The 141,472-nt window shown below is 45.7% G+C and overlaps 6 protein-coding genes and 1 long non-coding RNA gene across 10 annotated transcripts; 1 reads left to right on the plus strand and 6 right to left on the minus strand.

Moving 5' to 3' along the window:
* Window positions 1-5,799: 5,799 nt before the first annotated feature.
* RRP8 (ribosomal RNA processing 8) lies at window positions 5,800-15,469 on the minus strand. Of its 2 annotated transcripts, none has more exons than XM_061201376.1 (7): window positions 15,265-15,469; window positions 13,704-14,073; window positions 13,047-13,500; window positions 12,827-12,956; window positions 12,550-12,656; window positions 12,369-12,465; window positions 5,800-8,051 (listed from the first exon to the last, which is right to left on the minus strand). In XM_061201376.1, the coding sequence occupies exons 1-7, from the start codon at window positions 15,361-15,363 to the stop codon at window positions 7,755-7,757; spliced, it is 1,554 nt and encodes a 517-aa protein (XP_061057359.1). In that variant the 5' UTR covers window positions 15,364-15,469; the 3' UTR covers window positions 5,800-7,754. The 2 variants fall into 2 exon arrangements, with proteins under 2 accessions (XP_061057359.1, XP_061057360.1); XM_061201377.1 differs by having other exon boundaries at window positions 7,959-12,140.
* Window positions 15,470-15,602: 133 nt separating this feature from the next.
* On the plus strand, window positions 15,603-22,194 carry ILK (integrin linked kinase). Of its 3 annotated transcripts, none has more exons than XM_061201384.1 (13): window positions 15,603-15,677; window positions 16,064-16,243; window positions 19,362-19,527; window positions 19,710-19,805; window positions 19,993-20,089; window positions 20,188-20,271; window positions 20,383-20,468; window positions 20,604-20,713; window positions 20,824-20,951; window positions 21,043-21,164; window positions 21,264-21,363; window positions 21,471-21,601; window positions 21,785-22,194. In XM_061201384.1, the coding sequence occupies exons 2-13, from the start codon at window positions 16,155-16,157 to the stop codon at window positions 21,932-21,934; spliced, it is 1,359 nt and encodes a 452-aa protein (XP_061057367.1). In that variant the 5' UTR covers window positions 15,603-15,677; window positions 16,064-16,154; the 3' UTR covers window positions 21,935-22,194. The 3 variants fall into 3 exon arrangements, with proteins under 3 accessions (XP_061057367.1, XP_061057366.1, XP_061057365.1); XM_061201383.1 differs by having other exon boundaries at window positions 15,608-15,677; window positions 16,109-16,243; XM_061201382.1 differs by lacking the exon at window positions 15,603-15,677 and adding an exon at window positions 15,711-15,809.
* TAF10 (TATA-box binding protein associated factor 10) lies at window positions 22,165-23,598 on the minus strand. The gene is made up of 5 exons (XM_061201385.1): window positions 23,321-23,598; window positions 23,027-23,181; window positions 22,722-22,786; window positions 22,519-22,633; window positions 22,165-22,335 (listed from the first exon to the last, which is right to left on the minus strand). Exons 1-5 carry the CDS (start codon window positions 23,550-23,552, stop codon window positions 22,246-22,248), a joined length of 657 nt encoding a protein of 218 aa, XP_061057368.1. The 5' UTR covers window positions 23,553-23,598; the 3' UTR covers window positions 22,165-22,245.
* A 1,765-nt stretch (window positions 23,599-25,363) lies between these two features.
* Window positions 25,364-30,984, minus strand: TPP1 (tripeptidyl peptidase 1). Its single transcript, XM_061201386.1, has 13 exons — window positions 30,935-30,984; window positions 30,748-30,819; window positions 30,346-30,485; window positions 29,375-29,525; window positions 29,041-29,168; window positions 28,766-28,944; window positions 28,379-28,577; window positions 28,037-28,230; window positions 27,734-27,798; window positions 27,183-27,303; window positions 26,939-27,097; window positions 26,647-26,772; window positions 25,364-26,473 (listed from the first exon to the last, which is right to left on the minus strand). Exons 1-13 carry the CDS (start codon window positions 30,976-30,978, stop codon window positions 26,333-26,335), a joined length of 1,719 nt encoding a protein of 572 aa, XP_061057369.1. The 5' UTR covers window positions 30,979-30,984; the 3' UTR covers window positions 25,364-26,332.
* Window positions 30,985-31,838: 854 nt separating this feature from the next.
* DCHS1 (dachsous cadherin-related 1) lies at window positions 31,839-66,592 on the minus strand. The gene is made up of 21 exons (XM_061201387.1): window positions 66,411-66,592; window positions 50,513-52,420; window positions 44,624-44,812; window positions 44,302-44,533; window positions 43,934-44,170; window positions 42,578-43,603; window positions 42,164-42,357; window positions 41,863-41,959; window positions 41,603-41,760; window positions 40,532-41,396; window positions 40,197-40,436; window positions 39,977-40,102; window positions 39,205-39,414; window positions 37,301-38,179; window positions 37,063-37,176; window positions 36,679-36,890; window positions 36,435-36,589; window positions 36,113-36,243; window positions 35,714-35,997; window positions 35,246-35,384; window positions 31,839-34,913 (listed from the first exon to the last, which is right to left on the minus strand). Exons 2-21 carry the CDS (start codon window positions 52,298-52,300, stop codon window positions 32,302-32,304), a joined length of 9,888 nt encoding a protein of 3,295 aa, XP_061057370.1. The 5' UTR covers window positions 52,301-52,420; window positions 66,411-66,592; the 3' UTR covers window positions 31,839-32,301.
* A 20,242-nt stretch (window positions 66,593-86,834) lies between these two features.
* MRPL17 (mitochondrial ribosomal protein L17) lies at window positions 86,835-88,276 on the minus strand. The gene is made up of 3 exons (XM_061202930.1): window positions 88,043-88,276; window positions 87,659-87,727; window positions 86,835-87,293 (listed from the first exon to the last, which is right to left on the minus strand). Exons 1-3 carry the CDS (start codon window positions 88,214-88,216, stop codon window positions 87,018-87,020), a joined length of 519 nt encoding a protein of 172 aa, XP_061058913.1. The 5' UTR covers window positions 88,217-88,276; the 3' UTR covers window positions 86,835-87,017.
* A 9,579-nt stretch (window positions 88,277-97,855) lies between these two features.
* LOC133099341 (uncharacterized) lies at window positions 97,856-129,640 on the minus strand. Its single transcript, XR_009702315.1, has 3 exons — window positions 129,504-129,640; window positions 115,349-115,498; window positions 97,856-98,600 (listed from the first exon to the last, which is right to left on the minus strand). It is a non-coding gene; the product is annotated as an uncharacterized LOC133099341 (long non-coding RNA).
* Window positions 129,641-141,472: the final 11,832 nt, after the last annotated feature.

Genomic DNA, 141,472 nt, shown 5'->3' on the forward strand with positions numbered 1-141,472 from the left:
ATCTCACTTCAAATATCACACTCAGTGACGAAATACTGAAAGCTTTTCCTTCAAGTCTGATAATGATTCACACTTGCACCAACATCACTTTTCTTGAACACAGTGATGGATCTCCTGGCCAGTGGAGTATAGCATGGATGAGAATAAATGATATAGAATTAGAAAGGATGAAATAAACTGATACGATGTTCAGAGATGATATGAGTATAATATATGTAGAAAATAAAAGAATACAGATAAATTATTACAGTTAGTAAGTGAGGTTATTTAGCAAGGGTGCTGCTCCATGGTCAACACACAAAAATTGGTTATATTTCTATATACAAGCAAGCAGAAAATGAAATTTCTAAAGATCCCATTTGCAAGATGTTTAAAAAAGAAACAGTAAATGCCTAGGAATAAATCTAACAAAAGATGTGCAAGAAGAACTTTGCACATAAATCTGTAAACATTATTGACAGCAATTAATGAAATGGAGCACACAGACCACAGATTTGGAAGCCTCAGTATTACAAATGTATCAAATCGCACCAAACTGATCCAGCATAAGAAAATCCCATCAGGGTGTTCGGGGAACTTGACAATCATGGAAATGCAAAGGTCCAACAATAGTCCTTCTGGAGATGAAAAACGTGTGGGACTTGCTGTACCACATACTAAGACTTACTAGAAAGCTACTGTAGTTAAAACAGTGAGGTACTGCTGTGAAGATAGACGTACAGACCAAGGAATGGATTAGGCTGCCCAGAAACAAACTCGCACTTATATAGAAAAATATGGAAAGGTAGAGAGTAACAGGAAAATTTTTTTTCAATTAACAGTTTTGTATTAATTGGATATCTAGATGGAAATAAAATTAAACTTGGCTCCTATTCTAACCACACAGAAAAATCAGTTGCACATGGGTTGTAGAACTATGAAAAGCAAAATACTAACACGTCCAGAAGATAATTTAGTAAGATATCTTCATCATTTTGCGGTAGGAATGATTCTTTAAATAGGCACACACAGCATTAACCATGAACAATCGATAGACCAGGCTACATTAAACTTCTGTTCATCAACAAACACCCATTAAGAGAGTGAAAAAGCAAACCACAGAATGGGAGAAGATACATGCAGTACATATAACCAAAAGGGATTATGTGTATATATATATATATATATATATAAAACTACAAAAATCAACAAAGAAAAGACAATCCATTAGAAAAAATGGGCAAGAGACTTCAACAGGCACTTGATAGAAGAGGATTTTCAAACAGGCAGTAAGACCCATGAAAAGGTCAATCCCATTAGTAATCAGGGAAATGAAAAGTTAAACCAAAGGGCATAACATAACACATATACTGGAACTGGGGGACAATGCCACAAGATAGCAAAGATATGGAATAAAGTGAATTCTCACGTGGATTATGTGAACACTCATTTCCCTGGTGAAGGGAGTATAAATTGAAAAATTTGTAAACAGCCTGGCATTAACTATTAAAGTTGAGGATATACATACTTTATGACCAGTTTTCTCCTAGTTATATTCCCAAAGGAAGCATGTGCACAAGCACAAGAGGCACTTGCAAGATTGTTCACAGCAGCATTGTTTGTAGGAACCACAAAGTAATCATTAGGCAGTTCACATTCTGTTTCTCTTCCTTCTGGGTACACGGTAGGCTTGTACGGGAGGTATATATGGCAATGAGACTTGTTTTGGCCAATTAAACGGGGCAAAAAGGACACGTGTCGCTTCCAGGGTGAAGCTTTTGGTGCCAGGGTGTGATCTGTCTTGTTCCCTTTTCTCACCTAGTGATTATGGAAGCATGTATTGCAATGGAGTTTCATTAGCTTGAGTACCTTAGTGACTAGGAACAGAGTCCCTGCCAACCTACAGCAATAATAAAAAATTATCTTTTGTGGGGTTAAGCCATTAATATTTTGGGTTTTTATTTCCTGTAGCATGATCCAGCCCATTCTGATTGATATATAACTCAAATGTACATCAACAGTTGAATCAATCAGTAAACTGTGGTTTCTTCACAGAATGGGATATATTTCTACAGAAATAAAAATGAATGAAATTCAGCTGCACTCAACACATGGATGAATCCCGTAAATCTAATGTTGAGTGGAAGAAGCCAGACACATGGAAATATATACAATTTAGGTATGGATGCTCAACTGGTAAGACTATAAAGAAAAGCAAGGAAATCAATGTCATGAAAGTTAGGATGGTGGTAACTTTGCGAAGTCAAGAGAAGAAAGTTGGGAGGTGACATAAAAGAGGCTTCTGGGTGTTGACAGCCTTCTGTTTCTTAGTCTAGGTGGCGTGTACACAGGTACTGGCCTCGTGATAAACCATTAGGCTTAACATTTTTGTTTACTTTTCTGTATGGGTGTGTGTTTTGTTTACTTTTCTGATGTGTTCAATTAAAAGGGATTTTAAAAAAAGATTACTAGTCGCTGTAACAACAAACCAAGGGTATAATGGCTCAAAAAGATAGAGATTTATTTTTCACTCATGTGGAATCTAAAACAGATGTTCCTAATTGGTGGGTGGCTCTCCTCTAAGTGATGTTCAGGCTCCTTCCACCTTTTGGCTCCATCATCTTCAATGTGTAGCTTTCAAGGTCATATGCTCAAAGGCCAAAGTGGAAATAACATGGGGAACTGTGCATAGGAAAATTTAAGGACCCAAGTCACAGAAGTAGCACACCTCAGTTCCACTACCATCCAACTGGCTAGATTCAATCACATGGCCACACTTAAGAATAAGGGAAGCTGGGAACGAGTACAGCTCATTTCCCAGGAAGAAGAAAATGGGTGCGAGGAACAGCTGGCAAGTCTCTGCCACAGCATGCATATACCAAAACCACCATCTATTTTGCCAAAGATACACAGGTGTCCAGGGGCACAAGACAAACACATTGTGGGGTACAAGAGGAGCAGAAGTATGAATCAGGAATAAAGTAAACAAACAAAATAACAAAGAACAGGAGAGGGGCCTTTCTGAGCCAGTCCTAATATAGTGCCATGAACATAGAGGAGGATTAACTCAATTCTCAGCATCAATCTATGTACCAACAACAGTGAGAGAAAAGTCAAGTAGCAATGGTGACAGCAGTGCCATCCTAACCAGACTGACTAAAGTTGACCTTAGATTTTGCAGCTGTTCATCCTCCCTTGGCTCCTGTCTGTTCTCTAAGCCTCACTCCCTGGACTTTCCATTAGTTCTCTGAGTAACTTATTGACACCCTTCCAATAATTTTTCATCTTAACCATCTTATTAAAGCCAAATTTGTACAGAGCAGATTTATTCTACCTACTGAACTTCCAGAATATGCTGAACTTTCGCCCCTACAGCAGGCACCCTATTTTGTCCCTGGCTTCAGCGGGACGCTGCTGCAGAAAGTCCAGCGCCTACACCTGCCTCCAGCAATCACAGCCAAGCGGCAGGAAGATGACCCTTACCTCCCAAATCTCAAATGAGTGCATCTAGTCGGGGGCACTTATTTTGTACTCAGAACCCTAGCTGCAAGGATTTTAATTTCTCCAGATGGCAAAGAATTTGAGGCAACCAGGCCAATATATAAGTTTACTATGGTGGATGCATATTAGGAAGTACTTCACAGCTGACAGAAGCAACAATCTAGGTGTATGAGCAGCTACATGGAATATACTGGCTATTTACCTATTTTCTTTTGGCTCCTACACTCTCCATATCTCCCTCTGCAACACACCTCCCTCTCAGCCCCCACGTACACACACTCTGGAGTTGTGTTGTTGCAGCTGTGACTATGCAAAGTGTATTTCCCAGAATCCACTGGCAGGTGGTTCCATTAGGTTCTGCCAAAGGGATGCCATAGAGGGAAACTGAAAATGAAACACGGGGGGAGAATCTTCATTCCTGTTTTCTAGTTGCTGTCACAGTATTTCAGCTGCAGACAGTTGTCTCTGGCTACTAGCTTCTTTTGCACTCAGCAGCAGCTTTGCTACACTTCTGAGACACCAGCAGCAGATCAGCTCCCCGCTTGGCAGTCAGAGAACAGTCAGACCTTGCTCCCTCACCCTCAAGGCCATTTCCTTCCTCAGAAGTCCAAGCACCAGGTATGTGGAGGGAGCCTCCCCACAAAGATCTGAATACTGACCAGTCAAAAGTGGCCCCTTTTCTGAGCTCCTAGTTTCTGGTAATCATTTCCCTTCTTCCCTTTTGTTTTCCCAGGCCTTAGGACATTATCTGATTTCTCCAGTTCTTAATTTTTAATTACATCAAGCATCTTCTTTTGTCTCAGCCTCTATCACTTGTAATCAATTCTCTGCATTAAATGCCCTCTATTTGAAACACTTAGTATGGTTTCTATTTTCCTGAGTGGGCCCTGATTGATAACATAGATGGATATTAAAAACACAGCTGAGTGATAAAAAAAAGAAGACAAGATTTGTTGACAATACTCTATAAATAAAGCACATGCACGAGAACAATTCACATTTTACAAGAATACTTGCAAAAGTAAGAAGATGTTAAATAAGGGTGCTAGATATACCTATGTAGAATTTACTCTAAGGTAATAAAGCTGATCCAGGGCCCACCAACCTTCCTACTGTACATGAAGTTAGAAATGCAAGCTTCATTGACGGGAATTTTTAGGAATAGAGAGAACTTCTCCCTGAAAGGTAAAGAAGCAGTGCTGTTCCCTCCATCCTAAATCAAGCGAGGAGGGCTCCAACAGAACCACTTATAGTCATTTCATGTTCCCATGAGAGGGAGAGACCTTATATTCATTCAGCACTACATTCTCTAGCAAGATGCTTGCTATACTCAGAAACTTATAGACCCAGCTCCATACGGCCACTGGGGTGGAGCCTGGGGCAGAGGCTTCTTGGGAGAAAGTAACCTGAATCACTTGTGAGGGTTTGGAGCGAGAGAGACAGATATGGAGAGCTCAGAGTCAGGCTAGCTGGGACAGGGCAAGGGGAGGGGAGTCAGCTGCTGGCTGGGCTGCACTTCTGCTGTTTGGCAGGACAAACATGCATGAGTTTCCTGGGAGCTCCCGGAAAGGTAACCACTCTTAAGGTATTTGTTGGGACCTCTCCCAGGAGGGCTGCCCGCCAGGGTGAGGGACTTTAGCACTAGGACGCTGTGCATACACTGTCAGCGTCAGGAGCTGAGGAGCCAAGGGGGAGTGTGGGCTGAGTATCATAAGGAGGGAACCAAAACCAGTTAGCGCGCAAGTCCCCAGGGCAGGACTCCAAAGAACCCCAATACCTCACTGAGCCAACATTTAAATGCCTGTCTTTGTAGAACACACTGATGAAGCTAAACTAAATCAAAGTTTAGCCTTTTTGCCTCTAATATGCCTTCCCCCATCCCAATCCTAGAAGTGGCAGAGGAGGTAAAGAATGAGTGAAAGAAACAGACCATGAAGGTTTCCCCACCCCACTGAGCTGGAGGGAGAACAGCTTTGAATTGGATGAATTGCTGACAGGCCACTGAGATGTGGGAAGGGGCGGGGGAGACAAATATATTTAAAATAGTAATATTTCAGATTGGTCTCAGCCATGTTATAGGGAATAATGGAACATATTTACACCAGAGTACTAACAATGTAGAAGGACCCTTGAAGTAAGGCCAAAAAGATAGGGGCTGTGGCTACCTGTGAGACTCCTGAGAAGGGTAACGGTAAGTAGGGTGTCTCTGCTTAATCAAAACACATCATCTTGTGACCATGAGGATCAAGAGAATCACGCAGACCTAACTGCTAACATCCTTGAATTCCTGAACCAATGCCAACAACCATCAACCATCAGGTTTCTAGTTTTACAAGAAGAAAAATCTAATTTGTTTAAGATATTCTTTAGGGGGATTTCCTTTTTTTTTTTTTGGTCACAATCAAAATGTAACTGATAAACTGATAAAATCAGTATCTCAACTTCCTCATGTGAGCATTTTTTTCCCCAGTTAGGAGTCCAATTCATAGGACTGGGGGAAGTGTTGACTGGCATCTGGTAAGCTAATTAAATGTCCGAAGCACCCTGAAGGAAACAAAAAGGGTTTTGTGATCAAGATAAGGTGGACAGTATGGCCAGAGAAGATATATTAGCCAGGGCATATCATGCTAAACATTAACGCAACAGAGGTTATTCCTTGTTCAAAGAAATGTGGATATTCTTGGTCAAGCAATTCTCCTCTAAGCAGGGACTTAAATATCCAGACTCCTTCTATGCTCTGACTCCATCTTCAGAACACGTGCTTCAAGGTCACCCTGGAAGGCAGAGGAGGGGGTGGAGAATACGGAGAAGGCTCGTCCACTCTTTAACTGTCTTGGTCTGGTACTGTAACATCACTTCTACTCACTTTCCACTGGGGAGGACTATGCACACAGCCCCACCCTGATGCAAGGAGCTGGGAAATGTAATTTAACTGTGTGTCCAGGAAAAGGACATTTTGGTGAGCATCTAGCCCGTTCTTTCCACCGAAGAAAAGGTGATGCTGGTGTGAAGATCTGGAAGATGACAATGAACTCACCAGGGAAAAGTATCCTGAGAAGATGGAGTGGCAAATGTAACGACCCAGAAGTAGAAATGGCTTGGAACACTTGAGGAACGGAAAGAAAGCCTGTGTGGCTGCAGTTTCGTGTGGAAGCAGTGGGTTAAGGTGCAGTTGGAGAGGGAGGCCTGGGCAAGATCACATAGGGCCTGGGAAGGAGTTTGCCTTTTGTTCTCAGAGCACTGTGAATCCACTGAAGGATTTTCAGCAGAGAAGTGACATATCTGACTTACATTTTAAAAAGCTCACTTGGCTGAGTGGAAAATGAATTGCTCTGGGGACAGGAGTGGAAGCAACTGGACCAGTAAGGTGGTTACTGCAGTAGTCGAATGTCCTAGAACCAGGTGGCCAGCCTGAGAAGTCACCAGGGATGGAGGACGACGTAATTAGAGGCCTCTGTGAGAATCTGTAAAGGGCTTCGTGCAATTACGTAAGTGGTTGAGTGACTGGAGCCAAGCTGTGTCTCTGCCAAGACCACGTTGCTTCTTTGGGAACTGTGCTCCCTTAGAACAGTGTTACAGGAACAAAAGCTGGAGCACCACGATGACTGCAGGGGCAATAAGCCCCTAAAAGGGATGCTGAGGAAGCATGAGCACAGACTGCTATCCAAACCCAACTTTATTCTTGTCTCTCACCACCCCTCCAACCCTTTTTCATTTAGAGAAAAGCTGCAGCAAGCCTGTGACTTTTCAGCTCATTCTTAGTTCATAGATGTCTTAGAATCAGTTTAAGATACAAAACCAATCTCAAATGATTGCAACGGGGCTTCCCTGGTGGCGCAGTGGTTGAGAATCTGCCTGCTAATGCAGGGGACACGGGTTCGAGCCCTGGTCTGGGAAGATCCCACATGCCGCGGAGCAACTAGGCCCGTGAGCCACAACTACTGAGCCTGCGCGTCTGGAGCCTGTGCCCCGCAACAAGAGAGGCCGCGATAGTGAGGCTGCGCACCGCGACGAAGAGTGGCCCCTGCTTGCCACAACTAGAGAAAGCCCTCGCACAGAAACAAAGACCCAACACAGCCATAAATAAATAAATTTTTAAAAAAAGAAAAAAAAATGATTGCAATGTCTAATCCTACGTTACAATAAATAATCTGCACCTATTGTAGCTTTAACTATTTTCGCCTCCCAGCTCTGTCCCACTTAAGTCAAGGAGCCTGCACTGGGGAGGGGAGGAACAATCTGGATGCTCTCTGCTCTTCTCACCTCCTCTCCACCTAAGAGCTGCTGACTGCTCTGGGCCCAACTGCAGAGAAGGAAGGGGATAAAACAGTTCTTGCTTGACTGGATGTTTCTGTGCCGCATGGGCCTGCTAGATATTTAAAGGGAGCATCATGCTGTCCCTTTTCTGCAGTCCCCTTTACCTTGGTGGAGACAGCTTTATTCTGGGTGGTCTCCTGAGCCTCCCTCCTCAGCCCACATGGCACACTCCTAGCTTCTTTGTGCTGAGGTCTCCTTGCCTCTTCAAATGGTCCTACCGGACAGGACTCAAGACCAGCTGACGCTTCCCTCTCCTGCAAGGTGCAAAGGATACACTCATGCATGGCTTACCACGGCAAATTCTGGGAACACAGGCCAATGCAAAAGCAGCAGCACTCCCCTGGCTCCACCCCTGAAACAGTTAATGAATCTCTGTTTGCCCTCTGCATTTCCAGGGCAGGAGTCAGATTCCAGGTTCACCATTTCTTGGCTTTAGGAATAAATACCTCAAGCTTCCCAAATGCTCCCAGTGGAATCTCCAGTTACACTCTTTCCCACTCCTGTTTACCTCTTACTATGACTGCACTCCTTCATTCTGTTCTCCAATTGTTCCTTAAACTGATCTCATTGTTCCTTAAACAGCTGGCATGCTGTTATTTCTTAAAGAAATATATATTGTTCTCTCTTCAGTCTAGGCTCTCAACATTAGACACTGAAGCCCAGGCATGGACTTGAAGAACAGCTTTTCCTGAAGCTGATGATGGAGCAGGGAGGACCCAGACTCAGGAAAGTCCTGCTTTCAGAATTGATAGAAACACAGATAGAGGCTTGGCTGAGTTAGGGGGAGCCGGGGGCCTGAGTCAGACCCAGAAAGATGTTTATATAGGTGGCTGGAGCCAGAACAGGCAAAGAAAGAATCCAAATTTTAAGTAAGGGAGGAAAGCAAAAGAGGGAGGAAGGCAGACCCCAGCTGTCCTGCTGAGCATAATAATAAAGCAGGGAAAATTAATCAAGATCTAGGAATATAAATAACACTTGGGAAACAGAGATATGGAGCTATAAAAAGGTGATGTGTGTCCTACAGTGAGACAGATGCCCTGCTCCTCCAAAACGTCCCTTAGACTTTATGGCTTGCCTCCCTGTTATCCCAGGAGATTCCTGTCCCATGGAGCTGCCATAACAGTTGTCTCCCCAACAATCCCCAGTGAATCCCGCCAAGCTGGAGAGGACTGTCAGGGTATTTTGTCTTGGCTGCCTGGCAGCCAGCTCCACTCACCAGCCTCACATCACCCCCAAGATCCAAGATGGAAGTCTCTCTAGTAGGCTGTGTGAACCCTCTGTCCCTTTGAAATTCATGCTATCCCGCCTCTCCTACTCTTTGCAGATCTCCTGGTTCTGCCCCCTTCTTCAAGAGGTTGGCACCTGTTCCATGCTTATGTCTACCATCATACTGGAGAACTTCAAAGTCCACGCAGAACCTCTCTCAATACCTGAGGCCTCCATGCATTAACCAATCTCCTGGCAACCTCCCTTGCACACCTCTCAGGCACTCACCCCTATAACTACACTCTAAACTTGGCCATTGCCTGGAGCTGCTCTGCTTCCAATATGAATTATTCACGCATTCCAGTTTCTGACCACAGTCTCCCATCCTTCCAGGTTACTTGTTCAGTTACCCCCAATGCAACAACCTACTCCTGTCTTTACTCCACTCACCTGTTCTACCAAATTCCATGGTCCAGCATAGCAATCACTTACTTACTTACGAATGAAATTCCTTTGCTTATTTATTTCAATTGCATGGCAAGTTTCCAACTCTGGATGATCCCTCAGTACTCACTTTTTCCACAGCTACACCTAGATTCCTGAGTAGGCAGAGATAACCACAGCATTGGGCTGATTGGGCTCACTATAAATTCATGAATAATACCACTATAAATTCAAACCCCAGGCCCTCAACATTATGCAGCAATCCTCTCCCCGCTGCGATCTGACCTCTCTCTCATCTTAATAGACCTTTCAACAGCATCTAACAGCCAGAAACCTCCCCACTCCTTCCACATTAAGAAATCCATTCTCCTGGTTTTACTCCTCCATCTCTGACCCCACCTTCTCTTCTTGTCCCCTTTATTGGTTCATTTTCCTTTACTCATCCATTAAGTGCTCCTGAGAGTTCTATTCCAAGCCATTTTCTCTTCTCATTATCTTACTTTGGATATCTTATCTATACCTATGACTTGAATTACCTCCTCTCGTTGCTGAGTTTCTGTCCCACTTCCAAATGAACATCTAGGTACCAAAAACCCAACCTTTTGAATAGCATCACCAGCCCAACCAGTTGCTCAAGCCAGAAACCCAAGACTTGCTTCAGATTCCTTTCTCTCACCAAGCCGCAATGTCCCACCGGTTCTACTCACTGAAGCTCTCCCAACCGCCTCCGCCTATTCCACCGTCACTGGTTCACAATGCCCTCATCATGTGCCCGAACCTGGGTTCCTGCAACACCCCTGCTTCTCATCGGTCCCACTCAACTGGACCCTGTCATCCTTCTCACCTCCTTAGATGGATCTCAAGTGACCAGCTCGGGAATACAAAGATAAATATGAGTCGAGAAGACTGCAGCCTAATGCACAAAGCAATTGCCACACAGTATTTAAGTGCTGAAATTGCACTCTTCACGTAGCACTCTGAGAGTGCGGATGAAGAGGTTAGTTCTGCTTTGGGAGTAATGGAGTAGGAAACAACTAGGCTGTTTGGAAGGATGAGTAAGACTCTGCCAATCAGATGAGTATTCAGCAGAGAGAAGCACATGCAAAGGTACTGAGCAGTATCTGCTGGATGGTTCATAGCCCAGCCTCCAAACATGCCCTCTGGCCTACACAGCCTGCCTCAAAACACCCACCTTACTGGAGGCACCCAACTGCCTCAGAGCCCCGGAACCTGTGTCCCAGTGGTCACTCTCAGTTCTTGTTCTTTGAAATAGGGAGAACAGGCTATATCTTTATACCTGGGCCCATGGCAGATGCCTTCTGGAAGAGGCCAAGGACCTATCATCTCAGTTCATCTTCTCCCAGCACTAGCCTTCCCTGCCCATAGCTTTCCTAGGACATGCTGATTTGGGCCCACTACAAGGCAGAAACAACAGACAGACCCTTCTGACAATGAACACCCCAATCTCCACCCCAAATAGCATCAATCAGTTGTGATTTATGAAGAGACCCAGCTCCTGCACCACCCCCCCTCCAAGAACAGCTCACAATCTGTCAAGAATCTCTAAAAATCCTATAAAGTAAGCCTGTTGAAAGGCCTATCTTGAGCTCTCCCAGTCTTCCTCTGTCAACAAATCCGTTCTTTACTCTTCAACCCCTAACCCTGCCTGGAGAAGGTCTTTAAAAAACAGTAACGCTTACAACACACATCAGCCACAGCTACAGTTTATTGTGCACCTCCTGTGCACCCAGCCCTAGCTACAGATTTCCTCATTAACCCACACCACACAACAATCCCATGAGACAAGAATCCTACCATTTTCCAAATGAGTAATATGACATTCAAAGATTAAAAGACTCTCAGCAATCAGTGGCAGGCCTACCTGATTCCAAAATCTGTGCCCTCAGCCAGACACACACCAGGGCCCTACGGGACAATAGAGACTAGGAGTAGTTTGGGCCATACAGCTCCCAAGATGGAGATGAGGATCAGGGGCAAGAAGCACTCAGTACAGGGACAATCAAACCATCCTGACCTAGAAGCCCAGACTGATGTGCTCAGCCAAGATGTTGGCGGGCTACCAGCTGCCCCAGAGCCAAGAAGCAATGCCTGCCCCAGGCCTTCAAGGCCTGGGCAGACCAAAGCTGCAGAAGCTATGGGTAAGCAGAAGGAGCTGGTGCGCAAACAGGAAAAACAGAATAGAGGAGAGTGGAGATGCTAGGACAGAAAGCCCACGTGGCTCCTGAGAGATGGAAAGAGGAGCCAAACCCAGAGATGCCTTGAATTCCAAACCATGTCGTTTCCATGACACTGAGGGGATCCACAATTCCCAGATACTCCTGCGCCCTCACAATAAACTCCTTATTCTTTAGCTAGCCCAAATGACTTTATGCTTCCTGGAACCAAGAAGCCTTCATTAGAGCAGGGCTGAGCCAGGGGTTTCATTACATTTTGTTCTTGGGATGGAGTAAGGGTGGTACCAGGCCCCGGGTCACAGCCTGGCTGGATACAGTCTTCAGAGTACTGAGCCTGGAGTTCAAGACTTGCCTCCCCTTTCAAGGGGGGTCCAGAGGTCACCTGCGCTTGTAGAGACAAGGCTGGAGCTTCAGGCCTGAGAGTTGAGCCTTGGGCCCGACCCGAGGAGGCCCAGTCTTTTGAAAGTCAAACAAGAAGAAGTGGCTGTTGGTCAGGTCCTACGGACATAAAAGACCCAGTGAGCTCTAAATCCTCACCCCAGCTCCTCAAACCACCTCTGTCCACATCCCGTCCCTGCTCAGAAAGCTTCCCAGGGCTCTCCCATGAGTCATGCCTTCAAGGCGCAAACGTCTGTGTCTGATTATGACCTCCTTCCTGAACACCACTATTACCCTGAAGGGCCACACATGTGACAAAAATGCGGACAGACTTCTTGGGACCCTCACCTTGGAGATGACCTTGAAGCCCAGTTTGGTGACAGCCCCCAGAAAGGTCCGAACATCTTCAAAGCGGCTGCTGACCTCAGCCACTTTCAGGAGACCCCTGCAAAGGATGGAAAGTTCTGGGTAAATGCACAGACACACGCATGTGCACATATACATGCATCTGTTTCCTGGGGACTCCTACCCTGGCTTCAGCACTCGATTTGCCTCCTCTAGGAAGTCTCTGATGTTGGTTCCCATCAGTGAAAGGCAGAACACAGCCACATCTACAGATTCATCCTCCAGAGGCACCTGTGCACAGTGAGAGTATTGTATGAAGCACACATTATGGGGAGGAGAAAGCCAGCACTGAGTGCTAGGGGTGGACACAAGGATGCCGGGCAGAGAGGGCATGTTAGAGATTAGCACATGGAGTTTGGGCCTAGGGCACAGGCCAGATATGTGGAAGGAGTGGGGTTTACCTGGGCCATGTCACACACAGTGACCCGGGGGTCCAGAGAGGCCAAGTCGAAGCAGTGCACAGGGTTCCGGATACTTGAAGCCAGGCGGCAGTCCCCACAGCCAAAGTCAGCCACCACCAGGGACGCAGGCCTGGAAGTGGAAGGGAGGAATAGCTCACTGGTCTGGTCTGAGCCCGTGACTGACACACCTCGCTTCTCACAATGCCCAACTCCCACTCACCGCCGGTGAAGATCCCTGGCAATGCGGTCCACTGGCTGCAGTGGCCACTTCTTGACTTGGCTCTGGAAGCCACGGTGGTAGAGGAGAAAGGCCTCAGGGTCTTCCTGGAAGAGGCGCTGTGCAGCACTGCTGGGCCCTGAGTACAGCTGTTCATTGAGGTAGCGGAACCGGGCACCATCCAGCCGCTGGGCCATGCGGGCTCGCAGAGCCTCCGCCCGGGCTCCATGGCTGTCTGGACTGGGGGCAGGAGGCACCTCTGTCTCCTCTGCGGCGGCTGTGACTGAGGCCTGCTCTGGTGGCTGAGGAAGCCGAAACTTGTTCTTCTGTCTACGCTTGTTCTTCTGCCGGTTCCGCCACTGCTTGCGACTCAAGGAATGCGGAGGATTAGAGCAAGGGGTCTCAGGGCTTGGCTTGGTGGAGTCATTTGCAGCACTAGAATTCCAAGCTTTGGAACCTGCAGGGAGTGAGATGGGAAGGCATATTTGGGGCAATATCCCCTGAATTCAGAGGCTTAACAAGAGACTAAACCTGAGACAGAGGTTGTGGCCTAGACGAAAGTACTTCTTATTCCCTAACCCCAAACCTAGTGGTGGCAGATAACCTCTGTCATATGTAGGATCAGCTGATCCCCCCTCCCTGTCCCACATGCACTAATACCAGTTCGGTCAACATTGTCCAGGGGCTGGGCAGGATTTGAAGGGTCCTGTTTCTGGCATTTCCTCTTTCTTTTCTCTTCTTCAGCAAAGTCATTGCCAAGAAGAGCCCCTTTGTGGCACTTCTTCCTTTCCACTTCCTCTTCCTTGGAGTCACTGCTAGGTGGGCCCTGTTTTTGACGTTTCTTCTTCCTTTTCTTCTCTACTTCAGGAGAAGCGCTGGCAAACAAGACCTTTTTTGGGCGTTTCTTCTTTCTTTCCACCACCTCCTCCTCGTCCTCCTCGTCACTGCCAGGCAGACTGGGGGGCTGCTGGGGAAGAGATGCTGCCTCCAGGGCCCGTAATGTGGCCAAGAGCTGACGGCGCTTGGAGCCCTGGGGGAAAACAAGGGATGAGAGCAGGGGCGAAGAGAATGGATGGGGCCTGGAGAATAAGAAAGGAGAGATGGGGACCTCATTCAGACGCTGGTTAGAGGCATCTCTGGATTATTCCCAATCAACTTAACTTGTCATGAAGACTGCCAGACCCTGAAGAACTTTCAAGTCGCCATCCCAAGGAGGGCAGAGAAATCATCCACCCCACTTTCTTCATTGTGCAGATGAGGTAATGGGGTTCCCCAGAGAAATGTGATAAGGTCACAAGCTACAAGATCAAGGCCAGGGACCAGGAGTTCCAACCCTCAATCTCAGGCTTCTACCTCTAACTAATACCTTTTTATAAAAGTTAGGAAGGTTTCTGAAAACAAGAGTAACAGGATCACACGTGTGTGTATTAAAGCTGCCTCCTTTAATAGTTGTAGTGTAGAGAACAAACTGAAAAGGACAAACTGTAGACAGAGGCCAGTGGCACGGACTAGAGCAATGGGTTGAGGGGTTGAAGAGGAGGGAATAAAGCAGACAGATTCCATGTTGGAGGCTGACCGAAGGATAGAAAGAGCCTGAGCAAGTGCAGCAGCCCTCACATTGGCAAAAGCTTAAAGGAGAAGGTCTGCTGTCTGGGAGGCCATTCTAGGTTGAAGTCCTACTGGGCAGTCCTAAGCCAGGCACTTATCTTGGAGTTCCCCTCAGCACCACCTCCCTTTGAAAGGTAGTACTGACAACCCTTCATCATCGTTCACTCTTGCTCTCTCCAATCTCCACACAGCACCCAATGACCTTTTCAAAATGCAAATCTGAAGAAATCATTCCTCTGCTAAAACACTCCACTGGCTTCTCTCTATCTTTACTGTATGCAAAGCTTCTAATCTAGCTCTCCAATTTCTACAGCACCCCCTCTCACTCTCTCCGTTCCAACTACACAGATTATTTCTGTGTAGCTGTGTGACCCTAGCAGAACATGCTCTCTCACACCACGGTCTCTGCACGTGCTCTTCCTTCCAAGAAACCCTCTTTGCTTCACTAACTTCTACTCACCAAGTCTCTCTCAGTTCCAACGTCACTTTCTTTTGGAAGTTCCGGGATTTTCGGGCGGCCGCAGGCTCCCCCCTCCCCCTAATACACAGGCGGCGCGCCCCTGCTCTGGGATCCAGCGGGGTCCGTTCCGAGTGCCCCTGCGGGTCCACTCACCTTGATTTGCGAGTCGGCCGTGGTCCGAGGCCGCAAGGCTACAGACCCGAGGTCCGCGACTACTGGGGCCTCCTCGGCCCACTCCGGCTCCTCGAACATGGGGCTGGGGAGAGCGAGGTCGCGCGGTCCACCAGCCTCTCCACGTGCCCAGCTCGTCTCCAGGAATCAAATCGCTCAGAGCCTCCAGAACAGGGCCGGAAACCAAAGAGTGAAAGCTAAGGCGGCTAGAGCAGCCGGCGCAGCGCCGAAAACCATAGAGTTTAGACACTGGTGGGCTAGAAGGTCAAGGAAGGCGGGCTGGAGGGCTGGGGGAAGGAGGCCCGCGCTAGCCAGGGAGGGCCAGGGGCGGGGCCGGGCGGCGGGCGCGGCCGGACGGGAGTTCCCCGGAGAAGGCTCCTCCAGCCCGAGTCCCGGTGAGTGTGGGAGCACTCGTGCCCCCTCCCCAAGGCTCGAGCTCTACCAGGCGGTCACCGCTCACTCCGCCTACTCCGTTCCGAGTGAACGAGGGCCATCCCCGGGAAGGACCTCCGGTCCCCTCCCCCAGGGTATAGGGCGCCTAAACTCCCCCCTCCCCCCAGCTCTGTCCGCGGGTAGGGTCTCTGTGCTTGCTCTCTGACGTCCCTTCGGGAGGTACTACCTCTTAATCACCCCCTACTTCGCCCGACCCGCCTTTCCCTCGCGCCCAGGGGACACAGTACGGGATCATCCCGCTGCCCCCCTAACCCCTTCACAGACCTCCAGTAGCCGGGGACGCAGTGCCCAGACCCCCACCCCAACACAAACACTTCTCTCCTTTAAGGGACAAAGCTTGGGGCTCACCCCCCTTCCCTGGATCCTTCTACAGTCCCCACGCTTTCCCAATCGAGGGGATTGAGCGCCGGGACGCTGCTATGGACGACATTTTCACTCAGTGCCGGGAGGGCAATGCGGTTGCCGTCCGCCTGTGGCTGGACAACACGGAGAACGACCTCAACCAGGGGTGAGCTGAGGTGGCTGGTGGGGGAGAGGAAGGGCGAAGACATGCTCCTCTCCGCGATGTGGGGGTGCTCACGTCTGGTGCGGGCTGCCGACTTTCCTATCCAGTGTGATGAGGGCTAAGCACAGCCAGTCAGCGGGGCAGAGGGTCTCCACACAGGAAACTGTTGTTTGAGCTGAATCTGGACTGAATAAGAATTTCACAGGCAGAGGCTGCAGAGAACTTTTCTAGCCTCAGTAAACTGCCTGGGCAAAAGCTAGGGGGCAAGACACCCAGAAGAGGGTGCCCGGAAATTGTCCGGAGTTCCATATGGCTAGAGGATAGAAGACCTCTGTGGGCTTCTGTGGGCTGAAGCACTGGGTACAAGCGGAGAACGACAGGAGATAAGATTGGAAAGGTCTGCAAGGGTCAGCCAGATCATGCAAGAATATTTAGACTATAATAATGTATTTATTCCAAGAACAAGGGTTTAAAGCCATGTAATGATATGATGAGACTGTCCATTTGTTAAGCGTCTTGGATGCTTTGTGAAGAGCAGGTGGTGATGTGAAGAGAGGCACCAGCAGTGGTGATAGCTTGGACTGGAATTGGGGCAGGTAAAAAAGAAAAAAATGATCAAATTCCTGAAACCTTTAGGATAAAGAATTGGTGAGACTTGGTGTGGGAAGTGAGGAAGGTCAAAGATGATGACCAGGGTTCTGGCTTGGGCACTTGGGTAGATGGTGGTTCCTTTTACTGACATGGACAAGACTGAAGGGTGATGAGTTCCACTCTGGACATGTTAAAGTGACAGTACAGTGAAGTGGAAATGTTGAGTAGGCTGTTGCATTTCAAGAGAGAGATCTGACTTGGAGACAGATTTGGGAGATATTAGCATGTAGGTAGCACCTGAAGAGGTGGGTGTGAAACAGAGGGGATGAGAAACCTACAAGACCAAAAAGGAGCAACTGGAGGTTGAAGGAAGGAAAATATGCTAGTAAGGCTTGGAGAAGTGACTGTTTCAAAAAAAGGGGAGTGGTCAACGGTACTATAGGCTGCTGAAAGGTCAAAGAACTTGAGCACTTTAAAGTAACCACTGAATTTACAATTATATATTTGATGATCTCTGTGAGGGCTGTTTCAGAGGAAAACAGGTGAAGAAACCAGACTATACTTGGTTCCTTCATTTAAGGAACTATACTGAACTTCTGTGCTGGGTGCTAGAGGTCCAGAATCAGACATAATGCTTGCCTCAAGGCAGCAGCCCTGTGACAGGTTGAATGGGAGGTAGAGAAAGTGAATGTAGACAAGTTCTTTAAGGTTGGCTGAGACAGGAGGACAAGAAAAGCAGTAGTAATGTTGATTCAGGATGGTGGATTTTAATTTTATTTTAAAATTTTAGTTTTTGAGGTTGGGAGAATTTATTTTTTAGGTTTGAGAGGTAAGGATCACCAGTCATCTTCATCCAGGCTTTACAGGTTCCCATTAGGCTCTATGCTATTTCTCCATTAATTCGCAGTCACTCCTTCCGTTTTTCATATAACTCGTCAAAGGGTGCTCTGATAAAGACAGCGAGTGCAGTTAGTATTTTGTTGGTGGGGTTATAACGGGTCAGGTGAGGTTGTCCAGTGAGCCTGGCATCTAGGAAGACTCAGCTGCCAAAAGGTGAAGGGGTGGCATTAGTGAAACTGGTGCTGGTTTGAGTGGATAGGCTTTGGGGGCCCAACTGGCTATATGCTGGATATGAAGTGAGGGTGAACTTCCTGCTGGCCTCTTTGGGACTAAAGTTCAGGTTCTGAGGTGACCGGCAGCCTGACAGTGGGCAGAACCCTTGTGCCCATACTTTTGCTCTCAGGCTCTGGCCTGCTCTGGGGCTACAGACTGCCAGAGGCTGATAAGCTGGGGCACAAATTAAAGAGCTGGGATGCAAAACTGACTGATAAGCAGGGGGTGGTGATTGCTTTAGGAAGAGGGAGGGGAACACCCACCTCCCAGGAAAGGTTTTGGCTATCTTTGCGAGCAGATGAGGGCAGCTGTGGAGGGAAATCTAAGTTAAAGGCCACACCCACCACCCACATTGGCTGTGGGGACATCTGGGTGGCCCGCGGTGGCGGCTCCAGGCCCCGCCCAGAGCCCACACACGGGAAGTGACCGCAGCACTAAGGCATCCCGAGGCTGCCGGCCCAGACCATGGACTGCCCCCCTGCTCCGCCCCTTGGATCTGCAGCCCAGGACTGGAGGGAATTTCCTTTTATGGCCCCAGGCTGTCAGGCCGGCCTAGCTGCCACCCAGTTGTTTTTTTTGTTTGTTTGTGTTTTTTTGTACATTTCTTTTACTTTATAAAATACAAGTTCTTGGGAAAAGAAAAAAGTCAGGTATAGCTTTCTTTCTAAAGAAGCCATTCTCATTTTCTTGTTTTCTGTGCCCAGGATTGCTTGAGTGGAGGAATCCTGTCTTATGTGGTGGTATCTACTTCATCATGAATGACTTATAAAAAGCATTTCTCCTTTTCATTATAAACCCTTCCAAACCATCATTTTAATTCCATTCCCTTTTTAGATCTTAATTTCAGTATCAGAACCAATCAGTAAGCTTGCTTCCTCTCCCATGAGCTTCTTCGGCTTTCCTTCTCAAAGCTACCCCTCCTTCCCATTAACATGCACTGAACAGCTGCCCTCACTCCTTTTTCTCAAGAAGCTTACAGTCTGATAGACAAGACAGCCCACTAACAGATTTTTACAATCCAGCGTGACAAGTACTGTAGTAGGGGGGTGTGCCAGATGCAGTGGAAAACAGAAAGGACCAACAGATGTTGCAAAAGGGGTGCAAAGGAAAACAGATGAAGAATGTTACCACTTAATGAGATAGGGCATGCCAGGTAAGAAAGGCTAGTGGGAGATGGTGATGAAGACAATGAATCATATGGATTTGTTGGGATTTCAGGTAGTGGTTGGTTGGGTTTGAAGCTCAGGGGAAGGTCTGAATTGGACAGCTCTGGGAGTTGCTGGCATGAATGAGAATCAAAGTCCTAGAGGTAAAGTTTCTCAGGGAGAGTATGCAGAGTGACTATCAGTTTTTTTTGTATCAAAGCCTTTGCCCCCATCCCACCTCCAGATCAATGACCATTGCCCCTTCCTCAAAGGGACGATCATGGCTTCTCCCCCTTGCACTGGGCCTGCCGAGAAGGCCGATCTGCTGTGGTCGAGATGCTGATCATGCGCGGGGCACGAATCAATGTGATGAACCGTGGGGATGACACCCCTCTGCACCTGGCAGCCAGTCATGGGCACCGTGATATTGTACAGAAGGTATGTATGAACCCCTGCTTCTGTCATCTACGTGACGTACCTGCCTGGAAGTCAGCCACAGGCACTATAACATACCGTAGAAAGTATGTATACTCTTCTCCCTCCTTGCATGCCTCAACACACATCTCTCATTTGGGACTGACTGTACCTTCTGCCTCTTTCTGTTTGGCCATGGGGACCAGCTGCTGCAGTACAAAGCTGACATCAATGCAGTGAATGAGCATGGGAATGTGCCCCTGCACTATGCCTGTTTTTGGGGCCAAGATCAGGTGGCAGAGGTGAGTACTCAGGCCCCGAGTTCCGGGATGGGTGGGAAGCAAAGTCTGAGCTTGAGTGGGAGATTCTAGAACCCTCAACCCATCCTATGAGTACTGCCCAGTACTCACGACATTCACAGGGTTTGTACTGCATCTACATTCATGGTTGGTTGTGACTGCCCTCATCACAGCCACCTTTTAATTCCAGGACCTCGTGGCTAATGGGGCCCTTGTCAGCATCTGTAACAAGTATGGAGAGATGCCTGTGGACAAAGCCAAGGCACCCTTGAGAGAGCTTCTCCGAGGTCTGTCCCCACCCACCGCTCGTGTCTTATCATATTTCAGCCTATTTCCTCCCAGCACACAACAGCTGAGGCCAAGACTGTTTGTCTTTCTTCCCTAGAGCGGGCAGAGAAGATGGGCCAGAATCTGAACCGTATTCCATACAAGGACACATTCTGGAAGGGGACTACCCGCACTCGGCCCCGTGAGTCAGTTGTGAGGGGAGGGGTGGTGATAGAGAATAATCCTGGGCTCCTGGGGCTGGGTGAGAGGGAGGCTGGTAAGAGGGAAGTACCTGACCTGCCCGTACTCTCAGGAAATGGGACTCTGAACAAACACTCCGGCATTGACTTCAAACAGCTCAACTTCCTGGCGAAGCTCAACGAGAATCACTCTGGAGAGGTGACCCCTGCCCTTGCCCTCCCACCCCCCCAACATATTACCTGCTCTGCACTCGTTTTTAAGTTTTTCCTCCAGTTAGTGGGCAGGAAAGCAGTGGCCTTAGTTAAAGCCTTCTAACCCCTATCTGTCCCTCAGCTATGGAAGGGCCGCTGGCAGGGGAATGACATCGTCGTGAAGATGCTGAAGGTTCGAGACTGGAGTACAAGGAAGAGTAGGGACTTCAACGAGGAGTGTCCCCGGCTCAGGTGCGGCAAGGCCTAAACTGGAAGCCTTGGTTCCAAGGAACCCTGCCCAGCACCCAGAGGGAGATCTTTTATGCTGGGTCTCAGCCAGGGACATTCTCTCCCTCTTCCAGGATCTTCTCCCATCCGAATGTGCTCCCAGTGCTCGGTGCCTGTCAGTCTCCACCTGCTCCTCACCCCACCCTCATCACACACTGGATGCCATATGGATCCCTGTACAATGTGCTACACGAAGGCACCAGTGAGTAGGGGATGCCAAATCTCATTGTGGCGGGGGAGGGGAGAGAAGTGTAAGCCTCTCCAAACTATTTAACTCTTGCCTCCTCTTTTAGATTTCGTTGTGGACCAGAGCCAGGCTGTGAAGTTTGCACTGGACATGGCAAGGGGCATGGCCTTCCTACACACACTAGAGCCCCTCATCCCACGACATGCACTCAACAGTCGTAGTGTAATGGTGAGGTCACAACTTCACTCCTGGCCCAGGCCCCAGAAGCCCTTTCCCTATCTAGAATAGGACTTACCTCCTTCCACACAACTATCTTCTCTTCCTCAGATTGATGAGGACATGACTGCTCGAATCAGTATGGCCGACGTCAAGTTCTCCTTCCAGTGCCCCGGACGCATGTATGCACCTGCCTGGGTGGCCCCTGAAGGTGAGTGAGTGCATTATGTTGGGAGGCAGAGAAGGGGCAGCTCAGTAGTAATGGAAGGGAGCAGAGACAGGATAGGCAGCTGGAACAGTTAAGTCCTGTCCCTCCAGCTCTGCAAAAGAAGCCTGAAGACACAAACAGACGCTCAGCAGACATGTGGAGTTTTGCAGTGCTTCTGTGGGAACTGGTGACACGGGAGGTACCCTTTGCTGACCTCTCCAACATGGAAATTGGAATGAAGGTGAGAGCATAACTGGATATACTTGTGTTGGGGGAATGGTGGTGGTAGTGACAATAATTGTAGTGGGGCTGGACTCTTCCTACATTTGTTCAAATATACAGAATCCTGTCCTGAGGGCTAGAGGCCGATCCCCACATGAGACTCAAGTTCTGAGACCCACGTTGTTTTTCCTTGCGCTTGCAGGTGGCATTGGAAGGCCTTCGGCCTACCATCCCACCAGGCATTTCCCCCCATGTATGTAAACTCATGAAGATCTGCATGAATGAAGACCCTGCTAAGCGGCCCAAGTTTGACATGATTGTGCCTATCCTGGAGAAGATGCAGGACAAGTAGGGCTGGAAAGTCCTTGTCTAAACTCCAGAGGTGTCAGGACACGGTTAGGGGAGCGCACCTCCCCAAAGCAGCAGGCCTCTGGTTGCCTCCCCTGCCTCTAGTCATGGTACTACCCCAGCCATGGGGCCCATCCCCTGCCCCCATCCCTACCACTGTGGCCCAAAAAGGGAATGGGCTTAAAGCTTTGTCACTTGCCACACGGTGTCTCCCAGCATGGGAGGTATCAGCCCTGCCTGTCACAATAAAGTTTATTATGAAAACAGGCTGGTGTGGGGACAAGGGGACGGACAAGTACATTTAGATTGGGTGGCTCAGGTGAAGTAGTGCGGCTTCTTCACATTGATGCCATACTCGCTGAGGGCAGGGGTCAAGTCCTCCATGGTTAGAGTGTACTTGCGGTCCTGAGGGAAGAGGGAAGAGCACCAGCTGAACACAGGAATTCCAGATTTCAATCCCAGGTGGGTGACCCTGAGTAGGTCTTTCACCTCCCCTAGGGCTTAGTTTCCCTCAAAGGGGTTTCAGGATAATTTAAGCCTCTGCTGCTGTAGGAGGTAATAACTGACTCAATGAGCCTCCCCTCACACCTTGCTCTTGCTTCGGGAACTGCCAGAGGCTGTGCCCTTCATTTTGCAGTGCTGTAGGGCATCGTTGGCAATATCTGAGATGAATTTCTGGGCAGCTAGGGAGATGAGCCGAATTCTAGAGAGAGAAAGGTGGTATGAGAAGGAGGTGGACAGCAAACTCCACACAAGCACCCAAGGCTCTAACCTGCCCGGAGTTTACTCACATGCGTGGGTCCGAGGCCTCAAAGCCAGCACGGTTCAAGTAGTAACCAGTCACTGCATCGGGGATCTGAGAAATCAATTAGACGACTGTCAGTGTTAGACCTGTGTACTGTGGGGCTGAGAGTGGGAGGGTAAGGGAAATGGAGGGTAAGCCTGGCTACCAGGAAGCTCCTCGTTTGGGTGGGCAGAAAGGATAAATCACAAGAGCTAGTAGGGGAGTAAACGCAAGAGGACGCTGCAAATACAGGTGGTGTGGCAGAAACTGACGTGACAGCGGGCCAGCAGCCTGTTCACGCGGGAAGCCCACCGTAGGCGTGTAATCCTCCAGCTGCATCAGGAAGTCCACCAGAGGCGTGCTGGACACCACCGGCTTCACGTCTCCGTTGGCCGCGCTTGGCAGCACGTAAACCCCGTTAGACATGGCCCCCTCCGGGGGCGCCACGCCGCCCGCCGTCACCGGAGCTGGAGAAGAACCAGCAAACTGAGACATGGAAGTGGGAGGCGCGGGGGCCCAGCTAGGTCTGCCTTAACCCTCTGCCCTCACCCGCCGCTGAGCCCAGCCCAAGGCGCGGCCCTCGCCCTCACCCGTCCCGGCCCTCACCCGCCCCGCGCCGCTCGGCCGGCTCCCCGGCCCGCGCCGCCACGGCTCCCGTGCCCCCTGCCGCGGCTCCAGCCCCAGGTCCCCCAGCTGTCCCCGCGGGGCTGGCCTTGTTCTCCGCAGCGACGCCGGCGGGCAGCGCGGCGGGGGCCGAGACCGCGGGTGCCGGGCCCGAGGCCGAGGCGGCGGAGGCCGGCGCCGCCTCGGGGTCCGCGCCGGAGCCGCTGCAGCTCATCGGGCCGGTGGGAGAGGCGGCGAACAGATCCGCTTCCGCTTCCGTTCACGTTACGCACGCACCGGGGATGACGTCACACGCCTCGCGACTCGCCCCTCCCACGCCACGTTCGCTCCTCCCTTAGGCCGCCCGCCTCTTTTCGCGGCCCCTCGGGCGGCTAGATGAGAAAGGCCGATGGGCGGAGACCAAGTGTTGGAGAACTGCGGTAGCGCGATCATTTCTCCTCCCACCCCGCGGTTCTCCTAGGCCGATCCGCTGGGATGGGAACGCTTGAATGTCGAGGAGTCTCTTCCGTAGGTCTGGGACCCCTCACCCAGCCTGACGCCCGAAAACCTTGCTTTGGGGCCCATCGCCCCGACACCTCTCGACCGTTGGTTGCCTGCCAGCCTGCATCCTTTCTAGTCCCTTTATTCAGCCTTTTAAGGGTTTATAGTGGAGTTGGATAGCCTCCCTCCCTGGCAGCTGCCCAAAGAAGTGAGGGCAACAGGAGAACTCAGTGCTGCTGCAGATGGGGAGGGAGGTACAGTCCACCCTCCGTATAGGTAGTGAGGGGTGGGCAGGATTGGTTCCAGGACCCTCCCCTCAACCCCCTCCCCCCCCCCCCCCCCCCCCGCCCTGGATACCAAAACCCATGGATGCTCAAGTCCCTTATATGAAATGGCATAGTATTTGCACTGTATACTTTAAATCATCTCTAGATTACTTATAATATCTAATACAATGTAAATGCTATGTAAATGGTTGCTGGTAAATTCAAGTTTTGCTTTTTATAACTTCCTGGAATTTTTTTTTTTTTAATATCAATTCATGGTTGGTTGAATCTGTGGCTGTGGTATGTGAGGATACAGAGGGACGGCTGTCTTTCAGCCTGAATAAACAAGATATGCAAAATCACAGCTAGTGAAAGAGTGGGGTTTTCAATGCAGCAAACATTTATTTAATTCCTATTTGCCAGTCCTGAGCTAGGGCCTGCAAATACAAAGTTAAGTAGGACAAGATTCTAGTCCTCTAGGCACCAATAGTCTTGGAAAGGGAGGCAAACAGTTAAACTGGCCATTTCAACAATATATGGGGGTTTAAATACTAGAGGTAGACACAGAGTGTACAGTGCAAGGGAGGAAGGGAACTAGCAGCTGCTGCCTATATCTGTGTGTCAGGCATTCTATTAACTTTATCCCATTTAATGATTCCCTGAATATTAAAGGCAGGTATCAATATCCTCACTTAACAGATGAGGAAAAAGGCTCAGAGAGTTGAACTTACTTGCCCAAGGCTCTCGCCTAGTCTACATCAGAACCAAGAATCAAACAGGTTTGTTTTCAAGAATCTAGGATTTTTCTGTCATACCAAAATCAACTAGTTTCAGGGAGCCAAAAGGTTCACACGAGAAGGTGACTTCTGAGTCTCAAAAGAATTCTGGAAATCAACCAGGCAAAGGGAGCCAGGTGTAATGTTAGGGCCCAGAATATCTTGAGCAAAAGTGAAAGTGTCTGTGGGGAGGGCAGGAAAGGATAAACAATTTGTTACTCAGGAACAAATGGCAAGTAAGGGATTAGGTTTTTAAGTCATGATAAAAAGCCTAAACTATATCCAGTAATCTTTGAAGGGTCTTAATCAAGTGAATGACCTTATGGGATTTGCATCTTACTCTGGTAGATGGTTTAGGGAAGGGCGGAAAGTAAGGACACTTCTTGCAAGGGCCTCCTCAATTCAGAGGAGAGGGAACGTGGCTCAGGGCTAATGTAGTAGCAGTAGCGATGGAGAGAATTCGATGAGTTCTAGATATACTTAGGAAATACAAATGGCAGGACTTGTGGATTGATAAAGATATATTTAAGAGGTAAAGTCAGTAGGACTTGTTGATTGAAGATGATGATGGGAGGAGGTGAGGAAAAGGGAGTCTAGGATGACACTTTAGGTTTCTGGCTTGGTTGGAAGAAGCATAGTGTCATTTACAAAGAAGAAACAGAAGAGAACAGTTTGGGATTGGGAAGAAGGGAGATGAAATATTGAGTATCACACATATTACTTTTGAGGTATCAATCACTGTTGGATAAAAAGTCTGATATAGTGAGATGGTGATGGCTGTGGATGCCAGTGATTGATTTGTTCCAGGGTCAATGAGTAGAGCGAGAAGAGCAAAAGACTTAAGGATGGAGCAATGAAATACAACAACATTCGATGAGGAAGCGGAGAAAGAGAAAGAGGGAAGAGGGATGAAGGAGGAATAGGGAGTGGTCAGAGGAGAAGTTAAGCCCTGGACACTAAGGAAGGAGAGGCAGTAGACTACTGTGACAGAGAGCCCACAAAGCAAAGATTGGGAAGTGTCCACTGGATGAAGCAGCAGGGAGGCCTTCATTTCTCAGTGTTTCTCAGGGGAGGAAAGAGTGAAAAAGTAAGAGCAGAGGTCTCATGGCAATGAATTGAGGAGTGAAGATGAAGTGAAATAGTGTACTACACAGACAGTGTAAACAACTGAAAAAAAAAAGTTGAAAAAAAAAAAAGAAAAAATGGAAGGGGGGGCGGTGTGCGGGGGAGGCTCCCAAACAGTGCAGGTTATAGCATCTGTAGAGGAACCTGGGGCAGGGGCAGGGGGACCTGAGTATAAGGGAGCAGGTAGCGTTGGGAGTGAAGTCAAGCTCACAGCATTTCTGGGTTAGGGAGATAAGCTGCGGCAGTCAACAGTTGAGGGTTTAGCAGGGCTTCCAACAGTGCAGAATCAGGGACCGAGCCACCAGCTGTGGGGCAGTGGACAGGCCCACTCTTCTAGCAAGAAAGGATCAAGGGTTAATTAGTGTCTTCAGCAGAGCTGGGAAGTTGGGTGTTCCCCAGCCTGTCACAGGATCCCAGCCAGGGCCAGAGCAGAAACCTTGACCCTCCACCTCTTCATTCAGACAGGACTCATGGCAGCCACGTGTTACCTAGGGAGAAGGTGGGCATCAGATCCCGGCTTGCTGATACTAGCAGACTGCAGCACCTCACCTTGTATTCACATTCCAGAGGCTATCCCACCCCATCAGAATTGTCCTCAAGTTCATCTTAGCACTCGACATACTCTTACGAAAGTGGCCACACCCCTCTCTTCCATACTCACATCAAAGAGCCCTGCCCCATGCTGCTGGTAGAGCCGTGGGTTGAGAAAACCAAGAGGGGGGAGGCCTCTGAGGATTCTGTGTTCATTTATCAGGGATAGGAGTCCCCCAAACACTGGAGTAGAGGCCTGCAAGGGTGAGGGTACAAGTAGAGGTTAGGGGTTCAGAGTGATTGGACTTTTGGGAGGGATGGATCAGAGGTCTCTGAGGAGTCAGGGTTCTGGGTGTAAGGTCTTGGGGGTGGAGGGTGCGGGTAGTCCCTGGGTGGGGGTTTGGAGCCAGGCTAATTCTCACCGAGGTGCCAGACACCCATGGAATGGGCACACGGTTGCTGACCACCCAGTAGCCATCAGAGAGTGCAGCCACGTCTGGGTAGGCACGGCCGCTGGCATTGAAGTAACTGGATGGTGGCAAGTGGGGACTGGAGCTCAGGTACTGGGCTACAGCTTCCTCCTAAAAGGCATTCTTGAGTGAGTATCATCTGCTGCACTGAGGATCCCACCCGTCCCCCCCTCCATCCACACAAACACACACGTACCTGGTATGAAGGCCGTCGGAACACATTGCTGAAGCCGCCACCACTGATATAGTCAACAACCTCATCTGTGACTCGGAAAGGATTCTGGAAGGATGTGCCTCCCACCGTGGTGACATAGGGGCTGAGGGCAGAAGACAGCACTCAGATTGCAGGGTCCTAAGGGCACCTCCAAAATGCATGGGGATGGGTGAGTATGGGTCTGGGTCTTGCTGGAGGGACTGGGGAAGCACTCTGGTGAAGTATGTACGTGGGGATGACTGAGAGATTTTGGGCCCTCAAGGCATGGCCTGAGGTGACTGTGCACACTTTTCCCTACGGAATACCCACCAAATCTCCCCCTAAAATGCCTGGGGACTGAGGAAGCGGAACACTGGGAGCTATGTCCTACTCAGGAGACTCGGGGCCTGCGACCTACAGGAAGAAGAGGGGGGTGCAGGTAAAGTTGAGGGTTGAGCCACAGGAGCACCTGGTGCGATCAAGACAAAGGTTCCAGATCATGAGGTCATAGATGAATTGGTGGTCACAGGTAAGTGGTGGGCTGGGATGCTTACCTGGAGGCAGGGAAGCTGGGACGGAACTGGTGTCTTCCAGAGACAGACCAACACCCAGCCCCACTGTCACCTGGGAGAGAGACAAGTTTGCCACTCAGTTTAATTGGTCAGAGCTTGGAATGTGGGTTCAGATGTCAGAGAGGAAATTCAAGTGTTAGTCAATACTGCAAGAGGTCAGAGTTGAGGTCAGGTCAGTGGTCCCTGTTGAGTTCAGATTATGAGATAGAGATCAGGTCCAGGAGTCACTGCGGGGTCAAAGTTCTGAGGCTGGGTGGGTGTGGGGGTCTAAGTTTAGAGTAGGAGGTCACCTGAGGCAAAGAGCAGGGTGAGACCCCGAGCAGCAGCCTTCATGAGCTCGGTGTTGACCCGCTGGATGTAGGCGCTGCCGAGGGAGTCCTCATCATCTCCGTAGCTCACGGTGTGCACATGTGGCAGGGCTGACTCATTACTAAGCAGCAGGAGCCACTGCAGGAAGGGCTCCTGTGACTCATGCCGGCCTGGATTTTTTTTTGGAGAAGAGGGCACAAGGGCAGTCATTTGGGAGATTGTCAGGATCTCCCTGTAGCTCATGGGATTCCCTTGGGGATGCAAAGATCACCACTCACCCCCACCTCTATCCCCGCCAGCCAGTCCCCTTGGCAGTACCAGGGCTACTGTAGACCCAGGTGGAGATGTTGGCGCCAGCACTCATCAGGTACTCCACATCTAGGCTGGCCTCGATTCCGGCCTGGCCCCGGCCCTGCTGTCCGACCACACGGGCTACTGATGCCTGGTGTGCAAAGTTCCCACCGAAGAGGTGCATGAACTCAGCCAGGTCTGAGTCATGGAAATACTGCTCCAGGAACTATGGAGGGTATCAGAGCAGATATCATGGGTCAGAGGACACAGCCCCAAGGGTCAGGTCAGGGGATACTGTCCCAGATCACAGGATTGGGGGTGAGAGCCCAGGGGTTAGAGTCAGAGAGTCAGCCCCAGGCTGGTCAGGCACCTTGGGGAGGCGGTAAGGACCCTGAGGCTCTCTGCGTGGCTCACCTGGGCGCAGGCTTGACTGTTGTTGGTCGTGCCAGAGCCCACGTCTTGTGCCGTCAAGTTGTAACGCTCACGGATCACAGATGGGGTCACCCCCAGGTGCAGGCCAACAGTACCTGGCACCTGTGGCTCGGGGCGTTGCCTCAGGGTTGATGTCGGGGGAAAGCGGTGCAGCCCCCCCACTGTGGGGAGGAGTCAGGCTTGAGGAAGAGATCCTTTAGCCTCCAACCCCCATTTTATCACTGACCCCCCCCACCACCAACCCCCCTGGGTGTTACCAAAGTCCACGTGGGAGGCCAAGGCCTTCGGGAGCCGGTAGGGACGTAGGGACCTTACAACATGGGTCTCTGCAGGTCCCCCCATATAGCGATGAAACTCAGCCCCAGAGAGCAGCAGCTCTGCTTGTCTGAAGTCAGAGATCAGAGAACAGAGGTCAGAAAGCATGGAACAGAGCAGAGGAGGCTGCCTGAGCATCACTGGGCAGTTGGTCGTTATCTCCCCACGTGTTTTCACCCACAGGCCCTGGCAAGCTCTCAGCTCCCTTCCACTGCGGTGACAAATCTCCCTGATGGGATGATTGGTGCCCTCCATGAGGCAATTATTCCCTCTTACCGGACACTCAGCCAGCAAGTCAGAAAGTCCTGTGTGGTCACTGAGTGGCAGTTCCGGGCTCCAGCAGCCAAAAGCCATTTTTGGACTGTGTGGAGGGTCAGTGGTGATGGCCGGACCAGTTCAGCCACATCCTCTAGGGTCAGGTACTTTCCTGCAGGGATTCAGGAGAGGCTTTTGCCTTCATTCCTTGCTTTTCTAAGTTGCCCTTTTTGAACCTTAACCAGGAGACATTGGAGCTTAACATGATGGCGAGTCACTGCTCTCCTGTGTGGATCATGCATACACCTCCTGGGTGAACCTTAGATTGCCCCCCTCACCACGAAGGGCTTCCAGCAGGGGAAGCCCACAATCCAGCTTGACCATTGGAGCAAAACATGGACCTTCTGGAGCAGAGTGGGGAGTAAAGTAGGGAGAAGAGTGGAGGGGAAGGGACTGCAGACCAGTGAGGGGGCTGGCAGCAGTCCAGCTGAAAGAGTAATCAACTGAGTTGGTGGCAACAAGGAATGGTGAGACAGTGGCGTATTTCAGAGCTGGAACTGGCAGCCTTAGGGTCGAATGGAGGAGTAAATGAGAGTGAATTTAGTGGGGGGAGGTGAAATTTGAGGTAATGAGCACTTATATGTACTGGATGCTACTTCCCCGTTTGTCTGGTAGTTGGTAAAGAGTAGAGTCAGAATTTGAATCCAGATCTGATCACCAAGCCTGTGCTCTTAACCATACCCACTTTCAGTTTTTTAGCCTGATGAACAGAGGTGGAAAGTTTTGGAGGAAAGAATGTGAATTAGTTTTGGACACTCTAGTTCCAATTCAGAAACTCTTTAATAAGGGTCACTGCCATTCATCTGTCCTATACCACCCCCTCGACAGGCCCCAAGAGCACGTCCCTGACATGACCTGCACCGTCCCACGCTCAGCCCAGTCCTGTGTCCCTCCACTGCATCCCACATCCCGCCCCCAGTCCCATCAGGCACCGTAGCGAGAAGAGCCGGGGTCCGACACAGCCTGCACCAGCTCGGACAGTCTCTCCAGGTTCTGCTGTCTCAGGGCAAACGTGAGACTCAGCTCTTCCTCAGGGTCCACACGGCCCAGAGACACCCAGCCTGGTGGCAGCCTGCAGGGTCAGGGGTCAGGCACATGGCCTTCATTAGAGTAGGGATGGGAAGGTTCAGCATTAGACCTAGACCTTGGGGAGGATTCCAGAAGCAGATATGGATCACAGGAGGTGGATTATCGGGGACTGAGTCTGGGAACCTGGGAATAAGGCTATGGAGTGGGTACCAGGAGCTGGTAAGGGGGGTGAGGGAGGCTAGAACCAGGAAAACGGGTACAGGAGAGGCCATGGGGTAGGGGGTGTCAGTGCTAAGTCAACTCACGTCCGCTGCTGGTCAGGCTCCGGGCTGTAACTGCATTTGCCGGCGACAAAGAGGGCAAGGAGCCCTAGGAGGCTGCAGGGGCAGCACATGGGTTTCAGCAGGAGCTGGACTGTCATTGTGTTCCCACCCTCCAACATATACTCCCTCCAACATGATTCCCTTCTCCCAGGGCCCCATAGTTTCTTACCAGGCTCGGGGGCCCATTCTGCCTTTCTGCAGATCCGCTGTCATGTGACAGATCACATGAGCCCTATAGCGCACCACCCCCACCCGTCTCGGCCTAGAAACTAGTGACGATGCTGGCTCCTCCCTTGAATGGGTGGTCCTGAATGCTGAAGAAGGGGAGGTGCTGCCCCTCGGATTCTCCCTCTGTGGACTGTCAAACCCTGGGTAAGCTCAGGGCTCCCTGCCTGCTGCCAGAATCCAGGACTCACCACCGTGTAGGGGGTGCTTAAGAAAGGGGCTTTGGAGGCCCACAGACCCACAGACCCAGGTTCTTACTAGCTGTATGATATCAGAAAGTCACTTAACTTCTCGGAGCCTAGGTTTCTTCATGTAGAATATGGAGACTATTATGTTAAAAGTGCTCTGCCTCAGAGGGTTGCAGTGAAAATTTACAGAGGTAAAGCAGGCAAACCCCTCAGCAGAGAGCCTCACATGGCAAAGGCTCAACACATGTGAGCTCTTATTACACGCGAGTATATAGGGGCCCCACGGAAAACAAATACACCACGTGGCTGCTCTTGTACCCACCCCCACCTCCCTGAAGACCCTCAGGCCTAGAGCTGGTCATCTCCAAGATCTCTCCCCAGCCAGCCAATCCCTCTCTAGGTCACTGCCACAAGCAAGCCCCTGCTGTCTGCCGTCTTCTGGCCTCCTGCCCACGTTAGAGGGAAAGGTCGACTGCAGAGAGATGTGATAGTCAGCCTCAGGCTGGGCTCGGGCTCCCAGTGCCATCCCCACTCGCTCCCACCCTAGATGCTCCTATGTCCACCACCTTCTGTGACTTCTGAGGTGTCCACAGTGTGCCAGGTGCCTTCCCATCATCCCCCCACCCCTACGGCCCCCAAAGAACAGAGCCAGACACTGGATACAAACTGCAGTTTATTAAGGCTCCAGAGTGAGAATTGGCACTTGATTCTGGGCAGGGGCAGGGGTGTCAGTGGAACCCAAAGGAGCTGGGCCCAAACAAGTTAGAGGGACTGCCCCCATTCCCCCTACCCCCCAATAAATAAAGTCTCAGCTCCATCTCAGGGTGCTGGCACAGGGCAAGAAGCCCTCACTGAGGAGGACCCAGGGCTGCTGCCTCCTTCATCATCTTTCTCTCCACACTGGACCTGGCCACAGGTCAGTGCCCAACAGGGCCTCGTGGTGCTGGTGCTCTGACAGGGCCGGGGTGAGACGTGAGACCTGTCCCCACTGGAGGACTCTGGGGTGGGGAGCTGGCCTCCCCCGCGGCCAATCATGGTCCGAGGCTGCCCAGGGCAGGCTCAGATGGGGCCTGCATTGGGGACACTGTGCGCATCCCAGGTCGGGGCCCAGCCCGGGCCACAGCTAGATATGCAGCTCCGTGTCATCGGGTGGCTCCAGGCCGGACTCTGCACTCAGTGCTGAGGCTGAGGGGCCCTGGGCCACCCCAAATGGTGAGACAACAGGTGAGCGAGCAGCCAGAGGAGACAGTGAGGGTGAGAAGCTGGGGGACATGGCAGCTGAGGACAGGGAACCTTCATGGCTGATGGGGGAGCGGTGAGAGGCTGGTGGGAAGATGGCCCGGGTTGTAGCCGTGCTGGCTGGCTTGGGGGGCACAGACTTGGCTCCTGGGTGGGCCACGGCAGTGATGAGGGGTGGTGGGTCAATACGGGGAGCCGGGGGACATGGCCGAGCCTCATCCTTGAGCCGGGCGATCTCTGTGAAGACGCTGGCCAGCGGCTGGAACTGAGGGCACCAGCTCAGCAGGTAGTCCCAGTTATAGCTGCCACGGAGCTCCTCCTCACCAGCCACAATGGCCGTCAGTGCTCCTGCCACACATGGCTTGCCATCTGCTGGAAAGCCATAGTCCCCAGTGGGTGCAGGGCTTAGGCCACAGCCCCCCAAGAAGGCTGTGGCAGCGGCTGGGGGGCCCTCTTCTCGGTACAGAGTGGCCCCTGCACCCGGCAGCAGCAGCCCTGCCTTGCGGCCCTTATACCAGGTGTCGGGGGCAGGTGGCTCGCAGGATGTGTCACTCAGTCCATCTGCATCCTGCTGGATGCCGGAGTCAGGGCCACGGGCAGCCAGAGAGGAAGCCACACTGGCCACACGGGGGAACTCGTTGATCATGCGGATCTCGTCATCCTCTGCAGCCTCCGCTGAGCCTCGGCCGCTTGAGTGTGAAGGGTCCAGGGAGCCACCACGGGGGTAGGGTCCTCCAGCTCCTGGCCCACCATAGCTGGGGAGAGTCTGGTGATACAGGTGCTCTGAAGGCGGTGGGCTGGGTGGCTCTCGGCCCAGTTTCTGTAGAGAACCACTGGCCAGGGGTGCTGCCTGTGACATCGGCCCAGGTGCCGCCTCAGCCTTGCGGCTCCGGGCCCGCACCAGCCCTAGGACCAGGGCTGCCAATGCGAGCACCACCACGACTCCCAGGGAGGCCGCCACAGCCCCCACCAATAGCAGGTTGAGGTCAGGTGCCAGGCCCAGTGCAGTGTGGGTGATGTCCACAGTTACGGGCACCGTGGCACTCCGGGAACCAGGCAGAGGCCCCCGTGCTACCACCTCCAGCCTCAGCTCCCGTGGTGCCTCACGTCGGGTCCGGCCCCCACCCCCAGAGGTGCCTGTTCCGCTGCCTGGTGCCCGGCTGTCCACCCGCAGGTACAGGGCACCTGTAGTCTGGTTGATACCAAAATAGGGGGAAGAGGTGGCAAGGGAATAGAGCACCAGGCCATCAGCACCTCCATCCTCGTCTGTGGCCTGCACGTGACCCAGGCTGTGGCCACGCCGGGCACCCTCTGGCACTTGGAAGTGGAAAGCTGGAGCCAAGAATACCGGGTCATACTCATCCTCACCAGTCACCAGCACTGACACAGTGACTGAGGCTGACAAATTCCCAGCGTCGGTAGCACCCACCAGCAACTGGAAGCTTCCTGTGTGCTCATAGTCAAAGGCCACTCGTGCCCGCAGCTCCCCTGTTGAGCTGTTCAGCGCAAATGCCTCACGGCCCTCAGGCCCTGGCCCAGCCTCCAGCAGGTTGTAGCGGAGCCTTCCGAAAGCCCCAGCATCCCCATCGATCGCGTGCAGAGTAGTCACGAGAGTGCCTGGAGGCTGGTTCTCTGCCAGGCTGGTGCTGAGCAAGCTCAGAGGGAAGGCCGGCCTGTGGTCATTCACATCCTGGACCTCGATGGTCACTGGTGCCAGAGCAAAGTGTGCCCCGGCAGGGTCGGCAGCCCGCACGACAAGCTGATGTCGAGCTTGGGTCTCACAGTCCAAGGGGTGGGCCAGTCGCAAGTCACCCGAGCTCTCATCCAGCTGAAAGAGCCCAAAAGGGTCGCCTGAGCTGAGGGTGAAACGCACAAGGCCATGCGGGCCTGGGTCAGCGTCGGAGGCCTCCACGTGCAGCAGCTCGGCTCCAACAGGTGTGTCCTCAGGTACTGCCACACGGTAGGATGCTCGGGTGAAGACAGGTGGGTTATCATTGACATCCAGCACAGTGACGGTGACCGGCACAGATGAGCTTCGAGGTGGCTGCCCCCGGTCAGCTGCAGCCACAGTTAGATTGTACTGGGTTAGGCTTTCGAAGTCTAGAGGCTCAAGCAACACCAGGCAGCCCAGGGCCCGGGGGCCTAATCCATCACCCTCCCCAGCCTCAGCCAGCCGGGGTTCCAGCTGGAAGACTCGGCCCCGGTTGCCACTGACAATGCTGTAGTCCACGGTGGCGTGGGTGCGGCTTCCGTCGGCATCTGTGGCCTCCAGGGTGAGCAGGGTGGAACCAGGGGGCAGATCTTCAGTTACTGCCACACGGTAGTGTGGCAACGTGAAGCTCGGGGCATGGTCGTTCTGGTCCTGCAGCTGCACGTGCACTGTGGTGCGTGCTGCCCGAGCCGGCGTCCCATGATCTCGTGCTTCCAGCACCACGTCCACCACTCCTGGCCCTTCATGGCCCAAGGCCATCGTCCCCACTGTTGTGAACAAGGTCCCTGAGATGAGAAGGGAATGAAGAGAAATATGCCATCAGCAGAGGCTGTGGGTGAGCAGAGTGACCCTTCGGGGACTGGGAAATGGCCTTGTAAGTCAGACTTCAGGGAGTGGCCTGTGTGCTAGGAGATTACGGAGTGGCCTCCAGGATTCAGAGAATGGCTTCTAGGCATGCAGTCAGGACAGTGCTTAAAATAGAGACAAAGGGCGGAAAATGTCCTCCCTGGGTCAGAGATCTAGGAGTTAAGGGTTCAGGCAAGAAATTCCAGGAATGAGGTCAAAACATGGCCCAGCACAGTCAAGGATAAGGGGGTAGATCCCAGGAAGGACGCACCGTTGTTGGGGTCAACACTGAAGCCCTCAGCAGGGGAAGCCAGGTGGTAGGAGACATGACCATTGGCACCTGAGTCCCGGTCAGTGGCAGAGACGGAGAGAATGGCACTGCCTGGGGGTGTGTGCTCAAGCAGCATCACCTGAGGTGTGAGGACAAGGGTTTATGGCCAAGCATCCCAGCTGCCCACTCAGCCTATGTTCTGGAGCTTGGTCTCATGAGCTCCGCTTGGCATCCGTCCCAGCTTGGAGCCCATCTACCCCTTAGAATTTGGATTGTGCACCTTCCCCCATTTGTGGGCACTGGATGAAGAACCTGGACACAGTTCCCAGGACTTATAAGGCTGCTCTTATATCCCCAAAGATCCGTCCCCAAGTCAGTCCCGGCATCCAGCCCACCTCAGATCCTTCTAGCCTTGTCACTCCCCTCCGTTGTGAACAACCTTGGGCCCAGAGGTGGGGGCATCAGTACCTGGTAGAGGGTCTGTGAGAAGGCGGGTGCATTGTCATTGACATCCTCCACGAGCACCGTGAGGTTGGCACGGCCCTCGTGAGGCCCGTCATGTGCCAGGAGCTGCAGGTGGTAGCGGTCACGCTGCTCGAAATCCAAGGGGCCCGTGAGGGAGAGGCGGCCACCATAGCGGCCTACACTGAAGGGATCCTGAGGCCCAGAAGGGCTCAGCACATACCACAGTACTGGTCCTGAGTCCACATCATTCCCTGTTACCTGTGCAATCTCTGAGCCCAATAGTGCATCTGCAATACATGGGACAAGTGTGTTTGGCATGGTCCCAGAGGCCCCTGGAGCCCCAGAGTGGGGAAAAGTGCTTCCCTACCACCCTTTGTACCTCTCACTTTACCCAGTCCTCACCTTCCGACACTCGGAGCTCCCAGGGCTGGGGGATGGTGGGGCGATTGTCATTGGTGTCGATGACCATCACCGTCAGGGTAGCTGAGCCTACCAGGGCTGGGCTTCCTCTGTCTGTGGCCATCAGCACCAGCCTGAACACAGAGCACAATCGGGGTGGGGCCTGGGGATAAGGGAGAACCTTGTGCAGGGATAGGAGGGCTCAGGACAGGCTGGGGGGTGGGGAACTCAGGACATGGCCTAGGGATTGAAGGGGATTCAATGCGGGGCTCGAAACCGGATGGACCTGGGACAGAGTCTCAGGGTCTACAGACCCAAGCCTCACCGTGTTTCGGCCCAGATCTCACGGTCCAGGATAGCTGTGGTAGTGATAGTGCCTGTGGCTGAGTCTACATGGAACAATCCCCGGGCTGGCTGGGATGCGGCCAGACTGTAGGAGATCTGTCCACTGGGGCCTTGATCCAGGTCATCTGCTTCGACCTGGTGAAAGTAGGAGGCTGCTGGCACTGGGCTGGCCACAGACAAAGTCCGCCCAGCCCTGCCCCCCATCTTCCCGTCACACCCCACACCTGCAGCAGGGGTCCCTCCAAGGGCCTGGACTCAGGCAAGAAGGCCACGTAGTGGGGCCGCAGGAAGCGGGGAGCATTGTCATTGGCATCTTGCAGGGTTAGGGTCAGCACGGAGAAGGCAAAGGCTCCTCCACTCTCCGCCTGCAGCACCAGTCGCAGCCGTGGGCTTGCCTCAAAGTCCAGCCCCTCTGCTGAGCGAACTGTGACGGCTCCTGGAGGGAGGTGGAATGTATCACTGACAGACCTCTTGGTTGCCCTAGAGCCTCCCTGTCTGAGGCCTGCTACTCAAGGGCAGCCTCTCCCCAACCAGAGTCTCTTCGGGCCCAAAGAGGAGCCCCGCCAGGAGCCTGTCCCCTCACAGAGCCCCCTGCTCCTGCCCCTTACCTGTACTAGGCTGGATGGAGAATGTCCCTTTCTCATTCCCACTGAGAATGCTGTATGTGATGGGTCCACTTGAGCCCCCTGTATGGATAGCCTTGGGGGAGACAATGGGAGTCCCTGCAGAGGGGATGATATTGGTTGAAATGTGAGCACTAGACTGAGGGAGTCTGGGGACTATTTTTAGTTAGTAACCCCAACCCATCCAGGCATACAAAGCTGGGAGACATGGTTGGGCACCCACCTGGGGGTGCATTCTCACGGAGCATGGCTTCGCTACTAGCCCGGGGAAAGCGGGGTCCACGCTCAGACTCCCCCTGCAGCCCAACAATGACCACACCAGTGGCAGAGCGAGCTGGACGGCCAAGGTCGGTTGCCACGATGAAGAGGACACGATCCTGGGGACCCAGGGATACAGGGGAGCGGGCCACACGGATTTCACCAGTGTAAGAGTCCACAGTGGTGCCAGGAGGTGGTGTGCCTGCCAGCCGGTATAGGATGGAGGCATTGGCACCAGCGTCACGGTCTTCAGCTCGCAGAGTGGCCAGAGCCAGGGTTGGGGTGCTGAGGCTAGGGCCTGGGCGGGGCAGGCGCAGCCTCAGGGGACTGGTGGGGAAGGTGGGCGCGTGGTCATTGACATCGCGCACCATTATGGTGATAGGCACCGTGGTGCTTAGGGGCCCAGCAGCTGCCCCATCCACTGCATTCACGGTAAAGGCATAACTGGGACACTGCTCTCTGTCCAGGGCTGTGGCTGTGCGCAATTCCCCAGAGCTGGGCTCCAGCAGGAAGGCTCCTGCTGCACCTGCACCCAGGTAGTAGGTCACACGGCCATTGGGCCCAGCATCAGGATCATGAGCCTGTAGCTGCAGCAGCAGGGTCCCTGCAGGTGCATCCTCAGGCACCTCCACAGAGTAGGCAGGCACAGGGAAGGCGGGGGCATGGTCATTAGCATCCAGCACTGTCACTGTCACAAGCAGAGTAGCACTGAGAGCTGGCTGGCCTCCGTCCCGGGCTTCTATCTGCAGCTGGAATGCTGGCTCCACCTCCCGGTCTAGTGGCCTCATGGTGCCAAACTCCCCAGAAGCTACGTCCAGGACAAAGGCTTCTGATGGGTCCCCATCTGCAGAGACAGGCATGCACACATAAACATACATGTGTCAGCCCATGGGAGTGGGGGTGATTTACAGGCAACCTGGCAAAGAAAGAGAAAGAGAGAGGGAGAGAGAAAAGAGGGAAAGTAGGATAAAGGCAGAGAAACAAAGAGAAACACAGAAGGTAAAGAAAGATACTGCAAAGTAGCTTTTCTAAGAGTGTGGTCTGCGGACCCCAGGGATTCCCCTGAGACCCTTTTGGGGAGTACATAAGATCAAAACTATTTTCATAGTAATACTAAGACATTATATGACTTTTTCATTCTCATCAACTCACAAATGCAGAGTGGGGTCCAGATGCTACCTGACATGTGATGACATCATGACTTGGATGGTTAATGGAATGTGTGTGCTTGTGTAGTCTTGTGTTTCCCAGAATATTCTAGGTAGAAAGCTTAGAGCATAAATATGTGTCGTTTTCAGAGATTCACTCAGTTTTTGCTGGCTTGCGTTCAGTTATACCAGCTATAATCTTTGTAACCTCATTACTGTCCAACAAATTGTTAGTTGAAACCCTAAAATTTCCTTGGGCCTATGCAGAAATACGGCAAGTGGTATACTTCATTGGCTTGTTTTGCAATGATATTTTAAAATTTTCTCATCTTTAATATCAAATATTGTAAATACTGATATAATTTGTTTATTATATATTTATTAAATTATTATTTCACATTTTATTATATCAATAAATGCTGATATCATATAAGCCAAAGTTCTTTACAGTTCTCAAAAATTAAGAATGTTAAGGGTTCCTGAGACGAAAAAGTTTGAGAACAACTGCTCTACAGGGAGAGACAATCAAGAAAGAAAAAGAAAGAAAAGAAACAAAAAGATAAAAAGAGACAAAGAGGAGATCAAGAACTGGAGGGGCACAGAAATAGATGCTTGGAGACACAGAAACATAAAGAGAAGGAAAAGGAGACCCGGGCACACTGGGTCTGACACAGGCCAACAAGGAGTACACCTGGGCAAGTGGGTGCGGGAAGGTTCTCACCCAGGATGCGGTACTGCAGCTGCCCGTTGGCTCCCACATCCGGGTCAGAGGCCCGCAGCGTGGTAAGGGTCTGTGGGTCCTGGCCCTCAGGCACCTCCAGGGAGAGATGGGCACTCCCAAAGGTTGGGGCGTGGTCATTCTCATCCTCCACAGCCACTCGCACTGTGACATGGGTCAACAGCGGAGGCGAGCCCCCATCCCGGGCATACACTATCGGGAAGCAAAATCAGTGAGATCTAGCCTGCTCTCATCCCATGGAGGAATCCACACCACATAGTGTTCACATGTGTTCACCAGGTGCACACAAAAATCAGAATATGTCCCTCTCTCCACACCCCACAAGCACACAGGCACACATACGTTTATGTGGTGGTGTGACAGAAAAGGCACTAAATGAGGTAACAAAAGATCTGAGTTCAAGTCCCAGCTCTGCCACTTCCAAGCTGTGTTAGCCTAAGCAAGTTACTTAATCTCTCTGGTACTCAATATCCACATGCTACTCTGTTAAATGGCTGCAGTGTAATCTGAGGGAATCCTAGAGGGCATAGCTGTGACATTACGCATTTGAGAGTTAGTGTGATCACACTGGTGACAGCCTAGATGGCAGTTCAACTTGGACTCTGCCAAACTCTTGACTCCCCAAAAGAATTAAAAATATAATAGAAACTGTGCTGTAAGAGGTGGAAGCTTATAAAATGTACTTTGGGGGTCCTGCCCATGTAACACTGCTGTTTACAACACCTCAGGCTGTGGGCATCCTGTCAACGTATACCTGTCAGATTGATCTCCTCCTGCTCCTCCCGATCCAGGGCCCGAAGAGTTGTAAGAACTCCAGTGTCTGGGTCCAGGGAGAAGCTTTCGCCAGAGATGCCTCCATAAGTCACTTGCCCATTGGCCCCTGAGGAGGAGCAGCGTGGGGGAAGATCAGAGGGTGAATATACCCTTTCTTGACCCAGTCCATCCCTCTTTCAACTCATCCCCTCAGGCCTTACCCAGGTCTGGGTCGGTTGCCCGCAGAGTGAGCAGAGATGTGCCAGGCGGGCTGTTCTCACGCAAGAGGACGCTGTACTCCTGCTGTTGGAAAGCGGGTGCCTCGTCGTTGACGTCGGCGACACTGACAGTCAGGAGCTGCGTGGCTGAGCGCGGCGGGGAGCCATGGTCGGAGGCCACCACAGTCAGCACGAACTCAGCTCGCTGTTCACGGTCCAGGGACCGCACCACGGACAGCGCTCCTAGTTGAGCGGTAGGGCGGGTTGGAAGGAAACCTCAACACTCGCCCCACGTCAGCACCCTCCTCGTCCCCACCCCCACCCCCGGCCCAACTCACCGGTACTGGGGTGTAGCCGGAAGTAGCCGTCCCCGCCAGCTGCCAGGCGATAGGACACGCGTGCAGCCTCGCCCAGGTCCGGGTCCCGGGCTACCACGTGCAGCGCTGCGGGCCCCGGCGGCTGATCCTCCGACAGGCGCACACGTGAGGGCGACGCAAAGACGGGGGCGTTGTCATTCTCATCCGTGACAAAGACGCGCGCGGAAACGCGTGCTGCGCGGCGGCGGCTGGCATTGGCAGGCCGATCGGTGGCTTCCACGAGCAGCAGCAGAGCGGGAGTGGTCTCCCGGTCCAGGCCTCTCGGGGCGCTGAGCGCCCCGGTGCGTGAGTCCAGGCGAAGCGCGGGCACTGGGGGCTCCTGGCGCAGCAGACGGTAGCGCACGTCGCTGTTGGGGCCCGGGCCGTCGGCGTCCGACGCGCGGAAAGTGTACAGCGCTGCGCCCGGCTCTGGGTTCTCCGGAAGCGCCAGGGCCAGCGGGTCACGCGCGAAGGCCGGCGCATGCTCGTTCTCGTCCTGCACGCGTACCTGCACTCGCAGCAGCCGCGCGCCCGCGCCTCCCGGCCCCTCGGCGCGCACTGTGAGCGCGCGCCACGCCGGGCCCGCCTCGAAGTCCAGGGGCCGCGCCAGGTACAAGCGCCCAGACGCCGCGTCCAGCGCGAAAGTGCCCTCCGGGTCGGCGCCGCCCACCAGTGTGTAGGTGAGTGCGCCCACCCCCGCCGCCTCTGGCGGCGCCACCGAGCCCAACAGAGAGCCGGGCTGGAGCCCCTCGGCTGCTGTCACGGTCAGCACGACAGGCACAGGTGCGGCCGGGTCTGGGTCTGAGGGTTCCGGCGGAGGCTCAGCCGAGCGAGCTGAGGGAAGCACCTGTTGTGAACCCAGGAGGGAGTACGGAATCAGGCAGACCCATGTAAACGGGAATCTGGGCTGGCCTGCTGAGTAGCAGGAAGGGCGGTCAGAGTGGCCTGACTAGAGGAGAGGGTGCAAGGACTTAGGAAGATGCTCTCTTGGAGGGGGGTGCCCACACTGGTGACCAAGGAGACGTGGACAGATTGGAGGAAGGGCAGCCATACCTGCACCAGCAGCTGAAGGCTGGAGCTCCGAGGGGGGCTCCCTTGGTCGTGAGCGCTTAGCGTCAGCACATAGTGAGGCCGCTCTGCTCGGATCAGGGGTGCTGCAGTGAGCAGCTCCCCTGAGTGAGGGTGCAGAGAGAAGAGCTCTGAGCCAGGACCTGGGGACAGGCAGAGGAAGGGTGAGGACTTGGGTTCCAGAGCTGGGCATGTCATGAGGGCCTGCCATCACCCACCAACTCCCTTCTCTCCAGCCCCCATACCAGTTAGCATGTACAGGATTGTTCCATTCTCCCCCTCATCCGGATCCCTGGCCTGCAGAGTTGTCACCAGTGTTCCTGGAGGCACACCATCTGGTACCTGTGGGAACACAGCTCATCTACAGTTGTCTCCTTCCTGTTCTTGAGACAACTCAGGATGGAGTTCCCATCACCTATGTGCAGGCAGAGCCCCTTTTTTGCTCTCAAACCTGTTCCAAGACGCAGTCTCTCTTACTTACAGCTCTAAGCAGAGACCCACATACCCTCTTACTTCTTCAGGGCAGAGTCCTGCAGCTTCACATACCTGTACAGGGAGGCCCCCACCAGCAGCCCCTGAAGCCTGCAGGAAGGTGGGGCTGTTGTCATTGAGGTCGAGCACTGCAATGTGTACGGTGCCTGTGACACTGCGGGGTGGGCTCCCCCCATCCTGCACCTGCACCAGGAGCTGGTAGCTGCTCTGCCGCTCACGGTCCAGAGTTTGGAGTGTGGTAACCTCTCCTGGGAGTGCAGGACAGATAGAAATCATGTATGGGGTAGCTAGGGATGCAGAGCCTGAGGTCCATGAGAGGCCGGGGTTTGGGGAGTGTGGAAGGGAATGCCCGGGTAAAACTCCAGCTCAGTCCTGGTCCTCATGGCCAGGCTCTGGGGAGCGTGTCTGGGTGTTCACCAGTCTGAGGAGGAGGCTATGGGGTCTCAGATTTTGGGTCCCAGTGCTCACCAGTCTGGGGGTGGATGCGGAAGGCCTTGCTGTCTTCTGACAGCTGTCGCAGGCTGTAGGTCAGACGTCCATTGGGTCCTGAGTCTCGGTCAGTGGCAAAGACCCGGCCCACACTGGTCCCTGGGGGCTGGTTCTCAGCCACAGCCAGGAAGGTGGGCTCCTCAGACAAGCGGGGACTGTGGTCATTCTGGTTGAGGATGCTGACCCTCACGGTGGCTGTGGCTGTCTGCTGCCCCAACTCAGCTTTGGACCCAGACACTGCCATTACTTTCAGTGTGTATAACTCCTGGGCCTCACGGTCCAGTGCTGCTCGCACCCATAGCCACCCACTCTGTGGTTCCAGGCCAAAGGGGCTACTTGGCCCATCTGCTGCAAGGCGGTAGGTGACAGGGCCCCCATCTGGTGCTCGAGCCTGCACTTGCAGGACTTGAGTTCCAGGGGTGGTGCCTGAGGGCAGGTCCACACGGTAGGTTGGGCTGTCGAAGTGGGGAGCCAGCCCACGGGTCCCCAAGTCCTGTACCACCACCCACAGTCGAAAGTGGCTGGTGCGGGGTGGGGAGCCGCCATCCCGGGCTTCCAGCTCCAGTTCATGGGCTGGCCCCCCTGGAGGCCCCAGAGGTCCCATAAGCAGTATGTGGCCTGTGGTGGGGTCCACAGTGAAGGCCCCACCACCCCCAGCAAGCAGGGTAAAGGTGACTCGACTGTTAACGCCTGAGTCAGGGTCCAGAGCCCGCAGTGTATAGATGGGGGTCCCTGGGGCAGTGCTTGGTGGCAGCAACACCGTGTCTTCAGGTGCAGGGAAGGCAGGGGAGTTGTCATTCACATCATCCAGCAGCACACGCACCCGAGCTACAGCGAAAGCCGGGGGCACTCCACTGCCTGCCCGTACCTCCAGCTCTAGCACTGGTCCCAGCAGCTCCCGGTCCAGAGCTCGAAGCGTTTGTAACAGCCCTGTGGCCCCATCTAGGGAGAAGAGTCCTCGGGGATCCCCACCTGATAGGGTGAGGGTCACAGGCCCCAGGCGACCTAGGGAAGAGGAAAGAAGGGTCAGAAAAGAGATGGGGGGCACCTATTGAGTTGGGGCCCAGACTCTGATCCCCAAAAGGGCTAGGCAGTGCCCACACCTGGGCCTTTCAAAGTATTAGGGGGAGGGGCAGGTGTTGGCAGAGAAGCTGGGTGGCACCAGGGTGATATTCATGTACCTGGGGATGAAGCAGAGTGCCTGTACCATGCCCAAGGAGGTGGCGGGGATTGGAACCAGAGTGTTTTGTATTGGGGCTATCAGTGGTGTGATACTCGAGGGTTATGTTGGGGTGTCTGGGTATGGCACCGAATGGATATAATGATAAGTGATACCTGATGGATTGTGTGCTTGGACTACGCCCACACTGGTGCCTGGTGGCACATCCTCTGGCACAGAAAAGACATACTGTAGTTGCTCAAATACTGGTGGTATGGGAGTTCCAGGCACAATGCTGATGTTGACTCGGGCACTGGGCTCCGCCTGCAGGCCACCTCCATCCTGAGCCCCGATCTCCAGCTGCACCACGGAATTGGCCCGTCTGGCCAAGGGCCAGGCTACCGTCAACAGCCCTGAGAGGAGGGACAGAAGTGGAGATGTATAAGGAAACAGAATAGAGCTGGAAAGGTTGGGGGGTGGGGTGCAGGCAGTACTTCATTTAGGCAGATGGGGAGGCAAGCCCTGGGAATGTGAAGATCCTCACCTGAGTGCTCATCCAAGGCAAATAGTGGGGGGCTATTGCCAGCCAGGATGTGGTAGGAGAGTCGCCCATGGGGTCCCTGGTCAGGGTCATGGGCACGCACCCTCAGCACAGCTGTGCCTGGTGTACTCTGGGCGCTCAGACTGGCAGCATACTCCCGTGGATAAAACTGAGGTGGGTTGTCATTCTCGTCTGACACAAACACCTTCACATACACCATAGACTTGAGGCCTCCCTGGTGAGACATGCAGCCATTAAGTCAGGTGGCCCTTGATTGGCCCTGGTGAATGCCCTACCCCAATCTGCCCACAGACTGTCCACTCACCCCATCCACAGCTGTCACCGTGAAGTCGAAGCTTGAGGGCCCCTGATCGCGGTCCAGGGTCCGGGTTGTGCACACGTCGCCACTGTGGGCATCGATGCGGAATGGGGCAGACCCCGAGGCCCCAAGTCCGGCACCCAAGGAATAGGAGAGGCGGCCAAATGGGCCACTGTCTGCATCTGTGGCTGTCACCTGGGGAGAGGCTGGGGTGAGTAATGCCCCATCTTTTTGGCCAGAAGAGCCATAACTAAGTGGCAATTGGAAGGAGAAGGCCCTGGGCCAGTTGGTGCCGAGTCTTTGGATGGTGGACACACAGAAGGGACTAGTAGGACACGGGCCAAAATCCAAACCCAGCTCAGACCTCACCACTTGCATTAGGTTCCTGTGAGACTCTGATCACAACATTTTTGTCAACTGGTCAATATAGAACTTTGTTTTATGTGTGTTTCTGTTTAAAGGCACCTTATTTAATATATATTGTTGGTTCATTAACACTGAATTCATGGCCAATGGCACAACTCATAACTAAATGAAACTTATCTAACACACGTATTTTCTCCATAAGGCACAGCACAGCCTTCTTGTGTTTAGGAAAACAGACATCACTTCAGCACTACAGTTGGGGACCATTTTATACAGCAAAATCACCAAACAAAAAGCACAAAAATGCAAAAAACGTGGCATTAAATAGACCACGAAAAGGACCCTTGTTTACCATATAAGAGCTGTAACATGAAGGCAGAGCATTGCCTTGTTCGACCTCAGCTGGGAATGTGCTTGTTGAGAGACTTGAATTTTCCGTCCTTCTGCACATGTCCGGGAATGACTGTGAAAGCTCCATGAGTATTGATTCAAGGGTTACAAATAAATTTTAGAGAGTTGGCGAATTCACAAATACAGAATCTGCAAATGATGAGGACCAACTGTACTTAAAAGGGGAGTGCTAAGGGCTGTGATAGCAAATTCCAGGTGGGTCACAGGGAGTTAATAACCATCACCGAGTCTCATAATCACACCAGTCAGAGAACTGGCTGACCAACAGTGTTATTGAGACTGATGTTACAGGCCTGCTCTTTACTGAGTTTGGTTATAAAGTGGGATCTGATTGATACTCAGCTCTGGTAACTAGAGTGATCAGGATCTGCACTGTGAATTTATGGGATGTGGCTCATGCGCCTTTAGCATACCTTCATCTCTCAAGCCAACCTCACTGGAAATGAGAAGGGGAGAACTGCAGGTCTATAGGAGAATACTGAGGTCATTACGTTCCAGGGGCTCCCCAAAACTAAGAAATAGGGGAAGGTTTTCCTGGTGACTTCTCAGGCATCTCCCAGACTGGCTCAGGAAGAGTTTATGATTGGACACCAATGTCAGGAGCCTCTGAACATTTCAGAGCCAGATCAGCAGGAGACACCATTCCGAAAGCTTCTGAGCCTAGGACAGGGCCAGGCACACAGTAGGTACTCTATGTATATTTGTTCATTGAGTAAACAGACATTCGGATTGCCCTGCCTTACAACAAAAGCTTCTTTCAAACTAAGTTTTATAAATTGGGTGCACATTGAGGCCCTCAATAGTGGGTTAGCTGGTGCAGACTGCTGTAGCTTGTGACAAAGTACTCTTTGTGGCTACATGGGCCTCAGGGTCATGATATGCTGCAAAAGGAAGCTGGAGAGTTCCCCTTTCTTGGCCAGAAAATGTTGCTCAGAGAGAAGCCTAGCCAAGGACTTCTGATTGTTGCCCAGGCCTTTGACAGAAGTGATTTGTGCCATTGTTTACCCTCCTGAGAGACACTAAGACCTTGCCGTGCTGAACCCTGGAAACAGCTCCTGCCCCAACTCTTCACTGTGGCCGTGGGCCTGGATATCCCAGGAGACAAACTTCCCCCTGGATCAGTCTGGCGGGCTGTGGCACAGCTGCCGCACCATCTCCAGAAGCTGTTAAAGACCTCTGCCCTCTGACTCGCTGCAGGAAGAAAGCAATAAATAGTGGTCAAGAGAAGTTGTCAGGAAGTGACCCCAAAAGGTGCAGGGGCCGTTGACTGGAAATGACCAAGGCAGAAGTGAATTTTCTGGCCTGTGCAGCCCCTGCTCAGAGGTCCTAGTGCAAATGCAGTCTCCATTTTCAGCAGGCTCTCAGCCTTGCTTCATAGTCCAACCTCGGTCAGCTCCCGCTTCCAGCTCTGCCTGAAAGCTGTAACTAACCTCATCTCTCTCCTCTTGTCCCCACCCCACCCCTAGCTCTCATCAAATGCACTAGTGCAAGGAGAAAATAAAGACCCTCATCTGTGAACTCTCTAAAATTCCTAGCAGACCACAAACTTACTTCATCTGCCCCATGCTGACCTCCTTCCCAGGTGTCGCTCCTGCTTTGACACTTTGACACTGTGCTCTCCTGCTTCTCCTCCCACTGCTTCCCCACTCCCAGCCTTCCTTCACCTCTCCTTACTCTGTCTGTTATACACTGTTGTTCTCTGGAATCTTTCCTTGGCCTCTTCTCATTCTACACACTCTCAGGGCCTTCTCTTCCACTGCTGTGGCTTTGACCATCATCTGTACTTTGACCCAGACCACTCCTCTGTGCTCCAAACTTGTACATCCAGATGCCTGCTCAACATCTCCACTTGGACGTCCCACAGGCACCTTAAACCCAACCTGTCCTAAACTAAACTCATGATAATTCCAACCCCTCTCTAATGATTCCTCCATCCACGCAGTTGCTCGAGCCAGAAATCTGTTCTTCCCTTTTCCTCTCTTGGCATATCAGTCAAGCAGGGACTAAGTAAATCCTCATTATCCCTCCTATTTGTCTGTTCCTCTCCATCGCCATTATCACTGTCCTGACTTGGGCCTGAGTCGTCTCTCCCCTGGACTACTGTAGCTCCCTTCTCATAGGTGTCTGACCCTCCAATCTGTCCTCCATACCAGGACTTCTCAACCTTGGCATGACTGACATTTTGGATCAGATAATTCTTTGTTGTGGTGCTGTCATATGCATTATAGGATGTTGACAGCATCTCTATCCACTAGATACCAATAGATCCCACCAGTTGTGACAACGAAAAATGTCTCTAAACATTGCCACATGTCCCCTCCAGAGGGCAAAATCACCAGCCGTTGTGAACCACTGCTCTACACTAACTAATAAAAGCATCTTTTGAGAAAACAAATATCATATTATTCCTCTACTCAAATATCTTCAGTTTCCCCTAAAGAAAAATGCTCAAACTCCTTGGCTTGGCTTGACTCCTCACTGTCTGGCCTCTTGCAGTCTCATCTCCCACCTTAAATTCCAGAGATACCGAGCCACTTGTAGGCCCTTGAACGAGTCAGACAAGTCAAGCTCTTCCACTTCTCTCTGCGTGTCACCTCTGCTTCAACCCTTCCCTTATCTCGTCCCCTCATCAGCTCCTGCTCATCTTTTAAGTCTCAGCTCAAAGGTCCTTCCTTTTGAGAAAACATTCGAACTGCCTATCTGTACCTCATGAATATCCCCATATAGAAGTTTTTATTATTGGAATAAAACTGTTTCTCTGCATATGAGTCTCACCTCTAGACTATAAACTCCATGAATTAGGTAGGGGTTACTCAGTCATTACTGTATTCTGTGTCCCTAATACAATGACAGGCACATGGCAGATAGTTGATAAATGAATATTGAATAAATCAAATATTAAGACTTCTTGTAACAGTTATGAACACCCAACGGTCATTTTTACCCCTGCTTCCCTATAATTACTACTAGTAAAAACTCCAGGAAACCACCTGGAGAGATGCCCTCTTGCTTCAGGCTCTAGTGAGGAGGGAAGACGTTTGGAAGCCACAGCCCATTGGTCCTGGGCCAAGAGGGAGAGTAAACACATGGGAGAGTGGGTGGGAGCTGGACAGCAGTAGGCAGGCAAGTACCCAGAGTCTGGCCAGACAGGAGGTCAGCCAGGCCTAGGCACTGGCCTGAAAGTCTAGGCCAACAGGCAGCTCCTAGAAGATGCTCAGGGATCTGGTGGACTTCTGAGACGTAAAGACTTCAAGCACGAATCTCCTAAGAGACCACCCTGCCTCCAGTCTCCTCTTCTGCATCCAAATTCCATGGGGCAGCCAAAGCAATCTTTCCAAAAGACATATCAGATTTGCCTAGAGCCTCTCAATGGCTCCCTATGATTTTTAAAATAAAGTCAAAGCTTGTCATCTGTTCCCTGTCTAATCTCTTGTCTCATCTCCCCATAACTCTTTTTCATCAGCACAGTCGAGACCAACTTGAACAACGCAGTTCCATGAACACATCATGATGTTCTGTAGCTCTTTCTGTGGCCTTGGAGTCCCAGTCCTCATACCCCATGTTATTCACTTGGCAAAGTCTCATTGCTTCTGCAAAGGTCTGCCTCTAGGCTTCCATAGCACCTCATATGCAGCCTGATGCATTACTAGTTACTGGTGTGTCTCCTTGCCTAGACTGGGACCGGCCTGGGAATAAGACTGTTTCCTTTCTTTGTTCTCAGGGCCCAGCAGAGTGCCAGGCTTACAGTGGGTAAGTTAATTTTTGAATGTATCACTTACCATTGATCTAATCTCTCTTTCACCCTTAAAGCAAGTTAGCTTCCAAAAAAAAAAAACAAAAACAAAAATGGGAATTCCCTGGCAGTCCCAGTAGTTAAGACTGTGCGCTTCCATGCAGGGAGCACGGGTTTGATCCCTGGTCGGAAACTAAGATCCCATATGCTGTGTGGCACGGCCAAAAAACAAACAAACAAACAAAAAAACAATCTGTAGTGAGGAGGGAGGGATGAATAGGTAGAGAACAGAGGATTTTTAGGGCAGTGAAACTACTCTCTATAATACTATAGTGTATGTCATTATATATGTCCATTATACATATACTTTATACTTTTGTCCAAACCCATAGAATGTACAACACCAAGAGTGAACCCTAATGTAAACTATGGACTTGGGTGACAATGATGTGTCAATGTAGGTTCATCTGTTGTAACAAATGTAACACTCTGGTGTGGGATGTTGATAATGCGTGAGGCTATGAGTGGGGGCATGGGGTATATGAGAAATCTGTACCCTCCACTCAATATTGCTATGAATCTAAAACTGCCCCCAAAACATGAAGTCCTGAAAAAAAAACAAAACCGAATCTGATCATGCCTTTTCTGCCTCAGAGAAGTTCAGTGACCTCTTTGCCTTCCAAGTAAAGTCCTAACCCCTCATGGCTTGGTGTCCAAGGACTTCTGCAGTTTGGCCTCAGCCTGCCTCTCCAGTTTCATGCTCCACCCATCTCCTCCAAGCCTGACTTGCAGGAAGTCTGTGGCTCCCACAGCCTGTCCAGGGCTCCTGCCTTATCCTCTGAGAGGTCTTCCTGCTCTGGACATTGGGATCTCACTCGATACTTCTTGTTGTCTCTCATCCTCGTGCCTGAGCCCAAGTGTCCCATCAAGGCTCAGTTCCAAGGGCAGGGATGGGGTGTATTCCAGGACACCTCAGCACTAGACTAGGGTTGGAGAGCTCTGTAAATGCTGGCATCTCCCTTGGGGAACAGGAGCCACATGGGTGTGCAGAATCTCTGTCTCTGCCCTGCAGAACAACTTTGAAACTTTAAAGAGTCCTCTCACTTCCTGCCACCACAAGACACATTTTCTCTATATCCAATCTTATTTCTCTCAACTGCCAAGATTACCTGGCCCAGCTCTTGCACCCTGCTTTCTCATCTTCTCATTAATCCTCACCCTCTGCACAGACTGTGGAGCTCACCAAGTAGGACCGAACCCTCTGGCATATGTCACCATCAACAGATGGCACCTGCAAGGCTTGGTTCCTGCTCTGAGGTCCCCTGTGACCCTCTGATCCACTCCTGCCCACAGAATCATCCTGCTGTGTGCGGGGGCTTACCCACCTGCAGGAAGCAGGTTCCGGGCTGGGTGCCCTCAGGCAAGGAGGCATTGTAGAAAGTCCTCTGGAACTGCGGCTCATTATCATTCACATCCTGCAAGGCCACACTCACTGTGGCAGAGGAGGTGAGAGGGGGCAAGCCCCCATCCGTGGCCACCACAATTAGCTGTGGCTGTGGTTCCAACTCATAGTCCAGTGAAGCAGCTGTGGTGATGATGCCTGAAGTGGGATCGATGGAGAACCAGCGGGTGTGGGCACCTGGGGCCAGGCTATAGGTGACCTGACCGTTGGTGCCCTGGTCAGGATCCCGGGCCATCACTCGCACCACGAAGCTCCCAGGCAGCGCAACCTCAGGCAGGGGCTCGGGTCGGTAGAGCTGGCGGTCAAAGGCAGGGGTGTTGTCGTTGACATCAGTGACATGCAGCACAAAGGCAGCCTCGGCTCGCAGCGGGGGTGAGCCTGAGTCTGTGGCAGTAACTCGCAAGTTATAGGCATCCCTTTCCTCTCGATCCAGCTGCCGAGCCACGCACACCAGGTAGATGACGCTGTCCTGGGTGCTGAGTGCAAAGTGGCCCTCTCCACCCTCCAGGGACACATTGACATGGGCAAAGTCACCATCATCTGGGTCTGACACAGAGATTCGAGCAACAAGCTGGCCAGGGGGGGCAGCCTCAGACACTCGGGGGGAGCCATCCGCACTCAGGAAGATGACAGTCATAGAGGGCTGATTGTCATTGGCATCTCGCACGTGCACGGTCACAAAGGCCGAGCCCAGCTCAGGGTGAGTCCCTCCATCCCGTGCCTGTACCACCAGTTCATGGACCCGCCGTTGCTCGAAGTCCAGTGGCCGCTCCAGCCGCAGGAGCCCCGTGTGTGCGTCAATGGAGAAAGGTCCGTCACCCTCGCTCTGCCTCCGGTTGATCTCGTAAGTTACAGCCCCATTGGCACCGGCATCGGCATCAGAGGCATACACCTGCAAGACAGGACTGCCGGGGGCCAGGCTCTCGGACACTACAGCGTGGTAGCGGCTCTGATTGAAAGCTGGGGCATGGTCATTGATGTCCAGCAATGTCACGTCCAGTAGGGCCTGGGCCCTCCGGGGTGGTGAACCACCGTCGTAGGCCTCCAGTTGCAGCATGTAGTGTGAGCGGTTCTCTCGGTCCAGCTCCCCGGTAACTACCAGCTCAGGCACTGGGGCCCCATCTGGACCGGGACGTGTCTCCAGCCGGAAGATCTCTCCAGCCCCATCACCAGACAGCGCATAGCCCTGGGTTCCTAGGCGGCCAGCGTCTGCATCACGAGCAGGCTCCAGTGGGTAGCGGGTGCCAAGAGCTGTATGCTCAGGTATCTGCAGGACAGCTCGAGCCTGTGGGAAGGCTGGAGCGTGGTCATTGATGTCAGCCACTCGCACGGTAACTTCCACGGTGGCGCCATCAGGAGTGACTGCCGTGAAGCGGTAGCGATCCCGCCGCTCGCGGTCCAAGACTCGGGCTGTACGGACCACCCCACTGTGTTCGTCAATGGCCAGGTCTGTGCCCACACCGCTGCCCTCCTGGGCGGAGATGAAGTACATGGGAGGTGCTGCCGTGCCTGCTGGAAGCCCTGCACTGATGTCCCCGATCAGTGTGCCCGCTGGCTGCTCCTCATCAATCTGCAGGTCCAAGCTCCCAGCCTGACCCCAGGCGCCTGGCACCCCCGCACCCAGGAGCAGCAGCAGCAGTGATAGCAGGGGTAGGGGCCTGGGGCTCTGCATGCCTGGGCAAGAAGGTGCAATGCCCCGCTCCTTCTGCATGGCAGGGGCAGTCCAGCTGTGGCTTGGGCTCCAGCTCCAGGCCAGGCTCCGGGCCCAGCTTGATCTCAGGCTTTGGATCAGATCCAACTTGGACCCTGGTTCCAGCTCACGATTCCTGACCTGGGAGAAAATCGGAAGCAAAAAGGTCATGATGGAGGAGGAATCAACCGTCCAGGCTGGGGTCTAGGCCACACCAGGACTCAAGCATGCTCAGTCGCCCCACAGGGCCCTTGTGCTGCCTCACCCCGTCTGGGGCCCAGGAAGCTCCTCAGGACCCACTCCAGTCTTTACCTGGAAGGTCCCATCCCACTCTGATTCCCGTCCCCCCTCCACCCCCCAGCAGATTGTTTTTTCCTATTGTTCAGACCTAAATGCCTTCAGACTCCCTTCCTTTCTGTAGACTTAAACATGTGGCCAATTCTTTCTCATTTTTCTTCTCATCCAGGATTAATACCTCAGTAATCATGTGCTTGGCAACCTCACCCGAATCTCAACATTGTCCTCTCTGCCAGAGCCTTCTACCAACATTTAACTATGCTGAAGTCTCTCTCTCTCTCTCTTTCTCTCTTCTCTCTCTCTCTCTCTCTCTATATATATATATATATATACACCTTTAGCCCTACTTCCCTCTCTATTCAACAAGAGATTGAGCACCTATTATGTGGAGGCACTGGAGACACCTCAGAATAAAGGAAACAGTCCAGGAATTGGACAAGTAATTAGAAGTGTGATAAGGGCTGTGAGGGAGACGTGTGGGGAGCTGTGAAGGCATAGATATAGGAGGGGCTTATCACAGTCAGGGAGTCAGGGAGTGCTTCTCTGAGGAAGCGACATGCAAGTCAGGATCTACTTAATGTAGGTGTTTGCTAGACAATGGTGGGCGGAGAAGGGGGATACAGAAACGAGAGAAGAACATTCAGAAGAGGGAACCGAATGGGAGGCTTAGAGTCTGCAGTCAAGAAAGGGCTGAGGGTGTCTGGGGGCAGGTAGGGCACAATGTGTGTGAGGTGTAGAGTGCTGGGGCAGAAGGTATGAAATGGGGCAGGGGCTCGTAGGCCATACTGATGATTCTGACTTTATGCCGAGGACAAATGGAAGCCATGAAAGCATCTTAAGAGTGGGTGCTGCAATATGACTTACGTCTTGTGAAGATCTCTATTGCTGCTCCTTGGTAAACAAGGATCACACAGATGGGAAGGTTATCTTAGGACAGCCCTTATAACACACTTGGGGGAGTCCAGGTGAGGGTGAATTGACGGTGAATTGGATGAGTGTTAGCAATGAAAATGGGGAGAAGCGGATAGCTCTGCGGGACGTTTCGCAGGTAGAACAGGCAGGGCTTGATGATGGCTTGAGGCAGGGGATGAGGGAGTGGGAGGAGTCAAGGATGATGGGCAGATTTCAGGCCTGAACCATCAGCAGGACAAAGGCAGCCTTAACTGGCCAGAGAGAGAGACAGAGAAAGAAATCCAGGGAAGGGCGGTGCCTCTGTGGCTAAGGGAGCCAGGACTTCAAATGCTGCTGACGTTCAAGAAGGAGGAGGCCTAAAGCCCCATGAAGGCCTTTAAGGACTGAGTGAGAGCAGAATCTGTGGAGACGTTGCCCTCTCTGAAAGGTTTGTTCATTTCCTCCAATTTCTCACCTCTCACCCCCTCCTCCATCTACACAGAGAGTCTTCCTCTCCTGTGACACTGCTTTCACTAAGCTTCCAATCATCGCTATACTCTACATCCAATGGACACTTTTTTATCTTCTTGCTGGATCATTCTGGAACACTGAAACACTGATCACTGGCTTCTTGAAGCCTAGCCCTCCTGGCCTCCCATGGTGACCCCCCACCTCTTGCTTCCATTGTACTTCTATGTCCACTCTTCAGTCCCCTGGGCAAGTTCTTCCTCTGCCCTTAAAAACTGGTGCTCCTCAGGACTCAGTCCAGGGCCGCATGTTTTCCCACTTACCACACTGCCTGGGTGATCTTATCCACTCCCATGCCTTCAATTCAAATGTATCAATCATTTTATGTACCGTCTATGTGCTGATGACTTTGCAATCTCCAGCTCTGGAGAGCACTGGAGACACATGTCCATCCATACAATGGACTTCCTTACAATGTATCCCCAACCTTCACCTCAACCTGATTTTCTTCCTCCATTCCCTTTCCTGTGAACAGCACCACCGCTCAGAAACTCTCCTTGCTTTCCTTGCTTTTCTTCAGTCGTGATTTCCAATTAGTCTTCAGAACCTGACCATCTTAACTAGACATGTCTCAAGTCTGCCCTTTCCTATGTTTTCACACTGCTGCTGTCCCAGTCCAAGCACTGTCATCCCTCTTTTCGATTCCTGCCACAGCCCTTTCCTGGCCCCCATGCCTTCTGGATTGGACCCTCTGATCCATGTCCACCTGACCAGAGCTATCCTCACAACTCTCACCAAACCAGTCCCGACAAAAGGCTTCCACTGGTTTGCCATTACTGACGGCAGAAAACTGCTGCCCATTACGGACAAAAAAATGCAGATGCACATACACCCAAACTGTGTCTGCAGTTTCACGGGTTCATGGACACTAGGTATAGAACTTCTTTTCGCAAGACAAAGCCCAACCTCCTTAATATATCTTCCTGACCTGAGCCATGCCAACCTCTCCACTGTGCCCCACACTCACCTTCCCCCACTGCACCCTGCATTCCAACACTAAACCCATCACCTGATCCTTCCCAACTCCTTGCCTTGTATGCACCATGCTCTTGTCCTGAGATATCCTTTAAAAGTCCTGTCCAATTGGCCATCCCCTACTCAAACTTCAAGATCCCATTCAAATATCCTGTCTTCTGTGGACTCTTCTATGATATCTCTCTGACCTCCCTGCAGTGCCTATGGTATCCCCTACTGGGCTCTCACTGCTTTTGATGCACACTGACAATAAATTGCACAGCAGCCCTGATTTGTTCATGTGTCTGCCCATCACAACCCTCCCCCTACACCGAACTGAAAGCTTCTTGAGGACAGCAGCTTGAGGGTCTTAGTTAGTTTCTGGTTCTCCAGCAGTTCGTAGAAGTATCACGAGAGCAGGCAATCAGTGCTGAACAAATGTGCAGAACCTCATAACTGCACACCACCAGCCTCACCTACTGACACAGGGAGAAACGTCCCTGGACACGCCAACTCAGACAACACACGCAAACACGTGTGAGCCCGTGCCCCTGAGGCACCATGGTCAGGAGTGTGGCCATAGAAATGGCTGCAGAAGTGTGTCCTTTGGTCTTTCTAGATTCGCTCTGCTCTAGGACTTCCTGTCCTCCCAAGGGATGAGAGTTTCTGACCCTCTACTTACACTTCCAACCCCCATCTCTCCCACCTGTGTGAGGCAATGAAAAGAGCTGGGACTCTGGAGTTTGAGCTGGCTTTGAGTCCAATGTGAATGTTATTTTCCTAATCTATATAATGGCCATGTTAATGCCTACTTTGTGGGGTTTTAGGAGAATTACAGGCAATGGAAACAAGGAGCTCAGAGTTGGGCATTTGGTAGATGCTCTCTCCTAGGTTCCCAACACCATCCCCGGCTTCAGAGTTCTAGGATTTACTAAGACCCCTCTCCCCAAGGCTCAAGTCTGTGAAGTCTGTGGAGCTTCCACATGGAATAACAGATCAGAGGAATTCAGAACAAGAAGGTCAGAGTGAACACAGGCCTGACTCAGAGAGGGGAGAGGCTGTGTGTAGAGAGATGGCGCAGTGGCCAGCAGGGAACTAGGCCTAGAGACTGGGTTAGGGGTCAAGGGTTAGGAATTGGTCCTATTCATTTAATCAGTCAGTGGAGAGAAAGCAGAGTGGGGATAATGGATAGTGAGGTCAATGTACTTCTTACATTCTCTGTTAGGATTCTTTGTCCCCAACCCAGAATGTCAGCTGTTTGAGGGCCAGGACTGTATCTTATTCACCTTTGTGTGTAGCACAGAGTATGGCACATAGCACATGATCAATACATTTTCTGAATGAAAGGATGTATGAATGGTATGAGATAAAACTCAGGTGAATGATCAGCCTTGAGGAGGAGGGATTCAGGCCCAGGCAGATGTCCCTTCTCCCAACCCGTGTAGACCCTGGTGCCCTCCTGGGTCCCTGTTCAATGCAAACTCCCCCATACACCCTCACAGTGGATGCACAAAGGTGCCTACTCACGAAGTCACAGACCCACACACAGCCAGGCACACAGATGCACAGACTCACATGCAGACAGGCACACTCAACACACACACTCACATAGACAGGAGCTACTCTAACATACACAGAGACACCCAGCCTCACAGAGGAGCATCACACAGATGCTCACTCACACAGATGGGCATGTTCATTCACCTGGAACCTTCCCCCACCCCCCACACACATGCAGGCACACATGCAAACACACACAGGCATGCTTTTGCCCACACACATACACACAGAAAGACACTTTCTCGCGGGCCTCAGACAGGCGCGCGCGCACACACACATGCACACATACACACAGGCACAGTCACTCACACCCCTTCCCTCTCACGGACACAGACAAACCACTTTCACCCCTGCACAGACTCACACTGGCAGGCCCGCGCACACACTTGCAGACGCACCCACACGCCGGCACGCTCTCACACACGCTGTTGGGGCACTCGTGGTCAGCTCTGCGGCTGCAGCTGTGACCTCGAGGTCCCTGGGGCCTGTCTGGACTATGCTTCATCACTTCCTGCTCCAGGGCTTCTAGTTCCAAACTCGAACTCCAGACTCTCTCCCGAGACTGTCTCATCCTCTCTCCAACTCTCTTCTCAGCACCATCTCCCCATCTGTCCACTGTTTCTCACTGCTTCTTCCCCAAGACTTGCTCCTCCTCTCTGTTCCTGTCTCTTTCCCTCTCCAGGTTTGTCCCATCCCTTCCCCCAGACCTGGCCTAAGCCATCCATCTTGTCTCTTTCCCCAATCTGTCCTGCCTCCTACCCAGATCTGTCTTCTTTCTGCCCCCAGATTGGTCACATCTCTTCCCTCACCCAGTTCTGCCTTGCTACATGCCCTCACCCTGTCCCGGTCCTGTTACTCTGTCCTCTGGCTCCATCCTGCTCTCCCCCTCTAGCCCCACATCTGGGCCTCTGGAACCACAGCTGGTTCTCATTAGGAGGGGGAGGGGCGAGACTGTTCATTGGGGCCTGCAATGTGATGTCAATCCCCCCCCCACCAGCAGGCTGTGCGTCTATAGGACCTGGGAGCAGGGAGAACATGGGAGAGGAAAGAGGTGGGCTGTGGGGGAGTAGTAGGGGGACCATAAGGGAAAGGGTGCTCCAGAAGGAAGCAGAGGAATGGCCCAAGGTGCAGAGAGGAAGCAGGCTGGGGGAGCTGGTACCTCACAGGTCTCCTCCCTCAACTTCCTGTCCCAGAGCCAGGGAGGGGCTGAGACCAGAAAGACAACAGGGTGAGGAGGGGGCTGCAAAAGGCAGATTGGCCCAGAAGTGGAGGAAGAAGAGGGTAGCTTTGGTGAGCAAAGGGAGGTGGAGATACAGGGCCAGGCATAAAGGAGAGAGGAAGAGAGGCGAGAGTTCTCATGGGGGATGACTGGGAGCAAGACTGAGGGAGAGTGTGTGTCAGCAAAGGAAAGAGTGAGTGGAGTTCATACAGAAAGGGGAGGCAAGTCAGAGACAGGAACAGCTGGGCTGGAGAGGTGGGGGGCGGTAAATAAAGGCGGGAGCTAGGGCTGGGGAGTGGGTGGAAGGGGGTAAAGAGGAGAGGAGGCGTTAGTAAGGGAGGAGGGAGGAGGAGGCTGACAAGCTGGCTTCCTTGGATGTCCCCGGGACAACCTCATGGATGGGTGGCCAGGGCAGTGCCCAGGCCTGGCTCTGTCCCTCCTGAGGACTGGTCCCATTAGGCACCTCAGGGAGAGGCCGGGGATGGATGTGAGCAGAGAAGGCAGAGAGAAAGTTTCTTGTCTGAACTGTTAGTGTGCTGGCAATTCATAGACGGTGCCTTATTTTATCATCGTAACAACCGCGTGAAGAAGGCATCCCACCTTCCACGGAGGAAACTGGGGCTCGGAGTGAAACAACTGTCCTGAGTTAACACAGCCTTGATTTGATCCCAGGACTATGCACTCCATACTGCCTGAGATTCATGGAGAAGGGAAAGATGAAGAGAGGAAGAAATTTCAGGGGAGAGACCTAGGAAGACAATGGAGGCCTGGAGAAGAGAACCTATGGGAGGAGGGACACCAAGGACAAGGTGTTTGTAACCCAGGTCAGCAGTAGCGGGACAGAGAGGACACAGAGAAGAAAGATGTGAGGAGGTGAAGTTGACAAGATTTGGCCACCGGCCCTTCAGGAAGGGTGAGGGAATGGAAGGGCTCTAGACTGACTCCAGGGTTCTGGCCTGATTACTAATGTGGTGCCATTAGGACACCACAGAAGAGAAGGCATTTTGGGGGTTCCTGTTGAGATCTCCCCATGGAGATGTCCCAAACACAGTTGGATTTGCAGGTCTGGAGCTTAGGAGAGAGGTCTGGGTTGGAGATGGATTTGGACCAATCAAGGAGTAACTCATAGCCATGGGTATGGAGATCCATCAGGTAGGACATGTACAGCGAAAAGAGAGTCTACGACAGAGCCCTGGGGAACAGTCACATTCAAGGGGCAGACTGAGGAGAGCGTTATTCTTCTTGGAGGAGAAAGAGAAGGAGGCCGTAGCTCAGAAGTTAAAGGAGGGAGCATTTCAACAAGGACGGAGAGAGCGATAATGTCTAATGCTGCTGAAAGGTCAAGAAAGATGAAGACTGAGAAGTGACCACTGGTTTTAGCAGTCAGGAGGTCACAGTGATCTTGGGGAGAATCGTTTCAGGAGAGTCCTAAGGGAGCAAGCCTCCTGCAATGGGAACTGATAGAGAATGAATCAACTAACAACTAGCCATAGACCAGATGTCAGTATAGATTCATTCATCAACACATGCTTACTGCACTCCTAGAAAATGGAGGCAATGTATCATGGTGAGGTAGGACCAGACAGTGATGAAGACATGGACTCTGGGGGCAAACCAACTCTGGGATTTCTCCCCAGCTTCTCACTTGCTAGCTGTGTAATCTTGGGTGAGCCACTGAAATGCTCAGTGCTTCCATTTCCTCATTTATAGGGACAGGGACTTCCCTGGTGGTCCAGTGGTTAGGACTTTGCCTTCCAATGCAGGGGGGGCGGGTTCGACCCCTGGTCAGGGAGCTAGGATCCCACACACCTCATGGCCAAAAAACAGAAAAACATAAAACAGAAGCAGTATTGTAACAAATTCAATAAAGACTTTAAAAAAATGGTCCACATAAAAAAAATAGGGACAATAATACTACTACAGTGTATTTGCAGTTAGAATAGTGTGTTGCACACAGTAAGCACACATAAGCATGAACACAAACATGCTTGTGTAAGTACACAAGCATGAACTATTATTACAGTGGTTAAGAAGATGGGCTCTGCTGTCTGACAGACTCGAGTTCAAATCTGACTCCACCACTTATAGCGAAATCCTGGGAAAACTGTTCAACCTTTCTAGACCTAAGTTTCTTCTTTTGTAAAATGGGGATTAAAGTGCCTACTTTATATGGTTGATATGAAAGTTAAATGAAAGAATGACAAAAAACTTAGCACAGTGGCTGGTACACAGTGAAGGCTCAATAAATGTTGGCTGCTATTGCGTGCCAGACACTCACAATAACCCTAGGGTAAGTGTTATTCCACAGATGAGGAGACTGAGGCTCAGACTAGGTAGCAGAGAAACATCTGGAACATAGCTCTGATGGACTCCAAAGCTAGTGCTTTCTCTTCCACAATATTGCTTCTCTGCTGGAGGCTTGGAACAGCCTGATAAACGTTCATGTAAGTGGCCAGGCAACTGAACAGGGAAGGAGCCTGAGCAGAGCTGTGAGTAGGAGAGTAACTCCAGCAGTATATGCAAGGTGGGTCGGAGTAGGAGGTGATCAGTGACGAGGCAGTTATGAGTCCAGATTGAGGGTCAGGTGGGCATGGGGTCAGGTGGTTAGAGGGGAAGTGACCAGAGGATGCTTGGAGGTTTCCAGGAGACAAAGGGAAAAATAGGAGAGGTGGGCCCAGGGCATGTGTGTGAAATGATTCACTAATAGATTTATTCAATAAGTACCTATTGAAGACCTACCATGTGCCAAACACCATACTAGACACTAGAGACATAGCAGTGACCTGGACCGATCGCGTCCCTGCCTTCATGGTGTTCACAGGTAGGGAGGCCTGGGCAGGGATGGGCAGGGCAGGGGGAGGGAGCTACAGTGGTGGGATGAGCAGCAAGGGCCTGGTCTTAAGACCTGACTCTCACAAGTAGAGTCCGGGCTGCAGAGGAGGCCAGTGAGGCTGGAGCTAGCAGAGAAGCTGGAGACGTAGAGGGAAGAACGAGTCTGGGGAAGCAAGAGGTGGAGGAGAAGGAGAGAGTAGTAGAGGGACTGAGATCTTGGAAGTAAAATGAACTAAGTTAAGAGTTGAGCACTTAATAGTTGTTTTCTTTCTCAATCCTCAGAACAAGTCTCTTACTGTCACCTCCATATTCAACTGAGGAAAGGGAAGCTCAGAGAAGCTAAGGTCATCCAGGTGGTAAATGGTGAGGCTGGAAGGTGTGAGGTGTAGCCCCCCCTTCCTTTCCTCCCTTTCCTCCTTCCTCACCAAGCATATGAGAGTGTGTTCTAGGCTCTGAGAGGAAACAGCTCCTTCCACGGAGCAGCTTAGACAGAAAAACATAAACAACAGGGCACTCCACTGTGCTAAGCGAACACAGAGGGGCATCCTGACTCAGGCCTGGGGGTTCTAGGTGGACTGCTGGAAGGAGGTGCCCTCTCACCAGGGGACACAGGAACTGAGAAGCCCCTCCTAAGTGGCAGAGGTTGAAATGCCCGGAAGTCAGAGGATTACCTGGAAACAGACACCGGAGCTGAAGGAAGGGGCAGGCAGCAGGAAACCAGGAAAAAGATGGGATCCAATACCATGAACCCATGGGAGGGGCTTTTGCTTGCAGGTACCGGGGCATCAGAGAGTCCAGTCTTGCTTCTGTCACCACTGACAGGCAAAAGGAAGAGGAAGAAGAGGGCACAAGTATCTGGGAACCTGATACAGGGAGGAGCAGGGGCCTGGGTGCCAGGAGTAGGAGGGCTCAGAGTGGTGTATGTGAGGGGGTGTTAGAGGAAGGAGCAGCCCGTGGCACCTCCAGGGAAGGGGGCCTGGTGGAGTAGAGCAGATGGAGAGGCACTGTAGTCCTGTGGCCTGATGGCATGTCACAGCTTCCTCGTCTTCCACTCCCTCCAAGAACCCCAACAGGCACGTGGCCCAGTAGATTTGGATCTGCAAATTTCTGGTGTTTGTTAAATATTTGCCAGCTGAATGAAAGGGAAATAAAGTACAATAGGGGAGAGGAAGAGGATCCAGGAAAAGAGAAGTCCAGGTGAAAGAGAGAGAAGAGGAGAGACAGTAGGGTGAGGAAGGACAACTTGTGGGGGAGGGGAGTGGAAATGTCTCTAGTGGGTAAGTGGGCATGTGTGAAAATGTCTCTACTGTGTGGGCAGCTGAGACCAGGGGTCAGTCTTCTGAAGAGTGAATGAGGGTGAGGGAGGTGCTGTGAGGTGCCTCATTCATTCATTCATCTGTTCATTGCCAAGCATCTGTAGAGGGGTCTGGGGACATGAAGATGAATAATATACAACTTTGTCATTAAGGATATCCCAGCCCAGGCAGAGAGACAGAAAGGGAAGAGGTAATGACAACAGTGAGACAAGAGGGTCCCAAGCTTGCCTGGTGGTCAGGAGAGGCAGGGTTTGAGACTAGAGCTGAGGATGGGAAGGGGTTAGCCAGGAGACAAAGGGAGTAAAAGGCTTTTCAGGCAGTATATGCAAAGGGCCAGAAGCATGGAAGAATGCAGTGTCTTTGGGGAACTACAAGGAATTCAGTATGGCTGGAACTTGCAATGTGAGGGAGCTATGGAAATGTGAGAGGGTGGGGAGGCTGGGGGAGTCAGGTCATGACAGACCTCCTAGGCCTCCTTAAAGTAGAGATCTCACCCAAGACAGTGGTAGGATACTAAAGAATGCTGAGCAGGGAATGCCGTGGCTGGATTTGCACTTTAGGGAGATCCCTCTTGCCGCAATGAGAAGACTGGATTGGAAGAGGGAAGAGTAGACATCTAGGGAGACAAGTTAGGAGGCTCTTGAAGTAATTCATGTGAAAAGATGGTGAAGGCAGTAGCTGAGGCCATGGATAAAAGGGGATGGGATATCAGAGACAGCTGGAAAGGAAGTAGAACCAACAGGTCCCAATGACTTTCTGGGTTATGGGACATGTGGAGAAGGGAGTGGCTACAGTTAATTTCTGGGTTTGTAGCTTGATAACTGAGTGGGGATGGTGGTTTGGGGGAGGAAGGAATGATGAGATCAGGTCTGGACATGTTAAGGGGTTTATGGACTCTATAGTAAAGATCAGGTAGGAAGCAGACCTGCAGGTCTGGGGGTCAGAAGAGAGGTCTGGAAGAGATAGATATTTGGGAGTCATCAGCTTATACAGATGATAATTAAAGCCCTGGAAATGAATGAGACAGATGACCAAGAGGGGTGTATACAGTGAGACAATAAGAAGGTCCAAGCCAGAACCCTAATAAACAGTAACATTTAGGGGCCACCCAAGGGAGCCCCCAAAGCAGACTGAGAAGGAACAGCCAGGAGGTGCTCTGAAAGAGAGATGCACAGATCCCACCCTACTGTATTATCTGTTTATTTGTCTGTCTCCCTTGCCAAGGGTAGGAATAGAATAGTGTCTTCTATTACAATATCCCCACCACCTAGCAGTGAGCTCATTAAATATTGACAGAATAAAATAGTGGCTCAAAAGGCGTAAGAATGATTCAAAGAGAAAAAAACAGTCAACAATGTTGGACCCTGCCAAGAGGTCAAGCAGTTGAGGAGTTTTGAAAAGAGCCCCTAAATTTGGCAGGTGAGAGGTCATGTTCTCTTAGGGAGAGCAGTTACATTGGATGGGGCAGGAGTAAATGGGAAGTGAGGAGGTGGGAACAGCTCTGTGCAGAAGACCCTTTCACAAAATGTGGCAGTGAGGCAAAGTGAGAGAGCGTCTTAGCTAGTCAGGTATTACGGGGTTAATACCTGGAGAGGTATTATAACCTAGAAGGTAGGAGAGGCTGGAGGCTCTTCATGTGCTCACAGGAGGAACGGGTACAGAGGGAGAAACTGGACACATGGATAAGACTCAGAGTAATTTGTCAAGTGAGGCCGAAGGGGGTGGGATCTGCAACAGCCGAGGGAATTCAAACTGGATGGCCTCAATTTTCCGAGTGGCCGACAGACCAGGTGTGTCTGTCATGTCTACTCTTCCTTCCCCCCTTTCCTTCAGCCTCCACATCCATTCTGTCACTGAGCCCTTCTGACCCCACTGCCTAAAGAATTCTTGAAACTATCTACTTCCTCGTCCTCTACTGCCACTCCTCCAGTTCAGACCAGCATTATCCCCTCCTGGGTTCCTGCAACAGCCAACTATCCCTTTCTTTTCAGACTCCTCCCTCCAGTCACCACACTGCTGTCTGAGTGGTATTTATAAGACAGATCTGATCATATCACACCACAGCTTCAAATGATTCGGTGATTTTCAATTATTCTTGGCTTCCATAAGCTCTCATATGACCTACAAGAACTGCATGACCTAACTAACCCTTCATTACCTCTCCCAGACTCTGTGACCTGCCCTCATGTCATGCTACTAGTGCCAGGCTCACTGGATTGCTTTTTCCCTCAGACATACAATACTTTCTTACATGTGGGCTTTCCATTGCTGCTCCCTAGGCTTGGCATATTTTCCACCCACTCCACCTCACCTCCACCTCTCTTTGCTTGGTAGACTCCCTATGTATCTACCAAGCTTAAGCTTAAATGTCACTTCCTTCCAAAAGCCTCTTCTGGTCTCCCTACAAGGGCTCAGGTTTCCCTGCTATGTGCTGCCATGGTACAAAGCTCACCCCATAGCCTGTAAGCTCCATATGGGCAAGGACCATGTCTATTTTGTTCACCCTTGTAATGCCAGCACCTACCACACTGCCTGGCACAGAGTAGGTGCTTAATAGGTGTTTGCAGAATAAATGATCCAGCGAGTTGACTAATTAATCTGCTGAAAACAATGAGGGATGTAAGGTAAAGGGATGTGAAAAAATAGAAAAAATTTCATCTATTTATTTATGGAGGGCCCAGTTGAGGGTGCAATTTATAGAAGCGTGAATTTATAGAAGCATAACTTGGTGTGGCTGAGAAATCATTCCAGCTAGGGTTGAGACTTTGTGGGATGGGTGGTCTCGAGGACAACAATAAAACAGAACAAAGAGTGGCCAAGGAGTGGGTGAAGTGATGGTCCTGGGCATATAAACTGGAAGGAGAGCACAAAGCCAGAAAGGGGCAGATTAGGACAAAGCAAAGAGGTCAAGGGCAAGGAGTCATTATGAGGTTGAAGAGTAAGTGGAATGGGAGCGAGGGCATCCAGGAGCTGGAAGGACACTGGAGGCTGTGGGCAGAGTGGAATGTAGTTCAGAATTTTAGAGATGGACCAATTATACAGAGTGGTCGTGGGAGGGGAGAAGGTAACAGGAGCTAAAGAGCTCAAGAAACTGTGAGGCTACACTTGGAGGGACACTTGGAACCATAGCAGGGTATAGGGTGAGGGGAAGACTGATGTAGGTCCCCAAGTTTTCAGGGAACTTCCCAGAGGGTAAGCCTGCGAAGTCTATGAGTGAGAAGAAGCCATGGTGTGAGTATCATAAGTTAATGGGAGTTTATTCAGCAGTTGGGACAGCTCAGTCTGTAGTGTGTGCAAGACACCTAAAACTGTGTTTCCTATGGGATATACAAATGGGTGTTGGTAAGGGTGACTGCAACACAGCCTCCTGTTAGTGTCAGGTCTCTGAGACACCTGCGATGTACAGGCAGTCCTGATGAAGTACAACCTAGATGATGGCTTGGCTGTGACAGGGTTACCATTGGATGTATATTGCTGTGGCAGTGTCTCCGGAAAGGTGCTGGCAGCAACGGTGTCTCCCATGGTTTGTGGTAGCCTTGACAGTGATCCTGTGGGAATGTGTTGGCTGCACCATTTCTGTCGTGGGTGTATGCTGTTCTGAAAGCACCCTCTGTAAATGTGTAGTGGCTCTGACAGTGCTTCCGGGGGGTGTGTGATGGCTGTGAAGGCATCTCTTGTGGATGTGTGCTGCCTGCAACTGTGTCCCCTGTGGGTATTTGAGGAGTTGACATAAGCAACAATATTTTTCTGGCCTATGACCCCGTGGCTGTGAGCCCGGCCCACGCCACACTGAGCTCATTGTACTTCTAGACCTCCATTTCCCCACCCCCTCCACGTGGGACTAGGCCCGCAGTGACCTCCCTCCGTCCCCTGCACAGGATTCCCATCTAGGCATCCTGGACACAAACTCAACACCAGTCTGGGTGACAGACCTCCAGTTCGGGCTTTGCCTGTCTCTGCTCTGTTTCTCTTTACTTCTCCCCCCTCAGTTTCTTTGTTTCTGTCTCAGTTTGTCTCTGTCACATACCCATCCTCCACATTCTGACACATGGCTCCCACAGAGGCAGGCAACACACACACACGCGCGCGCACACACACACACTCCCTCACAGGGACTGGCTCACCAGACACATACTCACTCTGACCCACACACCCTCGGAGTGACACGCACGTACACACGGCCAAACACACACACACGCACACAAACTCCCCAGTGACACGCACTGACTCACACTAGGCGATGCACTCGCGCTCACACTCACGTTCGGAGGAGCACACATACACCTTGCCCACACCCCCGGCACACTCACGCCGCCACACATCCGACTCGATGACACACGCACACAAAGACCCCCAGGCCCTGCCCCCACGCTCACGTTCACGCTCGTCCTCGTCCCGCAGGCCCAGGGCCCCCCTCCCCCATTGTCTCCGGCTCAGAACAAAGCCCCCGGCTCCGTCGCCGCCACCGCCGCCCAGGAGAGGCCGGCGGCCCGGCGGGTGCGGCCGGACGGGCCGGGTGGCCGCGGGCACTGACCTCCGCGCGGCGCGGGCTCCCTTGCCCGGTACTGGGGCGCCGTCCGGCGCGGTCAGCCCCCTGGGCAGCGCCCGCCTGCGCGGGGCCTGGGGCCGCGCATCGTCCGCCACCGCTGTCTCCCGGCCAGCGAGCAGCTCCGGGCGGGCGGCCGGCCGTCGGTTCGCGAGCCCCCGCCCGTCGATCGGTCCGTCCGCCGCCGCCGTCGCCGCCGCCGGGGCGCCGCCTCCTCCACAGCCGCCCCGAGGAGGAAGCGAGATTCGCCGCCGCGGCCCCGCGCCCCCTCCCCTCCCCTCCCCCGCCCTCCGCGCGGTAACCCGAGCCCCCGCCCCTCCGCCCGCGAGCCCCCGCCCCCGCCCCCACCCGCGCTCCGCGCCGCTGCCCCCCCCCCCCCCCCCCCGCCCCGCGCCCGCCAGTCCTCCCTCCGCCCCTAGACTTCCCGGCCCCAGTCCCCGGCCGGATCCGGCCCCAGCGCTGCGCGGTTCCCGCGTCCCCGTTCCCTTCCCTTCTCCTGGTCCAAGCGCCCTGTCCCCTTCTCCCATCCCGTTCTCTACATCCTCACTCCTCGTCCCCTTCTCCTTCTCGTCCTGCTCTTCCATCTTCTTTCCTACCCCCCATTCCTCCACCGTCTCCTCTTCTCCCTCACTGCCCTATTCTCCCTCCCAACCCTTTTCTCTCCATTCCCCTCTCCCTTCTCCCTACCCTGTTCTTCTCGCCCCATCTCCCATCCTTTCCTCTCCAGTCCCTTGTTCCCATCCCTTCTCGATCCTTTCTCCTCAGCCTCTTCTCCACACCAGTTCTCCCCATGTCCTTTGCCTGCCCTTCTCCTTTCCCTGTCTCCCCACCTCTTCTCTTCACCTCTTTTCCCCCAACCCCTTCTCCCTGTCTCTTCCCCACATGGCTTTCCCTCCCAGTTTCCTTCTGTCATCCCTCTTTCCTCATCCTCTTCTTCCATATTAATCTCTCCATTCTCTCCTCCTGGTCACTTCTGTTTAACCCATGCTCTTTATTAGTTCTCCTTCCCTCACTTCCTCTTTCATCCCAAAGTTGAGGCTCCAGATGGAGGGTATTGGAACGAGGAGATTTAGGGATGGTGGTCTCACGCAGGGTATACTCCTCAGAAAAGGAAAGCGAGATGGAAACTAGGCAAGGAGGTGGGAAGGGGCTTGAGGGGCCAACTGGCAGAGAAAATGGAAAGAAGTAAATCAGATGGAGGCAGACAGTATTAAAGAACTGGAAGAGTTTTGATCCCTCCTCTGTCCTTCCTGTGACTGAGTATAGGCTGTGAGTCCAAAGGTATTCTGACTTGAGACATGTGCAAATGGTACAAAGAAATCAGGAACTTCTGGGGTGAGAGAACACACTTTCAGTTAAAGCAGAAGGGAGTGTGATTTTGAAATAGAGGAGTGAAGAAGAGGCTGGAATCCTTGATAACATCCAGGTTTCTGGCTTGGGCAGCTGGGTGGATGGTGGTGACATTCACTGTGTTGGACAAAAGGAGCAGGAGTTGCTTGCAGGAGGCTGATTTAGAAAGATGATGACTTTCGATTTGGGCTGCTAACTTTGAAGTTCCTGTCGGGTAGGTAGGTCTGCAGCTTAGAAGAGTGGTCTGGGATGGACATAAATATTTGGGAGTCATCTGCAAATACCGTATAAGCTTGAATATAGGGTGAGGTTTTTGCTGTTTTGTTTTTCTAAAATCATCCTAAGGAAAGAGGGAGTAACCTTATATTTGAGTCCTTACAAAGTCTCTCATATTACAGGGTTTGCTCTCATTTACTTTATTTTGAACAACAAACCACTGGATAGAGCAATATGGTATGGTGACTAAGCTTGTGGACTCTGGGGCCAGACTGCCTGGCTTGGGGTCCATACCCTGCCATTTACAAGCTGTGTGGCTTTTAAAAAGTTACTTAACCTGTCTCTGCCTCAGTCTTCTCATCTATAAAGTGGGGCTAAGGGTTAAATTATTTAATATATATAAAGTACTTCGTACCTGGCACATAGTAAGTGCTCCATAAATGCTAACTATTTTTACTGTTTGGGCAAGACCCATTAACCTGAAATGCCCTCAACAATGCTATTTTGGATGCCTGTGTAGGTCATTTGCCACAGAATCAATAGTCACAGCTTTGATAGCTATTTCTGGTAATAGTCTCACAACTGCATGTGTTGAATGTTTCTAAATATGCTTTATAAAAAGTGCCTTTAAAAGTAATACTGTAGTACTTGGGAGGGGCTTCTAGGCTGCTGGAAATATTCTCTTTCTTGACCTGAGTGATGTTATATAGATGTTTTACTTTGTGACAATTCATTGAGCCAAACACTTATGACTTGGGCCATTTTCTGTATGAATATTGTACTTCAGTAAAAAAATTAACAATTAAAAAGTTATTTTTAAAAGGCAAAACATTAAGTGATTTTTAGAGGTCATGAATATATTCTTGCAGGATGCATGCCAAACACCAGCTGCCCTAGAGTGATGCAAATGGGGACCTGTGACTTGGGATACAGTTTCCAATGACTGCATCACAAATGGATTCAAATTGTGCTGTGTCCACTCCCAAATTCTCCACTTAGACTGAAGAGAAGATCATCTGTTCTGGAAAATAGGTAAGATGGCTGAAAAAGTGACCCTAATAATGAGAAAGACACTGCTTTGGAGAATTCATGTTAAAAGTATGCATTAAATTGTTTATGGAATTATGAGAATGGAAAGAAAGCAATATTTATAAATCAATATATTATTTATAAATATTTATACTTCATGATGATATGTGAATTTAAATATATGTATAATAAAGTCCATTAACTGATAGAAGTAAACTTTTGGTTGTTTCATCCTCATCCCTGAAGGTATACAGTTTCAGGTTGGTCAAAAAGCTTTTTGGATTTTCTCATTGGGAAAAAGAGGAATCACCTTAGGTTTGGGTTGGCTTACATGGGAAATGTGATAAATGGTAAATGAAGCTAAGGGAGTGAATAAGATTTCTCAGGAACAGCATGTACACTGGGAAGAGAAGGGGGCTAGGACAGACCCTAAGAAGCTCCAGCACTTAAAGGTTGAGGAGAGGAGGCACAGCCTTCAAAGGAGAGTGAGAAGGAGTAGCCAGAGGGGGAGAAGAAGGGGAGGAGGCAGTGCCAATGAAGCCAAGGGAAAGCCAAGGGAAGCCATGGGACAGAGAGTGTTCATCAGGGTTGACTGACACAGAGGAGGCCAGGGAGGCAAGGACTGATACGTATCCATTGGATTTGGCCAGAGGGAGACCACTGGTGACCTTGGGGACAACGGGGTGGGTAGAGAGGTCGGGGTGGAAACTAGTCAGCACTCAGTAAAGGAGTTGGGTAGGGTGGAGGGGGGGACTGAAGACATGGAGTAGAGCCTGTTCTTTAAAGAGGCTTGACTACAGGAAAGGAGAGAGATCTATAGCAGGGGGAGGGGACAGGTGTTTTAGGGGGCCAGAGGGTTTTTCCAATAGGAGAACCTAAATTTTCTTACTTCCTTCTATTTACTGAAGACGCATATAAGTGGCCAGCTTTATACTTAAGATACATAGTTAGGATATGACTAAGGAGCTCACAGTAAGCTGTGAAGACAGATCTGCACATTGGCACTGGGTAGTATAATGATAGAGGAAAGCATGGGATTGTGGGCATAGAGAGGATTCTTAATCTAGCTCAGGGTTGGGATGTCAGCAAATGGTGTCACAAAGATGATGCTGGAACTGGATCTTGAAAGATGAGTAGAATCATAGCAGAGGGAGAAGTTGGAGAAAGGACTTTCAGGCAGAGTAAACAGCACCATGTTCAAAATCACAAGAGCATGAAAGAAAATAGCCTTTGGCCGTGGAGGCTGGTGTACAGGTGGTAAGTGTTGGTGGTTCCTGAGTACATTGACTTGGCTGGAGTGTAAGGCATATGGGCTGCTGTGAAAGGAGAAAACAAGAAAGGTAAATGGGGCCAAATCATGGAGGATATTACCTATCATGCATATAGTCCAGGCTCTGAGGAGCCATTGTAAGGTTTATTTAATAAGGGAAATGATCAGGTTATGTGACATCAGCATCATTTTGGCTTCAATACTAAGGATCAAAGGAAAATAGACAAGAGTCAGTTTCAATTGCCCAGCTTGTAATGAGGATCTAAACTAGGCCAGTGGTCGTAGGATTAGAAAAGAGGAGTAAGATATGAGAGAAGTTACAGAGACTACAATTCTTGGTGGCTGACTAGATGTGAGGAGTGGTGGTGTGGGAGGAGAGTAGTGTAAGATGACTTCTATCTTCCTGGGACGTACATTAGTGATGTTACTCATGATGTTTGGGAAGAAAAGGATGAACAGGTTTGAGAGGACAGACATACCATAATGAATTTGGTTTTGTACATGATGATTTTAAGATGTATGTGAGATATCCAAATGAAGATGTCTAGGATGTGGTTGAGTATAAAATTTGGAACTCAGGTGAGCTGAGGATAGATATTTTGGAGACATCAGTCTGTCAGTCTATAGTGGTTAAGTGGAACCATGAGAACGGATGTTGTCACCTCCAGAGAATATGTAGTGAAAGGAGGGCCTGGGCAGCATTAAGGGTGGATAACAAAAGAAGAGCCATGAAGGGGATTGGGAAGAGCAGCCAATGAGATAAGAACTGAACAAGAGAGTAGTGTCCAATGTGTTATCATAGAAGCCAAGGAAGGAAACAGCTACTAGAATGAGAGTCGTCAACAGAGTAAAAATACCACAGTAATATGAGGTCTGATAGGTCTCCATTAGACTTTGAAATTAGGATGTGGCTGATGATCTTAATGATTCAAAGACAGGAGAGGAAGAAGAAAAAAGCTGGAGGCATCACACTTCCTGATTTCAAACTGTATTACACAGCTATAGTAATCAAAACAGTATGATATCTGCATAAAAGAAGACACATAGATCAATGGAACAGAATAGAGAAGCCAGAAATAAACCCATGTATATGTGGTCAATTTTTTTTTAATATTTAAAAAAAAATTATTTATTTATTTGGCTGCACCAGGTCTTAGTTGTGGCACACGGCATCTTCGTTGCCACGTGCGGGATCTTGCGGGATCTTCGTTGCAGCATGCGGGATCTTTTTTTTTTTAATTTTTTTTAGTTGCGGCATGCGAACTCTTAGTTGCGGCATGTGAACTCTTAGTTGCGGCATGTGGGATCTAGTTCCCTGACCAGGGATAGAACCCGGGCCCCCTGCATTGGGAGCGCAGAACCTTAGCCACTGGACCACCAAGTCCCTGTGGTCAATTAATTTTCAACAAAGGTGCCAAGAATACACAATGGGGAGAGGATAGTGTCTTTAATAAATGGTGCTGGGAAAACTGGATATCCATGGGCAAAAGAATGAAACCAGATCCTTATCTGACACCATACTCAAAAATCAACTCAAAGTGGATTAGATTTGAACATTAGGACCTGGAACGATAAAACTCCTAGGAGAACTTCAACATAGGGGGTAAGCTGCTTGACATTGGTCTTGGCAATTACTTTTTTGGATTTGACACTAAAAGCAAAGGGAGCAAAAGCAAAAATTAACAAGTGGGCCACATCAAACTGAGAATCTTCTGCATATCAAAGGAGACCATCAACAAAATGAAAAGGCAACCTATGGAAGGGGAGAAAATATTTGCAAACTACGTATCAGCTAAGGGGTTAATATCCAAAATATACAAGGAACTCATACAACTCAAGAGCAAAAAACCAAATAACCCAATTTAAAAATAGGTAAGGGATCTTTTTTTTTTTTAATTATTATCACCTTTTAATTATTATTTATTTATTTATTTTTTTGGCTGTGTTGAGTCTTCGTTTCTGTGCGAGGGCTTCCTCTAGTTGTGGCAAGCGGGGGCCACTCTTCATTGCGGTGTGCGGGCCTCTCACTATCGTGGCCTCTCTTGTTACGGAGCACAGGCTCCAGACGGGCAGGCTCAGCAATTGTGGCTCACGGGCCTAGTTGCTCCGCGGCATGTGGGATCTTCCCAGACCAGGGCTCGAACCCGTGTCCCCTGCATTAGCAGGCAGATTCTCAACCACTGCGCCACCAGGGAAGCCCCAGGCAAGGGATATTTATAGATCTTTTTCCAATGAAAATATACAAATGTCCAATAGGCACATGAAAAGTTGTTCAACATCACTAATCATCACAAAAATGCAAATCAAAACCACAATGAGATATCACCTTATACCTGTTAGGATTGCTGTTATCAAAAAACAAGACATCAAAAATGCTGGCAAGGATGTGGAGAAATAGTGAACCCTTGGACACCGCTGGTGGCGATGTAAACTGGTACAGCCACTATGGCAAACATTATGGAGGTTCCTCAGGAAATTTAAAAATAGAACCACCATATGATTCAGCAATTCTGCTTCTGGGTATAGCCAAAGGAAATGAAATCACTATCTCAAAGAGATATCTGCACCTCACGTCCATTGCAGCATTATTCACAAAAGCCAAGACATGGAAACAACCTAAGTGTCCACTGATGGACAAATGAATGAATAATATTCATTTATGCTGAATATAAGAAAGAATATAAATATTCTTTCCAGAATAAAGAAAGGATGCTAGTGAGACAGGAGGATGAAGAACTACTACTCAGTGAGTGCAGCAAGGAAAGAGAGAAAGGATAGGTAACAGGAGGCTGAGAGGAGGAGTGGGGAAGGGAAGGATTGAGGAACAGTTGCTGGGAAGTAAGCACTGGGACCTCGTTTAACACCGCAGGTAAAGAGCTGATGGACAGGCAATGGCTAGTGGAGCAAGGTCCCAGAGGAGAGAGGAGGGTCTGAGGAATTAACCATGGCTACAGAAAGGAATTGGTTTTTAACCTAGAGAGGTACCTCCTCCTTCAAGACTGAAAGGGAAGATGGGTGAGGATGCAGATAAGTGCATGCATGAGGGTATGATGGCAGTGCAGAAGGAGGGTGGACAGGGTGGGAATTTGAGGCCATCATACCTGGTGATCCCATTCTCTCTGGAGAGGAGTTGGAGTTTGTGAAAAATGGGGCTTGAGGGAGGCAGTATGTTAGTGATTTTGAGGAAAGTGTTAAAGGAATGGAGACACTGTTAAGAGGAATGATGGCTGGTGGCCTTACAGGCTTAAAGGACCATGGAGTTGAGGATGCTGGTGAGAGAACAAAGGGTACAGGCACAGCTATACTAAAGTCTTTGATGAAAAAGAAAGGTCATTTCATGACAACACTGAGGAGGGTAGAGGCTTGAATAACAAGATGGTATGATTCTCAAAGACTGGGGGGAGGTGTGGAAAAGTACTTATGTGTGTTTGGGCCTTAGGGAGCCCCAAGAGTGGAGACAACTTCTCTCTCCTCCCTAGACTTGTGGAAGAATGTGAAGAAATGATGTACTTAAACAAAGCCAACTCTCTTAGAGGAAGTGGAGACTCAGGGGTGTATAATGGGGCTGAGAATTTAGTGGTTTCAGAACAGGAGAGATTGGGAGGAGAGTCCACGATGGAAAGGGCTAAACTCTGGGAAGCAGTGGAAGGACAAATTAACCAGGGGCAAGGAAGGACAGATGAATGTGGGGAAGATCGAATGGAAAAGGAAAGATGACCCAAAAGGCCTGCCTTGTAAATGATGATCCTGAATGACAGGATGGGAGGCTAACAATTCTCACTGGCTCTGTTATCCAATTGTTCCTTCTTAGTGTGGGAGGAGGCACCGGGTAGCATCATTGCTTGGTTGCAGACTGCTCTGAGACTGAGCCCCCGTTCAAATGCTCATGAGAGACCACAGTCATTAGCACTCTTAAGTAGAGCCCAGCCCTGGAGAAAGTGAGCAGGAGTATTAAAAAAATGGCCAGAGTCCAGCACTGTTTGAGTTGGGATCTTCCAAGACCAAGTATGTTTTCCAGGCTCTGAAGGATTTCAATTCCCTGCAGAGACTCTAGGAAAGGAAAAAGGAGACTCTCGATTCTCTCCCACAGGGCAGGAGCCAGAGAAGGCAGAACCAGATGGAATCTAGAACACAGGTGGAAGGATTAAATGTGGAGAAGAGGAAGGACTCCTATCCTCTGGGATAGGAAGTAAGGAGAGCCAGTTCTCTGAATGATCAATTTGCTGAAATTCACCAATTTTCTCAATTTACCAAAATTTTGTTTCTTTTAATTATGTGTAAAGTTTACAACAATTGCATGGTTGTATGGATTTTAATTACTTTTGAACATTTCTACAAATTATCAGTTGACTCATTTGAAGTGTAGTTTAGCTCAGTTTTAGTTTTAATTTATTTGCTGTTTCACTGAAGTCATTTTGCCATGGCTGGCCAAAGTTCAATGTAATCTAAAATTTTCCTTACTTTGAATCTAAACTTTTGAGAATGAGAAGTTCTTGTGTATTTTGTTCTACAAGTGTTGTGCAATGACTCAAATGTCAAATATAAACAATCTTGCGGGGGGGGGGTGGTTCTCTCTTTCAAAACATTTTCAATCTAATAATTTTCCTTCTTAAAAACACTTTCTTGTGCACTTATAATTTTAATAGGTATATAGATATGGGCTGAAATATGGCCATACTGTATTTCCATACTGGTTGGTAAATGGAATTAATAGTTACTACAGTAAGTGCTACAATTAATTATATAAGTTCATTAGTTAAAGATAATTGTTCTAAGATCTCATGATGACCATTGATGAATGGGCCTCCTGCCATAGTGACATCAAAGAAACATTTGTAGAATTTTGCCAGTCCCATTCACGTCACAATAGGATGACTGTACTTTAGGAATATCTCTGCTTATTCTTATCCTTGATTATGTAGTTGCTACTACTTCTAAATAAAGTTTTTACTTTGATTTTATTTTTTATTTGTTTAAGTAACAGTTTTACTGAGATACAATTTATATACCATAAAGTTCATCCTTTTAAACTGTATAGTTCACAGTGGTTTTAAGTATATTCACAGTTGTATATCCATCAACCACAATCAAATTCCAGAATGTTTTCATTGTTCCAAAAGAAACCCCATACTCACTAGCAGTTACTCCCCATTTCCTTCTCCCTTCAGCCCATGGCAACTAATAATCTGTTTTCTGTTTCTGTGGATTTGCTTATTTTGGGTATTTCATATAAATGGAATCATACAATAGGTAGCCTTTTGTGTCTGGCTTCTTTCACTTATCCTATTTTTGAAGTTCATCTATGTTGTAGAATACATCAGTATTTCATTCTTTTTTATGGCAGAATAATATTCCATTCTATGGATATATCACATTCTGTTTATTCATTCATCAGTTGATGGACATTTAGATTTTTTGCCCTTTTTGGCTATCATGAATAATGCTGCTGTGAACATTTGCATACAAGTTTTTGTGTAGACGTACTTTTTCAATATCCTTGGGTATATACCTAGGAGTGGAATTGCTGGTATGATATACATTGTAACTATGTATTATAAACTGTGTTCACCATTTTGAGGAAATATTTGAGGAAATGTGGCCAAACTTTCCTACAGCAACTTCACCATTTTACCTTTCTACCAGGAGTGTATGAGGGTTCCAATTTCTCTACATCCTTGCCAACACTTGTTATTGTTTATCTTTTTTATTATAATCATCTTAGCGGGTATGAAGTGGTATCTCATTGTGGTTTTAATTTACATTTCTCTAATGACTAATGATGTTCAGCCTCTCTTTGTATGCTTATTGGCCATTGTATAACTTCTTCTCTGGCTTCTTTCAAGATTTTCTATGCCTTTGATTTTCTGTGGTTTGAATATTTTCTGTAGTTTAAATATTCTGCAGTTTTGTACACCTATGTAGATTTTTTCAGTGTCCATTTTGATATCTTCTGAGCTTTCTGGATCTGTGGTTTGGTGTCTGTCATTAATTTCAGAAAATTCTCAGTGATTATTACTTCAAATGTTTCTTCTGTTTCTCTCTCTCTTTCTTCTCCTCTGGTATTCCCATTACATACATTTTGTTATTGTTCCACAGTTCTTGTTATTGTCCCACAGTTCTTGGATATTCTGTTCCTTAAATAATTATCTTATTTTCCTTTTTTAAAAACTTTTTTAAATTAAATGATTCTTTAAATTCTGTAGCGCTTTAAATTTTCAAGTTTCACACACATGGTTTCATATAATCACATTAAATAACCCTTTTTTCCCCCACCCCTACATTGCCCCTTCTCCCTCTTATTTTCCTTTTGTTGCTTGTGTTTTTGGCATTCTAAGAAATCATCATCTAATCCAAGGACAAGATTTACTGCTATTTTTTTGTAACAGTTTTATAGTTTTAGCTCTTACATTTAGGTCTATGATCCATTTGAATTAATTTTTGTATGTGGTGTGAGGTAGCGGTCCAACTTTAATTTTTTACATGTGGATAGCTGGTTCTATCATTATTTGTTAAAAAGACTTGTCTTTCCTTATTTGATTTTCTTGTCATCCTTGTTAAGAAAAAAATGACTATAAATCTAAGAGTTTATTTCTGACCTCTCAATTCTGTTCCCTTGATCTACATGTCTGTCCTTATGCCAGTACCACACAGTCTTGATTACTTTGTAGAAGTTTTAAAATGAGGAAGTATGAGTCCTCCCACTTTGTTCTTTTTCAAGATTATTTTGTGTGGCTATTCTGAATCTCTTGAATTTCCATATGAATTTTAGTATTTCTGCAAAAAAAAAAAAAAAAAGCAGCATGACTTTGATAGGGATGGTGTTGAATCTCTAAATCAATTTGGGGAGTATCTGCATCTTAACAATATTAAGTCTTCAAATCCATGAACATGTGTTATCTTTACATTATTTAGGCGTTTTGCATTTTCTCTCAATAATCTTTTGTAGTTTTCAGTGTGTGAGTCTTGTACTTCTTTTGTTAAATTTATTCCTAAACATTTTATTCTTTTTGATGCTATTGTAAATGGAATTGTTTTCTTAATTTATTTTTTGGATCGTTCTTTGCTAGTGTGTAGAAATATAACTGATTTTTATATACTGATTGATTTCAGAATGGTAACCAATCTTGTATTTCTGGTGTAAAGCTCACTTGGTCCTAGTGTATAATTCTTTTTTTATGTTGTTGGATACAGTTTGCTAGTATTCTGTTGGCAAATTTTGCATCTATATTCATAAGGGATATTGATCTTTTCTTGCAATGTCTTTTTCTGGTTTTAGTATCACGGTAATAATGGCTTCACAGAATGAGTTAGTGCTGTTTTTAACTTTGTTTAATTCCTAGATTTTTTTATCAGCTTGATCAAATGAGTATTATATATTCATTTTAGGCATCTGAATCCTAAGTTTCTGATATGAGTATCACACACAAAAGTGACATTCAACAGTTTGATTGAAATCTGGTTATACAACAGACCTAATGAGAAGACTCTGGTTAAACTAAAACTAAAGTAAATCAAGCTGAAATGAATTGAAAACTAAACTAAAAAAAAAAAGCAAAAGAAAAAAGAGTGAATCCATAAGGTTATTAAATCTTTCCACACAACACAATTTCTATAAATTTTATACATTATTGATAGAAACAAATTTTTGGTGAATTGATAACTCTACCAAATAGATTTTGGTGCTCAAAACCAACAATTTTTAAACTTGATAACTTTGGAAAATTTGATGAATTGAGCTTTTGGGAGCGTGGTCATTGGGTGAACTGTCTTCAGTAAATAGATTTTCAATTTATTGCCTAGTTCCTAGATATAGATAAAGATCAGGAGGGTAGGGAATTGAGAAGACCATGCCTACAGCCTCCTTTTTTTTTTTTCTGGGAAGTAGGAGGTGAAGTTAAATGCTTATACTAAGAGATGAAGATGATACAAAGAGTTTAAGAAAAGTGGATAAAGTTTGCAGGGGTCAAAGAGATGGTAGGATTGAGCAATCCAGGCTTGTTGTGTTCAGGGCCTGGTTCTGTTGATCCCAGTGCCAGTGGTTGTGTGATATTTTTTGTTCCTAGGAGCTCTTAGTGATGAGGGCACAGGAGTAGAGAAATCTGGTAATTAATAAGTGGGTGGGAGAGAAAGACATGGGGTTGAGTAGGGGCTGCCATGAGAACAGGTGAAGTTGGATCATGATATCCAGGCTGGGTTGAAAAGGAAGAAAGGCCTGGTATATACAGGGAGAAAAGAGTTCAGAGGACTAGAGTTTCTAGAGTTTGAAAATTTGATATGTGCGCAAAGGGAGATCCAGAGGCAAGAAGCTGGGTTTAGAGAGTGAGATTCTGGAGGATAAAGCTTCAGGGGTAAAGTAGATCTGGTCATGAAAGGGTCAAAGGCCTGGTAAACAGAGCGGGCTGGATTGATGGGCTTCAGTAGGAGAGAACAATAAAGAACTATGGGGCCAGAGTCTTTTTTTAAATAAAATTTAAAATATTTTATTTATTTATTTATTTTTTGGCTGCATTGGGTCTTTGTTGCTGAGCACGGGCTTTCTCTAGTTGCGGCGAGCGGGGGCTACTCTTCGTTGCAGTGCATGCGCTTCTTATTTTGGTGGCTTCTCTTGTTGTGGAGCACGGGCTTTAGGCACACAGGCTTCAGTAGTTGCAGCACACGGGCTCAGTAGTTGCAGCACGCAGGCCCTAGAACGCTCGGGCTTCAGTAATTGTGGTGTGTGGGCCCAGTAGTTGTGGCACACGGGCTTAGTTGCTCTGCGGCATGTGGGATCTTCCCGGACCAGGGATCGAACCTGTGTCCCCTGCATTGGCAGGCGGATTCTTAACCACTGCGCCACCAGGGAAGTCCCCAGGGCAGAGTCTTGAATGGGGCATCCAAGGTTGGGATGGTGAGTAAGACTCTGGGCCTAAGACTTGAATGAATGTGTGAGTGATCAGAAGCTGTCTTCCCCCACCTTCACCCCCAGTCAGCCTGGCATGAATGGCCCAGTCTGTTATAAAAAAGACAGATGTGGGGTAGGGTTCTTAGTGTTACAAAACCCCTTCAGAGTTTTGACTTTCCTGTACTTGCTTTTATCTCTGCTAGCTCCATGTTGACTTCTCAGTCATGTTCGGAATTCCTGATATTTTGTCTGTCTGCTCTAGCCCATCCTGTTAGGTCTGAGACTGATGGAATTTAACGATTCATTTTGTGACTAGCTCTGGGCTATACACTGTGTATGTTTTCTCCTCAAAGGCAGACACGTTCAAACTGCAAGCTTGCCAACTGACTTCCTGTACGCTAGGCCAGCAGGTGCTTTAGGCATCCTGTAGCAGCTAAGGCCAAGAACATCAGGAGGAGGTGGTCAACCAAGGTCTCGAGTCCCCAAAGAAAAGAGGCTTTACATAAAGGTGGAGGAGCCATGGAAGCCACAGTGGCGAACGAGAAAGCTGTCTTCCATCCCCTTTGCCCTCAACACAAGATTTTGGACTTTTCCCTCAAACCTATACAAACCGTTAAGTGTCTATCTCCATAACTAAGGCCTGGCAAAAGTACTCATTATAAAATTGTCTTAGTCTATTTGGGCTGTTATTACAAAGTACCGCAGACTGGGTAATTTATAAACAATAGAAATTTATTTCTCATAGTTCTGGAGGATGGGAAGTCCAAGATCGAGGTACTAGCATGGCTGAGTTCTGGTGAGGATCCTCGTGCAGGTTCACAGCCAGCACCTTCTCACTGTGCCCTCTCATGGTGGAGGGAGCAAGGGATCTCTGTGGGGTCTCCTTTATAAGAACAATATTCCCATTTGTGAGGCTTCCACCCTCATGACCTAAGCACCTTCCAAAGGCCCCACCTCCCAATACCATCAAATTGGGCATTAGGATTTCAACGTATGAATCTGGGTGGGGGGGGACACAAACATTCAGACCATAGCAAAAAATAAATATATTAATCTTCAAAATTCACTTTTTAAATCTCCTTTCCTCTCAAGTTGCTGCCTTATCTTCTCTTTTAATTGTCACCAAACTTCTCCAGTTGTCTTTATGGTTTCTGCTTTTGCCCCTCTCAAGAGACTGCTCCATTAGAGGTCAACAGTGAACATCCTAATTTTTAAGTCCAATGGCCAAAGATACTCATTAAACCACTATTCTGGAGCCTGGCCAACATTAGGTTCTAAGAATACAAAAATCATCTAGTGTCTGTCCTTAGGACCTCAGAATCTGAGGGAGATGTTTTTGACCCCACCTCCCTTGGATTTTGAGACACCAGTGTTCTAGCTGTAGTCCTTCTTTTCACCCTCCTCCGAGGGCTTCTCTTTTTTTCTGTCTGGCCTTTGAATGTTGGCTCTATCCTTTTTCTTTTACTTTTACTCTATATTTTTTGTCTGGGAAATCTCATCTAGTCCAATTGCTTCAATTTCCTCCTATGTGTGAATAGCACATCTGTATTGCTGGCTTACCTATATCCTTTGAGCTCCAGAACAACTGTTCACAAGACAACTCTGTAACATGAATACGTTTACAACAAAGCTCATCACAGAATCTCAGATCTGCTTCTCCTCTGCTATCCTCATTCTCTGTGAATGGAATTACTGCACCCAACTGCCCAAGTAGAAACTTGGTATCGTGCTTGACTCTTAACTTCTTCCTCTATCTCATGTAGTCACACACGATGTCTAGTCTATTCTATCTCCTGTATATCTGTTTGATCTGTTGGCTTCTCTCCTTCCCCCCTGCTTCTGGCCTAGTCTAGCCTTCCCTCAACTCCCCTTGGATTCCTTAACTAGCCTCCTATTCAGTTTCATTGCTTCTAGTCTTGGCCCCTAACCCATCTTCCGGTCTGATGGAAGAATGATATTTCTGAATTGTAAATCTGATCCCTTTTCTCTCCATTTAAAAATCCTTCAGTGGCTTCCCCTGGTCTTCAGGATAAAATCCAAGCACTTTATCATGTCTTACAGGGTCCTTTGTAACCTGATCTTGCCTCGCTTTCCTGCTTCATTTCCTCCACTTCTTCCTCAAAACTAAATCCCAGCTGTACCAAATTACTTACTTGGAATTTCTCAACCACTCCATTCTGTTTCATAATTCAGTGCACTTCTACCTGCAGATCTTGCTGCCTGGAATGCCCTCCCAGAGGACCTCTCTACCCAAAGCTTGATGAATGCCTATTCATTCTTCAAGATGCAGCCCTAGCATTGTTTCCTCTGAAAAGTTCCTTATTGACCTCTCCTTTCTTGGTACTCCAGTATGCCTTATGCACACCACTTTCTTAGCTACCTGTCTTACTATCTTATACTTATTCATGATCTGTCTCTCCAACTGGCCTGATGGCCCCAGGAGGAGTCATCCCTGTATTCTCTATACTAGCACAGTGCTTTGAATGAAAAAGGACTATGCTTGCTAAATTCATTTGATAATTATTTTTTGAGTGTCTCCTATGTACAAGGAAGACACTGTACTGGGTACTGTGATGAATTTTGCAGGTTCTCTTTCCTCTCTGTAAGGCAATTTCTCAGTCTCCTTCATAGATTCTGCATCCTGTCTGTCCTCTAATGTCTGACCTCAGTCTCCTTTCCCTCTACATATACACTCTGAGTCATCCCATCCATTTCCTTAGCTTTAATTGCCAAGAACTCCCAAATCTCTTTTCCCAGCGAAGAACTCTTTCCTAAACTCCACATGCTCCCAGGCATCTCAAACTCAGCACATACAAAACTGAACTATTTTTCCTTTCTTTTGTTCCTTTTGGGATAAAAGGAAAAGATAACTGTAGGAAAGCTTCTGAGACCATTTTAAGGAAAAGAAGTTAGAAATTAAGTCAGAACAATGGTATTGAGTTTTCAGTGACATCTCTAGGTACAGCTTTTGCATTTGTATCTCCTTGAAGTGAATAGCAGTAGAACTTTAATGCTGTGCTTCCCATGCTGGGCTACACGGTGGTGTGCCAAGGCATATGTGAAGCCACAGTGTAAACAAGGCTCATCTTAGAGCTTAGAGCATCAATTTTGATAGAATTGTGTGTGTATGTATGTGTGCAATGTATAATATTTAACTTGTAAGAACTAAAAACATTACTTTTATATTAAACAGATATACTGTGGAACAGAATGCAAAATATCAGAAAAGTTGAAACTCCTTTCCTCGAAATATAAGCACACAGACCATTTTTATTATTAGGGCATCTCAAATTTAACTGCCGAATTCATGTCCCTGAGTCAGAGAGCTACAATATGCCCCCACATTTAAGGGCACGGAGAGGAAAACCTTAAGGGTACAGACGTTACCCAGTAGTGAACAATGGGGAATCAGTGTTGCAGGAAGTTCATTTTCAGATGAAGTAAGAGGAAACTGGGGAAGGGAGGAGTTAGTAAACCTAAAATGCAGAGCTAGGCTGAAGAACTTAGTACAACAGACATTTATAGACGCCTGTTTTGTTCCATGTTCTCTACTGGGTAGCCCAAGAGTTGATTAGGTATGTCCCCTACCCTCTAGGAATAAATCAGCTAGTTATGGGTGTTGAACAATGTAATTGTGCCATTGCTACAATGAAGGATGTACGTGTGAAACTGGACCACTGGAAAAGTCCCTAACTTAGCTTGCAGAATTCAGTGAATACTTCTCAGAGGAGGCATCAGATCAGCTTTTGGCTGTGTCTTGGAAAATGTATAGGTATTTTCTGTCTGTAGGTAGGTTAGAAATATTTCAGGAAATTGAAATATGAAAAGTGTGGGAAATGAATTAGACACATGCTTACATTCTTGACTGTCATTATGAACATTTAAATCCCTGGAGAGGAAGGAGCCCATTTCTTCAGCCTTGGTATACTCAGCAGTGTAGCTTAGCACTGTCCCTGCACACAGTACCATGTTTATGGTTTTATACAGCTAAGCCAGGGAGTTATGTCATAGACAACATGTAGCTTACTCCTCCTCATTTAATAAACATATATTGAATCAGGTCCAATGGTAGGTATAGAGTTACCCAGAAGAATGAGTCCCAGTTCCTGGCTTTGGGAGCTCAGTTGAGTGAAGGAGTCAGTCAAGCAGACAGGCAACTGTAGTAGAGTGTAATGAATGCTTTGACAGACATATGACCCAAGGGCTATTACTGCACCCAGGAATGGACCTAGTCCCATCTGGAGGATGATGTGGAGTTTGGAGAAGGCCTCAAAGAAGTGACTTTGAGTAGAGATTTGAACGACGTGTAGGAGGTAATTTGAAACAGGGCAAGCACAATAGTAAAGGCACCATCATGCAAAAAGGTATGATACATTCAGAGAATAACAAGTTAATTTCCTGTGAAGGGTGGTAGCAGGTAATGGTAGGAGATGAGCCTGAGAGGTGACTGAGACCAGGCCATAGGTGGCCTTTGTGCCATGATAGAAGCCTGGATCTTATCTAGCAAAGGTAATGGTGAATCACTGTAACGCTGGTTTAGATCAGTGTTTCTCAGAGAAGGTTGTAAAACATTAGTGAGTTGTAAAATCAACTTAGTGAATTGGGACCATCATTTTAAAAGAGTAAACTAGAAAAGAGTAGACAATATCAGTGCACATGATATTTGTACAAATAAATAATGTTTTGTGATGCTTTTGTTTCAATTATATATATACATGTCAATTTCCTGTTCTGATGTGTTTTTTGATCTGTGGGTCATAGTAAAAAAAATTTGGGGAAACACTAGCCTAAAGATTCAACAGTACAAAATAATTTACCAGATTACTTTCAGTAGCAACTAACAGAAAACTCAGGCACAAATGGGAGTAGTCACTAAAGATTCTTACTATATAGTATCTTTTAGTTGTTCTGACCTGCCACTCTAAGTGTCATCTTCAGCCTAGAGCCAGTTCCGTGTGTTTATCAGAATAACAAGCAATCTTACTCTTATCTAGCAGAGTAGAGCCTGGATTCTCATTGCCTCAAATTATTTAAGGCCTGTCCATCCCTGAATCCATCAATAGCTAGGGGATGGAAGTAGCAGGACTGCCTTAGACTAATCCGGGGTGGATGTTTTGGAATTAACCCACTGCAGGGAATTGTAATGCAATGTGGCAAATCCAGTGCATTATGGGAATACCATAGTGGCACCTACGGTCACAAAGTAATGAACTTAGGTGTGGAGATGGTCAGAGCAGTCACCCAGGAGATGCCAAAAGTTTGTGTACAAGGCAGGTAGGTAAAAGGGGGAGGGTTTTCTGGGTAGTAGATGAACAGAAGGTGTTAGGGAGAGACCTGCATAGGGAAACAGTCAAAATAAGGCCTTCCAAGCCTCTGGAGCATAAAATTAAGAGGCAAGGGAAGAAGTTGGAGCAACGAGCAGGTGCCTACTCACCGAGGGGAGTCATGGTAAGGAATCTGGACTCTTTCCCTACAGGAAGAGAAGAGCCACTGGAGACCATCAAGCAGAGAATTAAGACAGCAGATTCCTATCACCATGGCTGCAGTGGGGAGGAAGGCAAGTTAGGAGGCTGTTGCAGTAATCCAGGATAGGGATGTCTTGGATCTCAGACTAGGGAGAGGTGTCTGCAGATTGATAAAATCCACATGATGTGCTAATTTGACTGCAGAAGATGAGTGTAAGGAAACAGTCTCTGACTTTTGTAATTGTGTCTCCTCTAGATCTTGGGCTTACACTGTCATTGATCTATTGAGGCTAGAGGAAATTTGTTACATTTTGAGGGGAATGGGCATAACTGTGAACCTTGTAGTGAAGAACTGGGGCCTGAACAGTGAACCTTTGAAGGTAAGAGGGAATTTTAGTGTATCCAGGTCTCTCTTGGAAGTTTGGAATTTATTAAAGAGCTGCCTGGATGGACTTAGGGGCATATTCCACCAATTTAGGTGAAGAGTTACCACTTATAGGCCAGATTAGTAAAACTGCTACATTGTTGTTTATTTCCCTTGTGTTAATCCCTGAGCCTTTAGTAAATGTTCTAGGATTCATGTACTCCAAAATATTAAAGGGGATGCAGTGTCTCTTGAGACCACTGTGGCAGTAGAAGTGGCCCATTAGACTGTGAGCTCCTTGATGGCAAAGCCTGTTTCTTCTCATTTCTATATCCCAGTATCTAGCCCAGGGCCCGACATATGGCTGACACTTGTTAAACTGGTATATCCCTAGTGCCTAAAATGATGCTGGGTACTAGCAGATGCTGAATAAGAACTTAGGGAACTACTGAAAGCCCCAAAGGAAGTTATATTTCTGGGGGCCAGGAGGAAAAGCTGTGAGAGTCCAGCCATAACTCACCTGTTAACCATTACTTAAAGATTTGGTTTTAATTTTAAGGAAAGAGCTTTCTCTAGGAGTCAAGGATGACTCCAAGACATCTGGCTGAGGTGAATGTTCGTACCAAAAAGACAGAAAGAGGGCAAATTTTTTTAGAGAAGCATTCAGAGTTGTAGGTTTATTCAATAAATGTTTTGAGTGTCTATTATATGTCACTCAAAATATAATGTCAGAAAGAGCTTTCTGGCAATAGTGTGAAAGACCAACCGGAGTAGAGTAAAAGAGATGAGATCCCTGTTGGGAGCAGATGAGTCTCAGACTAGGGCAGCTGTACTGAAATAGTACCAGAATAGCTCTGTCACTGAAGCTAATATCTGTCTGCTAGACCAGTGACCCCTCCACCCACACCCTCATTATCTCAGACAGTGGATGGGTTTGGTGGGCCAAACACCCTCTGTAGGTCTGGCCTAAGATAAAAATCTGTTTTTTCCACTTTACTAGAAAGATGGGATTTGCTAGGCCCTGCTATCATGTGTTCATGCAGGGATGATAGCTCCAAGTCCTCCCACGACTATCACCCCTGTCAAGCCTGAGTGTGAGGGATGGGCAGCCTGCCTGGGCCAAGTCTGGCTTCACAGTAACTAGTGCACATAAAGGAACTTCCTACTTTTCACATGCCCTGACCATTCTGAAGCCGGATTTCCTTTTTCCGAGTTCCTGGAGAGGCCCAGATTGAAAACTTCCAGGAAATTCCCACAGGTTTAACTTCCTAATCTTCCTCCCACTTCAACCCTCTCCTTCACCCTTCCACTCCCACCCCAAGAGGAAGGAGCTTATCCTGGAATCTACATCCTCTGCTGAACACTTCCACTCCCTTGGCCAGGGTGGTGGTACATCTGAGTTCTCAGGTCCTCTCCTCTGAGGCCTATTCGGGGCTTGAGGTGAACACTTAAGGGTAATATGTGATCCTGTCCAGAAACAGAGGAATGGAACCTTGAAGGTTCCTAGAGTACCAGATTATTACAGAAAGTTTGCTTCTAGATGTTCACCCTCCCACCCCTGTCAGGAGGTAATCCTTCTCTAAGAAATCCCTGGGGCTCAGTCTCTATGCTAGATATCAAAACTCAATCACCTCTAGGGGCTAGTTTGGAATTACAGGATACATACCTCATATAATCTAGCATTAAAAAAAACAAAACTGTGCTAACCCAACCCAACCCAGATTTAAGAACCAGAAACATACACCATGAATTTACTATCCCACACAGACCGAGCATGTGGCTAGTTCTCATTCTCCAGAAATCCCAAGGGGAGGGGAAAAAAAAATCAGTTTACATATATTCATACAATGAGTTTTATCTATTGTGCAAAGAGAGGGTTATCTGGCTCCCAAAAGGTTTTGGGCTCCAATCAGACAGTTCATTTTACAACTCAAACTCCAGTTCTTCTTAGAGATTAAAAGAGCTCCCAAGGCCTGTGGATCATGGGCACTGATGAGGGCCACATACCCTCTGGCTCCAGTTAAATCTCTGGTGTTTGAACTGTGTGGGAGCTGTGGGTGCTTGCTTCCTGATCCTTCCGCAGCCCCTGAAGCAGCTGGTTTAGGAGTGTGAAGTTGCTGTCTCTGTGAGGAAGGGGCAGGGGTGGGAGGCAGTTCCCTTTATACTCGATCACTGCCATCTTGGCCCGATCCTGCTTATTCCGATTTGGGATCTGCAGCATTCTCGTGTAGCCCCCATTCTGACCTTGGTACCGAGGAACCAGTACGTGAAACAGCTTTGGGATCAAGTCTTTCTCCTGGAAGGGGAGAGTTATCCAGGAGACAGCAGAGTCAGGCACCACCGCAGAGACATTTAACTTTCAGCACTCCCAAAGGTAGGGTCCAAACACACAAACACACACACACACACACACACACACACCCCTTCCCTCACCCTCTGATGTGGTAGAGTCAAAATTACACAGAGTGGATCAGTTACAGGCAGTTGTGCAGATTGAGATTCACACTGAATTCAACTTAGGACACATATCTCTAATTTAGTTCACGTTTGTCCATAAGCGTGTGCCTTATCTTAATTCTGCCCAGTTCCCTTTCCTCTAACAACCCCCTCCCACTTAGGGAGCAAAGGATGAGATTTGGGAGGCAGACAGGATGCACTCACCGTGAGCCAGAAGTCAGCCATGCGCATGGCTCGTTCGTTGGTGTCTCCCAGCTTCCCACAGTCGATGAGCTGTGAGGACATAACATCACTGACCCAACCCCAGCAAGAAAGGAGGCCGTCAATCTTACTCCTTAAATGCCGGACTTCAATCTACTCATTTCATACACTAGCAAAGCATCTCGCCAATTCAGACAACCTCTAACTCCGCAGCCCTAACCAGTCTTCAATGAGAGGGGCCGGAGGAGTAGGTTCAGCTCATTGTATTAGGGGAATCAGCCTTCGGGCACAGCTTACCAGGGCGGTACCAATTCTTCCCCAACTCCAGCCGGATCCCGCCTCCCCAGGCCAGACCGGCGAGAGGAACAAGAGGGTCCCGCCCCTCACCTTCTCCGCGTAGCCCCTCAGCTCATCCACGCGTGCCCATGACGCCTCGATGCGTTCGTGTCGCACCAGCCCCGTGAGCAAGTTCTGCAGCAGGTGGATGCGGGACTCGGGACCAAGGCCCAGGCGGCGGAATACGCGGCCGTGAGAGATGGCAGCGGCGACCGACAGCCGCATGTTCCCAACTTTTTCCAGCCCCTGTGAGGCCGGAACTGGAAACTCCAGGGGGAACGCGGCGGAGAGGCGGAGCTTAGAGGACGCATGCGCCATACGTTGGTGCGTGGTGGACGTGTTTGCGCATGTGTATCAGAGCCTGCCTCGTTGGCAGCCTGGGGGAGGGCGGGGAAGGGGCGTTGACTTCTTCTAGAGGAAGCGAGCCTGGTGGGGTTTGGCCTCCGGGAACGCTCCCTGTCGGCCGGGGAACCAGGCGCCCCCTGGTGTGGAGTGACCTGGCTGTCTGGTTTCTCTGGTGCTGCGTCATTCGTCTTGTGGCCGGTAGGGCGCTGGCAAGGTCCGCCTGGTGTCGGCTAGAAAAGTGAGTACCTGAGGGGAAAGTGCCTGGCGGGGTCCTGGTCCCTCAGGCTGGCTGCCCTGCCCTCCCTGAGGCGCGGCGCGTCCCACACCCTGAGCGTATCATTTTTAAAAGAATATTGTTTTCAGTAGTAATGGTGAAATGAGTGGGATAACAATGATATGAAAGAAACGCAGGTGGTGAAAATTTTCTTTGGTTTAAGTTGTTGACTGAAAAAAAGCACAACATAAAAGTTGAGAGTTATGTTTTATGTTTTATTTTATTAAGTCCTCAAAACTGAGGACTTAAGCCGGGGACACAGCAGCTCAGATAACTTTGAGAGGCTGCTCTGAAGAGGCAAGGGGTGGGGGTGGGGTGGCGTGGGGACCAGGATACATAGGAATTTTTGCAGCAAAGACCAGGTAGTTGGAGCATCAAAAAACTACTGTTCATAAAAGAAAACCAGACATCTCAGGTTAAGGAATTTAGCGCTTTTCTATGTATGAGACGATGCAAGAATCTGGGCTCACTGAAATCATTCTTTTGATCTGCACCTCAGCTATTTGGGACCAGTATCCTGTGTTTTCTCATCCTGAGTCTCCTCAGGGTGTGCTGTCCGGGTTGGCTGTAGTGGCTGATGGCTGCAACATGCTTTGTTTACTGATATGGCAGGTGGCATTTTTAGTTCACAAAGTACATATAATCATCCCGGTTCAAGAAGAATTACCACACTCCAAGGAAAAATAATGGGCTAATACTTTTAAATTACATCAGTGTTTTTTTTATTTTAAAACGGGAAAACCATACCTATGCATTTATGTGTTAAAGTAATGAACAGTAACATTATAGTTTCTGATTTTGAGCCTTAGTGTCTGCCGATTTGCAATGACCCAGTCAAAATTGCTCTTTGTTACGGATTCAGATATGTCCCCCACACAAAAAAGGTATGCTAAGACCTACCCCACCCCCATATAGCCTGCATCTCCCTCACCCAGTACCTCATGATGTGACTTTATTTGGAAAGAGGGTCCTTGCAGATGTAATTAGTTAAGATGAGGTCATACTGGATTAGGGTGGGCGCCTAATGCAAAGTTTCTGATGGCCTTATAAAAAGAACACCTGTGGAGAGACAGAGACACACAGAATGCCATGTGACCGGGAAGGCAGAGATCAGAGTTGCCTAGTTGCAAGCCAAGGATTTCTGGCAAACATCAGAAGCTAAGAGCAAGATATGGAACAGATTCTTCCCTACATCCTTCAGAGAATGCATGGCCTAGCTGACAGGTTGATTTTGGACTTCTAGCCTTCAGAACTACAAGACAGTAAATTTCTGCTCTGTTTGTGACACTTTGTTACAGAAGCCCTAGACACATATTCATGTTTGTTAGAAAGCATATTTAGATTTGTCATTCTGTCTTCCTCTTAGGTGACCAGAGAACACCTCTTGCTAATTTTAATTTTGAAAAGTTTCTTTTGTCTGAAGCAACATACATGCAAATAGGAAAAGTCTTAAACATATGGATATGTTGGCAGAAATTTATCCAAACCACACTTAACAATAAATTCCAGAAATTACAATACTGTCTGTGTCTTGTTTCTTTGGGATCGATTCTTGCAGCTTTCAGTTATCTCCACATTTCACTGTAACATCGTCATCAGAAAATTCATCATAAATTTCTACTGGTAAAAACTTGGGAAGATTTTCTTCTTTGCAAAAGTCAGAGAAAATGAACATTGACACTGGTGTTATTTGACCTATTGCTTTAAAAAAGGAATGTCCACTTGGTCAAAATGTACAGCGTCAAACATTGTTCGTATTTATTTTTTTGGTTATGTGAGGCTGATCTAGGGTGGCCTCGGCCTGCAGCAGCTTGAAGCAGGGTTTCAGTTACCGGCCAGTGATTGAGGTCGGGTCGCGGTGGTGAGAGCGCCGAATCCTAGCCACTAGACCAGTGGTCAGTTACAAGGCCCTGGCCCTATGGCTTTGCAGAAAAAGAATTCCCACAAAGATGGAAAGTAGTGAAACAAGTAAAGTATTTATTAGGAAAAAAAGAAGTACGTGTGGATAGACACACGGGTGGGCTCAGAGAGCCGCGCCCTTGTGGCAGTTTAAATCACTTTTATGGGGCATTTCTTCTGTGTTTCCTTTGGCCAATCATTTTGGTTTGTCTGGTTCAGAGTCCATATTGGGTGTATCTCGGGATCTTCCCATGTATGCACACGCATCTCTTAGCCAAGATAGATTCTACCGAAGAGGCCTATGGGTAGTGAGCATCAGTTGGCATCAGTTAGCATCACTCCCCTTTCGGCCTCCAAGGAGCCTTTCTGCGCATATGTAGTCGGAGAGGTCTCCTGACGCCGAGAATGAGAAATATGTGGTCTCTTACCTTCTATCTGGGCAGGGCCCAGCCTCCTCTCTCAATTGTCTTGTTATTTCTGTCTTGGACTATTGGTCCACAGGGAATGAACTTTGACCATTTGCCCCTGGGGTCCCATCTGTCTCCTGCTTCAAGATCATCATCTCTTGTTTGTTCTCCTGGCAGTATTCAAACTTAATTCTTTTTGTCTATGTCAGTTTCTTTACATTTTGTTGGTGCATAGTTAATGGCTTTCTCTACAATTTTTGAGGATTGATGTTTAAGGAACCATTTTAAACCTTGGTGTCTTACTGTATGTTGTTCAAGGCATATTCTGGCTGTTTGTAGATACTTTTGTGTCTGGTTGATCTCATCTGAAACTTCACCTTAAAACAAAAACAACTCAGGAAAGAAAAATCTCATACAACTAGGACTGTTTATTTTAAATTTATAGTTTTAGAAGCAGGGCTATGTTCCACCACAAGGGTTGGAGGTACAAAATGTGCCTCAAGTGAGCTTGAAAGATCACAAATTGTTATGAATTTATCAATACTATGAAAAATAATACACGTGGCCGAATCTGACTATGTAACTGATAGTTTTCCAAATTAACTTGCGTGTGGAATAACATGTTTTAGTGGATTAGTTTTAAAAAGTGATAGTTTGAAGCTTACATGTATTTTATTTTAATGCAACAGTAACCATATCAATTGTTTAGAACTTAGACCAACAAAAGATTTTTCTTTGAGGGTTATTATATCACTAACACTGTTTAGCATAGTCATGCAATGTGATAAAAATCAGATTGACTTTTAGTTAGTTTTATTACTATTTTAAAATTCTTTACAGAAAATTCACCTCCTTATGCTTGCATTGGGCCAGGCTACGTCTACCTCCCAACCCTTGGTGCCCACTGGCTTTGAGAGATTTTGGGACTAGGATAATTGCTTTGGTGTCAGAACTATTGTAAATAGAAAAACAAGCTTTCTTATTTACTCTGAAATAACTGCATCCTCTTCTACTGATGCCTTCATGAAGCAATGTCCTGGGAGCCTGTACAGGGAGCTCAGCAAGTGTTCAATCAGGGATTTAATGATGATGGTGAAAAGCAATTGTCGATTGGACGCCAAACCAACTTTTTTTAAAAATTAGATTTATTTATTTATTTATATTTTTAAAAAGATCTTTATTGGAGTATGATTGCTTCACAATACTATGTTAGTTTCTCTTGCACAACAGAGCGAATCAGCCACATGCATACACATGTCCCCATATCCCCTCCCTCTTGAGCCTCCCTCCCATCCTCCCTATCCCACCCCTCTAGGTCATCGCAAAGCACCAAGCCGATCTCCCTGTGCTATGCTGCTGCTTCCCACCAACGGACTATTTTACATTTGGTAGTGTATATATGTTGATGCTAAGCTCACTTTGCCCCAACTTCCACTTCCCCTCCCGTGTCCTCAAGTTCATTCTCTATGTCTACATCTTTATTCCTGCCCTGCCACTAGGTTCATCAGGACCATTATTTTTTTTTTTTTTAGATTCCATATATATGTGTTAGCATACGGTATTTGTTTTTCTCTTTCTGACTTACTTCACTCTGTATGACAGACTCTAGGTCCATCCACCTCACTACAAATAACTCAATTTTGTTTCTTTTTATGGCTGAGTAATATTCCATTGTGTATATGTGCCGCATCTTCTTTATCCATGCATCTGTCGATGGACATTTAGGTTGCTTCTATGTAAATAGTGGCAATTGTAAATAGTGCTGCAGTGAACATTGTGGTACATGATTCTTTTTGAATTATGGTTTTCTCAGGGTATACGCCCAGTAGTGGGATTGCTGGGTCATATGGTAGTTCTATTTTTAGTTTTTAAGTAACCTCCATACTGTTCTCCATAGTGGCTGTATCACTTTACATTCCCACCAACAGTTCAAGAGGGTTCGCTTTTCCCCACACCCTCTCCAGGATTTATTGTTTGTAGATTTTTTGATGATGGCTACTCTGACCGGTGTGAGGTGATACCTCATTGTAGTTTTGATTTGTATTTCTCTAATGATTAGTGATGTTGAGCATCTTTTCATGTGTTTGTTGGCAATCTGTATATCTTCTTTGGAGAAATGTCTATTTAGGTCTTTTGCCCATTTTTGGATTGGGTTGTTTGTTTTTTTGATATTGAGCTGCATGAGCTGCTTGTATATTTTGGAGATTAATCCTTTGTCAGTTGCTTCATTTGTAAATATTTTCTCCTATTCTGAGAGTTGTCTTTTCATCTTGTTTATGTTTTCCTTTGCTGTGCAAAAGCTTTTAAGTTTCATTAGGTGCCATTTGTTTATTGTTGTTTTTATTTCCATTTCTCTAGGAGGTGGGTCAAAAAGGATCTTGCTGTGATTTATGTCATAGAGTGTTCTGCCTATGTTTTCCTCTAAGAGTTTGATAGTGTCTGGCCTTACATTTAGGTCTTTAATCCATTTTGCGTTTATTTTTGTGTATGGTGTTAGGGAGTGTTCTAATTTCATTCTTTTATATGTAGCCGTCCAGTTTTCCCAGCACCACTTATTGAAGAGACTGTCTTTTCTCTATTGTATATTCTTGCCTCCTTTATCAAAAATAAGGTGACCATATGTGCATGGGTTTATCTCTGGGCTTTCTATCCTGTTCCATTGATCTATATTTCTGTTTTTGTGCCAGTACCATACTCTCTTGATTACTGTAGCTTTGTAGTACAGTCTGAAGTCCGGGAGCCTGATTCCTCCAGGTCCATTTTTCTTTCTCAAGATTGCTTTGGCTATTCGGGGTCTTTTGTGTTTCCATACAAATTGTGCAATTTTTTGTTCTAGTTCTGTGAAAAATGCCATTGGTAGTTTGATAGGGATTGCATTGAATCTGTAGATTGCTTTGGGTAGTAGAGTCATTTTCACAATGTTGATTCTTCCAATCTAAGAACATGGTATATCTCTCCATCTGTTTGTATCATCTTTAATTTCTTTCAACAGTGTCTTATAGTTTTCTGCATACAGGTCTTTTGTCTCCTTAGGTAGCTTTATTCCTCGGTATTTTATTCTTTTTGTTGCAGTGGTAAATGGGAGTGTTTCCTTAATTTCTCTTTCAGATATTTTGTCATTAGTGTATAGGAATGCAAGGGATTTCTGTGCATTAATTGTGTATCCTGCTACTTTACCAAATTCATTGATTAGCTCTAGTAGTTTTCTGGTAGCATCTTTAGGATTCTCTATGTATCATATCATATCATCTGCAAACAGTGACAGCTTTACTTCTTTTCCTATTTGGATTCCTTTTATTTCTTTTTCTTCTCTGATTGTTGTGGCTAAAACTGTCAAAACTATGTTGAATATTAGTGGTGAGAGTGGGCATCCTTGTCTTGTTCCTGATCTTAGTGGAAATGGTTTCAATTTGTCACCATTGAGAACGATGTTGGCTGTGGGTTTGTCATATATGGCTTTTATTATGTTGAGGCAAGTTCCCGCTATGCCTACTTTCTGGAGGGTTTTTATCATAAATGGGTGTTGAATTTTGTTGAAAGCTTCTTCTGCATCTATTGAGATGATCATATGGTTTTTATCCTTCAATTTGTTAATATGGTGTATCACATTGATTGGTTTGCGTATATTGAAGAATCCTTGCATTCCTGGGATAAACCCCACTTGATCATGGTCTATGATTCTTTTAATGTGCTGTTGGATTCTGTTTGCTAGTATTTTGTTGAGGATTTTTGCATCTATGTTCATCAGTAATATTGGCCTGTAGTTTTCTTTCTTTGTGATATCTTTTTCTGGTTTTGGTATCAGGGTGATGGTGGCCTCGTAGAATGAGTTTGGGAGTGTTCCTTCCTCTGCTATATTTTGGAAGAGTTTGAGAAGGATAGGTGTTAGCTCTTCTCTAAATGTTTGATAGAATTTGCCTGTGAAGCCATGTGGTCCTGGGCTTTTGTTTGTTTGAAGATTTTTAAACACAGTCTGAATTTCAGTCCTTGTGATTGGTCTGTTTATATTTTCATTTCTTCCTGGTTCAGTCTTGGAAGGTTGTGCTTTTCTAAGAATTTGTCCATTTCTTCCAGGTTGTCCATTTTATTGGCATAGAGTTGCTTGTAGTAATCTCTCACGATCCTTTGTATTTCTGCAGTGTCAGTTGTGACTTCTCCTTTTTCATTTCTAATTCTATTGATTTGAGTCTTCTCCCTTTTTTTCTTGATGAGTCTGGCTGATGGTTTATCAGTTTTGTTTTTTTTCTCAAAGAACCAGTTTTTAGTTTTATTTGCCTTTGCTATTGTTTCCTTCATTTCTTTTTCATTTATTTTTGATCTGATCTTGTATGATTTCTTTCCTTCTGCTAACTTCGGTGTTTTTTTGTTCTTCTTTCTCTAATTGCTTTAGGTGTAAAGTTAGGTTGTTTATTTGAGATGTTTCTTGTTTCTTGAGGTAGGATTGTATTGCTATAAACTTCCCTCTTAGAACTGCTTTTGCTGCATCCCATAGGTTTTGGGTCGTCATGTTTTCATTGTCATTTGTTTCTAGTTTTATTTCATTTCCTCTTTGATTTCTTCAGTGATCTTTTGGTTATTAAGTAGTGTATTGTTTAGCCTTCGTGTGTTTGTATTTTTTACAGATTTTTTCCTGTAATTGATATCTAGTCTCAGAGCATTGTGGTCGGAAAAGATACTTGATACGATTTCAATTTTCTTAAATTTACCAAGGCTTGATTTGTGACCCAAGATATGATCTATCCTGGAGAATGTTCCATGAGCCCTTGAGAAGAACGTGTATTCTGTTGTTTCTGGGTGGAATGTCCTATAAATATCAATTAAGTCCATCTTGTTTAATGTATCATTTAAAGCTTGTGTTTCCTTATTTATTTTCACTTTGGATGATCTGTCCATTGGTGAAAGTGGGATGTTAAAGTCCCCTATACTATGATTGTGTTACTGTCGATTCCCCTTTTATGGCTGTTAGCATTTGCCTTATGTATTGAGGTGCTCCTATGTCGGGTGCATAAATATTTACAATTGTTATATCTTCTTCTTCGATCGATCCCTTGATCATTATGTAGTGTCCTTCTTTTTCTCTTGTAATAGTCTTTATTTTAAAGTCATTTTGTCTGATATGAGTATTGCTACTCCAGCTTTCTTTTGATTTCCATTTGCATGGAATATCTTTTTCCATCCCCTCACTTTCAGTCTGTATGTGTTGCTAGGTCTGAAGTGGGTCTCTTGTATACAGCATATATATGGGTCTTGTTTGTGTATCCATTCAGCCAGTCTGTGTCTTTTGGTTGGAGCATTTAATCCATTTACATTTAAGGTAATTATCGATATGTATGTTCCTATTACCATTTTCTTAATTGTTTGGGTTTGTTATTGTAGGTCTTTTCCTTCTCTTGTGTTTCCTGCCTAGAGAAGTTCTTTTAGCATTTGTTGTAAAGCTGGTTTTGTGGTGCTGAATTCTCTTTGCTTTTGCTTGTCTGTAAACGTTTTAATTTCTCCGTCGAATCTGAATGAGATCCTTGCTGGGTAGAGTAATCTTGGTTGTAGGTTTTTCCCTTTCATCACTTTAAATATGTCCTGCCACTCCCTTCTGGCTTGCAGAGTTTCTGCTGAAAGATCAGCTGTTAACCTTATGGGGATTCCCTTGTATATTATTTGTTGTTTTTCCCTGCTGCTTTTAATATTTTTTCTTTGTGTTTAATTTTTGATAGTTTGATTAATATGTGTCTTGGTGTGTTTCTCCTTGGTTTTATCCTGTATGGTACTCTCTGTGCTTCCTGGACTTGATTAACTATTTCCTTTCCCATGTTAGGGAAGTTTTCAACTATAATCTCTTCAAATATTTTCTCAGTCCCTTTCTTTTTCTCTTCTTCTTCTGGGACCCCTATAATTCGAATGTTGGTGCGTTTAATGTTGTCCCAGAGGTCTCTGAGACTGTCCTCACTTCTTTTCATTCTTTTTTCTTTGTTCTGTGGTAGTTATTTCCACTGTTTTATCTTCCAGGTCACTTATCTGTTCTTCTGCCTCAGTTATTCTGCTATTGATGCCTTCTAGAGAATTTTTAATTTCATTTATTGTGTTGTTCATCATTGTTTGTTTGCTCGTTAGTTCTTCTAGGTCCTTGTTAAACATTTCTTGTATTTTCTCCATTCTATTTCCAAGATTTTGGATCATCTTTACTGTCCTTACTCTGAATTCTTTTTCAGGTAGACTGCCTATTTCCTCTTCATTTGTTTGGTCTGGTGGGTTTTTACCTTGCTCCTTCATCTGCTATGTGTTTCTCTGTCTTCTCATTCTGCTTAACTTACTGTGTTTGGAGTCTCCTTTTCACAGGCTGCAGGTTCATATTTCCTGTCGTTTTTGGTGTCTGCCCCCAGTGGCTAAGGTTAGTCCAGTGGGTTGTGTAGGCTTCCTGGTGTAGGGGACTAGTGCCTGTGTTCTGGTGGATGAGGCTGGATCTTGTCTTTCTGGTGGGCAGGTCCATGTCTGGTGGTTTATTTGGGCTGTGTGTGACCTTATTATGATTTTAGGCAGCCTCTCTGCTAATGGGTGGGGTTGTGTTCATGTCTTGCTAGTTGTTTGGCATAGGGTGTCCAGCGCTGTAGCTTGCTGGTCGTTGTGTGGAGCTGGGTCTTAGTATTGAACTGGAGATCTCTGGGAGAGCTTTCGCCATTTGATATTATGTGGAGCCGGGAGGTCTCTGGTGGACCAATGTCCTGAACTCAGCTCTCCCACTTCAGAGGCACTGGCCTGACACAGGGCCGGAGCACCAAGACCCTGTCAGCCACACGGCTCAGAAGAAAGGTGAGAAAAAAAGAATGAAAGAAAGAAAGAAGGAAAAGAAAAGAAAGTTATTAAAATAAAAACTAAAAAAGAATTATTAACATAATTTTTTAAAGTAATAAAGAAAAATAAAAGGAAAGAAAGAAAGAGAGCAACCGAACCAAAAAACAAATCCACCAATGATAACAAGCGCTAAAAACTAGACTAAAAAACAAACAAACAAATAAAAACCCAAGAACGGACAGGCAGAACCCTAAGACAAATGGTAAAAGCAAAGCTATACAGGCAAAATCACACAAAGAATCATACACATACACACTCACAAAAAGCGAAAAAGGAAAAATATATATATATCGTTGCTCCCGAAGTCCACCGCCTCAATTTGGCGATGATTCGTTGTGTATTCAGGTATTCCACAGATGTTGATTGTGGAGATTTGATCCGCTGCTTCTGAGGCTGCTGGGGGAGATTTCCCTTTCTCTTTGTTGTTCACACAGCTCCTGGGGTTCAGCTTTGGATCTGGCCCTGCCTAAGCGTGTAGGTCACCTGAGGGCACCTGTTCTTTGCTCAGACAGGACGGGGTTAAAGTAGCAGCTGATTATGGGGCTCTGGCTCACTCAGGCCTGAGAGAGGGAGGGGTACGGAATGCAGGGCGATCCTGCAGCGGCAGAGGCTGGAGTGACGTTGCAACAGCCTGAGGTGTGCTGTGTGTTTTCCTGGGGAAGTTGTCCCTGGATCACGGGATCCTGGCACTGGTGGGCTGCGCAGGCTCCCGGGAGGGGAGGTGTGGATAGTGACCTGTGCTTGCACACAGGGTTCTTGGTGGCTGCAGCAGCAGCCTTAGCGTTTCATGCCCGTCTCTTGTGTCCATGCTGATAGCAGTGGCTCACGCTCTTCAAAGTAGCTGTTTTAAGAAAACTCAGTAAGCTACAGAAAACTCAGAAAGACAATGATGAAATAAATTGAAAGACACAGCTAAATGGAAAGATATCTCATGTTCATGAATTGGAAGTGCTAACATTGTTAAAATGTATATACCTCACAAAGCCATCTATAGATTCAACATAATCCTTATTATAATTCTAATGGCATTTTTTCACCAAAATAGTCAAAAACAATCCTAAAATATGTACAGAATCACAAAATATCCCCAATACCCAAAGCAATCTTGATAAAGAATAACAAAGCCAAAGGCATCACAATTCCTTACTTCCAACTATGTTATAAATCTATAATAATTAAAACAGTATAGTACTGGCATATAAATAGACACATAGACTAATGAAACAGAGCAGAGAGCCCAGAAAGAATACTCTGTATGTGGTCAATTGATATTTGACAAGGGAGCCATGAATACTCAGTGGGGAATGGATTGTCTCTCCAACAAATGATGCTGGAAAAACTGGATAAAGAAATTAGGCCCTTATCTTACACCACTCACAAAAATTAATTCAAAATCGATTAAAGACTTAAAGAGAAGACCTGATAACGTAAAACTCAAAAAAGTAAACATAGTAAAGAATCTCCTTGACATTGTTCTTCGCAATGATTTTTTTGGATATGACATCAAAACTTAAGCAACAAAAGCTGAAATCAACATGTAGGACTACATCAAACTAAAATGTTTTACACAGTAAAAGAAATAATAAAAAAAAATGCAAGGTAACCTTCAGAAAGGGAGAAAATATTTGCCATCCAAATATTGAATAAGGACCTGCTAATAAAAATATATAAAAACTCGTTCAACTGAATAACAAACCCCTAAAAATTTCAGTTGAAAAAATGAGCAGAGAAGCTAAATAGACATTTTTTTCCAAAGAAGACAGTCAGATGGCCAACAGATATATGAAATGATGCTCAACACTAATGGTCATCAGAGAAATGCAAATCAAGACCACAATGAGCTATTACCTCACTCTCAGTAGAATGGCTTTCATCAAGAAGACAAGGGATAACAAGTGTTTGTGAGGATGTGGAGAAAAGGGAATCCCAGTGTTGATGTGAATGTAAATTTGTTCAGCCACTATGGGAAAGAGTATGGAGGTTCCTCAAAAATTTATAAAAGAACTACCATATTATCTAGTAACTCCATTTCTGGGTATATATCTAACAAGTGAAAACAAGATATTAAAGAGATATATGCACTCCCATGTTTATGACAGCATTATTCATAGTAACCAAGATGTTGAAATAGCCTAAGTGTCAGTCAACTGCTGAATGGATAATAAAGATATCTATCTATCTATCTATCTATATCCATCTATCTATCTATCTCCATGAGAAAGAATGAAATCTTTCCATTTGTGACAACATGGATGGACCTTGAGGGCATTATCCTAAGATAAATCAGACAGAGAAAGACAAATATTGTAGGATATCATTTGTAGGTAGAATCTAAGAAAGCCAAACATGTAAAAATTTTGAGTAGAGTGGTGTTTACCAGGGGCTGGTGAGTGTGGCAATTGGGGAGACATTGTTTAAGGGTTCAAACCTGTAATCATTAGATAAATAAACCCTGAATATCTAATGCTTAGCATATTATAAACAGCAATACTGTATTATAAACTTCAAAGTTGCTAAGATTCTAGATCGAAATTGTTTTGACCCCAATGATGAAATGATGATGATGTGACATGACAGATGCTTTAGTTAACTCTTCAGTGGTAATCATGTTATGGTATGTAAATGTATCAAATCAACACATGTTTATACCTTATATTTACAAAAAAAGACCCTGAATAGCTAAAACAGTCTTGGGCAAAAAGAAGAGAGCTGGAGGTATCAGAGTCCCTGACTTCAGACCATACTACAAAGCTACAGTAATCAAAACAGTATAGTACTGGCACTAAAGCACACACATAGATTGGTGGAATAGAATAGAGAGCTCAGAAATAAACCCACACACTTGTGGTCAAGTAATCTTTGACAAAGGAGGCAAGAATATACAATGCAGAAAAGACAGTCTCTTCAGTAAGTGCTGCTGGGAAAACTGGAGAGCTACTTGTAAAAGAATGAAATTAGAAATTTTTCTCACACCGTATATATAATAAACTCAAAAGGATTAAAGACCTAAATGCAAGACCAGAAACCATAAAATTCCTAGAGGAAAACATAGGAGGAACAGTCTTTGACATAAATTGTAGCAATATTTCCTAAGGCTAAGGAAACCAAAGCAAAAATAAACCAAGGAATCTAATTAAACTCAAAAGCTTTTGCACAGCAAAGAAAGCCATCAACAAAATGAAAGACAACCTACTGAATGCGAGAAAATATTTGCAAATGATATGACCAATAAGGGGTTAATATTCAAAATATGTAAGCAATTCATACAAACTCAACATCAGAAAAACCAGAAAAACGTATGAAAAAATACGCAGAAGACCTGAATAGACATTTTTTCGTAGAAGGCATAAAGATGGCCAACCAGCACATGAAAAAATGCTCAACATTGTTAATCATCAGGGAAATGCAAATCAAAACTTCACACCTGTCAGATTGGCTGTCATTGAAAGGAACACAAATAACAAATGTTGGCAAGGATGTGGAGAAAAGGGATCCCGTGTACACAGTTGGTGGGAATGTAACTTGGTGAAGCCACTGTGGAAAACAGTATGGAGATTTCTCAAAAAACTAAAAACAGAATTACCCTTATCTAGCAATTCCACTCCTCAGTATATAGCTGAAGACAATGAAAACACTTTTTAAAAAATACATGCACCCTGGTGTTCGTAGTAGCATTATTTACAGTTGCCAAGATGTGGAAGCAACCTAAGTGTCCATCAACAGATGAATGGAAAAGATGTTTCACGTATACACACACACACACACACACACACACACACACACACACACGATGGACTACTACTCAGCCGTAAAAAATAATCAAATTTGCTATTTGCAACAACATGGATGGACCTGGAGGGTAACATGTTTAGTGAAATAAGTCAGACAGAGAAAATCAAATGCTGTATGTTATCACTTACACCTGAAATCCAAAAAATAAAACAAACTAATGTATATAACAAAAAGAAACATACTCATAGATGTAGAGAATAAACTAGTCGTTACCAATAGGTGGAGGGGCAAGATAGGGGTAAGGAATTAAGAGGTACAAATTACTATGTATAAAATAAATAAACCAAGTATATGACATTGTGCAAGCCAAAATTATGGAGACTGTAAAAAGATCAGTGGCTGTCAGGGGTTGGAGAGAGGCAGGGGAGAATAGGTGGAGACAGCATTTTCAGGGTTAGTGAAACTTTTTTTTTAATAATGTGTAAAGTTTTATCATATCGTTATACATTTGTCAAAACCCATAGACTGTAGGAAACAAGAGTGAGCCTTTAGTTAATAATGGAGTATCAGTATTATTTCATCATTTGTAACAAATGTACAACACTAAAGAAAGATGTTAATAAAATGTATGGGGTGGGAGTATATGCAACTCTGTACTTTCCATTAAATTTTTTGTAAATATAAACAGGTCTAAGAAGATAATCTAATTATTTATTAAATACTTTATTAATATGAAAGTTGGCAAGCCAGGAAAAAACACAAACCTTGTGGTTCAAGTAGAAATCACGTAGTAAGATTGCAAACACAAATATATCACTAATCATATTAAGTATAAGTGCACTGCATGTTTCAGTAAAAGACAAAGATTATTGGAATGAATTAATAAAGAAAATCCAACTTTTGTTGCTATTGACAAAACTAACATATCTAAAACATAAGGATAGAGAATGTGTGAAAGTAAAGGATGGGAAAATTCAGACACCAAAAGAAAGCTAGAGTAGCTAGTTATATTAATATTAGAGAAGTAGAAATTAACTTGAAAAGCTTCCTGTAACACAAGTTCTTAAGTTGTAATGACAAAGGTTTTTCACAAAGAAGATGTAACAGTCTACATAAATATCATCTAATAACATGGCCTCAAAGTAAAAAACAAGTCATGAGTCATCCAGTTTCCAGTCTGGCATGTAAGAAGCTTGGAAGTCAACACTCCATCCTAACAACAACTAAACTGCTGTACAAACTGAAAAACCAACAACTCTTCTTAGATATGACAGATAAATGAAGTCACAAGACAAACTGCTGCCCCCCAAATTGTAGAGACAGATAGGCAAATGTAGAGAATCACGACTTACTGGAGGTGAAACTTATGAGGAGAAACCTCCATGACGTAGGAAAACCTAAACTGTAATTGACAAATTGCTGGGGGCTCTGTGGACAAGTCTGAGTGTCAGAAACTCCAAGAGGACCCTGTAATAGAGGCTCTCCATACCTTTATTTTATCTCCAGGAGGTTGACCAGGTTCTCACAGTGAATACTGGAGAAAAATCCACTTGTGCAGAGGGAGGGGGAAAGTAACCATTTTGAAATAGTTCAGAGCATTTTGTTTTTCTTAATAAGGCCTGTCCTGAGAGAAACTATATTTTCAGACTGTAAACTATTAGAATTTTTTTCAGCGTTGAACTGACCTGGGGAAAGTGAAATACCCAACTCCCGTTTATTCTAGCATTCCACATGGGGAAAAGAAAATACCCAAGTACAGCCTACACTAGCCTTCCATGAGGGAGAAGGGAAATATCCAACTCCAGACCACTCTAGCCATCATCTCCCACCCACGGGGGTAATAAAGCTAGGAGAAGCATTTCTGAAGTTCACAGTACAGAGACACAGGCTCACTAAAAGACTGAGACCCAATCACTGGATTATAGCACATTTCCCCTCCCCTATACCTCATCACCACATTATTAATGACCTATTTACAGCAGTTTCCTTTACCCAGTACATCATGTCTGTCAAGAAAAATTATAAGGCATACAAAAAGACAAAACAGAAAAAACCAGTTTGAGGAGATAGAGCAAGCATCAGACCAAGACTCAGACATGGCAGGAATACTAGAATTATCAGATTGGGAATTTAAAACAACTATGATTACTATCCTAAGGCCTCTAATGGATGTAGTTGAATTCATGCAAGAAAAGATGGACATTGTAAGCAGAGAGTTGGAAATTCTAAGAAAGAATAAAGTAGACATGCCAGAGTTAGAGACGCAGCAAGAGAAATGAAGATTGCTCTTGCTAGGTTCATTAGTAGACTGGCAACAGCCAAGGAAAGATTCTCTGGGCTTGGGAGTACTTCAGTAGAAACTTCCAAAACTTGAAAGCAAAGAGAAAAGAAGACTAAAAAAAAAACCAAACAAAAAAACCCACCAGAATATCCAAGAACTGTGAGATCACTATGGAAGGTGTAACATGTGCATAATGAGAATACCAAAAGGCGAAGAAAGAAAAGAACAGAAGAAATATTTGAAGCAATAATGACTAAGAAGTTTGCCAAATTTGTCATAGATCCAGGAACCAGAACACCAAGAAGGATAAATGCCCCACCCCCAGACCTCACCAAAGCTTATCATATTCATACTGCTGAAAATTGAAGACAGAAAAGTTAAAAATTTGCCAGAAAAATGAAAACCTCATCTATAGAGGAGCAAAGATAAAAAATGCATCTGAGTTCTCCTTAGAAACCATGCAAGCAAGAAGAGACTGGAGTGAAATATTTAAAGTGTTGAGAGAAAAAATCCACTGACTTAGAGTTGTGTACCCTGAAAAATTATTCTTCAAAAGTGAAGTAGAAATACTTTCACAGACATCAGAAACTTAGATCTATATAAAGAAAGGAAGAGCTTTGGAGAAGGAACAAATAAAGGTAAAAAAACAAAACAAACAAAAAGAACACAACTTATTTTTATTTAGTCTTAACTGACCTAATAGATAAATTTGTTCAAAATAAAGAAGCAGATATAGAGAATGGACTTGAGGACATGGGGAGGGGGAAGGGTAAGATGGGACGACGTGAGAGAGTGGCGTTGACATATATACACTACCAAATGTAAAATAGATAGCTAGTGGGAAGCAGCTGCATCGCATGGGGAGATCAGCTCGGTGCTTTGTGACCACCTAGAGGGGTGGGAGGCAGTCGCAGGAGGGAGGGGATATGGGGATATATGTGTATGTATAGCTGATTCACTTTTTTATACAGCAGAAACTAACACAACATTGTAAAGCAATTATACTCCAATAAAGATGTTAAAAGAAATAGCAAGAATATACTTAATTATGTATGCTTATGTATACGTATTTTGTGAGTATAGGTTATGAATGCTTATTGAAAGTGAAGTGAATTGGTAACAGTGATATAAGGGACAGAAGGTCGGAATTCATATTGTCTTATTACAAGGTACTTGCACTACCCATGAAGTACTATAATGCTCTTTAAAAGTGGGTTTGTGTTGCCTTGGAAAACATGACTAAAACGTAGCTCAGGATTGTGTTTCTCTAGCCTGGCTTCTCACTTGTATCATAAAGGTGATGGCCCAGACGTTAACTGTTCTGAGTAGCATGATCTGTTATTGTTCATGTGCTTTCTGGGATGGGTATACAACCTATATACTCATTACGTTTTTCCCACTATCCTAACTAATAGTGTCATGCTCCCTCTTCCTCTACCAGTATGTAGCCTAAATCCAAAAGGAGAAAGCTGGATCACCTATTTTTCCCCAATCTTACACATTTTGTTAAGCCATTTCAGAAACCATAAGAGATGACCTGTTTTCTCTAGTATACTCATCAATTCTGACACATGGAGTAGCAAATAAAACTGATTTACATGATGCCAATGTCTTTGTACTTCCGCACTTTGGAACAAGCACATTTCCAAATAGTCAGCTCCAGGAATGTTAAAAGGTCCTCAAAAAATTAGGAATAATATCATCTCTGGTAGTCATTTTTTCTAAGGCAACAGTAAATAAAAATTTAACCATTCTTGTATATAAGCATATTTTTCTTTTCTTGAATAACATGCAGATGAGTAGCACATTAATGGCTGACTTAAATTAATCTTGATTTCTCTATCATGTAGGCCTAAAACTCACTGTAAGGGATTTCAGTTTTTTTCTTCAAGTGACAATTTCAAGCCTCCTAAATACTCACACAAGCCTTTTTTCTTAGAAAAGAAAAAAAGGCTAACCTTGGCCACTGTAGGCAGCTGATAGTTTTCATATATTCCCTGAAATATTTCATACTTAAAAATGAAATTCTTCCTTAAAATGTCACTGTAATATACTGCATCAGCATTTTCACTCATTTTTCAATTTTGTAAATACCTTTTATGAAAATATTTCCCAAAATTTAAAAAATCATTTCTTTGTGTCATATAACAAAGTAATTTTATGTTAAATCCATGTATTAAGGGGTTTAGTCTTAAGTATATTTACTAATCAAAAATTTTAAACAAATTTGTACATTAATAGGATTCTAATTTTTAAAAATTGTACCAAAGGCTATTTAATGAAAAGTGAGTTTCTTTACCATCCCTTATCCAGTCCCTTAGGCAGCCATTGATAGCAGTTTAAGCATTCTTCCAGAGGTATTCTATGCATATCTAAGGGCATCTGTCTATATCTCTCATTTTAAAAACAAATGATGCCATATAATATTTGCCAGTTTGCATCGTGTTTTTTTGTTTTGCTTAATATATCTAGTTTATAATAACTTACAGTGTAAAAAAATATGCAAAATCTTTAATGACCTAATGTGCAAACTTTGCATTTGCCTTTAAATATCTACTGGTTTATTTTTATAATTTTTGTGTCTATACGGTTTGCAAGCCATATGTAAATAGACTTTACTATTAATAGCAAAACCAATTTGGATAGAAAAAAAATGAATTTGGATTAGTTGTATCTTTCAGAGAATAGAAGCAGAGGGAGTACTTCTTGACTCATTTGATGTGGTTAGTGTTACCCAAATACCAAAACCAGACAAGTCAGATCAAAAACTGATAGCTAATATTTCTCATGCACATATGAAAAAAATCCAACAGTGTATAAAAGGAATTATACACCACAACCAGTTGGGGTTTATCTCAGGTATGCAAGGCTGGTTCAGAATTTGAACATCAATTAATGTAATACATCACATCAACAAGCTAAAGAAGAGAAATAACATGGTCCAATAAATAGGTGGAGAAAAAGTGTTTGATGAAATCTAACACTCATTCATTATCAAAACTCCTGGCAAACTAGAAATAGAGGGGAACTTCCTCAAATTGATAAAGCATACCTACAAAAATTTTAATGGTGAGACACTAGGAGCTTTCCCCCTAAATTCAGGAACAGTCAAGGATGTCCCCTCTCACAACTCCTGTTAAGCATCTTACTGGAGGTTCTAGCTAATGAATTAAGATAAGAAAATGAAATTAAACATATATAGATTGGGAAGGAAGAAATAAAACTATTTGCAGGGGACATTACTGTCTGTAGAAAATCCAGAGAGTCAACAGCAACAAAATCCCTGGAACTAATAAGTAATTATACCAAGTTACAGGATACCAAGATTAGTACAAAAAGGTAAAACACAATGCCTTTTACATTAGCACCTCTAAAGTTAAATACTTAGGTGTATATTTAACAAAATATGTACAAGATCTGTATGAGGAAAACTAGACGACTCTGATGAAAGAAATCAAAGAAAATTAAATAACTGGGGAGATATTCTATGCTCATCAAAGGGAAGACTCACTATTGTCAAGATATCAGTTTATCCCAACTTTCTCTGTAGATTTAATGCAATCTCAATCAAAATCTTAGCAAGTTGTTTTGAAGATATTGACAAACTGAATCTAAAGTTTATATGGAGAGGCAAAAGACCTAGAACAGCCAACACAACATTGAAGGAGAAGAACAAAATTGGGGCCCTGCCCTGCCATGACCCTCCCATGCCCCCGGTGATGGGAGCATGTTAAAAGAAACAGAAAACAAAATGAAACAAATTGCCAAAATCTACTCTCACCTTGTCTACTGCTTAAAGTTAATATACTACTAAAACTCCTTGTGTATCTTCATCCTCCATTCCTGTGAGAACCCATCTCCTTTGGAATCCATGTTTCTGATAAAAGAGGTGGTTCCAGGAAGTTGCAAGATGGCGGAGTAGAAGGATGTGAGCTCACCCCTTCTTAAAAGAACAAACACAACTAACTGTTGAACAAACATTGACAAAAAACAAACAAAACTGTTGGAACCTACCAAAAAAGATACCCTACAAAGACAAAGAAGAAGACAAAGACAAGAAGCCACAAACAGGTGGTAGGAGGGTGCAATCATGATAAAATCAAATCCTATATCCACTGGGTGGGTGACCCACAAACTGGAAAATAATTATATCACAGAAGTTCTCCCACAGGAATGAAAGTCCTGAGCCCCACGTCAAGCTTCCCAGCCTGGGGGTCTGGTAATGGAAGGAGGAACCCCAGAGACACTGTCTTTGAAGGACAGTGGGGTTTGATTGCAGGAATTCCACAGAACTGGGGGAAACAGAAACTCCACTCTTGGAGGGTGCACACAAGGTCCCATGTGCACCAGGACCCAGGGAAAAAAGCTGTGACCTCATAAGAAACTGGGCCAGACCTACCTGCTAGTATTGGAGGGTCTCATGCAGAGGCAGGGAGTGGCTGTGGCTCACTGTGGGGACAAAGACACTGGTAGTGGCAGTTCCAGTGAGTACTCATTGGCGTGAGCCCTCTCAGAGGCCACCGTTTTCTTACCAAGACCTGGCCCCACCCAACAGCCTGTAGGCTCCAGTGCTGGAATGCCTCAGGTCAAACAACCAACAGGGCGGGAACATAGCCCCACAGCTGCTCGCTAAAGACACCCCTTGACTCAGTCTGACTCACCAGGGGGACAAGACCCAACTCCACCCACCAGTGGGCAGGAACCAGTCCCTCACAACAGGAAGCCTGCACAAGCCTCTTATTCAGCCTCATCCATCAGAGGGAAGCCAGCAGAAGCAAGAAGAACTACAATCCTGCAGCCTGCGGAATGGAAAATGCAATCACAGAAAGTTAGATAAAATGAGACAGCAGAGAAATATGTCCAGATGAAGGAACAAGATAAAACCCCAGAAAAACAACTAAGTGAAGTGGAGATAGGCAATCTACTGGAAAAAGAATTCAGAGTAATGGTAGTGAAGATGATATCTCAGAAAAAGAATGGAGGAACAGATCGAGAAGGTGCAAGAAATGTTAAGCAAAGACCTAGAAGAACTAAAGAACAAACAGAGATGAACAATACAATAACTGAAATGAAAAATACAGTAGAAGGTATCAATAGCAGAGTAACTGAAGCAGAAGAATGGATAAGTCAGCTGAAATAGAGAATGGTGGAAATCACTGCCATGGAACAGAATAAAGAAAAAGGAATGAAAAGAAATGAAGACAATCTAAAAGATCTCTGGGACAACATTAAATGCACCAACATGTGCATTATAGGGGTCCCTGAAGGAGAAGAGAGAGAGAAAGGACCTGAGAAAATATTTGAAGAGATAACAGCTGAAACTTCCCTAACATAGGAAAGGAGACAATCACCCAAGTCCAGGAAGCACAGAGAGTCCCACGCAGGATAAACCCAAGGAGGAACATGCTGAGACACATAGTAATCAAATTGACAAAAATTAAAGACAAAAAAGTATGAAAAGGAACAAGGGAAAAGCGACAAATAACATACCAGGGAACTTCCATAAGGTTATCAGCTGATTTCTCAGCAGTAACTATTCAGACCAGAAGGGAGTGACAATATATATTTAAAGTGATGAAAGGGAATAACCCACAACCAGGAATACTCTACCCAGAAAGGTGCTCGTTTAGATTCAGTGGAGAAATCAAGAGCTTTACAGACAAGCAGAAGCTAAAAGAATTCAGCACCACCAGACCAGCTTTGCAACAAATGCTAAAGAAACTACTCTAAGTGGAAATGAAAAGGCCACTACTAGAAACAAGAAAGTTATGAATGGAAATGCTTACTGGCAAACATACAGTAAAGGCAGGAAATCATCTGCACACAGATACGATATCAAAACCAGCAATTGTGGGAAGAGGAGAGCACAAATGCAGGATATTGGAAATGCATTTGAAATTAAAAGACCAGCAACTTAAAACAATCTTGTTTATATATGCTGCTATATTAGAACCTCATAGTAACAGCAAACCAAAAATCTACAATAGATAAACACACAAAAAAGAAAAAGGAATCCCAACACAACACTAAAGTTAGTCATCAAATCAAAAGAGAAGAGAACAAAAGAGGAAGGGAAGAAAAAACACCTACAAGAACAAATCCAAAACAATTTACAAAATGACAGGAACACACATATCGATAATTACCTTAAATGTAAACTGATTAAATGCTCTGACCAAAAGACATAGACTGGCTGAATGGATACAAAAACAAGACCGGTATGTCTATAAGAGACCCACTTCAGATCTAGAGACACATACAGACTGAAAGTGAGGTGATGGAAAATGGTATTGCATGCAACTGGAAATCAAAAGAAAGCTGGAGTAGCAATTCTCATATCAGACAAAATAGACTTTAAAATGAAGATGGTTACAAGAAACAAAGGACACTACATAATGATCAATGATCAATCCAAGAAGAAGATATATCAATTGTAAATATAAATGCACCCAACATAGGAGCATCCCAGTCGAATACTAACAGCCATAAAAGGAGAAATTGACAGTAATGCAATAACAGTGGGGGATGTTAACACCCCACTTTGATCAATGGACAGATCATCCAGACAGAAGATCAATAAGAAACACAGACCTTAAATGACACATTAGACCAGATAGACTTAATTGACATTTATAGGGCATTCCATCCGAAAGCAGCAGAATACATATTCTTCTCAAGTTCACATGGAACATTCTCCAGGATTGATCACATGCTGGCCCACAAAGTGAGCCCCAGTAAATTTAAGAAAACTGAAATCATATCAAGCATTTTTTCCAACCACAATGCTCTGAGATTAGAAATCAACTACAAGAAAAAAAAAAAAACTAAAAACACAAACACGTGGAGGCTAAACAATATGCCACTAAACAACCGATGGTTCACTGAAGAAATCAAAGAGGAAATCAAAAAATACCTAGAGAAAAAGGATAATGAAAGCATGACATTCCAAAACCTATGGGATGTGGCAAAAGTAGTTCTGAGAGGGAAGTTTATAGCAATACAATCTTACCTCAGGAAACCAGAAAAATCACAAATAAACAACCTAACCTTACACCTAAAGCAACTAGAGAAAGAAGAACAAAACCCAAAGTGAATAAAAAGAAAGAAATCATAAAGATCAGAGCAGAAATAAATAGAAATGAAGAAAACAACAGAAAAGATCAATGAAACTAAAAGCTGGTTCTTTGAAAAGATAAACAAAATTGATAAACCTTTTGCCAGACTAATCAGGAAAAAAAGGGAGAGGGCTCAAATCAATAAAATTAGGAATGAAAAAGGAGAAGTTACAATGGACACCACACGTACACACTGATACATTTAAAATAGATAACCAACAAGGATCTACTGTACAGCACACTGAATTCTGCTCAGTATTCTGTGATAACCTAAATGGAAAAAGAATTAGAAAAAGAATAGGTACATATATTGGATAACCAAATCACTTTGCTGTACACCTGAAACTAACACAACATTGTTAATCAACTATACTCCAATATAAAATAAAAATAAAAAAACATGGTTCCAAAAACTACCATTATAGTAAGTTCTTTCATGATTAAAAAAAAAAAGAGGACAAAATCGGAGGACTAACACCTCTGGACTTCTAGACTTAAATATAAAGAAACAGTGATCAAGATATTATGTATTGGTGAAAGAGTAGACAAAAAACAAATGGAACAAAAGAGAGAGCCCAGAAGAAGAGCCACATAAAGATAGTCAACTGAACTTTGAAAAATGAGCAAAGGCAATAGAATGGAGCAAAGATGGTTTTTTGAGGAAATGGTGCTGGAACAATTGGACATCCACATGAGAAAAAATGAATCTAGATACAGTGTTGCATCCTTCACAAAAATTAACTTAAAATGGATCATAGACCTGAATGTAAAATGCAAAACTAGAAAACTCTTTGAAGAACACTGGAGAAACCTAGATGACCTGGGGTATGGCAATGATATTTGGGAGATATCTCCAAAGACATGATCCATGAAAGAAAGAATAGATACACTGGACTTCATTAGTAGCAATGTAAAATTTCTCCTCTGCAAGAGAAGTTGTGAAGAAAATGAAAAGACAAGGCATAGATTGGGGAAAACATTTGCAAAATCTGATAAAAGGCTGTTGTCATAAATATCCAAAGAACGTTTAAAACTCAACAACAACAACAAAAAAGATGAACCCTATTAAAATTGGGCCAAAGACCTTAACAGACATCTCGATAAAGATATACAGTGGCAAATAAGCATATGAAAAGATGTTCCACATCATATGTCATTAGGAAAATATGAATTAAAGCAACAATGAGACAGGGACTTCTCTGGTGGTCCAGTGGTTAAGAATCCGCCTTCCAATGCAGGGGACTTGGGTTCAATCCCTGATTGGGGAACTAAGATCCCACGTGCTGTGGGGCTACTAAGCTCACATACTGCAACTACTGAGCCCGCATGCTCTGGAGCCCACATGCCAGAACTAGAGAGAAGCCCGCACACCACAACGAAGAGCCCGCACACCACAGTGAAGGATCCCGTATGCTGCAATGAAGATCCTGTGTGCTGCAACTAAGACCTCATGCAGCCAAATAAATAAATAAATATTTTTAAAAAAGCAACAATGAGATACCAGTGTACAGGCATACTTCCGAAATATTGCAGGTTTCGTTCCAGACCACAGTAAAGCTACTCACATGATTTTTTTTGGTTTCCCAGTGTATATAAAACTTACGGGGACTTCCCTGGTGGCGCAGTGGTTAAGAATCCACCTGCCAATGCAGGGGGCACAGGTTAGAGCCCTGGTCCAGGAAGATCCCACATTCCGCGGATCAACTAAGCCCGTGCGCCACAACTACTGAGCCTGTGCTCTAGAGCCCACGAGCCACAACTACTGAGCCCGTGCCCCACAACTACTGAAGCCTGCATACCCTAGATCCCATGCGCTGCAACTACTGAGCCCATGCGCCACGACTACTGAAGCCGGCGTGCTCTAGGGCCCACATGCTGCAACTCCTGAGCCTGCGTGCTGCAACTACTGAAGCCTGTGCACCTAGAGCCCAGGATCTGCAACAAGAGAAGCCAACGCAATGAGAAGAAGCCTGCGTGGTGTAACAGAGAATAGCCCCTGCTCGCTGCAACTGGAGAAAGTCCACGCACAGCAACGAAGACCCAATGCAGCCAAAACAAAACAAAAACAAATGTATGTTTACACTATACCATAGTCTATTAGGTGTGCAATAGCATTATGTCTAAAAAATCAACGTACATAGCTTAATTAAAAAATATTGCTAAAAAATGCTAAATATCATCTGATTCTTTAGGAAGTCATAATCTTTTTCCTGGTGGATGGTCTTGTCTTGATGTTGATGGCTGCTGACTGATCAGGATGGTGGCTGCTCAGGTTGGGGGTGGCTGTGGCAATTTCTTAAAATAAGAAAACAACAAAGTTTGCTATACTGATTGATTCTTCCTTTCACGAATGATTTCTCAGTAGCATACAGTGTTGTTTGATAGCACTTTACCCACAGTAGAACTTATTTCAAAATTGGGAGTCAATCTTCTTAAACCCTGCCTCCTCTTTAACAAGTAAGTTTACACAATATTCTAAGTCCTTTGTTGCTATTTCACCAATCAGTTAAGTTTGCTCTTTTATCTGGGCCCAGTTTGTGGCACCCCAGAATATTTACAATAGTAACATCAAAGATCACTGATCAAAGATCACCATAACAAATATAATAGCAATGAAAAAGTTTAAAATATTGCGAGGATTATCAAAACTTGACACAGAGATATGAAGTGAGCAAAAGCTGTTGGAAAAATGGTGCTGGTAGACTTGCTTGATGCAGGGTTGCCACAAACCTACGGTTTGTAAAATACATAGTATCTGGGAAGCACAATAAAATGAAGTGCAATAAAATGAGGTATGCCTGTACACCTATCAGAAAGGCCAAAATCCAGATCACTGAAAACACCAAATGCTGGCAAGGAGTGGATCAAAAAGAACTCTCATGTATTGCTGCAAGTAATTCAAAATGGTAAAGCCACAGTGGAAGATAGTTGGTTGATTTTAACAAAACTAAAGAGAGTTTTACCATACAAAGAGCAATTGTGCTCTCCCTTGACACTCAAATGATTTGAAAATTTATGTCCTCACAAAAACCTGCACACAGATATTTATATTAGCTCTATTCATAATTTCAAAAGCATGGAAGAGGCCAAGATGTTCTTCAGTAGGTGAATGGATAAATAAACTGTGGTACATCTAGACAATGAAATATTATTCAGTTCTAAGAACTGAAAAGAAAGAAATGAAATAAAAGGAAATGAGAACACACGGAGGAAACTTAATGCATATTACTTAGTGTAAAAAGTCAGACTGAAAAGGCTACATACTATATGATTTAAAGTGTATAGCATTCTGGAAAAGACAAAACTATGGGGATAGTAGAAAGATGAGTGGTTGCCAAGGGGTAGATGGAGGAATGGATGAGTAAGCGGAGCACAGAGGATTTTTAGGGCAGTGAAACTATTCTGTATATTTTAAGGTTAGTTACATTTCATTAGACATTTTTTCAAATCTCATAGAATGGCCAAGACCAAGAGTGAATCCCAATGTAAACTATGTACTTTGGGTGATGTTGATATGTCAATGTAGGTTCATCAATTGTAACAAATGTACCACTTTGGTGGGGGATATTGATCACGGGGGAGACCATGCACGTGTGGGTGCAGGAGATATATGGGAAATCTCTGTACCTTCTGCTCAATTTTGCATAAGCTTAGAACAGCTTTAAAAATTATTTATTTAAAAAAACAAAATTTACAAAATTACTTGATGAAATTAACAATCCACAATTACTTTAGAATGCTTAGTAAGTTTTTTAGTACCTGATAAAGCACACTAGCAAAAAATTAGTAAATATAAACAGCACTTGAACAATATTATTAACAACCCAACCTAATGTCCACATGTAGAACACTGCTCACAACATTGTTGTCATTGTGTTTCTAATGATTTGTAGAAAATCCTTAAGCTGGGCACAAAGGAATTGCTCATCTGGGCAGGGGACAGCCACGTGTTTGGGGATTGTTGGTGGATAGTTGAGGAGAGAGGAGAAGAAAGTTGAATACCTGGGGTGAAGGCATGAAGATATGCATTTGGAGAGCCAATCTAGTCATCAGCCTAGGACAGAGATGTGGTCTTCACCAGCCAGAACTCCCCATGAAGGTGGATCAAAACAGGGTGTCCCAAATTGCACTCATCACTTGATTTCTAAACCTCTTCTTCCTTTTGTTTTCCCATCACACTCATCCTATTCTAATTTTTCTAGTGTCTCAATCATCTTTGACTTCTGTCTCTCTTTATCTTCCTACAATCAGACATCATATTCTCAAAATTTCCCATCCAATTTAAACCCATGAATATATCATAGACTTTGTGCCAGGTGTTTTGCTAGAAAGTGGGGTTACAGGCATGAATAAGACACAGTCAGAGAGGGTCCTGCATCAGTCTAGGAGGAAGGAGAAACAGAAGAGTAGTCTAGGAGGTGGAATAAAGAATGCTGTAATTGGAGCTCCCCTAATACTCACTTGATGACTTCATTTCTTCATTCTCTGAAGAATGCAGAAGCTCCATCCACCTTCCTTTCTTGCACTCTCACTTATCCTTTCTTGCACACCTTGCATCTATCTTGTTTGCCTGGTTGTTACACAGCAGCCTCCAAACATGCTCAGGTATTCCTATTCAAAATAGATGAAGGCCTGATTTTATCTCCTCATTCACTATAATTTTTCTTCACTATAATATTTCTAAAAAGTTGAAACATTATCTTAGTAAATATGACTATATGATGGCTAAATGAACTAATGAACATTCACTGTCCTATTTCTTCATAAGTTAACATTGTGCCGTATGTCTTCTATTTCTATCTTCTCTAAAACTGCTTTTCACAATCCTGTCCTTCAAGCTCTAGTTACCAAGTTAAATAACGTTTTCTTGGTATGCTGTTTTCATCTTACTGATCATTAAGACCAGTGAAACCCTTTTGTACTTTCTTGTGTTTATCATCATCTAGGCTAGTGTGATACACTTAAGTATCATAGACCAGAGTTAGCAAAAATAAAACAAAGATGTTCAAACATTTATTTCACAGTGTTTACGAAGACTTAACTTGTGCTAGGTAGTGTTTTAGGTATATGGATTGTCTGCTGAATAAGAGAGACATGGTACTTGCTCATACAGGGTAGGGTAGACAGAAAATTCCCACATAAATAAATAAGTACACAAGATAATTTGCCTGTGATTCATGCTATGAAGGAAGTGAAAAGAGTGATTTCACTGAGAGCAACTTCAGAGGGAACGTGGCCACTTTGGATTAAGTGGTTAGGGAATGCCTTTTTGAGAAATTGACACTGGAATCATGTCATAGCTCTGGTGCTGATCATGGAAGTATTTGAGGCTTTTCTTGGTGGTTTCTCTTGTTTCTGTTAGAGATTGTATGGTTATGGTGTCCACTTTCTATCTGTGATCCAGTTCTTTCACTTTGGACTTGTTGTTGGTATTTGGTCTTATTGGATTAACTGCTATGTGTAGGAATATTGCTCACTCTAGTTAGAGATTCATTGTCAATTCTGGCTTCAGACTTCTGTCCAGATTCCCCTTTAGGGCTATATATATCCCCCAGTTAGAATGAGGGTATGGTAATATGGGCACATTTGTTTTCTGGACAACTTATTTCTTAGTTTTCCATCTATAATTTTTCATTTCTTGCTGGGCATCTACTATATGTCAGGCATAGGTAATCCTATTTAATCACCTGTATCAGTTTGCTCTTGAATCTGTTACCTATTCTATACCCACATGGCTTTTGGGTCCTCATCTTTCTGCTCTGGTGTATTCAATAATTTTTTTCTCTCTTTTATTTCCTTTTCCACATTGCATCCAGAGTCATCCTACTGACATCCAAATTTAAATTATTTATTGCCTTGTTTACAAAACTTTGAAAACTCTGCATTGCCTTGTGATAAAATTAAAATGACTTACCCTGACATTCAACAATTTAACAACAATCATACTCTAAAGTTCCTTTCACAACCACTCCTTTTCCTTTTCCTAGTACTTACCTCACTCTCTCCCTTAGAAGTCACATTCTGCCATCTTCCTTCATTCTTATGGCATTTCTAGACTCTAAATATTACATTACATGAGCCTTTCTCCACCTTTTCTACCATGGGCTCTATATTCCTTCTGCCCTAGTTCAAGTTTATCCTTATTTATGAACCCTTCCTCTTCTCTTCTAGGTTGAGTTAGTAGCTTTCTTTTTTGTGCTATCAGTAGTACCTTGTGCTTATATATATATTACATAGATTTTCTAACTGTTCATTAATTATCTGTTTAGATCATGTACTTTCTTTCTTCTCATATTTCTAGCTGTTATGGACCAATGACCATGTCAAATATGTATTTCATCCTTAACAAGTCTTCAGTCTATCCTTGTGCCTCTGTTTTAATCTCGGCTTCTTTTGACTTTTTCATCACTGTTTCTTTTTCAGTCTCTGTGTCAGTTTTTATACCTCTTTCTCTTCCATTTCCCTTCCTTCTCAACCACTTGAATGCTTCAGGCCAAGGTCCCATTTTCAGGTCACTCCAGAGATATGTGGATATAAAGTGGATTCCTTCCTTGAGTCTCTTAGAGTTATGGCTCACAGCTTTTAGTCGAGGCTTTTGCTTCCTGTGTGGCAGAGGGCCTGATTTTAAAGTAAGGCCTCGAAGTAAAAAAAAATGGTTTCACCTTGTTTTAACATTTGTTATTATCTTGTTAAGGCTCAAGGACCTTTAATTATGTGTTTAATAATGACTTAAATTTAAAAATTATCATACAAAGAGGACTCCTGTTTATAAAATTGGTTGTTTTATGTCTGTATGTGCCCCTGGGTGGGGCATCACACATATAATCCCTGGAAATCACCGAGCTGTCAGGGTCACCCCCTCCTTCTCTCTTACCCAGTGCTGTGAAAAGGCTTTCAGTTTTATTTCTTTGTCTCTCTCATTTTTCAGAAACAGTACTTTTTTTCCCCTTTAAAGTCAGTAGTGCTTCAGCAAGGGTAGAAAAGTTTTCCTCGTAAGGAAATGTTGCAATGTATTATAGATTTTGTCTTGATTTCATTTTTGCAACAGAATTTTAATTTTATCTTACTAATTTTCTTTTAAGTTCCTGGAAATAAACATTTTTGCTTGGTAAGTATGTTTTTACATACTGTGACCCTAATTATAACTATAATTGTGCATGTCTAACATTATAATAAAGCCTACAAAATTTTTGTGCTTGTATTTTCTTCCACAAAAGATTGGTTTAGGGTATCATTTGACATTTATCATATAGCAACAGTGCAGTCTTTTATCACTTTGCCTGCTAAAAAGTGCCTAAAATCTTTAGAAGCTCTGATAACTGAGAGTTAGAGTGGGTGAGGGTCAATATTCTGTGAGAAGCTATCATCAAGATCAGAAATGGTTTAGCTGCAAAAGGGGAAAATAGTTGATAACAGAGTTAGAAAAGAATCCAAGAGCATTTTTAGAAAGGAATAAATCTCCATCATGGGTCATCTCATCTTGGCTGGGTTGGGGGACCTTTCCTACAGACACCCTCTCAGTGCTTTCTCAGAGATCTCTGTAAACCTCTGTTATGCCTTTAGTGACCATATATTTCATGATATGCTGGAACTAGCCTATACTGGCTCATGAGAACCAAATGTTAATTGCTCAGGAATTTTGTTAGGCAGTTATTAAGCACAGCCATTATGAAAGATAAATTATATGGGAGTCACGTCAGCAAGTAGGAAGGGATAAATATCTCCAAGGCTCATCATTTTGCTGATACAATGAATAAGCAAGAGATGAACCATCAGAATCAACTTTGCTGAAACTCTGGAAAATGAAAAAGGTTTATAGCTACCAAATGAGTGCTGAATCAAGAAAAGGGCAACTTAAAAATCGTAGGGGAAAAACATACAGTAGAGTCACGAAAAACAGAAAGAAAGAAATTTAAGCATACTACAAAAGAAAACCATCAAACCACAAAAGGGAAACAAAAATAAGAAGAAATGAACAAAGAAGAACTACAAACACAAGTGGTAAACAAGTTTTAAAATGGCAATAAGTGCATACCTATTGGTAATTACTTTAAATGTCAATGGACTAAATGCTCTGATCAAAAGACAGTGTGACAGATTGGATAAAAAAACAAGAACTACAAGAGACTCACTGCAGGGTGAAAGACACACACAGAAAGTGAGGGGATGTATAAAGATATTTCATGCAAGTAGAAATGACAAGAAAGCAGGGGTAGTAGTACTCAAATCAGACAAAATAAAATCCATAAAGAAAAACAAAGAAGGACATTATATAATGATAAAAAGAATGGTAGGGGAATGTTGTGTCATTTTTACTTGTCTTTGGACCGTCCCATCCCCAGCTTGACAGAGGTCGTGAAGATATCAGTGCATATCTTCAATGTGAGACCCTGGTCCCTGCTTCCAAAGGGAGAAGAGCTGACCTTGTTCTCAAAGAATTGTGTTTGTCTGTTTGGAGCTCTCTGGGGGCTATCTGAAGGACTAATAAAAGGCAGTTTTGTTTTTGTTTCTCCTAGCAGAGAACTTCTTCAGGGCCGAAAAGCAGTCAAGTGGAGGGCATTTCTTGCAAACAAGAAAGGTTAATGAACAATCCCTACTGTCTGGGGGAAGATATTAAGGTTCAGACAAATAATAGACATGCTGTAAACCTGGGAGGAAAGTCTGGTGAGAGATTTTGTGTGAAGTAGAACATTAAAAAACTCCCTTTGTATAGCAATTTAGAAAGTCATGTGCAAACTCTGGGCAGAATATATGCTCAGAAAATTCCTGAGAGACTAAAGCTTTTACCTCTAACTGATCCTTAGGCTCAGGGTAAGCAGAAAGGCTAATGCAGAGTTGTAAAGGGCTTTTGTAGGCATTGGAGGAATGAACTAATATGCAAAGTTTTTATTTTTTTTCCCCCTCCGGGTATTCAAGAAAATCTCTGTCAACATATGAGCTGACTCTAAGCTAAAGGAATGCACTTCAGAGACACACACCACAAATACAGTCTTTACAGAAAAAAGTAGGAAAGTACTAAAGAACAAAACTCATAGCAACCAATGAAAACAATCCCTGAGCATGAAGAAGAATATGATTTCCAGAGTTATCACCTTATAATAGTCAAAAGGTACAGTTTTCCACAGAAAAATTTAAAAGCATACAAAGAAACAAGAAAATAAGGCCCATTCATAGAAAAATGAACAGACACTGTCTATGAGGAATCAAGTCATAGGATTTAATTCTCCTAGCCTCTGCTCACTTGTCTGATTCCCAAAGCTGTTCCCTTGGTTTTAGGTACTGTAACCTGAAAATGGCTTGCCTTTTGGTTGGTGTCCAGTTGAAAGACACAACCAAGCCAAAGCATGGGAGAAGGAAGGGTTTATTACCTCCAGCAAGTAAGGAGAACACTGGGGATCTTTCCTAAAGCAGTGTCTCCCAAAAAGCAAAATTGGGGAAGTTTTAAGCTAAGGATACATGCATATTCATGAAGGGTATTGGGAGATTGACAGAGCCCAAGCTTTAGTTGATTGAAGTCATGAGGGTCAGAAAAGGTCAACATCATCATCCCTTAGGTTCCAGTTGATCTAGTGGTTGAGCTCTTCAGGCTAATCTTTACCATTGTAAGAGAACTGGGAGTCTTTACAACTGGTATATTATCTTTGCTATTGTTACTTCTCTTGCTTGATAACAGTCATTGATTTCTGCATTCTTTTGTTCCCTTAAGATCATTAATTACTGAGACCTGTCAAGGGCAAGCATTGTGGCCAGGCTTAGATCACAAAATGGCTTAGGTCAAAAATGGCTTCTCTTCTGTCAAGAAGCCATGCCTGGTTCTCTTTTCCCAGGGAACCCTTACCCTATCTGCTTACAGTACCACTTCTAGGTACTAAAATCTGTGTTATTTTTATATTGTTTATAATAGATTACCACAAACTTAGTATATCTAAAACAACACACATGTTACATCACAGTTTCTGTCAGGAGTCTGGCATGGCTTAGCTGGGTCCTCTCTCAAGGTATCAAAAGGCAACAATCCAGGTGTTGACTCAACTGTATGCTCATCTAGAGTCTCAACTGGAGAAAAGCTGCTTTCAAGCTTATACATGTTGGCAGAATTCGTTTCCTTGGGGTTGTAGGACCAAGGTCCCATTTTCTTCCTGGCTGTCATTTGGGGCTGCTCTCAGCTCCTAAAGACTGTCCACGGTTCCTTGCCACATGGCCAACTCCATAAGCCCTCTCTCAACATGGCAGCTTACTTCTCAAGCCAGTAGGAGGGAAAAGTATCTCACCTTAAAAAAGGCTCAGTCTCTCTTTAAGGGCTTTCACCTGATAAAGTCAAGCCTCCCCCACCCCACCCCCGATTATCCTCTGGTTAACATAAAATCAACTGGTGTGTGACCTTGATGCATCTGAAAAATTCCGTCAACTTTATCATAGGCTTGAAGAAAGGAGAGGGCATTACACAGGGCTTGAATCATGGAGCTACCCTCATCTGTGTGCCAAGTGACAAACTATGTAAAGTGCTTAGCACAGTATTTGACCTATACTAAGGGCTCAATAAATGTTAACTCCTCCTATCTTTTAATTTTTCTGAAGCCCCTGTTGGAACCACAATCTCAGTGCCCAGAGGGATTGGGACTCAATGAGGTAAATCCCACTGAGGGGGAGGAGGACCTAAAGGAGTTTGCCACCACCAAGCCAAGGGAGAATCTGATTCTACTAGTGATAACAGCATGCCTCACAGCTTAGGAAAATCTGGAGAGGGGAGCTGTTAGTGGGGACTTGAAGAACTAAATCAGAGAAATTAGAGGGAATACATATGCAGATTAGGTTCCAGGGAATTTTTCAGTGTGACAAGGTGGAGTGCCAGAAGGAATTAAGAGAGAAGCATAGCCCTAAACAGTGTATCCCATCCAAATGTGTAGTTGTGGCTGTTACCTGGAGATACATAAAACCTTCAACACATCCTTTATCGCTCCTAATCTGACATCTAGTTGGTAGGAGAGACTTGGGGTTTAAATGGCTCGGGAATTGTAACTGGGCTATTCTGTACATGGAATTCATTTGGTGCCTACGCCTATTCCAGGTGGTAGAGGCAAATTTTCAGAGATGATTTCTAATTAAGATTGGCCTAGGAACCAAAGTAAGCAGATAACTGGCAAGTGTAGTAGGGGAAAGAAACCCCAAGGAACAAAAACCCCCCAAAAATGAAGAGACAAAGTCTGCTTGAATTGGATGAAAAAGGCCAGAGGACCAGAGGATCCTATAGGACTGGGAAGGAAAACGTAGGAAAAAGAGAAGCTCCCAATATACAGGAGCACTCATCTCTAGGAGATCGTGAAAACTGAAAGTAGTATGGTAGACCAGCCACTCCAGGGAGCATAAATATAGGATTGTGATGACCACATATCAAGTTACAATAAAGATTGAAAAGCTTACATTGGGGAATGAAAGAAATGATTAAGACAGAAAGGCCTAAATTAAGTCCATGCCTTTTTTTTTTTTTTTAACTTAAAACTACATACCACAGCTGTCATCAGGGACACTGATCCAGTAGGTTAACTTTGGGAGGTAGTTTTCCATCTCCTGTTACTTCTGCCATGAGATAATAGGAAATATTAGCTATGGAAGTTGCTGCAACATGGAGAATGACTTTCATCATTTTGTTGTAGACTGAAAGTTAAGCGAGATGCAGTGTCTCTTTTCTGCTAATGTTTTAGCAAGTTCTGTTATTTTCTTGTCTCAAAATGGGGTTACCCTTCCCTCTAGAAGATGTGAGAAATTGTGACCCAAAGAAGGCCTCTTCTGCCTTTGAAATTCCATAGCTATTGACCTCCAGATCGGTTAGGAAGGAACCAAAAAGGTAGGACAGAAGCTGAAGTTGCTTTTTCTAAGACTTAGGATTAAGCCTACTGACCTGCAATTCTCATGGGTGTCAGTTCAAGGGCACAGATAAAGGCACATAGGGAGGAGGGTAGACTCCTCAATGATGATTGTCTCCACTGGACTATCTGGAGATAGTTCAGATCTGGCACTGGGAGCTAGGGAGTCAGTGTGTCCTGTTACACTGTCAGGCTCTTCTCATTCTGGACTCCGCATGAGTAAGCTCTATTGGGCACTGGGTAGGAGCTGAATGTGTCAGAAGACATTCTGTAAGATGACCTTCTATGAAGGGAGCTGGCAGACTATTGATACATCCTCACATTAGGAGATGATCTAACAGTGATTTGGGAGCATTGGTTTATACCCAACCAGTGGACACAACCTTTGATCACCAAGCAGAATGGTACAAGTAAAATTTTATATTGACTAGAGAAAGTGTAATGTGGAAATCAATCCATATATTTAGTCCTTGCTAAAGATGTAGTCCCTGGTATTTATGAAGTCTGATAAGATGATTTCTTCTGAAGAATAATGCAAAACCCTTTATTAGGCATAGGTAGGTCCCAACACACTAGTATTTTCCTCAGGAAGAAGTCATGTTTACAGTTAAGGAGTGTACCAGAATCCCCTTTTCCCATCCCAGGCTAGAGTGTCTGGGAAGAAATCCTTTGAAGTCACATAGAAAGTCAACTTTGTCAGTTCCAGCAAGGATCTATTAACAGTCACAGACTTACATCCTTGTTCAAGACCATGTTTTGTCTTTTCACTGACTTATTCTCTAAGAAAAGTACATATAAAATAGTGTGTATATCTGAGCATAGTGTATAAGGCACTTGTTCTGATGGTTTCCAAAGTCAACAAGCCGTTCTTTGTAGCTTTGTGTGCCTCAGAGCTGATGGTGGGGTTGTATAAATGAGAAAGAAGTAGAGACATGAGTGGTAGGAAGAAGGATGAGCAGAAGCAAGAAAATGTTCCTTAGTTCTCATCAGCTTTACTGTTGCTTACAGAAAAGGACTTGTGTGCTGGAGATAGATTATTTGCCCGTACTTTGCTGTGCTGGAAAGATTTTGACAATGGTTTCTACTTGTAGCTTATAGTTTGGTCTATTTGAATACCAAGTAATGGGCATAGATTTAAAGAGGGCAGGCATCTAGTCAAAGCAAGGCAAAACTTTCAGCGAATTAATGGGGGTGTTAAGGATTGAAATGTCCTCACTCGTCTTACTGATTGAACTGGACTTGGTTTTAAACTGATTTAGAATTTAAAGTATGAGTTAATATTTCAAAGTGGTTGTTCTCAGTCTTTATTTTGCATAATGATAACTAGAGGACATATTAAAAACGTGGATTCCCAGCTGCAGTCACAGAGAATCTGACATGGAATGTCTAGCTTATTGCTCAGGAACTATCATTTTTTATAAACAATCCAACTTTCACTTTATAAACACTGCTAAGTTTTCAGTCACATTTTGAAAAAACACTATTCTAAGGAGACATTTTTAGTGGAGAAAAGGTGAGAGTGTAAAAAAAAAAATTACCCTTCCTGTTGCCCTGGACATGAAGATAACTCACTTGAGACTTTTTGCTTCCTAGTTTTCAACTGAAGTATTCTTTCCCTTTCAGTGTTTGAATGAATACACCTGAAGGTTCAACTACTTTGCTAAAATGTTCAACTGAGGGGTTTTTCAGAATTTAGCTTCAAAGGATAAAGAAATGAAAAGGGCTATAAAGAGCTAGAAAGGAGACATGTAGGCTAGATCCAGAAGTGCTGCCAACATGGGACTGACTGTAATATGGTTTCCAGAGGAGGGATCAGAAAGAATATTGGAGAAATATTATCAAAGAAACAATAGAAGAACATATCTCAGAGCCGCATGTGACCTGATTGTTTCTAAAGAAAATATACATCAAATGTACAGGGTGGCACAGTGGTGGCACAGTGGTTAGGAATCCACCTGCCAATGCAGGGGACACGGTTTTGAGCCCTGGTCCGGGAAGATCCCACATGCCACGGGGCAACAACTCAGCCCGTGAGCCACAACTACTGAGTCTGCGCTCTAGAGCCCGCAAACCACAACTACCGAAGCCCGTGTGCCACAACTACTGAAGCCTGCGTGCCTAGAGCCTGTGCTCCGCAACAAGAGAAGCCACCGCAATGAGAAGCCCTCGCACCGCAACAGAGTAGCCCCTGCTCGCCGCAACTAGAGAAAGCCCGCACGCAGCAACAAAAGACCCAATGCAGACAAAAAGTAAATAAATAAATAAAATAAATCTTAAAAAAAAAAAGTTGTACAGAAATAATAATATTTCTCATGCTACTATTAATAATAATAACTCTGTTTATATATGTCCTCGAAATACTCTATTTTCTTTTTTTCTTTCTTTTTTCTTTTTCTTTTTTAATTGAAGTATAGTTGATTTACAATGTTGTGTTAGTTTCAGATGTACAGCAAAGTGATTCACTTATATATGTGTCTATGCTTTTTCACATTCTATCTCCTTATGAGTTATTGCAAAATACCGAGTATAGTCCCCTGTGCTATACAGTAGGTCCTTGTTGGTTATCTATTTTATTTATTTATGTATTTTTAAAAATAAATTTCTTTATTCATTTTTAGCTGCGTTGGGTCTTCGTTGCCCCATGCGGCCTTTCTCCAGTTGTGGCGAGCTGGAGCTACACTTCGTCGTGGTGCGTGGGCTTCTCATTGTGGTGGCTTCTCTTGTTGCAGAGCATAGGCTCTAGGCATGCGGACTTCAGTAGTTGTGGCATGCGGGCTCAGTAGTTGTGACTCACGGGCTCTAGAGCGCAGGCTCAGTAGTTGTGGCGCACAGGCTTAGTTGCTCCGCGGCATGTGGGATCTTCCCGGACCAGGGATCGAACGCGTGTCCCCCGCATTGGCAGGCAGATTCCTAACCGCTGCACCACCAGGGAAGTCCCTTATTTTATATATAGTAGTGTGTATATATTAATCCCAAACTCCTAATTTGTCACCCCCATCTTTTCCCTTGGTAACCATGGTTTGTTTTCTATGTCTGTGGGTCTATTTCTGTTTTGTATTGATATATAAGTTCATTTGTATCTTTTTTTTAGATTCCACTTACAAGCGATATCACATGGTATTGTCTTTGTCTGGCTTACGTCACTTAGTATAATAATCTCTAGGTCCATTCATGTTGCTGCAAATGGCATTATTTCATTATCTTTTATGGCTGAGTAATATACATATATCTATCTATCTATTTATCTGTCTATCTCACATCTTCTTTATCCATTCATCTGTGGATGGACATTTAGGTTGCTTCCATGTCCTGGCTATTGTAAATAGTGCTGCTATTTACGTTGGGGTGCATGTATCTTTTTGAATTAGAGTCTTCTATGGATATGTGCCCAGGAATGGGAGTGCTGGATCATATGGTAACTCTATTTTTAGTTTTTTAAGGAGCCTCCATACTGTTCTCCATAGTGGCTGCACCAATTTGCATTCCCACCAACAGTGTAGGAGGGTTCCTTTCTTTCCACACCCTCTGGTGGGCAGGACCATGTCTAAGGTCATGTGTAGAGGCAGCTGTGGACTCAGGAAGTCTTTACAGCCTGTCTGGTGATGGGTGGGGCTGTGTTCTGTCCTGTTGATTGTTTAGCCTGAGGCATTCCAGCACTGGAGCCTACAGGCTTTTGGGTGGGGCCAGGTCTTGGTGCCAAAATATTAGCCTCCAGGAGATCTCATACAAATGAATACTACCCAATACTTCTGCTACCAGTGTCCTTGTCCCCAGACTGAGGCACTGCAGCCCCCACCTCTGCAGGAGACCCTCCAAGAGCAGCAGGTAGGTCTGGCCCAGGCTCCTATGAAGTCACTGCTTTTGTCCTTGGTCCTGGTGTGCACAAGACCTTGTGTGCACTCTCCAAGAGTGGAGTCTCTGTTTCCCCAAGTCCTGTGGAGCTGCCCCGCTGGCCTTCAAAGCCAAATGCTCTGGGGGCTCCTCCTCCCGATGCCAGACCCACAGGCTGTGAAGGCTGACATGGGGCTCAGAACTCTCACTCCTGTGGGAGAACTCCTGCGATATAATTATTCTCGGCTTGTGGGGGTGGTGTATGGGACTTGATTAGATCACGAGTTTGCCTCTCCTACTGTCTCATTGGGTTCCTTCTTTATGTCTTCGGATGTAGAATATCTTTTTAGGTAGGTCCCAGTCTTTTTTATTGATGGTTGTTCAGCAGTTGTGATTTTTGGTGTGCTCCTGTGAGTAGGTGAGCTCAAGGTCCCTTCTACTCTGCCATCTTGTCCAGGAAGCCCAGAAATATTGAAACAGGAGGGAAGGAGTCAGGGCACAACCTTTGAAAGAATGATATAGCCCGAGGACATGACATAAACTGATTAGAACCAAGTGGGTCCAAGATGGTGGACAAGTCGACTTCCACTAGAACTTAAGCCTCAGTATACGCTCACATCAGCAAGCTAAATGACACACCCACAGGCGCCATGACAGTTCCAAGACCAACTATAAGGATCAAAAAGTGGGTGGTGGCCCAATTCCTAGAAATCCCTGCCCCTTCCTAAAATAGCTGGAATACTCCTCCCACTCATTAGCCTATGAAATTACCCACCCCTATAAAAACTGACAACCCCATACCCTGGTGCCTTTCTCACCTTCTGAGATGGCCCATACTCTGTCTGTGCAGTGTGTTTCTCCCAAGGCCACTCTCACCTTCTGAGATGGCCCACACTCGTGCAGTGTGTTTCTCTCTAAATAAATCCACTTCTTACCTATCACTTTGTCTCTCACTGAATTCTTTCTGTGATGAGACATCAAGAACCTAAGCTTCATTAAATCCTGAAACCAGGCACGTGATCTCAGTTGGAAAACTGTGGGTTTTGGCCAGGTTCGAGTCTTGGCCATGTGGGTTCAAGTCCCAATCTTGGTTTTGGCCCAGTTCGAGTGCCAGCCGTGTGGGTTCAAGTCCCAGTCTGGGTTTTGGCTGGGTTCGAGTCCCAGCACATGGGTTCAAGTCCTAATCTGAGGTGCACGGTTTCAATATTATTACACTCTTAGAATAAAGGGTAAACAGTTTAAAGGTTAAACAAATCAACAAATTGTGTTATTTACACATATGTTATAATTGGTTTATTGTATCATCATATTACTTGGCCCTGGCTTTCGAGACCTCTTGTCTGGCAACAGTCAACGTAATTCCTTTTAAAACTACTCTTTTTCTTTTTCTTACCTTCTAGTTCACTTTCTTCCCGTAGAAACTACACTCTGTCATCTTTCCTCAAGCTCCTAGTTTTCTTAACTCTGTTTTTTGAGGGAGAGCAGAATACACCACTGCATGATGTGTCACTTTGTCATGGGGATTGTTTTTGGCAGAATGCACTTAAGACTCAGCAGCCTTAGGAAAAGCTTTTTACCTCTCCCTTATCTGCCTAAAAGAATTTATGTAGAGATCCTCTACCAGAAAGAGAGCTATTACCAGAGATATCTTTTTATATCAGAAAGACTTATCTGCATGGCATTGAAAACACTTGTTTGCCAAACATTTGCTCTTCTCATCTTCTGGTCTATTGTCTTCTTCCCCATTGAAGCACCAGATCCCTACCCCCTCTTTCTTATCTCAGGATGTTTTATAAGGCTAGATTGTCTGACTGCTTTTGAGTCTTCATGTTTTGGTGGGCTCCCATAGATATATAATTAAATTTTTTTCTCTTATTAATCTGTCTTATATCAATTCAATTATCAGACAAGCCAAATAATCTAGAAGGGAAGAAGGGAAATTTTTTCCTCCCCTATAATATTATATTACATGAATGCTTCCCAGTATGCTATACTCCTACCCAATTCAAGTTTCTCCTTATTTGTGAAGCCTTCCATTATCTTGCAGGTTGAGTTAGTACCTCTCTTCTCTGTGTTTACCGTAGCACCTGTTACTTACATGAATCATAATAACAGTGTTAAACTTTTCCTGAGTCCTTTACTCCTGGAAAGCAGTGATGGTTAAAGGAATCCATTCATCCTTTTGTATTCTGAAAAACAGCTTGCCTCAAAGAACCACCATATAACTTAGATAAGACTCACCCATGTCTCCCTTTTTTACTTACAGTGAGGCAGACACAGACCCTTTAAATTCCCATTCTTTGCCTCATAAAAGATTAGCTGAGCTGTTTTTCCCCCACTGTTCAATTGAAAAGTGCTTGAAACTAAACATTAGTTAAGCTTATCTCCTTTCTGCAGTCCCTCGAACTTTGACCCACCCTCCTCCTGACCCAGCATACAACTCTTCCTTAATGATCCCTCCTAAGAATAAAACATTCCCTGAGTATCCCACTTCCACTATACTGTGTTCTTGTTGACTCTTTCCCATAAAAGAAAATTCCTTTCTGCCTGGCCTTTGAGATGCTTGCAGCTTTATGTTTGGATTGTTTTCTCTATTACAATAGTCTCTTTCCCCTTATTGCAATAATTCTTTCAGATAAAGTCTCTTTTAACCTAAATCTAGGTTTATTTTTATTTGACAATAGAAATAACCAAATTGTTTAATTGTTTCAATAATGTACTCCCTTTCCCCCAGATTTGGAGCAGTTTATTGGAGCAATGAGAATGTTAGATTCATATTTGTGTTCTTAGCATGCCTTAATCTGCCTGTGTCTCTGGCTGTTCCCGTGCCTATTTTCATCAATTCCTGTTTCTATTTTAGTCTCTGAGTATGTTGTTGTATCTCTCTGTCTACCCCATTTCTCTCCTTTTCCTTCACCTACCTGTTTCCTTGAGGCCAAGTTCCTGTCTTCAGGTTGCTCCAACGGTATTAGAGAGAAAGTAGAGTAGATTCCTTCCCTGAGTCTGGTAGTTTGCTAACTGAATCTTCAGCCTAGACTTCAGCTGCCTCTGTGGTAAAAGGGCCTTATTTTATCCTCCAAACAGGAAGTGAAAAACTGGTTTCACTTTTGTTTTGGTTTTTATCTTTTAAAAAATTCAGCTGATTTAAAGGAATACTGGCTTGCTTGCTTGCTTATTTATTTATTATTTATATATTGTGTTTGCTGGGTGTTAATATTACTGTGGATAGAAGACTAATGTGTGTGCGTATCAATGATGAGATGGGGTAAGCACCAGGTAATGAACATAGGAGAACAGGAAAGGGAAAGAATTGGGGAGGAGATGTGGGCACATTAGAGTTTTTCCTCTACGAAATGGCTTTAACTGCTTTATTGTTCTAGTTCCTAAGTCACCCAAGGACAAAGAGAAGCATGCTCCCAGTGCTAATTAAACTTGTTATTTTTTAATTTCCCATAAAAGACCTTTTTTTCTTGAATTAACTGTTGTCGACTAAAAAAAAAAATTACAACCTAAAAGTTGAGAGTTATGTTTTATTTGGCGGATAAAACTGAGGACTTAAGCCCGGGACGCAATGTCTTCGATAACTCTAAGGGGCTGCTCTGGAGAGGTAAGGGAGGAGCCAGGATATATAGGAGTTTTTGCAACAAAGACCATGTAGTTGAAACATCAAGATTACTGTTAATTAAAGAAAAACCAGACATCTCAAGTTAATGAATTTTGTGTTTTTCTATGTATGGGAAGATTCAAGAGTCTGGGCTCACTGAAATAATATCTTTGATATGCACCTTAACTATCTAGGGCCAGTATCCTGCTTTTCTCCATCCTGAATCCCTTCAGAGTGCACAGTTGGGGGTGGCTGCAGTGGCTACTGGCTGGATGGTCACAACATTCTTTGTTTACTGTGGCAACATTCTTTGTCCACAGACCTATACTGAGCTCTTCTGTGCTGTGTTCTCAGAATACTTAATTCCACTCTTATAATGCTCCTATCACAATGTGCTGCACTGTAGCTATTGCTTGTCTATATTATTTCTCCCATCCCCCAAACCTCATACATCCCACCTCCCTGTGTTCCTCCCAGGTGCGGGGGAGATCTGTCTTTATTTATTTTTGGCTGTGCTGGGTCTTTGTTGATGCGTGCGGGGCTACTCTTCGTTGCAGTGTGCAAGCTTCTCATTGCAGTGGCTTCTCTTTGTTGGAGAGCATGGGCTCTAGGCTTGCGGGCTTCAGTAGTTGTGGCACGAGGGCTCAGTAGTTGTGGCTCGCAGGCTCAGTAGTTGTGGCACACGGGCTTAGTTGCTCTGTGGCACGTGGGATCTTCCTGGACCAGGGCTTGAACCCGTGTCCCCTGCATTGGCAGGTGGATTCTTAACCATTGAGCCACCAGGGAAGTCCTGGGGAGATCTGTCTTATTTATCTTTATATTCCTAGTTCCAGACATAGTGCATAAAATATATAGATGAACAAAATGTGTGATGATTGAATAAGGAGATTAGCATATCTGTCTCAGGTTGTTTCCTCAGTTATATTTGAGGGTATTAATAGCTATTTCAGTGAGTTAACATGAGACACCAAGAAGGTATGAGGAGGGCTGGCATGGTGTCCTTCCAACAAGGCTTACCTTTTTCTTTTCCCTCAAAGTAGGAGCATAGGCGTTTTCAATTATGAAGTTTCAATGTCTGAGACAGGTTTTGTTAGGGATAGAGTAGGATAATTAAACAGCTAGTTCACAAATCCCACAAGGGGATCGTAGATAGAGAGGGAGCTTTGGGAGACCACCATAAGTCAGTTATCACTCAAGAAAACAATCAGAGCATCTTGAAACCAGGCAACAATCTGAACATCTTCAACCCGAGCATGCCTGCTTAGCAATAAAAGCAAAACACATACCTCAAAACAATAAGGCAATAGTGAAGAAATGAGACTTACATCCTGCTGGTTGAAGTCGGCAAGTTAATGACTCTTAGGACATGCTCCCCTACACATCCCAAGACAGGGAATGTAGGGGAAAGGTGATTATAAAGTTCCTTTGATTATAAAGTTGTAGCCCACTTAGCTCTCAGGGCAGCACTCTCTTGCCTGCCCGTTTGTATCTCTCACAAGCATCCTATACTAATAAACTCTCTTTTCTGTTGCTCTGCCCGTCACTGAATTCTTTCTGTGCCAAGGCAAAAGAACGGTATGCTTTACTGAGTCCCAAAACCTGTCGTGCGGCTTCAGTTTGAGTCCATGATCCAGTAGTTAGTAGCTATATTTACTTAAGTCTTGGGTGTGGGGGACCACATAAGTAAGGAGAAGCAGCTGAGTGGTGGAATGAATTTGTGCCCGTCACACTATGTACCTCACATAACATTAATGAGGATAAAATGAGATAGGTTAATCTCACCCAGTGCTTGGCCTGAAACAGATATTCAAATATGAATTCTTTTCTCCCCAGCACATAATTTGTTTGAAGATCAAATCTTTCAGAACAAGAGACATCAAGTGGAGGGTCTTCAGCTGCAGTGTTCCTTTCAGTGTTTAATTTGAACCTGAGTATTTCTATATGAGTGGATTTTTTGTTTTTGTTTTTTTTACATTCTTATGCTGGGCCTTGTATCAGTGCCTGTCTCTTCTCTATTGCTATGCTGTGGATCTAGAGATCATAGAGTCTGTGTCTGACCACTTCAGATTCTCTCACAGTGTGAGAACACTTTCTGTATATGGTAAGATTTCAGGAAATGTATAAATTAATTAAGGGGTTAAAGCAATCCCATGGGCTCAAAATCAGATTCACAAACAAGTTTATTTCACCACATAGCTGCTTCCTGTTACTCAGGTCAACTCCCAATGCTGAGAACAGACTTTTGGTTTCATTTCTCAGTCTTATGTCAAGTCCCAAAAATGTTTGTTTTTAACGTAAATGTTTGTTAAGTGATTAGTAAATGTTTTTTGTAAAATGTTTTCTCTTTGCTTTCCTGTTTCCTTTTTTAACTGCCAGTTTCCTAATTTAAGTTCTCTTTGAAAAATTCAAGACTTATTCTGAATAAACTGAGGGAAAAGGAATTCATCCAGATCTCTGCAGTGATACTACAGAGAGCCAGTGACCCATCCAGGGTTCCATCCAGGACTGGAACTAGGGTGAGGCAGGAGAGAAGCCTAGGGCACAAAGGAAGTTGAGAGTGAGGGAGTGTTTAAATTTTGTAGTCTGGGTATCTAACTTGCTTTCAGCTTCAGCTGAAAATCCTGAGGAGTGGGCCACTCCATCTCTATCCATTGATTACAGAGACGAGGGCAGCTGAGATCACTGAGTCTCTCCTGCCTGACATTTCCCCTGATCCTTTCCTTTCAAGTGGCTCATCTTTAGCTAAGAGAAAATGTCTTTTATGGGACTCTGTTAGCTTCTTCTGAAATCTGGTGGGAGACGCTTGCCAACAAAGAAAGGGTGGGGGAGGACAATATTTCTCCTCGTCCGGTCTTCGTTCTTTTGGCTGCCAACTAATTTAAATGACATGAGACAATAACAGGAGAAAATCAAAGTTAGTACATAGGTATGAAGAATTAACATAATCATGAGGAATTCCAGAGACAATAAGGCAAGATGAGGTATATTTATATATCATACTGTACTAAGGAGAAGGAGGTAGGGGACTGGAACTTCAAAGGGAAGTAAGGCAATTCACAGGAAGACGAAGAGTTAATTTTTGTTAAGTAAATGTTTGCTGGGCCATCTAGAGACAGTGGGACACAGAGAGGACTTGGATCAAAACTGCCTTGCTAAGTTCCTCCCTGTCTACCACGCGTAGTTCATAGTATACTATAGCTCTTTATGGTGATAGCGCCTTCCTAGAACAGATCATCTATCTTAAATTCTTTCAGGCAGTTAGGGAGGTGTTCAGAAGTTCTTCCTGAGTCTTTTGGGCCTTGCTTGTTTTCAGTTTAAAACAGTCTTCATGTGAGAGGGGCACATCTTGGGGCAACCTACCCTGAACCCTGCAAAAAGAGGAGGAGAAGAATAAGAAAAATCAGATATCCCAGGTGTTTTAGTATAAATCCAGTCTTCCTTGGTTTCAGCACCAGATGCATGGGGGTTTTACCTCTCACCAAGCAATTCTGCAACACCAGCCGGTTGTCCTACATTTTAACTCAATTCTGACACTTATCTACCTGGATATAGTGCCACATCCCACAGGGTAAGGGCTCAGTCCCATGAGACTGCCCCCAGATTCAGATGCCATTTGCAAGTAGTAGGTTCCCAGGTTACCCGCAAATTCTAACTTGGCTACAAATTGGAACCTACCACAACCCCCCACCCTTGGTTTTGATTAATTTGCTAAAGCAGCTCACAGAACTCAGGGAACACTCACTAATGTTTAGCAGTTTTTTTAGAAGTATATGATAAAGATAAACAGTCAGATGAAGAGATACATAGGATGAGGTCTGGGTGGGTTCTGAGTGCAGGAGCTTCCCCATAGAGTTGGTGTATATCACCCTCAAAGGTATATGTGTTCACCAACCTGGAAGCTCTCCAAACCCCACGCTATTGGGATTTCATGGAGGCTTTCTCACATAGGCATTATCTATTATTAACTCCGTTTCCAATCTCTCTCCCCTCTCTGAAGAATGATGGGGTGGGAGGGGCTGAAAATACCAAACTTTTAACCATGGCTTTGTCTTTCTGGTGACCAGCCCACACCCAGGAGCCATCCAGGGGCCCACCCAGAGTTGCCTCATGAGAACAAAAGATGCTCCTGCCACTCTTATAACTTGGGAGTTTATAAGGGTTTGAGGAACCCTGTGTCAGGAACTGGGACAAAGATCAAATATACATTTCTTATTATAAATCACAATATCACACCAGGGTAAGACACAGGCATCAGATCCTGCCTTCAGTGGACTTCTCTCCCTACCTCTCAGGGCAGTGCCCAGCTGCAGCCAGTAGGGCTTTGCTTGCCAGAGGCGGTAGAAAGGAAGAGCATCCTCTTCTTCTCCTGTGAACACTGAGTTTTTCCTATTTCTGCTGTCTGATCATACCTCCATCCTAGTCACTTCAGAAAACATGAAGTTCTGAGGAAATTATCGCGTGGCATTACTGTCACAGATGACAGGGATATGAAAATTTGGGCTAATTTGTCCAGTTAAGAGAGAGCTATTGTCATTAGTCCCCTTAAAGTGATTTATTTACATGGAAAGTGGACTTAGACTTTTTTCTCACTACTTTCTAACTGTGTGATCTTGGGTTACTCATTTCATCTTTCAGTTTTTCATCTTACCACTTTTTATTGTCTTGATCAAAGGAGATAATTTCAGGGCCTAACTTGAAGTAGGGACTCAAAAAATTAATTCTTTCCATCTCTTCTTTCCACTTAAGTCTTGCTTAACGGACCCTCTAGTGTAAATTCCATCTCAGCCTCATGTAGGAATGCAAAACAGAAGATGGAATTCAAGGAAGCTTCCTTCACTAAGCCAAGGGGAAAACCTCTTATATGTTTCTAGACATTATGACATTTCCTATAATTGATGGTATTGAGTACTTTAGGATCCAGGGTAAACATCCACCAATAAAGATCTGGAAGTGTCAATGTAGAGAATTCGTAGTGGATGGGGATGTAGGGTGGCCCCCATTGTAGAGGATCCTGAGGAATCTTCAGCATGGCCAGGTAGAGTATAAAGGGCAATCAAGTCAGAAGCTTAACTCAAAGAGTGGCCACCAGGGAAGTGGTAGGGATGGACTTAGGGAAGAGCTTCCAGTAATATGGCAGCAATTGTGGACTTTGATGACTCTGCCGGGGATTCAACTGCATTCTGGTACCACTAGTGAATATTGAGAGCATTAGAAGAGATTGCTAATCACTAATGGTACCCCTGGGGTTTGGGGTCATATTTGAGGGGGAAATTTGCTTGCCAGAGGAGGGGAAAGAGATTTGCTTGCCAGGGGAAAGAGATCCAAGATTTTTGTTAGTTTAGTCAAATAGAGATTTGGATTTGATGTAATTTGGGATACAATTTTGGGGGAATATTTTTGAACCCTCAAACTTGTGAACCCAGCTATATTGTTTACATATCCAATTCAACCAATTCTTGGTTCTACCATGAAACTATATCCTGGGAGAGATCAAGATAGTAGAGTAGGAGGATGTGGAGCTCACTGCTCCCAATGAACACATCAGAAATTCATCTACATGTGGAACAATTCTCACTGAAACCTAACTGGAAACTAGCAGAAGGACTCCTGTACAACCAAGGCTGTAAGAAAAATACCCAAGTAGTCAGGTAGGTTGGGAAGAAAAGTGATCAGGTTGGGACCTGTGCTTCTGGGAGGGGATTCAGAGGAAAAGGGAGAGTGCACAGGTGGACATCCACCCTGGGGAGTGAGAATGTTGAGGTACAGACTTGGCATCATTATCCTGAGGTACTATGCTTAGGGGATGAGCCCCATTGGCTGGTTGCAGAACTAGTGCAACAGATAAAAAGGATGGAGAAACCTCAGTTCCACTTGTGAAGAGAGCATGGGTGCTGACTTGCCCCCATGAAGGGTGGAGAGAGGTCTGCCCTAGTAGCTGCTGTGTTTCCATGACTGCCTTGCCATACTCCTCAGCCCCTGTCGGAACGAACACCCTGACCCCACTCACTTCACTTCACACAGTGGCACTGAACCTGGGGCTGCCAGGACCAGGGAAAAAGCTCAACCTTGGAATGCAGAGGCCGCCCATTCCCAGGGCAGAAGTGGGTAGGTGGCAGCCATTTTTGGCCCTTACTCAAGTGGTTCCGCACAAGCAGCCCAGACTTCTGACAGCAGCGCAGCTGCCAGGTTTCTCGTGACTGCCCCATTGTGTGCCCCGGCTCAAGCCAAGTGAATGCTCCACCCTACTCCACACCACAGCATGGCACTAGATGTGGGGTAGCCATGACTGGGAAAAATGTGACTGTGGGCTGTGTCTGCATGGGGACACAGACGCCTACAAAGGCAGAGCATAGGACTTCAGTAGGTACATGAACCCCACTTACTTCAGCATTTCCTTCCTTTGGGGCAAAGTCCTGGATCAGGGAGAAGGAGAAACATACACTTAAAGGGGACAGAGCCAGCTCAAGACTGACCCCAAGGGCTTCCAAACCAGCAACTTGAGATCACACCCCACCCCTGAAAGGGTGCTATGGCCACTGAGCAGAGAGGAAGCCCCATGTTACACCCTGTGCAGGCTGTAGCTCCTTCATCTCCAGGTCCACCTCTACCAAGGTGATAGCTGCCAGCACATCCTGAGGAAATGCAACTGATGTCCATTTCAAATCCAGCTCTGCACCAAAGGCACTGAACATATTCAGTCTACACAGAAATTCTTCCACAAAAGAATCCCCCTTCAAGACCACAGTAGGTAGCTGTTTCACCTAAATTCATAGAAGCAGAGAATGTTAAGCAAAATAAAAAGCAGAGGAACTACTCTCAAATGAAAGAGCAAGAGACAACTCCAGGAAAAAATAAATAATGAAACAGAAACAATTTACCAGATAAAGATTTCAAAAATTGGTAGTAAAAATGTTAACTGAATAAGGGAAAATGATTGATCTAAACATTGATCATTTCAATAAGGTACTAGGAAATATAAAAAAGACCCAATCAAAAATAGATAATTCACTGTCTGAGATAAAAAACACACTGGATGGAATGAATAGCAGACTAAGTGATACAGAAGAGCACAAGTGATCTAGAAGATAGAATAATGGAGATCTCCCAATCAGAACAACAGAAAAAAAAATTGAAATAAAAAAATGTAAGAAATCTATGAGATTTCTGGGATATCATTGTGTGCCAACATTCACATTATAGCGGTTCCAGAAGAAGAGAGAGAAGTAGATTGAAAATGTATTTGAAGAAATTGTGACTGAAAACAACCCAAACCTGAGGAAGAAAACAGATATCAAGTTATAGGAAGCACAGAGGGTCCCAAACAAGATGAACCCAAACAGACCCACACCAAGACATATCATAATTAAAATGACAGTAGTTAAAGAGGGAATTCTAAAGGCAGCAACAGAATAAGAGTCATATACAAGGGAACCCCTGTTGTCAGCTGATTTCTCTGCAGAAACTTTGCCAGCTAGAAGGGAATGGCATGATATATTCAAAGTGCTGTAAGGGAAATCCTGCAGTCCAGATTCTCTACCCAGCAAGATTGTCTTTTAGAATAGAAGGAGAGATAAGGAAATTCTTAGACAAGCAAAAACTAAAATAATTCAGCAACACTAGACCTACCCTAAAAGAAATGTTGAAGGCCCTTCTAACTAAATGGAAAAGAAATAAGAATCTATAGGAAAGGGAAAATCCTAACAGGAAAGACAACTATATAGTAAGAATTGAAGATCACTTAAACCAGTATGTAGATTAAAAAACAAAAGTTTGTAAAAGCAGCTATAACCACAAGGAATAGTAAAGGGATAAGCATGAAGATGGAAAATATGATATCAAAAACAAAATGAGGGGGAGGGGAATAAAAAAGTAGGTATTTTAGAATGTGTTTGAACTTAAATGACTACCAGTTTAAAATGGATATAATTATGGGTCAAGAAAGAGAAAGTAAAAAAGCAATCCTGTTTAAAATCACATCCAACCTCCTGCACTGCTGGTGGGAATGTAAATTGATACAGCTGCTATGGAGAACGGTATGGAGGTTCCTTAAAAAAACTAAAAATAGAACTACCATATGACCCAGCAATCCCACTACTGGGCATATACCCTGAGAAAACCATAATTCAAAAAGGTACATGTATCACAATGTTCATTGCAGCACTATTTACAATTGCCAGGACATAGAAGCAACCTAAATGTCCATCAACAGATGCATGGATAAAGAAGACGTGGCACATATATACAATGGAATATTACTCAACCATAGAAAGAAACAAAATTGAGTTATTTGTAGTGAGGTGGATGGACCTAGAATCTGTCATACAGAGTGAAGTAAGTCAGAAAGAGAAAAACAGATACTGTACGCTAGCGTATATATATGATATTTAAAAAAACTGTACTGATGAACCTAGTGGCAGGGCAGGAATAGAGACCAGACGTAGAGAATGGACTTGAGGGCACGGGGGAGAAGGGGAAGCTGGGATGAAGTGAGAGAATAGCATTGACATATATACACTACCGAATGTAAAATGGATGGCTAGTGGGAAGCTGCTGCATAGCACAGGGAGATCAGCTTGGTGCTTTGTGACCACCTAGAGGGGTGGGATAGGGAGGGTAGGAGGGAGACGCAAGAGGGAGAGGATATGGGGATATACATATACATATAGCTGATTCACTTTGTTGTGTGGCAGAAACTAACACAACATTGTAAAGCATTTACACTCCAATAAAGATGTGAAAAAAAAATGACATCCAAAAGAGTGAAATACCTAGGAATAAACTTAACGAAGGAGGTGAAATACCTATACTCTGAAAACTATAAAACATTGATGAAGGAAATTGAAGATAATACAAAGAAATGGAACGATATCTCATGCTCTTGGATTTAAAAAATTAATATTGTTAAATACGTGTTACCACTCGTGGGCCCTTTGCTTTTTGCTTTATACTTCAAAAGGAAACTCTTTCAATCTCAGTAGTTTTCACAAAGGGCAGTGTATACTTCCACTGTGACCATGCTCTTTCATGGGTATATGCATGTGCAATCACATTTTCTTTGCCACCAATACAAATACCTGTGCTATTACAATGGGAGACAAAAATACTTATTCTTTGCCTTATTATATACATCTTGTACACCCAGATGATTCTAAGAATAATTTTACCAGGGACACTTGGGACTGTCTCTTGCAAAGAACAACCTGTTTAATTTTTTCTTCCCAATTGGATGGGACAACTTTTCTGTCAGAGAGTTTCATGTAAGTGCCAAGATGCAAATCCAATGGACAATTATTTTCACTAGCCTTGAACAGCCTCTAGTGAGACATATTTTATTTGTGGTAGATGTCCCTGCTGATATCTGTCTGCTAACTGGACTGGATCCTGTTATTTAGGTAATCAAATTATTCCTTATCAAATCTTTAACCAGACTGCCTTCTTTTCTCATCTTAACTACTCTATTACCTCTGATTTAAGTTTTCTAGACACTAGATGATCCAAAAGGTCTATAAATATGTGTTACAGCTATAAATCTAGGTGCAGAATCCCAACCCCAGAAGGAGGCTGTGACATTTGTTTCTCACCTGGTTCTCAGGAAGCCTTGGAACAAGAGGCTCAGTGATTGGGAGTAAATTGAAAAGATGACTACTTCAGCAGAATATGTATGGACAACCTTTTTGCCTAGAGCTGCTGCTGTGTGGATCACTCAGGAAGTTTTCCAAAACACCCTCATTTTTCATGCTGTGCTCTGGGAAATAACCAAGACTGTGGATAGTCTTACCAGAACCAACAACTTCATGACCAGAGAATTACAGAAACTCCAGCAAGTGGTGCTCTGTAATCATCAGGCATTGGACATGATTCTGGCTTCAAGAGGGGGAACTTGTGCTGTGGTGGGAAGAGACATTTGTTCATATGTTCCCTTAAATCTTTGTGATATCTATGCCATCACCCAAAATAATCAGACTGTAGACCAGGGAATTTGTCATATTAAGACCCCTGTTCTCATTCCACCATCTAAGGATGCTTTGGGCCCAATGTCCTGAAATCTTCTCTACTGGCTCCTTCCTAAACTCAGGTCTTGGTTTTTTCCACTCAGTGCTCCGGGATCCACAGTGTGCTTGATCTTTGGAGACATGAATGTGGTTTTGTTTTGTTTTGTTTTCCCTCTATTCTTGGAACTCTTGATACTGACAGTATGGTTTAAAACAAAAATTTCTTCTCTGAACTATGCTCTAAGCAATAGTTAATTCATTCATTAATACTGTATTCATTCATTAATACTGTATTTCTTATATCCAATTTATTGGGTTATAGAAAACATCTTTTTAATAATTGCAGTAATTTCATACATTTGTTAATTATTAATGTCTCTCAATGAATTGTGTAGCATGATGACAAAATGAATTTTACAAAGTCAGTGCTGTCAGAGGCCAAAATGATGTGTCTGGCTTTGTTCTAAAGAAAAAGTATAATCTGTCAAATCAAAACCTGGGAATTCTTCAGAAGGCATGATGCTTACCAGTTACCCATTGTAGTCATAATATATCTTCACCAAGGCAGCCACAGGAAAAAATATATAAAATAAGTTTTCAGGGAATATAAATAACTTCTTAGGAAACTCTCCAATATTAACTGGATGTATGAGGTGCTCCTTGTGAACTGACTGCAGTGACTTGCTCTATGGTCTAATTGTTTATGATGTATTGCTAATTTATTTTTAAAGTGTGTCCCAAAGTAGTATTCACAATATGATTCTATTTTTATGTTTCCTTCTTTCTGCTTTCATTATTTGTATGTGTATTTTCTATACACATTATCTGAAACGTAAAATACTGTGTTTGTTTAAGTTGTTTTCCACGTTCTATCTCTCATTTATTTCTTAGTTTATTTAACATGCTTTTGTGATTTTAAATACCACTTGATTGCTGATGACTTCCAAATCTTTATTTCCAGATTCTGTAATCATTTTCTTAATATTATTTCCCAGCTCCTCCAACTACAGAGAATTTTCTCTCCTACTCCTAAAAACATTGCTCTTTGTACTCTGCTGCAGAAATGTCATGGTACTCATAATAAAGACTTAAAATATATTTCTTGAAGGGATGATTAAATGATGAAGTGGATTGAATTACCAAAGCAAACAAATGAAAAGAGAATTGCTTCTGGGACAGGAAATAAGAGTATCCAGTTTCATTCTGTGATCATCAACCAGATTTTGGAGTGTTTCATTTGGTTCTGAAACAGTGTTCTGGGGAGAGTAAGGAGTATAGATAAGAAATTAAAAAT

Source organism: Eubalaena glacialis, chromosome 10 (assembly GCF_028564815.1).
Source record: "Eubalaena glacialis isolate mEubGla1 chromosome 10, mEubGla1.1.hap2.+ XY, whole genome shotgun sequence".
Taxonomy (NCBI): Eukaryota; Metazoa; Chordata; class Mammalia; order Artiodactyla; family Balaenidae; genus Eubalaena; species Eubalaena glacialis.

Bases quoted from the DNA above. Each gene is read 5' to 3' on its own strand.
- MRPL17 (XM_061202930.1), bottom strand. From the start codon at position 88,216: ATGCGGCTGTCGGTCGCCGCTGCCATCTCTCACGGCCGCGTATTCCGC. The intron at 87,728-88,042 runs GTGAGGGGCGGG...ATGTCCTCACAG, and splicing joins TGAGGGGCTACGCGGAGAAG to CTCATCGACTGTGGGAAGCT. The intron at 87,294-87,658 runs GTGAGTGCATCC...CTCCCCTTCCAG, and splicing joins TGGCTGACTTCTGGCTCACG to GAGAAAGACTTGATCCCAAA.
- TPP1 (XM_061201386.1), bottom strand. From the start codon at position 30,978: ATGACAGCGGATCTGCAGAAAGGCAGAATGGGCCCCCGAGCCTG. The intron at 30,486-30,747 runs GTGAGTTGACTT...CTGACCCTGCAG, and splicing joins GAGCCTGACCAGCAGCGGAC to GCTGCCACCAGGCTGGGTGT. The intron at 26,474-26,646 runs GTGAGTATGGAA...CCTTCTCCCTAG, and splicing joins ATGGGGCAGGGCTCTTTGAT to GTAACACGTGGCTGCCATGA.
- TAF10 (XM_061201385.1), bottom strand. From the start codon at position 23,552: ATGAGCTGCAGCGGCTCCGGCGCGGACCCCGAGGCGGCGCCGGCCTCC. The intron at 22,634-22,721 runs GTGAGTAAACTC...TTCTCTCTCTAG, and splicing joins GAGGCCTCGGACCCACGCAT to AATTCGGCTCATCTCCCTAG. The intron at 22,336-22,518 runs GTGTGAGGGGAG...CTCTTCCCTCAG, and splicing joins GTTCCCGAAGCAAGAGCAAG to GACCGCAAGTACACTCTAAC.
- DCHS1 (XM_061201387.1), bottom strand. From the start codon at position 52,300: ATGCAGAAGGAGCGGGGCATTGCACCTTCTTGCCCAGGCATGCAGAGC. The intron at 36,590-36,678 runs GTGTGGGGTGTG...TACTTTCACCAG, and splicing joins TGGAGGGACCCCTGCTGCAG to GTCGAAGCAGATGACCTGGA. The intron at 35,998-36,112 runs GTGAGGACTGGG...CATGTATTGCAG, and splicing joins GGAGCTCCGAGTGTCGGAAG to ATGCACTATTGGGCTCAGAG.
- ILK (XM_061201384.1), top strand. From the start codon at position 16,155: ATGGACGACATTTTCACTCAGTGCCGGGAGGGCAATGCGGTTGCCGTC. The intron at 16,244-19,361 runs GTGAGCTGAGGT...CCTTCCTCAAAG, and splicing joins GAGAACGACCTCAACCAGGG to GGACGATCATGGCTTCTCCC. The intron at 20,090-20,187 runs GTCTGTCCCCAC...TTTCTTCCCTAG, and splicing joins CTTGAGAGAGCTTCTCCGAG to AGCGGGCAGAGAAGATGGGC.
- RRP8 (XM_061201376.1), bottom strand. From the start codon at position 15,363: ATGTTCGAGGAGCCGGAGTGGGCCGAGGAGGCCCCAGTAGTCGCGGAC. The intron at 12,657-12,826 runs GTAAACCCCACT...CACTGTGCACAG, and splicing joins CTGTGTGTGACATGGCCCAG to GTGCCTCTGGAGGATGAATC. The intron at 12,466-12,549 runs GTAGGAGTCCCC...CATCCTTTGCAG, and splicing joins AATCGAGTGCTGAAGCCAGG to GGGTCTCCTGAAAGTGGCTG.